The sequence below is a fragment of the Anopheles coluzzii genome, chromosome 2, assembly GCF_943734685.1.
Source record: "Anopheles coluzzii chromosome 2, AcolN3, whole genome shotgun sequence".
Taxonomy (NCBI): Eukaryota; Metazoa; Arthropoda; class Insecta; order Diptera; family Culicidae; genus Anopheles; species Anopheles coluzzii.
This window is the reverse complement of record NC_064670.1, coordinates 59,510,080-59,611,417: the sequence shown is the minus strand read 5'-3', so window position 1 is coordinate 59,611,417 and position 101,338 is coordinate 59,510,080. Positions and strand designations below refer to the sequence as shown.

The following is a 101,338-nucleotide window of genomic DNA, read 5'->3' as shown; positions in this document are numbered from 1 at the left end:
TGTAACCGTGCCGACGAACCGCGTGATTATACGAGTTAGGGAAACAAACGGCTGTCATACCAGTTAGGTAAACAAACGTCAGGGTTGTGTTAGGGTTAGGATCTTGTGCGTCAAAGTGGATGGATGGACTGATGATGGACTCCAGGTTAAATCGTAGGTCAAAGTGGTCGAGTTACTTTGTAGTCAAAACCGTTTTTTCCATTCCGTATATATTTTATATAAAAGATCAGAGAAATAAATAATTATACAAACGAAAATATCTACAGTGTTGCAATTCCCTTCTTGGGACCCTTTTCTTTTTTTTCATTTAAATCAATAAAAGATAATTACATATATCATAAGTGGGAAAAGAAATAATAAGTGAAGTGTTTCCGCGTAGGTCGACGACCCGGGAGGAGGTAGGACCTTCGGGTCTTACTTCGGCATTTTGGGAGACACAACAATAAAAAACTCAAAAAAGAAGGAAAATGAGAGGTGGGAGAATAAATATAAACTTTAACGAACAGGAAAAAACAGAGGAGGTGTTCATGGTTGTGGAGAGTGACACTAAGGGAAAAAGTTTAGCAAACTACAATCCCTTTCTGTTCGCAAAGACGACGGAGATGGCGATTGGAGGAAAGCCATTACAAACCACCATGCTGAGAGACGGCAAACTGCTCATGAGAATGAGAAATCACAAAGAAGCCAAGAAATTATACAATATAAATCTAAACCACGGCGATAACTGCATGAAAGTGAAGGTGTACGAGCACAAAACTTTAAACACGAGTAAGGAAGTAATTCGTTGTGATGCCTGTAAGTTCTTGACTGAACAAGAGTTATTGGAAGGTTTACAACCACAAAATGTTACAGAGGTTTACATTATGAAGAGGAGAGGACAAAATGGTGAAATGTACAACACGAAAACGGCCATTCAGACATTTAAAACTACAGTGCTTCCCAGAAAAGTGGATATAGGATATTTTTCAGAACGAGTAGAACTTTTCATTCCTAACCCAATGAGATGTATGAAGTGTATGCGTTTTGGCCATACTTAAAAAATATTGTAGTAGGGAAAAAACATGTGCAAAATGCGGCGATTTATATCATGAAGTCTGCAACAACCCATTAAAATGCACAGCATGTGGTGAAAACCATTCATCACTTGATAAAGAGTGCCCAATTTGGGAAGATTGAAGGTTGAAATAAAAAAATACAAACGGAAAAAAGAATCACGATCAGAGAAGCTCGCAGAATAAGAAGAGAAGTTGCGCCAATAGTACCTCGAATCTACACCACAATCAATTATTCAAAAATAGTATCCAACAATTAAGCCGGTCTCGTAGTACAGTCGTCAACTCATACGACTTAACAACATGCCCGTCATGGGTTCAATCCCCAAATAGACCGTGCCGTCATACGTAGGACTGACTATCCTGCTATGGGGGGGAATCAATTAGTCACTGAAAGTCAAGCTCATAAGTGGTACAGGCAGGCCTTGACCGATATCGGTTGTTGAGCCAAAGAAGAAGAAGAAGAAGAAATATCTACGAAACTTTGTTTTGAGTACCTTTTCGCAACACTAAGGTATATTAGAGTATCGTTGTTTTCTGTGTTTATTTCGTTATATAGATATATATATATTCGTTATAAGATATTTCTTAGTGGCGAAAAATCACAAAATTAGTATTTATTCTCCGAGTAACTGACGCGAAAAGAGGCCGGGACTCCGTCCTCCGGCCTTTTTATCCTCTCACCACCTCCCGCCATCGCGGTTCCCGCTGCGCAAAGGGACGGAAGAAATCATACCGTTCTGAGAATTTTATCATGCCTTCCTTTTCTCTCCAACGGCAAATTTGTCGAGCAGCTCGTCGAGCTGCCCGTCCCTGGCTCCGCCTCATACCCCTCGCCTGAGCGCGCTGTCGAAGGTTTGGATGTGTTTGTGCGTCAGACGGCCAATCGATGTCAGCCGTCGTCCGTGCTTTTTCGCTCCATAGCGCTATCTCTTTCTCGCGTGTGGTCAATGCTCGCGAGCTGTTGTGGCGCCTAAAAATGCCGTTAACACTAGAACCGCCGGACTTTTCAACCTTACTAAAACCGCCACATGGGACAATTTTGTCCCATTCGTTATGTGCACATATTTAGACATGTTTATTATTTCCTAAGGGTTTCATATGGTAAAATAATTAATAAACTCCATAATTAGGTATAATAAATCTTTGTAAGACGACGAACCAGTGCTACTAATAAAATTGCGCTAGAGTGTACGGTAGAATGCTTTTATGGACTAGACGATTGAATATAGCGAAAACATAAGCACGTAGTAAGCAACAGTAAAAGTACGTATGTAGTTAAATACTTTCGCGCACTTTTATTGTTCTATTCGTATTGACATGCCTTGTCACAAAATGCGTACACGCCAGTGCTGCCAGACTTGCAGAAGCAAACCCCTCACTCGTTGACAGCAGGGTTGCAGCCATCACAATTAAAATTGCTTATGGGACAAAAATGTCCCATATGGCGGTTCTAGGATAAAAATGATTTTTTTAAAGAACCATATGGATTACAATTATTTTTATTAGCGCATTCAAAAGATCGTTCAAAATAAATAAAATTCAGAAAATTTCAATGGTTTGTCACGACGGCAAGCGGAATAACACCCCTTTTTCGAGTGCGATGGGACAAAAAAGTCCCATCGGCGGTTCTAGTGTTAATCCGTGCAGTGAGAATGTATATGTTAATGTGCAGCGAAATTTGTCTCTCTATCTCATTCCCACATCCCCAAAAAAAACATTCACTCTCCGCGCACTCTTAAAATTTTGGCGCGCAAGCTACGTACAACACAATACAAAAGGTCTACGAGTGCACTGATCAAACCCAACCAGCATTATCGCGCGATTTTTATGTGTACCCCCAGGACAATCGCATGGCAATCGGATTGAACGCGCAACATTTTCCATACAATCCGTAGTGTTGCGTTTTCTTCGCGCCAACTTTGCCTGTACCCCCAGGACAATCGCATGGCAATCGGATTGAACGCGCAACATATTCCATACAATCCGCAGTGTTGCGTTTTCTTCGCGCCAACTTTGCCTGTATTTTCAATGAGCCAAACGATTTTACCCCCTCCTACACGCGATGTATCCTAAAGCACGCTTGTCGCGGCAACGTTCACCACATACACACACACATCTCCACACTCAGGGTACGACATCTTCCCTGTTGCTGTTCTGGACTCAGACAAAATTTGTGTTTCTACACTTATTGTTCAAAAAAGTAGTAGCTCTTAGGATCTGAATTTACAAACAAATATCAAAATGTTATGTTCTGCTAATGATATTGCTCTAAATTTAAATGCACTACATTAAGTTTTTACATATCTTTCGTCAAAGTTCGTCAGAGTATGAAAATGTCGATACAATTTGTCATGAATAACTTAAATTTCAAGATTTTCGCGCATAAAATTATGACGCGCGCTGTGTGTGCGGCGGCGTAATTCGCTACTCGTATAGCCGTCTCGCTTCTTCTTGTGTGTGCTTTACCGTTGCTGACCGCTTCAAGAACATTGCTGCTCACACACACGTCAGTCTGTGGCAAACAATTGGAGGGGGAGGATGTGTCGGTTTGCTCCAGAAATCGTGTGTGATTTTGGTGTTCTGGATTTGGTTCAATCCCTGTTTGTTTTGGTGAAATTGAAAAGGTAAGACTCATAGACCGATGCAAAAGTGTGAGAGTAAAGTGATGTTGATGGTGACTGATGCTTTTCTTTGTTTCTTTTCCTGCTTTCATCCACTGATGGTGTCGAGCATCGCCGAGGATGTGATCGAATGCGGAATATTCGAAACGAGGAGATTCATTCCGGATTTTGTTTGCAATAAGGTAAGTTATGATAACACACAAAGCATACGAAAAAAGAGTGAGTAATCTTATTCTTAACTTTCATTTCTTCAACAGCGCTGAACTCATCCTCCAGCTTACAGGACGGCAAAGGTACACGCACAAACGTGCACACATCAGCCTTCTCGGAGAACGAGAACACGGGAGGGGGAGACCGGCAACGTATAGAACCTTTACGCTCCCTCGTGCGTTCGTGCGTGCGTGCGCGCGCGCGTCTATGTGTGTGTATGTGTGTGCATGCCTGCGTGCGTGGCTGTGTGTGTTTTTGCCGCTTCGCATAACGAGATCCTACGGGGATCACCTTGCGAAAAACACCAAGAGAGGGGGAGGGGTAGGTGTGTGTATGTGTGTGTGTGCTTGCATGCGTGCGTGGCTGTGTATGTGTGTGTATGTGTGCTTGCATGCGTGCATGGCTGTGTATGTGTGTGTATGTGTGCTTGCATACGTGCATGGCTGTGTATGTGTGTGTATGTGTGCTTGCATGCGTGCGTGGCTGTGTATGTGTGTGTATGTGTGCTTTTGCTGTTTGGCGATCTCCTACGGAATCACCAAGGGGAGGAGGAGGTGTTAGTGTGTGTGTGTGTTTTTTTTTTTTCTTTGCCGATTCGCACTCTCTCGCGGATCTAGTTGTGTGCGTTAGTTTTTTTTTTAGTTTCTTCGAAAAATACCTGGGGGAGGATGTGTGTATGAAAGAATGTACTTCAGAAAAGAAAGTGAAAATAAAAAAAACGAATATGAAATATGTTAAACGAAGTTTTAAGTGTGTCTGAACTCATTGCAATCCGAAAGAAAGCGAGGGGGGCTCTTAAAATGTAGTACACATGTATGCAACATGTATCGTGTCGCCGCGACGGTGTATCTCGCTCAATCCGTTAAGCCTGAAAAGTGCTTCTATCGGATCGTCTAATCGGGCGCCATTTAATCAATCCGTTAGCGAAAAGTCGCATGGATTTTGGTACCGGGGTATTTTCAATGAGCCAAGCGATTTTACCCCCTCCTACACGCATTGTATCCTACAGCACGCTTGACGCGGCAACGTTCACCACATACACACACACATCTCCACACTCAGGGTACGACATCTTCCCTGTTGCTGTTCTGGACTCAGACAAAATTTGTGTTTCTACACTTATTGTTCAAAAAAGTAGTAGCTCTTAGGATCTGAATTTACAAACAAATATCAAAATGTTATGTTCTGCTAATGATATTGCACTAAATTTAATTGCACTATATTAAGTTTTTACATATCTTTCGTAAAAGTTCGTCAGAGTATGAAAATGTCGATTCAATTTGTCATGAATAACTTGAATTTTAAGATTTTCGCGCATAAAATTATGACGCGCGCTGTCTGTGCGGCGGCGTAAGTCGCTACTCGTATACCCGTCTCGCTTCTTCTTGTGTGTGCTTTACCGTTGCTCACCGCTTCAAGAACATTGCTGCTCACACACACGTCAGTCTATGGCAAACAATTGGAGGGGGAGGATGTGTCGGTTTGCTCCAGAAATCGTGTGTGATTTTGGTGTTCTGGATTTGGTTCCATCGCTGTTTGTTTTGGTGAATTTGAAAAGGTAAGAATCATCAACCGATGTAAAAGTGTGAGAGTAAGATGATGCTGATGGTGACTGATGCTTTTCTTTGTTTTTTTTCGGCTTTTATCCACTGATGGCGTCGAGCATCGCCGAGGATGTGATCGAATGCGGAATATTCTAAACGAGGAGCTTCATTCCGGATTTTGTTTGCAATAAGGTAAGTTATGATAACACACAAAGCATACCAAAAAAGAGTGAGTAATCTTATTCTTAACTTTCATTTCTTCAACAGCGCTGAACTCATCCTCCAGCTTACAACGAACGGTCAACGGATGAGGAAGGAGAGGAGGGACGGCAAAGGTACACGCACAAACGTGCACACATCAGCCTTCTCGGAGAACGAGAACACGGGAGGGGGAGACCGGCAACGTAGGTTCTATACGTTCTTCATTTACGCTCCCTCGTGCGTTCGTGCGTGCGTGCACGCGCGCGTCTGTGTGTGTGTATGTGTGTGCATGCCTGCGTGCGTGGCTGTGTGTGTTTTTGCCGCTTCACTTAACGAGATCCTACGGGATCACCTTGTGAAAAACACCAAGAGAGGGGGAGGGGTAGGTGTATGTGTATGTGTGTGTATGTGTGCTTGCATGCGTACGTGGTTGTGAGTGTGTTTTTTGCTGTTTCGCGATCTCCTACGGAATCAAAAGGGGGTGGGGGGAAACACGAGGGGGGGGAGGAGTGAGGTGTTTGTTTGTGTGCTAGCCTGCATGCTTGCGTGGCTTTGTCTGTGTGTGTTTTTGCGTTCGCGTTCTCCTACGGGATCACCTTGCGAAAAACACCATGGGGAGGAGAAGGTGTGTGTGTGTGTTTTCTCTTCTTTGTCGTTTCGCACTCTCCCGTGGGTCTTCTTGTGTGCGTTAGTTTTTTTGTTTTTCAAGAAGAAAAAAAATACTTCGAAAAATACCAGTGGGGAGGGTGTGTGTATGAATGAAAGAATGTGCTTAGAAAAAGAAAGTAGAAAATAAAAAAAATATTGAACAACGGATTCGTAAGTGTGTTTGAACTCATTGCTATCCGAAAAAAAGCGAGGGGGGGCTCTTGAAATGTAGTACACATGTATGCAACATGTATCGTGTCGCCGCGACGGTGTATCTCGCTCAATCCGTTAAGCCTGAAAAGTGCTTCTATCGGATCGTCTAATCGGGCGCCATTTAATCAATCCGTTAGCGAAAAGTCGCATGGATTTTGGTACCGGGGTATCTATCATTTTTCTCATTCTAACATTCACAAAATTTTTCATTCTGCCTCGCTCTTCTGTGTGTTGGTCTGTATTTGCTTGCGACTTGGCTGTGTTGCATCAACGATTCGCATGTTTCATTTAGCTCATCCCTTTCCATCGTTGGAGAGAAACTCTTGCGTCTCGCTTTTCTGGGACTTGTCCAAATTCGCTTGCTACACCAATCGTTCACGCAAGCGTTCTCCTCTCGCCCGCTCTTTGTATCATTGTACAGGTACTCCCCGAAATACGCTATCAATGCGTACCGGAGGCAATAGCGTATCTCGAATATTCAATAGCGAAAGTCGAATTTCGAGGTTTTCAGTCAAATTATAACTAATATCCGTATAACTTTGCATGAAGTGGTAGGTTTTAGCCACTAAATTAGTTATTTGATCTAATTTCAACTGAATTTTTCAATTTTATACCATTTGAAATGGTTTTTAATATTCAATCAAAAGGGAATTTATTTTGCATTTGACATTCGATTTCTAAAATTAGTACGACTTGTTCAAAGAACCGTCAAATTTAGAAAAAAAAGCGTATAGCGAAATCGTGTATATCGAGTATGGCGTATATCGGGGAATACCTGTATAGCCACACGAGGAAGGCGCTGCTTCGCGTTCACATGAAAATGTGGTAGTGTGAAATCAAGTTTGCAAGCGGTAGGACGCGTCGGTGTGTGTCCGTTTTTTCTCTCGTGAAACCAGTACGGAAAAACTATTTGGTAAGTACAGTTTTTAATAAAGGGTTATATTAATCTTTATCAAACTGAATTGTATTGATAATTGTGATATAAAATCAATTTCGTTTTTTTTTAAAGAAATCGTAACACGCGCACGAACGGAAGTGAGCACGGACCACAACAGAAGCAATATTCAATTGGTTGGTAAGTATTGTGCTTGAGGTTAAATTGAACAGCTGTTGGCAAAATAGTTAATATTTCCTTCTATCCCTAGGAGTGCCGAAAACAGAACAGGAGAGGAAAGAAGGCAGGAACGATCCGATCCTCCAACGTGCTAGCGCCTGGTAGAGGAGAAGCGGCAGGAAGGTAGAGACGAACATCCACCTCGCTAGTGCAGCACGTGGGAGCAGCAAGAGGGAAGCAAGCAGGACGCGTACACACCATTCGACGAAGGCAAAGCTGGAGGAAAGGAAGAACGAGGAGAGAAGGCAGGCAAGACGGGTACGTGTGTATCCCGCACCGGTTTTAGGCAGTGTGAATTGTGTGAGTATGTAAATATGTATGTGCGAGTAAGAAGGTAAAATAAAGAGCGTAAGCATGTGCAGAATGGACAAAAGAAAGTAAGAGTCTTTGTAGGGAGAATGGAGAGAATGAAAGAAATTGAACAATAATGTAGTATACAGAAACTAGATGTATGATACACGCTGTCGCACCGTTGCAGAGACGTGCTCTTTAGTGCTGCTAATGAGCACGATTTGAGAACGTTTTGAGCCCGTTTTTTCTCATACAAAATTTTAAAATGTCGCGCGATAATGTCGGTTGGGCGCAGCTCGGGCCCAGCAACACCAACAGCAACGCGCAAGTTGCTTCGGCTGCAGCACCGCAGCACGTCATCGGCGAGGTCGCATTCCCGCCGCGGCTCGAGCCCCGCCCCAACCGACATTATCGCGCGACATTTTACAATTTTGTATGAGAAAAAACGGGCTCAAAACGTTCTCAAATCGTGCTCATTAGCAGCACTAACCCAACCAGCATTATCGCGCGATTTTTATGTGTATCTATCATTTTTCTCATTCTAACATTCACAAAATTTTTCATTCTGCCTCGCTCTTCTGGGTGTTGGTCTGTATTTGCTTGCGACTTGGCTGTGTCGCATCAACGATTCGCATGTTTCATTTAGCTCATCCCTTTCCATCGTTGGAGAGAAACTCTTGCGTCTCGCTTTTCTGGGACTTGTCCAAATTCGCTTGCTACACCAATCGTTCACGCAAGCGTTCTCCTCTCGCCCGCTCTTTGTATCATTGTACAGGTACTCCCCGATATACGTATCGGCAATAGCGTATCTCGAATATTCAATAGCGAAAGTCGAATTTCGAGGTTTTCAGTCAAATTATAACTAATATCCGTAGAACTTTGCATGAAGTGGTAGGTTTTAGTCACTAAACCTACCACTACCGAATGGTTAAAAACCATTTCAAATGGTATAAAATTGAAAAATTCAGTTGAAATTAGATCAAATAACTAATACGCTTACGTAAATTTGACGGTTCTTTGAACAAGTAGTACTAATTTTAGAAATCGAATGTCAAATGCAAAATAAATTCCCTTTTGGTTGAATATTAAAAACCATTTCAAATGGTATAAAATTGAAAAATTCAGTTGAAATTAGATCAAATAACTAAATCAACTAACTAACCAAATAGTTATTTGATCTAATTTCAACTGAATTTTTCAATTTTATACCATTTGAAATGGTTTTTAATATTCAACCATAAGGGAATTTATTTTGCATTTGACATTCGATTTCTAAAATTAGTACTACTTGTTCAAAGAACCGTCAAATTTAGAAAAAAAGCGTATAGCGAAATCGTGTATATCGAGTATGGCGTATATCGGGGAATACCTGTATAGCCACACGAGGAAGGCGCTGCTTCGCGTTCACATGAAAATGTGGTAGTGTGAAATCAAGTTTGCAAGCGGTAGGACGCGTCGGTGTGTGTCCGTTTTTTCTCTCGTGAAACCAGTACGGAAAAACTGTTTGGTAAGTACAGTTTTTAATAAAGGGTTATTTCAATCTTTATCAAACTGAATTGTATTGATAATTGTGATATAAAATCAATTTCGTTTTTTTAAAGAAATCGTAACACACGCACGAACGGAAGTGAGCACGGACCACAACAGAAGCAATATTCAATTGGTTGGTAAGTATTGTGCTTGACGTTAAATTGAACAGCTGTTGGCAAAATAGTTAATATTTCCTTCTATCCCTAGGAGTGCCGAAAACAGAACAGGAGAGGAAAGAAGGCAGGAACGATTCGATCCTCCAACGTGCTAGCGCCTGGTAGAGGAGAAGCGGCAGGAAGGTAGAGACGAACATCCAGCTCGCTTGTGTAGCACGTGGGAGCAGCAAGAGGGAAGCAAGCAGGACGCGTACACACCATTCGACGAAGGCAAAGCTGGAGGAAAGGAAGAACGAGGAGAGAAGGCAGGCAAGACGGGTACGTATGTATCCCGCACCGGTTTTAGGCAGTGTGAATTGTGTGAGTATGTAAATATGTATGTGCGAGTAAGAAGGTAAAATAAAGAGCGTAAGCATGTGCAGAATGGACAAAAGAGAGTAAGAGTCTTTGTAGGGAGAATGGAGAGAATGAAAGAAATTGAGAAGGGATGTAGCATACATAAACCAAATGTATGATACACGCTGTCGCACGATTTCAAAAACCTTCTCTACCCAACCAACATTATCGCGCGACATTTTAAAATTTTGTATGAGAAAAAACGGGCTCAAAACGTTCTCAAATCGTGCTCATTAGCAGCACTAAAGAGCACGTCTCTGCAACGGTGCGACAGCGTGTATCATACATGTGGTTTCTGTATGCTACATTATTGTTCAATTTCTTTCATTCTCTCCTCTCTCCCAAAACAAACACAGACTCTCTTTCATTTTCCCATTCCACACATTCGCTCTTTATTTTACCTCTTTACCTCTACTCGCACATACACTTTTCAATACTCACATTTCACACTGCCGAAAACCCGTTGCGGGACACACACGTACCCGTCTTGCCTGCCTTCTCTCCTCGTTCTTCCTTTCATCCAGCGTTGGCTTCGTCGAATGGTGAGCACGCGTTAAAAATTCTTCCTGCTTGCCTCCTCCTCGCTGTTCCCAGGTGCTGCGCTAGCGTGCTGGATGATCGTCCCTACCTTCCTGCCGCCTCTCCTCTACCAGGCGCTAGCACGTTGAAGGATCGTTCCTGCCTTCCTGCCGCTTCTCCTTCGTCCGGCGCTAACGCGTTGAATGGTCGTTCCTACCTCTCCTGTCCTTTTGTTTTTGGCACTGCTGGTGAAAGAGGGAAATATTATCTATTTTGAAAACCGCTGTTCCATTTAACGCGAAGCATAATACTTACCAACCAATTGATTATTTCTATCGTGGTCCGTGCTCACTTCCGTTTGTGCGTGTGTTACGATTTGCTATAGAAAACGAAATTGATTTGATATCACCAATTATTAATACCATTCAATTTGATACAGATTGATATAATCCTTTATTAAAAGCTGTACTTACCAAATAGTTTTTTTTCCGTACTGGTTTCACGAGAGAAAAAACGAGCACGCATCGACGCGTCCTTCTTCTTACAAACTTGATTTTACACTACCACTTTTTCATATGAACGCGAAGCAGCGCCTTCCTCTGGTGGCTTTACAGGTATTCCCCGATATACGCCATACACGATATACGCGATTTCGCTATAAGCTTTTTTTCTAAATTTTAAAGTTTTTTGAGCAAATTGTACTAATTTGACACATCGAATATCAAATTCAAAATAAATTCCCTTTTGGTCGAATATTAAAAACCATTTCAAAATGTGTACAATTGTAATATTCAGTTGAAATCATATCAAATAACTAATTTAGCGGCTAAAACCTACCACTTCATGCAAAATTATATGAAACTTAGCTATAATTTGACTGAAAACTCGACATTTGCTAATATTCGAGATACGCTAATGCCTCCGGTCCGCATTAATAGCGTATATCGGGGAGTACCTGTACAATGATACAAAGAGCGGACGAGAGAAGATCGCTTGCGTGAACGCTTGGTGTAGCAAGCGAAATTGGACAAGTCCCAGAAAAGCGAGACACAAGAGTTTCTCTCGAACGATGGAAAGAGAAGAGCCATATGAAACATGAGGATGGTTGATGTGACACAGCCAAGTTGCGAGCAAAAAGTGACCAACACCCAGAAGAGCAAGACAGAATGAAAATTTTTCTGAATGTTAGAAAGAGAAAAATGATAGATACACATAAAAATCGCGCGATAATGCCGGTTGGGTATAGTTCTGCTATCGAGAACGATTTGACCGCGCTATAGAGAACACTTTTTCTATACAAAAAAAACCGCTTGCAACGTGACAATGTTGGTTGGGACCCCAACCGACATTATCGCGCGACAATTTCCAATTTTGTATGAGAAAAAACGGGCTCAAAACGTTCTTAAATCGTGCTCATTAGCAGCACTAAAGAGCACGTTTCTGCAACGGTGCGACAGCGTGTATCATACATGTAGTTTCTGTATGCTACATTATTGTTCAATTTCTTTCATTCTCTCCTCTCTCCCAAAACAAACACAGACTCTCTCTCATTTTTCCATTCCACACATTCGCTCTTTATTTTACCTCTTTACCTACCCCGGTACCAAAATCCATGCGACTTTTCGCTAACGGATTGATTAAATGGCGCCCGATTAGACGATCCGATAGAAGCACTTTTCAGGCTTAACGGATTGAGCGAGATACACCGTCGCGGCGACACGATACATGTTGCATACATGTGTACTACATTTCAAGAGCCCCCCCTCCCTTTTTTCGGATAGCAATGAGTTCAAACACACTTACGAATCCGTTGTTCAATATTTTTTTTATTTTCTACTTTCTTTTTCTAAGCACATTTTTTCATTCATAAACACACCCTCCCCACTGGTATTTTTCGAAGTATTTTTTTTTCTTCTTGAAAAACAAAAAAACTAACGCACACAAGGAGACCCACGGGAGAGTGCGAATCGACAAAGAAGAGAAAACACACACACACACCTTCTCCTCCCCATGGTGTTTTTCGCAAGGTGATCCCGTAGGAGAACGCGAACGCAAAAACACACACAGACAAAGCCACGCACGCATGCAGGCTAGCACACAAACACACACCTCACTCCTCCCCTCCCCCCCCCCCCCCCTTTTGATTCCGTAGGAGATCGCGAAACAGCAAAAAACACACTCACAACCACGTATGCATGCAAGCACACATACACACACATACACATACATCTACCCCTCCCCCTCTCTTGGTGTTTTTCACAAGGTGATCCCGTAGGATTAAGCGAAGCGGCAAAAACACACACAGCCACGCACGCAGGCATGCACTCACATACACACACACAGACGCGCGCGTGCACGCACGCACGAACGCACGAGGGAGCGTAAATGAAGAACGTATAGAACCTACGTTGCCGGTCTCCCCCTCCCGTGTTCTCGTTCTCCGACAAGGCTGAGATGTGCACTTTTGTGCGTGTACCTTTCCTTCCTCATCCGTTGACCGTTCGTGTACCTTTCGCGTGTACCTTTCCTTCCTCATCCGTTGACCGTTCGTTGTAAGCTGGAGGATGAGTTCAGCGCTGTTGAAGAAATGAAAGTTAAGAATAAGATTACTCACTCTTTTTTGGTATGCTTTGTGTTTTATCATAACTTACCTTATTGCAAACAAAATCCGGAATGAAGCTCCTCGTTTAGAATATTCCGCATTCGATCACATCCTCGGCGATGCTCGACGCCATCAGTGGATGAAAACAGGAAAAGAAACAAAGAAAAGCATCAGTCACCATCAGCATCATCTTACTCTCACACTTTTACATCGGTTGATGATTCTTACCTTTTCAATTCCACCAAAACAAACAGCGATGGAACCAAATCCAGATCACCAAAATCACACACGATTTCTGGAGCAAACCGACACATCCTCCCCCTCCAATTGTTTGCCACAGACTGACGTGTGTGTGAGCAGCAATGTTCTTGAAGCGGTGAGCAACGGTAAAGCACACACAAGAAGAAGCGAGACGGCTATACGAGTAGCGACTTACGCCGCCGCACAGACAGCGCGCGTCATAATTTTATGCGCGAAAATCTTAAAATTCAAGTTATTCATGACAAATTGTAACGACGTTTTCATACTCTGACGATTTTTTACGAAAGATATGTAAAAACTTAATGTAGTGCATTTAAATTTAGAGCAATATCATTAGCAGAACATAACATTTTGATATTTGTTTGTAAATTCAGATCCTAAGAGCTACTACTTTTTTGAACAATAAGTGTAGAAACACAAATTTTGTCTGAGTCCAGAACAGCAACAGGGAAGATGTCGTACCCTGAGTGTGGAGATGTGTGTGTGTATGTGGTGAACGTTGCCGCGTCAAGCGTGCTGTAGGATACAATGCGTGTAGGAGGGGGTAAAATCGCTTGGCTCATTGAAAATACAGGCAAAGTTGGCGCGAAGAAAACGCAACACTACGGATTGTATGGAAAATGTTGCGCGTTCAATCCGATTGCCATGCGATTGTCCTGGGGGTATAGTCACCCATACACTTTTCAATACTCACACAATTCACACTGCCAAAACCCGTTGCGGGATACATACGTACCCGTCTTGCCTGCCTTCTCTCCTCGTTCTTCCTTTCCTCCAGCGTTGTCTTCATCGAATGGTGTGCACGCGTCAAAAATTCTTCCTGCTTGCCTCCTCCTCGCTGTTCCCAGGTGCTGCGCTAGCGTGCTGGATGATCGTCCCTACCTTCCTGCCGCCTCTCCTCTACCAGGCGCTAGCACGTTGGAGGATCGTTCCTGCCTTCCTGCCGCTTCTCCTTCGTCCGGCGCTAACGCGTTGAATGATCGTTCCTGCCTCTCCTGTCCTTTTGTTTTTGGCACTGCTGGTGAAAGAGCGAAATATTATCTATTTTGAAAACCGCTGTTCCATTTAACGCGAAGTATAATACTTACCAACCAATTGATTATTTCTATCGTGGTCCGTGATCACTTCCGTTTATGCGTGTGTTACGATTTGCTTTACAAAACGAAATTGATTTGATATCACCAATTATTAATACCATTCAGTTTGATACAGATTGATATAATCCTTTATTAAAAGCTGTACTTACCAAATAGTTTTTTTCCGTACTGGTTTCACGAAAGAAAAAAACGAGCACGCATCGACGCGTCCTTCTGCTTACAAACTTGATTTTACACTACCACTTCTTCATGTGAACGCGAAGCAGCGCCTTCCTCGGGTAGCTATACAGGTATTCTTCAATATACGTCATACTCGAAATACGCAATTTCACTATACGCTTTTTTCTAAATATGACAGTTCATTAAGCAAATTGTACTAATTTGAGAAATCGAATATCAAATGCAAAATAAATTCCCCGCTGGTTGAATATTAAAAACCATTTCAAAAGGTATAAAATTGTAATATTGAGTTGAAATCAGATCAAATGAATAATTTAGTGGCTTAAACATACCACTTTATGCAAAATTATACGAAAATCAGCTATAATTTGACTGAACCCTTTCTTTCCTTCTCCTCAACGAACCCACCATTCCCGCGAGCGTAGACCGATCAAAAAATTCCAGGAAATTCCGACAGTAAGTGTGCAGTTTTTTATTCACAGTACTGGCTGGCAAAATATCAATTCTTGATGGCGCGTACTGGCGATCAAATCGTTGGCTGCTTGCTCCACCTATGGCGCGTGCTGTTGGAAGGAAAACACTTGGTGTTTGATGCGTTTGCCTGAGGAATGAAAGATAAATCGAGCATTAGAATGGTGAACAAAACTAGTACTGTTTAAAACTTACCGATCAAGAAGATATTTAATGTTAAATGGCGACTCTGTATGCCCGATCCATCTGCTTTGATCTGTTATCAGAAGCTTTGGTAATGAAATAGCTACGTGTGATGGAAAATAACAGAAGAATAAACAAACATTAAAAGCAGTACGATTGTTAGAACACAAACATCATTTGCAAGATTCTTCTTCTTATGCATGCACTTACCCGTAGATCATGTAACAAAACAAACTGCACTTACGCCTGCGTTGACATCTGTCACGATTAACTTTACCACTTTTCTATTAACATTTAATGATTTTCGCTGCATCTTCCAGCACCAATCCTTCCCAAATGAAATTTGCATTCGTTCTAGCAATGAGTTTCGAACGATCACAACACAGCGCGAGAGTGAAGAACACAAAGTAAATGGCACTATGAACAAGTGTTGATCATATGGTCAAAATAGAGTATAATGGAATTTATTTTACTTCAAATGAATATAATTTATTCTGATTTACATTTCAACTATTGTTATCAGCCTAGTTGTTAATGTTTAAAATTTTGATGAAGTGAAAACATCATTACCAGATAAATGAAACGATAATCGACGCTTTTTGACCATATCGAATTATGATCGTCTTTACACATAGTGTCATCTCTTGCGCTTCAGGGTCTCACGCTCAGAGCAAAAATTCTCGCATCTTCGCAACGGTGGGAGCGATCGGCCATGGAGAGGTGAAGGAGTGCGAGTGTGTGTCTCATGCACACAGCGAAATTTTGGTCAACACCTCGATGGTGGGAGCGTTTTTCCATGGGATGGGGTAGTGGAGTGCGAGTGTGTCGCATGATTCCTTCAAAGCTAGGGCCAGGGGTAGCGAGAGGCATTAAAATGAGTTACTCTTTGCCAAGCGGGCAGAAAAGCGAGACGCAAGAGTTTCTCTCTAACGATGGAAAGAGCCACATGAAACATTGAAATAATATTAGTTAAACAGCATAAATCACCCAGAATTTCACCGAACCAAACCAAGCCAATTTCTGTCAACACTGATATCTGTCAAACGAGGGAGGCGAACCGCAGATGAAGAAAACAACTTTTATCACTATGGGACAGCTTCAAAACTTGTCCAAATTTTTAGAATAGTTTTGTGTACAGCTTTCAATTGCCAGGAAAAAAAGATTTAAAATACAACACACATTTATTGAATCATTATTACTCTTAAACTAATTGTAAATTATTGTGTGTTGTATTAAATATCATTATTATCTGTTTTATCTGTTTTATTTCTGTTTTGCCCAATAGAACTATGATTCGCCCATAGTTTCTTTCGCTGTCTCATCAGATTGAAAATTTTACCAACACCACAAATGTGGAAGCATTGCGGCATGAAGTAGGTTGGTAAGGCACGGCGGAGTGAGAGCGAGGATCTAACACACAGATGTAACAATAACCCATCATCGCAATGACGGGAGCAATCGGTCATGGGGGGTTGGTGGAGTGCGAGTGTGTCTCTCAAGCTCAGAGCAGATTTTTGCTTAACACCTCAACGATGGGAGCGTTCAGGGGTGGAGACGTATGGAAGTGTGCGAGTGTGTCGCATGATTGCTTGCAAGTGTAGAGCCCGCTTGGCAAAATGTCGTGCGACATGCATGCTTGAAATCGATGCTTGTTAACATTTTATTTCAAGCATCGTTAGTGTCCCAGCGTGAGCGCTGAGCGCACCTCCCCTCATTCTCAATGCCGCGTTTTTGGTTAATCCTCGCTCCCACCCTTTCTTTCCTTCTCCTCAACGAACCCACTATTCCCGCGAGCGTAGACCGATCAAAAAATTCCAGGAAATTCCGACAGTAAGTGAGCAGTTTTTTATTCACAGTACTGTTTGGCAAACTATCAATTCTTGATGGCGCGTACTGGCGATCAAATCGTTGGCTGCTTGCTCCACCGATGGCGCGTGCTGTTGGAAGAAAAACACTTGTTGTTTGATGCGTTTTCCTGAGGAATGAAAGATATATCTAGCATTAGAATGGTGAACATAACTAGGACTATTTAAAACTTACCGATCACGAAGATATTTGAAGTTAAACGGCGACTCTGTAAGCCCGATTCACCTTCTTTGATCGGTTATCAGGTGCTTTGGTAATGAAATAGCTAGGTGTGATGGCAAATAATAGAAGAATAAACAAACATTAAAAGCAATATGATTGTTAAAACACAAACATCATTTGAAATATTCTTCTTCTTATGCATACACTTACCCGTAGATCAAGTAACAAAACAAACTGCATTTACACCTGCGTTGACATCTTTCACGATTTACTTAACCACTTTTCTATAAACATTTTATAATTTTCACTGCATCTTCCGGCACCGATCCTTCCCAAATGAAATTTGCATTCGTTCTGGCAATGAGTTTCGAACGATCACAACACAGCGCGAGAGTGAAGAACACATAGTAAATGGCACTATGTACAAGAGTTGATCATTTGGTCAAAATAGAGTATAATGGAATTCATTTTACTTCAAATGAATTTAATTTATTCTGATTTACATTTCAATTATTGTTATCAGCCTAGTTGTTAATGTTTAAAATTTTGATGAAGTGAAAACATCATTACCAGATAAATGAAACGATAATCGACGCATTTTGACCATATCGAATTATGATCGTCTTTACACATAGTGTCATCTCTGGCGCTTCAGGGTCTCACGCTCAGAGCAAAAATTCTCGCAAATTCGCAACGGTGGGAGCGTTCAGCTGTGGAGGGCTGGAGGAGTGCGAGTGTGTGTCTCATGCACACAGCGAAATTTTGGTCAACACCTCGATGGTGGGAGCGTTTTTCCATGGGATGGGGTAGTGGAGTGCGAGTGTGTCGCATGATTCCTTCAAAACTAAGGCCAGGGGTAGCGAGAGGCATCAAAATGAGTTACTCTTTGCCAAGCGGGAGCGGCGGTAGCGAGAGGCAGAGTGTACAGGCGATTTCTGCCAAGAGGGGGCGACGCGCCATGTCAAAGCCACTCGCTTTGCAAAATGTCGCGCGACATGCATGCTTGAAATCGATGCTTGTTAACATTTTATTTCAAGCATCGTGAGTGTCCCAGCGTGAGCGCTGAGCGCACCTCCCCTCATTCTCAATGCCGCGGTTTTGGTTAATCCTCACTCCCACCCTTTCTTTCCTTCCCTCAACGGACACACCATTCCCGCGAGCGTACGACGATCAAAAAATTCCAGGAAATTCGGACAGTAAGTGTGCAGTTTTTTATTCACAGAGCTATTCGGGGATATTTCAATTCTTGATGGCACGTACTGGCGATCAAAACGTTGGCTGCTTGCTCCACCGATGGCGCGTGCTGTTGGAAGGAAAAACACTTGCTGTTTGATGCGTTTGCTTGAGGAATGAAAGATAAATCGAGCATTAGAATGGTGAACAAAACTAGTACTATTCAAAACTTACCGATCACGAAGATCGGTTGGAACACAAACATCATTTGGAAAATTCTTCTTTTTATGCATGCACTTACCCGTAGATCACCCGCTGCGCAAATTCGAGCAGTTAGCAGCTAGAAAGCGCAGATTTTGGCTGGTCTCTCGCGTGGGACTTCAGCGATTCCTGCGCTGGGTCGAGCAAGTTTAGCGCCATCTGTTGGCGAAATGAACGAACTATTTATGGGGGCGGAGCAAAAAAAAACGGTCAAAAAATTCAAAAATATTGCCGCCCATTTTTCGTCCGCTACTTCTCCCTCCCTCACCCTGCCTTGCCATACTTGCGCTACTGCCCGTGCCTTCCACCGCCAGCTGATTGGCTGTTGCGGTGTATTGATTGATACTCATATGTGTATTGCGGTTGTGTATTGTTATTGGTGGGTGTTAGCATTTATTAATTTGTGTGTGACCTTGAGACGCTGTGGGAGAAGCTGGATTGGGATTCAAAGTGTTATCGGTGTATTGATGGTTCATTTTATTTCGTGCCGCTGCTGATGAGACCATTCGATGCCCCTGCCAGTTGAGGGTGAAGAAGCCTATTTAAAACAAGCGTAGGAGAACGTCTAACACTAATCTAATATTTTTTTATTTGAACATGTTTGATGCTTCAACGACCTTCTAAGCATCATGTAGCACAGTGTATAGTGGCAATAAAATATTTTTTTTAATGTGCCGAAATCTGTCTCGCGTTTTCGGGTCTCGTCACACACACGCACACTCACAGCGTGGGGAAAGTGGCCGTTCACTCTATCATGTCGCGATCCCCCATCCCGCCCGGCGCTTTGGATGCGCTACAAGATAGCTGAACAAGCCGTTCTACCGACAAGGTAGCCGTGCTCGCTCGTGAGGGGAGGGGGGGGGGGGTTCTGGTGGGGGTGCGTGCTTGCGTTCGCGCTTTCGTGGGTGCGTGCTTGCGTTCGCGCTTTCGTGGGTGCGTGCTTGGGTTCGCGCTTTCGCGGGTGCATGCACGTATACGTGCATGTGTGTGTGTGTGTGTGTGTGTGAGTTTGCGCGCGTGTGTTTGTATGATTGTGTGTGTGCGTGCGTTTGGAAACCCCAAAACTATTTTATTCTGATGCGTACAGTTTCATCCGCAGCGGCTACAAAGTCCATGCATTTTCGATCTCGCTACCTGAGAGACAACACAACCATTGGCATTGGCATCTTTGCGATCGGCTCTGCTGTTGAGGGTATTAAAAAGACACACGATCTAAGCAAACGTGCGTGTGATATGTTGCACATTTATTTCTAATTCAGCTAGCGGGCGCAAGTGGAAACAACATTTTGAATTGAATCCATACAAAAGAGGATTCTGGATTTGTTTATTACGGTGCGCGTATGATACTGCACCTGTCCGTCCAGAATCTGGTGGCTTGTTGGTTTGGAGTAGTTGTCATGACGCCGATTGACCGGCAATGCCTTGGATTGGGTTCGGATCGGTAGGTTCATGTTTTGGTCGAGTGCATTCCGTGCATTTGTCGCGCCACAGCGGTAGACCCGGCAGAACCAAAGTCAAAACAAAAACCTTCCCCGAGTGTGGGCTGCTACGCTAAGTTCTTGTTAGTATTATTATTATTATTATTATTATTATTGGCGTAATAGCCAACGCGATCATGCCGGCCTTTTCAAGTCTTGAGTAGCACGTTGTTGTAGGTTTGGTGATAGCTATGGTCGCCATATAGTATGTTCGGTTTTTGATACGGTCGGCATGTGATCTGATGAGCGTACAACGGTACAACTGATCAACGCGTACTTTCGCGGTAAGTCAGTGTTTCGCTGACAAGTATCGAGGTTGAATAACACTTTGTTCGAAGCGGACTTTTCGACACTTGCTCGTCCAGGCGATCATGGAAACCTTTAGGAGGTTTCCTTTACTGGAAACGTTGGAGTTTAGAGGTAAGGCCTGGGTAGGGGTAGGGGGACATAACTAAACTCTTTAAATGAGAAGTCGATAGATGTTGGATGGGCATAGTCCTATCCTGACAGTCCGAACGATTCTGACTTGCCACGGTTGGAATTGGTTTTATTTATACTCAATAAGTTTCGTACATTTTGGTTTTGGAATGTGTTTTTGTCCTAATTAAAGGTTATTGATATGAGGTGCAATTTATACATTGTATTGGAGTGAGGTGTCTATCAATTTGTGCCTATGTTGCGCTTTTAGTGTTTTTGCAAAGGTTCTGGAAAGTTTCAACTGTTCTAGCCAAGGAACGGTCGCGTTTCGGTTGTTTTCGATAAATGTGTCTCAATTGTTTTTTTCTATGAACGGTATGGTCTAGATGTGTTGCTATGGTGTGGATTGATTTGCTGATGTGTTATAATGAATGGTGGGCTGATGTGTTGCAATGGTGTGATTTGGCTTTCCTAAGTGTGTTACGATGTGTCTATAGCTGATAGTGTGTATTATAATAAGTTCTGTATAGCAGATATGCTACAACGTAGCTGGATAGTCAGCCCTACGAACGAGGCTTTTAACAAAAAGAACGACCAGGACTTTTGGAAAAACTGACTACACCGAACGCGTTCGAACGTTCCGTTCAGTGTTCGACGGCACACATAAATGTGGTAATAAAACGTGCAAAATCATATTGCTTTCTCGCTCTTTCTCGCACCGTGCGAACGGGTCGTCAGAGATCAAAATGTACCCTGTTGGTGTTGAAATCATACCCATACAACTCAATTCCTCCAACGCCGTCGAATTTGTCCAGCAGTGTTCGATACGTGTGCTGTTGGTGTGGAAATCGTATCTATACGACTGAATTCATCGAACGCGTTCGAACTGGTGTTCGATCTGTGTTCTGTTGGTATGCAAATCGTACCTACACAACTGAATTCATCGAACGCGTTCGAACTGGTGTTCGATCTGTGTTCTGTTGGTGTGTAAATTGTACCTACACAACTGAATTCATCGAACGCGTTCGAACTGGTGTTCGATCTGCGTTCTGTTGGTGTGTAAATCGTACCTAACTTCTGAATTCATCGAACGCGTTCGAACTGGTGTTCGATCTGTGTTCTGTTGGTGTATAAATCGTACCTACACAACTGAATTCATCGAACGCGTTCGATCTGGTGTTCGATCTGTGTTCTGTTGGCATGGAAATTATACCTTTACAATTCAATAGATCGAGCCCGTTCAAATGGATTAGTCATTGTTCGCGAATGAACTGAACTGAATTGATTGCGCTCATCATGTTGATCCATATTTAAGTAGTTGTTTTTAAATAGAATCCTTAAGTGTGTATAAGGCATGGGGTACAATATATGCAGGAGACATTTTTGCTCGTATTAGTTTTTTACATGCTAGTTTTTGGTCGGTTTTGCGATGGATTGTGTTGACCAGACAGCCGAGTGTTTAATGTTTTTAAATGATTGGTTTCAACCGCAGAATGAGTACTTCTTTGGCTACAGTATGCGTCTATGGTGGGTAAATAAAAAAGATAATACTGCAGCTATAACAGGTTTCGATATCGCAGATATTTGAGTAAAATTCAACGTAACCTCTGCAGGTGGCCTGACTCGTTTTGGCGCTTCTACAACAGCAAAACAAAATCCACGCATACACCGAAATCTATCACGTTCAAAGGAGCAACAAGTGCCAACACTAATAAAATGTGCAATCTCTTCGCGGATCGCTTCGCAGATTGCTTTTCACCGGCCATGAATGATACCGATACCATTGATGCTGCTCTCGTCAACACTCCGGCTGGAGCAATTAACATGAGCACTCCTTTCATCGACAGTGAGATCGTTTTATCTGCCCTAGCGCAACTAAAGCCTTCCTTCGCTCCTGGACCCGACGGAATTCCTTCTACCGTGCTGAAACGCTGTCAAACGACAGTAGCACCTATCCTTGCAAAATTGTTCAATGCATCGCTAGCCAATGGCTACTTTCCCAAAGCATGGAGGAAATCTTGGATGGTTCCTATTTACAAAAAGGGCGACAGGACAGATGCCATCAACTACCGGGGTATTACATCCTTGTGTGCCATTGCCAAGGTGTTCGAACTAGTGATATACAAAAATCTGCTACATGCATGCCGCAGCTACCTAAGTCCGTATAAACATGGATTCGTGCCAAAAAAGTCGACTACCACGAACCTGGTTGAATTTGTAACCTATTGCACTAGTCAAATTGATGCCGGAGCTCAAGTCGATGCAATTTACACAGATCTAAAAGCAGCATTCGACTCTCTTCCGCACGCAATTCTTCTCGCTAAACTCGATAAGCTAGGAGTTCCCAGCCCGCTCGTACAGTGGCTTAAGTCGTACCTAATTAATCGCACATACATCGTGAAAATTGAAAAGCAAATGTCCAAAGAAATAGTCAGCAGCTCGGGTGTGCCACAAGGAAGCAATATTGGCCCGCTTCTCTTCATATTGTTTATCAACGATGTTACCCTCGCTTTTCCTCCCGACAGTATAAGTCTGTTTGCCGACGACGCAAAAATTTTTGCGCCTATTCACAACACAGGTGATTGTACATTCCTGCAAGACTGCATCGAAATTTTCTGTTCGTGGTGCAAGCGTAATGGACTGACTATCTGCATCGAGAAATGCTACTGTGTGTCTTTTAGTCGATGCAGGAGCCCAGTGACTGGGACCTACTTCATGGACGGCACTGCACTTAATCGACAGAATCATGCCAAAGACCTGGGCGTTCTGCTTGACTCTAGTTTGAACTTTAAACAGCATATCGATGACGTTGTAGCCAGAGGAAATCAATTACTTGGCGTGGTTATCCGGACAACTAATGAATTCCGCAACCCCATGTGCATCAAAGCTGTGTACAACTGTATCGTTCGTTCGGTTCTGGAATATTCGTGCGTAGTCTGGAGCCCAACTACCGCTTCTTCAATTGCTCGACTTGAGGCGATTCAACGTAAGCTCACGAGATATGCCCTACGCCTACTTCCCTGGCAGGATCGCAATAATCTTCCTCCGTATGCTGCGCGGTGCCGTCTTCTAGGCCTTGAACCTCTTTCGGTTAGAAGACGCAATGCACAGTGCTCTTTCATCGCTGGATTGCTAAATGGCTCTATCGACTCATCGCCTTTGTTGCATCGAGTCGATATCTATGCACCATCCCGAACACTTAGGTCTAGAGAAACTCTACGGCTCGCCCAACCCCGTTCCAGTGCTGGTCGGTCTGACCCTATGTTCCGCATGTCGGCTGTCTTCAACACTGTCTCGGATTGCTTCGACTTCGACATCTCAACTCAGTGCTTCAAGGAACGTCTCCGGCTTTTGCCGTGGCCGCAGTGAATTGCGATGCAAATCTTGTTTTTGCTATGTTTTTTTTTCTTTTTGAACTGTTACATCTTAATTAGGCCATACGGCCCGTTGAAGATTAATAAATAATAATAATAATAATAATAATAATAATAACGAGCGGTCTTTGTGAATAAAAATATCATGAAACAAAGAACGAAAGAATCGTCGTTCGCGTTCGGTTCTTTTTGGTGAGCGAACTAGTTCGTTTGCGTTCGGTGAAAAGAATCGTTTTGCCCATGCCTAGTCTGTAGTATGCCGTATGTTTACTGGTGGACAGACTATTAGCAACAAGGGCCCCCGGAAAGATCATCGTTAGGGCCCCGTGGCTGGAGAACCATTTGCCTAACACCCTCCAGCGTTAGCTAGCGATTCCTTAGTCATTTTTACATTGCAGCAATTGAACTTATTGCGCTTTTTTTGTTTGATTTGTGAAAATGCAACTTCATCGCCGCAATGTTTGTTTTACGTTGCCGTGTGATATGTGGCCGAATAAGTGTTTACGACTCAACGTAAATTAGATAAACTACAATAAATAAACTTAATTTATTTCCGCCTTGTTACTGACACCACACCACATTCGTTGCTAGCTGTATCCCGACTGCCGCTCGCATCCCGATCGTGTAACGAGTAAGAATCGGGATCGCGGATCGGGACGAGTCTCTCGCTAGGACACTCGTGCCCATCAACCGACCCTTCTGACAGAAATCGCGCGACATGTAGGCTTAAACACGTAGCTTAAACAAAGCTTATTGGCATTCAAAAGTTTAAGCCACGTTGAGTGCCCGCTCACGAGAGGCTTGATCGTTTAAGCTACCGCTATCCATTTAAGCTACGCACTTACCGGCTGTGAGTGCTTTCGCTCACTATTCTCCCCTCTCACCCTTTCTTTCCTCCTTTCTGATCCACAATTGCCCGTTGCTTCGAGCCGTTACGAACTGGATATCTGGATCCTATAACAATATACAGTTTATAAACTCAAAAAGAAAAAAAACACCAGCTATCATCACACTTTACACAACTTACCTGCTAATTTAAATCAATTTAACGCCTTTACGCTTGCGCACACTGACACTATAAGTCAATTAAATAAATATTGGTTAACTGCACTTATATGCTCGGTAAGCACAAGCAAATTAAACTGTACTTTATTGAAATAATATTAGTTAAACAGCATAAATCACTCCAGAATTTCACCGAACCAAACCAAGCCAAATTTTGTCAACACTGATATCTGTCAAACGAGGGAGGCGAACCGTAGATGAAGCAAACAACTTTTATCACTATGGGACAGCTTCAATACTTGTCCAAATTTTTAGAATAGTTTTGTGTACAACTTTCAATTGTCAGGAAAAAAAATTTAAAACACAACACACATTTAAAGAATCATTATTACTCTTAAACTAATTGTAAATTATTGTGTGTTGTATTAAATATCATTAAATTATGCTTATCTGTTTTATTTCTGTTTTGCCAAATAGAACTATGATTCGCCCATAGTTTCTTTCGCTCTCTCATCAGATTGAAAATTTTACCAACACCGCAAATGTGGAAGCATTGCGTGAAGTAGGTTGGTAAGGCATGGCGGAGTGAGAGCGAGGATCTCACACACAGATGTAACAATAACCCATCATCGCAATGACGAGAGCAATCGGTCATGGGGGGTTGGTGGAGTGCAAGTGTGTCTCTCAAGCTCAGAGCCGATTTTTGCTTAACACCTCAACGATGGGAGCGTTCAGGGGTGGAGACGTATGGAAGTGTGCGAGTGTGTCGCATGATTGCTCGCAAGTGTAGAGCGGGGGTAGCGAGAGGCAGAGTGTACAGGCGATTTCTGCCAAGAGGGGACGAGAGAAAACATCTCGCAGAGAGGGCGCGTGAGTACCCTGCACGTACGCACCCAACAGTTTGTTAACGGCATTTTTAGGCGCTACAACAGCTCGCGAGCATTGTCCACACGCGAGAAAGAGATGGCGCTATGGAGGGAAAAAGCACGGACGACGGCTGACAGCGATTGGCCGTCTGACGCACCAACACATCCAAACCTTCGACAGCGCGCTCAGGCGAGGGGTATGAGGCGGAGCCAGGGACGGGCAGCTGATCGACAAATTTGCCGTTGGAGGGAAAAAGATGGCATGATCAAATTCTCCGAACGCCATGATTTCTTCCGTCGCTTTGCGCAGCGGGTATAATATACTGGTGGGCTTATCCCAAGTTGTATGAATTTAGAAGGCTGATTTTATCGCTTCTGTTTATGAATGAAAATGTTAAGAGCGTTTTGAGTATTCGTCAAGCCTCAAAAAAGCTTACAAAAGTTTTCACTCGTTCTGTCAAAAAGTGATGTTCAAAATTAGTTATGAAAAAATGCTATGAGACCACCTGGACTACATACACTTTGATTCCAGATTCCACCACCTGATCTTTTTAATGCACCTTGGGATAAATGTAAACAAACCTGTGTTTTCGAGCAGGTACTCGAATCTAATTCTAGCTTTGAGGCTAGAATAATCTAGACTGAAAATTGCTGGCTAGTTTTTTGTGTGGTTTTGTATGGAGTGTTTACATGATTTCAGCCTCCAACTGTCAAACTCCATACAAAAAACTGACTAGAATCGTGAAAGCCCCCAATAACAGTTTTAGGTTTTGATGAGTTTTCCAGGGCTTTCTGCTGTCAAAAGGCATCCAAGACGGCCAAACCGATTTTGGCTTATACTTGACCTCGTTGCTAAACAGTCCTTGGTATGGAGCAGCTTGGTGGCGGGATGATCAAAAGCTCTGCTCGAAATGAGTGCTATAGGGAGGGACAAATGTTTCGAACGCCTTGCGGGGTAATTTTTAATGGTTTGCAACTGAACTGATTGACACAGATACTTCCGGTAACTCGCTTTATTCCTACGTCTTCAGTTTTGACGGTACTTGTGGTATTAATTTGTCATCAGTGCTTTTATTTTATTTTATCGTATTTTGTTTCAGTTCTTATAGAGTGCCATTTCACATTATTTTGGGATTACACTACGTTTAGATCTCATTTTTAAACTGGTGCAATTTCTTTCAATCATCGTCCTTTAGTTTAGTTTGTAATCAATGCAAAATGTTCAATGCAACTTTTGCTATTAAAAGTTTATTAAGAACGTTTTATTCATGGCTGGGTAGAAAAGGTCGAAAGCTTCAAATTGCTTGAATTCCCTGGTTAAACATGTTACAATATATTTCATTGTGATGAGTAAGGCAGCGGTCTAATGTTGTTGCGCGCAACATTGTTGCTCGGAAACATATCGCTGAGGTGGTCTATGAATGTTGCTGGCAACATTTCGCTTTGACATTGTTTAGCGTCAAAAATTAGCCAATTAACAGCTCAGAGTTTATTTTTTATCATTCACTTGTTGAATGAAGTATTGAAAAAATAAAATATACATAAAAAAATGTATTATTAATGCTTAAAATCCAAATATATCGGATGTCAACAAAAACCACACTGCTGCTGTGTCATTTCATACACCCGATTACCATGACAAAGGTAAATAGAAAATGTTGCCAGACAAAAATCAAATTGGTTTGAATTTGGCCAGCAACAAAGTTGCGATAGCTGTCAAAATCCATATATTTTGCCAGCAACAATGTTGCGCGCAACAAGATTAGACCGCTGCCTAACTCGTGCGATTTTATAATGCTTGCATGTGCGCATGTTTCCTTTTATTTCAATTTTAATGACATTGTTTTTCATTTTGTTCACACCATCGCGGAGCTAGAGCTTCCGGTTGTATTCCACGGATGATAAGCCGTTCGCGGTGGCAAAAAAAACGTGATTCGGCATCTATAGCTTTTGTTTCCGGATTTGACCATAGTCGCTCTGCAGCTGCTGCCGCTCTTGGCCAAGTGCGTCCGTCAATTGAATATTCATCAATATACTCAGTCCATACACAAACTTCTCCTCCTAAAATACCATTTCCTTTAGGTAACTGGTTATCGTATACTTTCTTCCAGGTGTAATAGGTTGTTACTCCCCAAAACCCATGATCAAGATACCAAGCATCCTTGGTCGAAACAATAAGCTTGTAGCCTAACTTTTGTAATTCTTTAGGTATAGTACTGCTTGACGGAAGCCATGTCTGTATCACATATCGGTTTTTAGACAAAAATTTGTCAATTACCAACGGATCTGTTAAGCGACTGGACCACAAAATAACTGGACTTGAATGCTCGTTTGTAGATGCAGAATAGGCTGAGCCATTTGCTCTTCTAGCATTGTCCCAAAGATTTAAAACTTTTTTCTGAAAAGATGAAAAGCATAATTATAATTAAAGTGATTTTTAAAATTACAATACCAGCTGATTATTTTGTTGATTTTTTGTGTGTTCTCCATCACCATCTTTGCGTTTTCCTAAGCAGTCTTATGTTATTATTTTATAGTGATAAGACTGCTAATAATAATAATAATAATAATAATAATAATATAAGAATAATAATAATATTGATAATAATAATAATAATAATAATAATAATAATAATAATAATAATAATGATGATGATAATAATAATAATAATAATTATAATAATAATAATAATAATAATAATAATAATAATAATAATAATAATAATAATAATAATAATAATAATAATTATTATTATTATTATTATTATTAAAATAATAAGAAAACTAATTATAATAATAATAAAAATAATAATAATCATAATAATAATAATAATAATAATAATAATAACAATAATAATAATTATTATAATAATAATAATAATAATAATAATAATAATAATAATAATAATAATAATAATAATAATAATAATAATAATAATAATAATAATAAAAATGATAATAATAATAATAATAATAATAATAATAATAATAATAATAAAAATAGTAATCATAATAATAATAATAATAATAATAATAATAATAATAATAATAATAATAATAATAATAATAATAATAATAATAATAATAATAATTAATATTATTATTATTATTATTATTATTATTTTTATTATTATTATTATTATTGTTATTATTTTTGTTATTATTATTATTTTTAATGTCCTTTATATTACAATATTATTGTAACGCAATTTCAATTTCATTTTTCCTTTTTTCAAGCGAAATTCATTTTTAAGTGAGAAAATAGATGTAAATGCTTAATAAAGCACACTTTCCCTAAATTCCGCTAATGATTTTATTTACTAAAATCAATCAAGCTACTTACCTGAAACTTACTCCACATTGTAAGAAAATCTTGCTCAGTTCGACCTAGGTTATGATCCATCAAGTAATTTATGATTTCTGCCGTCGCATTCCAGCAACCGAAGAATACTTCATCTCCTCCCATATGAATAACACTTTCTTCCTTATTCATTTCGGCTATATCTTTATAGATTTGTTGCAGTACAGTATATAAGTTGGGATTTATCGGATTTAGTTGGCCACATGGTGGTTCTATACAAAAATTACGCCAGGGTTTCTGATTTACACAGACGGCCAAGTTGCCGAGGTCTTTCTCAGGACCCCATTGCCAGCCATTACCTGAAAGGATTATAGGATTATATTGATGAGTTATTAACTGCCATATAAAAAAAAATCTTACCCGCGTGGGCAGGCGCATCAAGCTCAAGAATGACTCGTATTCCACGATATTTCGCATACTTAATTATGCTTTTAATGTCATTTTGGCTATAAACTTCTTCTTTTGAGTAGGCGCCGTAAAAAACCATTTCAGGAACTGTATCGAACTGCATTGGAAAACTTTGTGTATCGGTAATATGCCAATGAAAAACATTGAATTTGCTAGCGGCCATTGCATCTATTTGTCTTTTTAAACATTTTATTGGTATATAATTTCTCGCAGTGTCGATTAGGAGCCCACGATGGGCGTAGATGGGTTGGTCAATAATGTTTGCCTGCGACAATATATTTACAGAAGAATTGACTGTCGTAAACAATTGCAATAGCGTTTCGAAACCATGACGTGTACCGAATATTGTTTTTGCTTCTATTGTTGTAACTACTGTTGTTAAGTTTTCTATCGATATTTTTAATTTATAACTTTCATCCACATACCAAGATAGATTAGTTTCATTTGAAGTAATCTGAATTTTTATAATTATTGGCATCCCAGGTGTACTTTCATGTAAAATTTGGGTTTGAAATGCTTTTCGCAAATTGCGCAAAAAATACATTTTTATTTCTCTTAATATTGTTGTGCCTTCAGTAGTTTGGTTGATAAAATCTTGTTCAAATCTGCAGGATACATGAAAAAATGATCAACAAAATTTAACAAAAAAAGGCCAAATCAAAACTTACCGCAGATTTAAGGGATTGACTACAGTTGTTTCTTTTCCAAGAGTCACATGGCCTGTAGGTCTGGGCCACAAAGGACCATATTTTCCGCACAGCAAACGACAGTTGCTTAAAGTAGAGAAAACATGTGACTCGCTGGCACTTTTGGTATTACCGTACACTCTAACACATTGTTCTTCATTTGTGCATTTGTAAGATATGTCTTTTAGGCAACTAACAGCGTGTTGAAATGCATGAAATAATACTAATACGACTATTCCATACTTTGACATTGCACAAAACATTATCCTTTATTTCGTAGATCTGTGAATGTAACACGTAATGCATTGGTTTATATATGTATATATACAGGGTTTTATTAATGATATTACAAATTATATGTTTGCCATAAAAAAACAATATTTAGTTATAATCATTTAAAATAATAAAACAAATAATTATAGCTAGCATACTTTAAGCCGGTCTGTATGGTACTGTCTTCAACTCTTCGTTATTGAGCTAAAAGAAGAAAAAAAGGATACTGGCAACACGGTTGACACCATCAACAGTTTCGTGCTTGTTGCGAGCGCCTACACGCGTAGTCCAAAACAGCCGAAGTCATACAAAATCATGAAAAAGTCTGCGCCCTTTTGTTCCGGCATCCTCGTGAAGTTTACCGAGTCGAACCGAATAGTTGTGTTCGATAAACATGTGTGCGTATCAGGTAGCAGCATTTGTACTGCTTACCTGCCGTATGCCGCTGTGATACCGAGCGAGACGCATAGACAACGCGTCTAGAGGACATGTGTAGCCGTGAGGAATTTTTTCTGTGTCTCTTTTGCCTTGTCCTTGCCTTTAGATCCTGATGAGTGAAGCATGCACACCTTTCGGGTACGTTCGTGGTATAAGCTCTGTCTCTCTCATGTTAATGGTGAAGATAGAATCGTTTGCCATCGGCTCTGCATTCGAGCGTGGGCAGGCCCGTAGACGCCGTCTCCCACCCAAGTAGCAGAGCCGAAGTTTTTCAGAGATTTTTCTGTGTGCCAAAGCGAGATGCCCTGTCTTCTCTCTCTAGATTTTGGACAGCAAACCGCCGCGCGTGTAGAGGTGTGTGCGTGTGACGAAAAATGATGGATGAAAAACACGAGGAGCCGGGTCTGAAGTCTTTCGTTGGTCACACACACATGCATCTACCAGCGGATTGCGCCACACCGAGTCTACCCAGCTCTCTCGATCTACCATGATTTTTTCTGCTATCGCACTCATCCGGGAGTTAGGCATCCTCAGTCTGTCCAGAACTTTCGTTGTGGAAGGATGTGCGGGAGTGATGTGCGATTTCTTGTGTCCCCTACTTTCGTTGTTTACGTTTTGCGCAGTGTTGCTTCTTCTTCCATTGTGTAATGATTTATCCTAGCTAACTTGTTGAGGTAAGTTTCTTGATCTCAAATGTGCTTCAATGTACTAATTCAACTAATGCTTATCGTCTTCAAAGTTACAGGTGCATGCGCCATTCATCAACGCCTACCTGTTGGAATCATCAACAATCTTCAAAATGGGTGACGGAAAGAAATTGTTTTCCAGTTTTAAAATATTACGGTAAGTGTTGCTCTCATCATATACGTAAAACTATCCAAAGTAATACGTAGTACATACATTAATTATTGGTTCATTTTTATTGACAGCGTTCAGCACAACTCAGCCACAAAACAACGCACTGGATTGCGCTAAGAACCTGTCGAAACGCGCGCAGCCCCCGGGAGCGGTAGGAGAAAGGAAGAACGAGAGGAGGAAAAACTAAAGCCAGCTCGCAGCTCTGATGGTACGGTAAGAAGAAAAAGGGTCGAGAGGAGGAAGAACGGTAAATTTGGAAGGGGGAGACCGTTCTGCCGTCTACACAGTGTGAGTATGCCCGGACTGGGCAGTCCGCAAAAGCCGAAGTTTTGTATGGGATCGTGTCGTACACATATCCACTTACGTACCCAAGTAGCAACCGAAGCTTTTTTCTCCCAGTTTCAACCCCCTCATGTCCACAAACTGCCTTCGCTTACTAATCCTATCCCGTTTCTACATTCCACAACGTTTGTTGCGTTCTCGCTCATCAGGGTGTTAGTCAATTCTCTCTTGCCACACGAAGAGAATTTTCCTGCACACTTCGTGTGTTGGATTCTACTCATCCCTGTTGAACACACGTCATTTTCTTCCATCGCACTCATCTGGGTGTTTGCTCTTTTCCCTCCAAGCCAAAGAGCGACTTCAGTGTGCTCTGAACCGTGGATGTGAGAGTGTGTGTTTGTGTGCTGCGTGCACTATTTTTCCTGCGTGAAAACTTTCCATACTGCGCCATCCGCGGTGTTCTTTCTGCTTCATCGGAGGACGAATTTTTATGATCTAATTGTTTGGGTAAGTGTCCTTTTCTAAGTGTCTAGTGCTATGTGACATTTATTCTAATTCTAATATTATTCTAATATGCAATGTTTTGCACATTACAAGTTTCAAATGTGTGCTGCTACCGCTAGCTGTTCCTCAAACTACTTAAAAAGTGTGACACTGTGTGCACAGGCGTTCAAGTTTCAATTGATCCTCAAGCACAAAGGTAAGTTTGTCACATCTTTAAATCAAGTGTAATCTTTTTAACAAAGTGTGTCTATTAATTGCGTATTTTCATCAACAGCCTTCATACAATACCGCGGTTGAGGCGCGACAAATCTGATGACCCTACGGACAAAGAGCGGGTAATTTTTATCATGGTTAGCGTAAAAACCTAGAATCAAGCCGATGGAAGATTTCGTAGGCTTAAAAAAGGGGAGAGAATCGGTACCACGGTTCTCTCCCACTCCCATATAAAATACACGGTGCGTTCTCTAGGTTTCCGAGGCTTCTTTTAAAAGTATTCTCGGAAACCGAGAAAGAACCTCGGAAACCGAGAGAGCGCACCGTGTGTTTCATATGGGAGCGGGAGAGAACCGTGGTACCCGTTCCCGCCCCCTTTTTTAAGCCTACGAAATCTTCCATCGGCTTGATTCTAGGTTTTTACGCACACCATGATAAAAATTACCCGCTCTTTGTCCGTAGGGCAGTCTTCCAAGCACCGTGTGTGTGTGTATGTAAGTATGTGAGAACACATGTGTGAATCCTCTTGTGGGAACTGCAAAAAGAAGAGAATAAAGAGTGTGAAGCAGCTAGACAGCCCTACTAGCAATGAGAATGAAAAAGTGTGCGACTTTCAGGCGAGGGGCACGTAGAAACATGGGGAGACGGTTGGAAATACGCGGAATCACGCGGAGACGCGAGCGTGTTTTGGTTTCTACACAGTTTTTGCACTCAAACAATTACACATGTGTGAATTTGTGCGTTCACTTTCAGCCTGCGCGCTCAGTTTGGTTTTCTCGCAGCGGCATGCGGGTATCGGTGTCTCGCTGGCACTAGTGCAGCGAGTGTTCCTCTGTGCGCTCCCTTTCTTGCCACCACACGAAATCGTCAGTTCAGCTCAAGCGTTTGCCTAAGTCCCGGGCGATCGAATTTTCGCTAAGTGTTGAAGTGTTGTGCACTTTGAAATGAAGCTGCGCTTTTCTTTCACCATTTAACTTAAATGTGTGATTTGCGCTGCTTTATTTCAATGTTTTTTTTGCTGTATTGAACATCAACAACGGGATCCACGCAGTTAGACGTGAATTAGAAATACGACGATTTTTTTTTTATAAAATGAATGTGTGTGGTTTGAAGCAAGATTGTGTGAAGCTAGGTATTTAAATGTGCTTTTATTTTCAATAAAAGTGATCAAATATAAACCGAGTTTTATGTGTTTAAGTTTTTGTTTTGATTCGGGTGCACCAAGTCCGTGTGAAGGAAAGCGCACAGCGCGCTACGAAAGAAACGAGCGGGAGGGAGTGTCATTCCAGCGCAGCGCAATTCGCTGGAATCAAGTGGGAGGGGGTACCAGTTCAGCGCAGCGCAAGCCGTAAGAAACGGGAAGGAAGGGGTATGATGAAACAGCGCGAGCGAGCGTTCTTTACAGCGAGAGCGCCTCGTGTATTTTAAAGGCAAACAAGAGAGCGCATTCTCTCCGTGGTAGCGCTCCATCCGCCATTTTTAATTCTTAGCCCAAAACAACGGACTTCGGATCCGAGCTTGGGCCGGACCCCCACCGCGTGTTTCTACCTACCCCTCGTCTGAAAATTTCGTTCTCTTTGTCTGTCGGGAGCCGCAACCAAATCAAGAGAGTGAATTCTCATTTCAATCCGAAAAACTGGGAGAGAGTGATGACATGCGAGAGAGAATAAAACTAGAAACACGAGAGAGGGCCACACGAAGCGCTTTCGGGTTTTTTCGCCTTCGCGCACATTTTGCTTTATGCGCGCGACTAAGTGAGCCTTGATCAGCGCGATGGCCCTACAAAGCCCTTCGGCTTTACTATCTGGGAAGCCAATGACCGAAGGCCACTCTTTCGCGGTAGCCCGAGTCAAGCGATTGATTTTTAGCGTCGCATTAAGACTGCTTAAGACGCTTGTTATTTAATACTTAATACTACTACGGGCGAAAGAAAGAGTGCTGTTGCAATAGTTTGCAACAAGCTTAGATAGAAAAGATAAAATTTAGTAATTTACATACTAAGGGCGTTAATAGGGCAGATACTAAGGTTATAGGTTAAGTAGGGTCTGCGGATATTATAATTAGGTATGTGCAGACTTTACGCTAGACGCTAGAAGGTTACGTGCGACCTTGCAACTCTAGAAAGGTCCTCTTTTGATACCTGGAGCTCGATAAATAAAGTCCTTAAATTTCAACTTGTAATTATATATATACTATATACTAGCTGATTTACCCGGTTTCACACGGGATAAAATCAGTGTCTCGTTTCAATTAAAAATAGAAAAATTTGCAATCCAAGGAGTATAAAACAACGATTGCAATGATTACTATGATTTTATCCCAAAGCTTCGATTCTTCTTATCGGTCATAATAACAATTGGTAATTAAGATCTGCAATCATCCGTTTGGGTATTACCGAGTTTTTGCTTTACCACGGAGTTTATTGGACCCATATATACCATATATCATATACAGGCACTCCATGTTATATACTATTAACGTTTACTGGAGGCAATCGCGTATCTCTAATATTAGCATTTGTCGAAATTCGATGTTGGATTCGATGTTCAAAAAATTTTCAAATAAAACTTATTGTAATCTCTTCGGAATCTTTTGGATTTCCGACTACGCAAATAGCGTCCTTTGCCTTGCCTTCGATTTTGTTGCATAAAGGCTGTTACGTAAACTCTATACAAGTGGCTGTTCACTCTGCCTTTAGAAAGGTTCAATGTACTCTTAGCAGTTTGAAGCCATGCGGGCAACTGTTTTCTGTTTCCATCGTACGAGAAAAGCGATTTAATCGGATCGGGAACCCTAAAAAAATCTTCAAACTTGCATGTAGTGGAAGGTTCGACGTCTCTTATCTGATTTCCCTGAGCAAAAATTTGTCCTTGTTAATTTCTAATTGTTTCCTCCAGTTCGAGTAGAATCACAAAAAAAAGGTTCTCACACAAGCACGTTTTTGCAGCTGCTTTATTGGTAAATTCACTTTTTCATTCCAAGTCCAAGTTTATAAAACCAAAACGAAGCGCTAAAAAAAGGCGTGCTTCCTATCCCCCTTTTTTGATTCAACTCTCCGATGACGCGTTAGTTTTTTGGCGCTTTCCCCTCTTCTTTAGGGTTACCTGATGGTAATCATCGCTTTCAGCCGCCGCGCACGTTTCTTCTTCTCAATTCCTCGGCAGTGATGCCATCATGCCCCAGCCCCTGCCATCCTATATGAGAGCAGTGGTGCCATCACTCCCGAGCCCGTCAAACATTTTTGGAACGATGGCAGTGATGCCAACATACCCTAGCCCGTGCAACCTGCTGTTCCAATCCTAAGCAGTCAGCAGGCTTCACTACACCTCCATCACTGCCAACTTATGCACTGGTCTTTTGAGTGTGCTGCCCTTTGCTGTCTGCACAGTAGCACTACGAATCCTCCCGTCTTTTCCTTTGAAGACCTCCTGGATTCGTCCTCTTATCCAAGTTCTGCGCTCCCCATCAGCAACATACACCAAGTCTCCCTTTGCCTCAGGTTTACTTTCGTTGAACCATTTTGTTCTTCTATTCAGGGTAGGAAAATATTCCTGTTGCCACAGCTTCCATAATTCATTCGCCTGAAGCTGTGCTGGGTGATGTCTGTTTCGCAAGGCGTTTCCTAATTCCATGGGCGTCTTTGCCATATCTTGGCTTCCAGAAGAGCTTCCTACTAGGAAAATATTCGGCGTGAGAGCTCGACTGGTAAAGGTACTTTGAGGTAGATACGTTAGCGATCGTGAGTTGATCAAATTCTCTGCTTCTGTTAGTTCTGTAAGGTAAGTTCCACCTCTCAGTTTATGATCGTAATGAAGGTTAGTCATAGCTTCTAAGACATTTCTAATTAATTTCTCCCATACACCAGCAAAGTAGCTTTTGGCTGTTAGTGTCTGAGCAATTTTACATAGTTCTTCTAGACTGTCGCTGAACCACTTTCTATCGCTATTGGGTTCCGCATTTTTATACAATTCAATGAAATACAAAATGTCATCTATGACTTCAAACTTCCACTTCATGCCGGTATCAAATCTCTTTCCTTCGCGAGCAGTGGTTTGTTTCAATATTTCTTTAGTTCTGGCCTGATCCGTTGGGTCAGGTATGAAATCGGTTTGAGCTGCTGTCTCTTCAAGAATAATCCGTTTTCGTTTCAATTCATTAAGTTTTTGGTCACTGATTAAGCTGCAGTTTTGTTCAGCAACGCTATAGTGATGTGCGAGAAAATGTCTTGTTTCAAGCTGGTTGTCACAAGGACCATACACCGACCATCCTAACACGCTTCGCACCGCTATGGGTTCTCCTGGCTCACCTATTCGACTCTCGATAGGGGCTATTAGGTTGATGTTCTGTATACCAATGAGCACCTTAGGTTCAGCAGGGCCATAATTCAGTACCGGAATACCTCGAAGATGTTCATACTTGCTTATCGAGCAATGATCTAGACCCTGTACGGGTAGCTTCAAACTTTGTACTGTTCGCGCTCCTACAAGCGGAAAATTAGTGTCAACGCCTGGAGCAGATATTTTCAGATTTATGCGCTGAGATGTCGGTTCGGTTCGGGTCACATCTGAAGTCCATGCTAATTCGAGTGGTTCTGTAATTCCTTTAGCTCCAAGCTTTCGTGCTACAGAGGACTCGACTAACGTCAGTGACGAATCTTCATCAATGAATGCCAATGTTTCTAACTGCTTATCGCCGTTGTACAAGGTTACGGGTACAACTTTGAACAGTGTGGACTTAGCGGGTTTGTTCTTTTCGTGAAACTGTATTATGGCTTGTGGCACATCAACTTGATGAAGTAAAGTGTGGTGATCATCTTTGTGGCAACCATTAATATAACATCGGTACCGCGTCTTGCATTGCTCTATCGAGTGATTGTTTAAACATTTACGACAAAGTTTCAAACGTTCGACGGTTTGAAGGCGTTGTATGGGAGACGATTCAATGAATTCGCGGCATCCACGTACTACGTGTTCAGTACTGGAACAAACAAAACATTTTCTAGGTGCCAGTTTAGTAGTGGTAGAACCCTTCGACGAATCATGAACGTTTACATGTCCCTTCACATTTCGACCAACTTTTGCTTCGACTTCACCATGCTCTTTTGAGGTCGATAAAGTAGCTACTCTGCTTGCTTTCGTTACTACTTTTTTCATATACATTCCAAACTCCTTTAAAGTTGGCTCCTCATACTTTTCACTAAAATCTGACCACTCCATTTTGTAAGTAGCTGGCAACTTTTCAACGAGTTCATCAAGCAATGTCGGATTATTTAAGTACGAAATCATATTAGCGGCTACGATATGGTCACATAGTTCCTGCACAACTAAGCCAAATCGTATTAACGAATCAAGCCGATCTGCTCTTGGTACTTCAGCTCTACGCACCTTAGTCAAAAGGCTCTTCAATAACAGTTGTGGTTTGCCGTACAATTCGCGCATTGTTTCGATTGCTGCTGCCGTTGCGTTAGGAAATCGTAGCTTCGGGCGAATTAACTCACGCGCTTGACCTCTTAAACACTCCTCTAGTCTTATAGCATTCTCAACTGCCGTAAATCCACAGGCTATGGTGGAATCTTCGTATGCTCTTCGTATGCGTATTGCATCGTACCTGGACGGGGTACGGGCTACATTTATGCTCCTCCAACATAGAAACATTCTCCTGGGTGTGTACCTGTGCGAGGTACACACCACGTCGCTTTTGCTGATAATCGGGAACCTGCACGGGGCCTTGCACCTGGACGGGGTACACGCCACACCGCTGCTGTTGCGAATCGGAAACCTGCACGGGGCCTTGCACCTGGACGGGGTACATACCACACCGCTGCTGCTGGGAATCGGGAACCTGCATGAGGCCTTGCACCTGGACGGGGTACACTCCACTCCGCTGCTGCTGCGAATCGGAATCCTGCACGGATTCTTGCACCTGAACGGGGTACGCGCCACACCGCTGCTGATGCGAATCGGGAACCTGCACAGGTCCTTGCACCTGGACGGGGTACACATCACACCGCTGCTGCTGTGAATCGGGAACCTGCGCGGGGCCTTGCACCTGGACGGTGTACACACCACTCCGCTGCTGCTGCGAATCGGGAACCTGCACGGGGCCTTGTACCTGGACGGGGTACACACCACTCCGCTGCTGCGTATCGGGAACCTGCACGGGGCCTTGCACCTGAACGGGGTACACGCCACACCGCTGCTGCTGCGAATCGGGAATCTGCACGGGGCCTTGCACCTGAACGGGGTACACGCCACACCGCTGCTGATGCGTATCGGGAATCTGCACGGGGTCTTGTACCTGTACGGGGTACACGTCACACCGCTGCTGATGCGAATCGGGAACCTGCACGGGGCCTTGCACCTGGACGGGGTACACACCACACCGCTGCTGTTGCGTATCGGGAACCTGCGCGGGGCCTTGCTCCTGTACGGGGAACGCACCACACCGCTGCTGCTGCGTATCGGGAACCTGCGCGGGGCCTTGCGCCTGGACGGGGAACGCACCACACAGCCCTGCTGCAACACAGCCCGCTGCTGCATATCCATGCCGATAAACTGCTCGCACAGCTGCCGCTCCGAGACGGGAACCTGCTCGAGGCGTGGCTGCTGTTCCATGGCGCGGACCTGCGCATCGCGTTGTGGCTGAGCCAGATACTCACTCTGCTGTCCTGACGCTGTGGCCGGGTTGTTGGTAGACACTCGCTCCTCTTCGCTTTCATCAGGTGCTGCGTTCAACTGTTGTTCCGCCCATTGCGAGGTTCGTTCTCCATTTTCTGACAAAGATGAATCGCTGTCAAAAGATTCCTCCAAGCGTAGCAATTCTTCGGTATGCCGCATTTTCATCCTCAGCCGTCTCTCCTCCAAATCTAGAAGGCGTCGCTCTAGCTCCTGGTTATTTTGCACTCTTGCAATTTCCCATGACTGCGACCGGGAGCTACGCGAGCTCCGAGCACGAACACTTTTTCCACTAGTATCCATCGATGAAAAATGAAGTTCGCACCGCTTTCGTGAAACTAATTTTCACGCTTTTATCGAGAAATGAAATTCTCGCACTCAACACTGTTTGGTGAAAAATGAAATTTTCACGCCTTTTTTGAGAAATTTTCGAGTAGAATCACAGAAAAAAAGGTTCTCACACAAGCACGTTTTTGCAGCTGCTTTATTGGTAAATTCACTTTTTCATTCCAAGTCCAAGTTTATAAAACCAAAACGAAGCGCTAAAAAAAGGCGTGCTTCCTATCCCCCTTTTTTGATTCAACTCTCCGATGACGCGTTAGTTTTTTGGCGCTTTCCCCTCTTCTTTAGGGTTACCTGATGGTAATCATCGCTTTCAGCCGCCGCGCACGTTTCTTCTTCTCAATTCCTCGGCAGTGATGCCATCATGCCCCAGCCCCTGCCATCCTATATGAGAGCAGTGGTGCCATCACTCCCGAGCCCGTCAAACATTTTTGGAACGATGGCAGTGATGCCAACACCTCCTGAATATTAAGCCTTTGGTAAACTTCCGTAACTTTTGCAACTGTGCTATAATTTCACATTCCATCGTTAGGGAATTTAAAGAACTGTCTGAATTTCTATTATAAAATTCTAGTAAAGGCTGATCAGCCTTTCCAGTGGTAGCTTGAATGTTTTATGCTTAGTTTACATCCATACAATGGCAACCACATCGACTATAGAAAACGCAACGCCGACTTTGTTTTTAGTGTTTTGAAAGGTATGGAGAAGAATGATACAAATTATAGACACAATTTAATAATTGAACGTTTTCCGTGATCTTTCGAGATATTGTTTTACATGTGCTTAATTTTTTATCGAAGCATAGCTAAAGAATGTGTTCTACGACGTGTATGTTAAGTTTTCCAAAAAGTGGTCCAAAGAACTATCCAGCAAGCCTCAACGTCAGAAGATAGGTGGCATACTCTAGGTGGCCACCACTGTAAATGCGGATGTATGAAAACGTGGCGAAAACATTCATAGATCCCGAAATATAAAAGGAAGCAGTATCAGGGACCGTAACTAAGATCTGTTCCATGATCCTGTTCAGTGTAAGTTCTGGTGTGGGTTCGGTATCAATTTCAAGACCGGTACGCTTTTTGGAGCCGTTATGCCGGTATATATACAATTTCAGTACCGGTAGGGTAAATGTAGCAATAGTGGTACAATTTGTAGGAATACAGATGTGCTTTAATAGATTTAAATTATCAGGGAGGTAAAATTATGAACATTTTAATACATAGCAATTGGAATATGTTTTATCTTTGCAATCACAACCATTTTTACCATCAAACACAACAAATTTACGAAAAAGGCATATTTCTGTGACGACTTCCTAGTACCTATAATAATGGTATGGTTCCTATAGTCGTCGTATTGTGTTACAATAGTGGTGGTAGACAAAGATTCCTCAAAAACTGTGTATAATATATATGAAACTTAGTTTTGATGCTGTTTTCGATTAAATAGCAAGAATCACATCCATAATATTGATTTCTTATATAATTATTTGACTATAAGATATATAATTTGACCGTAAAAAATGAATAATTTGAGTGATAAAAATATTGACTAAAACACAGTATTAAGACTACCCAAGCCAGGAAGAGTGTGCTTCATTCGAAGTGAAATTTTCACTCAGTTAGATATGCGAATTTTGGCCTTTTTTGGTAAATTACTTACAGGAAACTCATTTATGTTGCTTATTTAAAAAAAAAGATACAAAATGTTAAAAATATCCCAAAAAATATCTAAATTGCCCTATTTTTACTAATTTCATAACTATGGCCACTATAGGAATGTTAGCACGTTTTTTGTGTTGACTGTGTTGGCTGCGTGAAAAAGGTAAACAACACAACTGCTGTCACCTAGCGACCGAGATATGTAGATAAACAAGTTAGAAAAGGTGCCGCTAGGTGGCGTAAAGGTTGTTATCAATTGAAAGAGGCAAACATATACATTGCGAAAGAGATGAAGAGACACGATCCAGCCTCCGGTCATACACCCCATAAAGGTCGAGCATAAGGGCATAGACAGGAAACGGCGCGAAACTATTGGCAGTAGCAAAAGCGAGTGTGACCGGACAAGTTAAAAATATAGAATTTGCATCAAAACGTCAAAGATCATTTTCTTATTTCAAACACCCGGAAAGAAATTGTTACCGAAGTAACAAAGTTTTTAACTTACACACTTGTATTTTCGCGAGTTATAAATTTACGGCATAAAAATGCAGAGTGAAGAAAATCGCTTCGATTGTGGTGCCTGCGATAAGGCGAACACCGTGGACGATATGGTGCTGTGCGATGGTTGCGCGAAGTGGTACCACTACGGGTGTGCTGGCGTCACCGCAAACGTAGCGAAAAGAAAGTGGTTCTGTGTTCGGTGTGTGAAGAAAGTGCCTGTGATCGGGAAAAGCGAGGCCAAACCGACGCTACGTGAGGAAGTTAGTGCAAAGGACAACAAGCCCGCTGAAAGCTGCCAGAATGTAGAGAAGCAGGGAGCAGCTGATAGCGAGGGTGGCAGTTCGGAGCGAACCGTAGTGCAGGATAAGCCAAGTCCACCCCAAACGGCCAAATCTAAAGCACCAAGCACACGACGGGGCGGCTCAGCGTCTTCTCAACTATCTGTGCGAAGCGCCTTAGAGCGCCTGGCCAAGAAACAGGAACTTGAGAAGAAAATGGCCGAGAAGGAGTTCGAGCTAAAGATGGCCAAAATGGAGCTCGAGCAGGAGGAGTTCAGGATGCAACTCGAGGAGCAGCTCGACATCGAAGGCTCGGAATGTTCCATCATAAGTGGCAAAAGTGTAAGAGCAAAAATTTGGGTAAGAGATCAAAATCAGGCTTTGGCTAAACCTGCTCAAGTGCAGACTCATCCGCAAACTGAAGCGTCACCAGTAACGAAAAGACGAATGGCTGAAAATAATCTGGAAAACGCGATGGTGGAAAGAAACGGCTTGACCCCCAGCCAAATAACTGCGAGGAACCACTACCCAAAACAGCTGCCAAAATTTAGTGGTTCTCCTAAAGAATGGGCCGTGTTCATAAGCTGCTACAACGAGTCCAATGAAGCCTGCGGATTCTCTAATAGAGAAAATTTGTTGCGCTTAGAAGAGTGCCTTCATGGTGCAGCTAGAGAGGCAGTGCAATCAAAACTCACGACGCCAAACGCAGTCCCAGACATCATCAAAGTGTTGAAACGACTCTATGGACGTCCTGCCATAATCGTACAAGAGTTAATCGACAAGGCACGACAAACCGAAGCGCCCAAACCAGAAAACCTAGAGTCGCTGATTAAATACGGGTTAGCAGTGCAACATTTCTGCGACCACCTAGTAGCAGCAGACTTAGAAGACCACCTACAGAACCCAGCAATACTAGGAGAACTAGTAGAGAAACTCCCAGCACCAAGGAGACTGGAGTGGTCGAGATATAAATGTGGTCTTCCACATATCAGCTTGCAACAATTTGGTGAGTTCATGAATGAATTGATGGAGCATGCCTGCGAAGTGTGCAATTATATTCCACAACAACCCACAAACCCTCCTCCTCCTCGCTATCGAACACACCATCACACTGATACTCTTGAAAGGGGAACCCTAGCACAACCACGACGTTACACCTGGCAAGAGCGGAAATGTCCTGCGTGTGGTGATACAGGTCATCGAGTGAGGAACTGTCAAGAGTTCCGACAAATGAATGTGCAGAACCGTTTGGATGTAGTAGATCGGCATGGATTATGCAAGCTGTGCCTTAACCAACATGGCCTACGACGTTGCTTATCGCGATTCCGATGCGAGATAAACGGGTGCGAAGCTCGCCATAACGCATTGCTGCATTTGCCGTCAGCGACACGTTGTGCAGAGGTACTAGCCCATAACGGTACGACAAAGGCTGGTGTGCTGTTCCGAATCGTACCAGTCGTAGTGCACTATGGACCGAAAAGTGTAGAAACTCTGGCTTTCCTGGATGAAGGTTCATCCTTAACCTTGATGGAAACCAGCCTGGCCAACACCCTTGGCGTAAGCGGAAGACCAGAGCCCTTGGAACTAAGCTGGACAGCCGATGTGACGAGAAAGGAAAATGCATCACAACGAGTAGACGTGCAGATTTCGGCGCGAGGCGACGATAGACGTTACGAGCTTTCCGGCGCTCGTACGGTCGAAAAGCTAAGTCTGCCGAAGCAAGAACTAAACCGCAAAATCCTAATAAATAACTTTTCTCACTTTCAGAAATTGCCGATCCAGTCGTTTCTGAAAGCTGAGCCAAAGTTATTAATCGGGCTGCAACACATGGAGCTGCTTACACCACTGGAGACCCGGACGGGGCAGGCAGGCGAGCCGGTCGCTGTGAGGAGCCCTCTTGGATGGGCTGTGTAAGGACCGTACAACAACACGACGAGCGGCGTCTTGATGCAGCATATTGGTCCGGTGCAACCCGGCAATGCGGTGCAACGCGACACTGAAGACAGCGACGGAGACCTGAACATGCTGCTCCGTGATTATTTCACATTAGAAGAGGAGATTCGTCCGGCTCCAAATCAACATTAGCAACATGCTCAGATCTGGCTGATACACTCCAAAACAGCTACAAAAGAAGCCGGAAACTATTTAGCGAAATGTGGGACAGATGGTTGATGGAATATTTTCCTAACCTCAATCTTAGGAAAAAGTGGCGAGATGACAACATACCAATCAGGGTCGGAAACTTGGTATTTATTACGGAAGGAAGTCGAAAGGATTGGGTGAGAGCAATTGTAGAAGAAACAATAACTGAGCGAGACGGACGAGTGAGACAAGCAGTAGTAAGGACAGCGTCTGGAAAACTATTGAAACCAAGGATAATGTATTTAGAAGGTTGATTTTTATCGCTTTTGCTGGGCGACATTGTGGGGGACATCTGTCACTCTCTGCATACAAATTTCATGACCCCGCACCAGCCCTCCCCGATTTTTATACCGGAGCCCACGGAAGAGAAATGTCAAGTCGAGAAATGTCATTTTGCTCTGAACAACTTCACCTTGTCATTTATAACACCTTGATTGAAACGAGCAGTGGTAAAACTTGCCTCTATAGAAACAGAAATATTAGCACCGGAATTATGAACATTTATATTAGCACTGCACTGAGTTCACCCCTACATCATATATTGTCCATACACACTTTAACGCTTAGAAGAAGCATCAAATAGAAACGTGCCAGTATTTTAAGTAAATCCTGCGCAACTTAGGATTGACGGGGTGGGGTATGTTAGCACGTTTTTTGTGTTGACTGTGTTGGCTGCGTGAAAAAGGTAAACAACACAACTGCTGTCACCTAGCGACCGAGATATGTAGATAAACAAGTTAGAAAAGGTGCCGCTAGGTGGCGTAAAGGTTGTTATCAATTGAAAGAGGCAAACATATACATTGCGAAAGAGATGAAGAGACACGATCCAGCCTCCGGTCATACACCCCATAAAGGTCGAGCATAAGGGCATAGACAGGAAACGGCGCGAAACTATTGGCAGTAGCAAAAGCGAGTGTGACCGGACAAGTTAAAAATATAGAATTTGCATCAAAACGTCAAAGATCATTTTCTTATTTCAAACACCCGGAAAGAAATTGTTACCGAAGTAACAAGGAACATCCCTATTTTGTGTACCTATAATGGCACTATGGCAAAAAACTTATAAAAATGCGAAAATATGGTCAAATGGTAATGGATTTTAGAAAATCATAAACAATTCATCTAGGAATTGATAAAACAATAAAAATTGCGTTGTTATGTTGTCATTTAAAGCGTTGACAAAAATATGAGTTTCGTTATGATATCCTAAGGATTTGGGAAAATGTTAACACATTTCACACAATATGGGGTTTTTCTGTTATTGGGGGCCTTCACGATTCTAGTTAGTTTTTTGTATGGAGTTTGACAGTTGGAGGCTGAAATCATGTAAACACTCCATACAAAACCACACAAAAAGCTAGCCTGCAATTTTCAGTCTAGATTATTCTAGCCTCAAAGCTAGAATTAGATTCGAGTACCTGCTCGAAAACACAGGTTTGTTTACATTTATCCCAAGGTGCATTAAAGAAATCAGGCGATCGAATCTGGAATCAAAGTGTATGTAATCCAGGTGGTCACATAGCATGTTTTTTATAACCAAATTTGAATATCACTTTTTGGCAGGATGGGTGAAAACTTTTGTTCAAACAAGCTTTCTGGAGGCTTTACAAATACACAAAACACTCTTAAAATCTTCATTCAGAAGCAGAAGCGATAAAAATCAGTCTTCTAAATTCATACACCTTGGGATAAGCCCACCTGTATATTATACTCAATTACGTAGCTGCTAGAAACTGCTATACAATGCAAACAGCTGACAGGCTGAAATTTCAGCCTACGAGCTTCAAACGGAAAGGACCCCATTGTAAAGTGATACTGTTATTTTCATGATTTCTTGTGTACTGAGCTGGGGGAACTTGTGTTTGTTGGTATTGAATATTTCGATAACTAGGTTAGCCAACTTGAAATTCGATAACTAGGTTAGCCAAAAACCCTCGTAGTTGCAGGCTCCTAAAGGAACATTCATGATCACACACAATTTTTTAGGGATTTCGAATGTAGAGATGTTTTGGGTGAGACCTGATTGAATGTCGATTGTATTCCTAGAATCTATTTTCACCAATTGAAGGTGTTTAGAGAACGAACAAACTAGTGATAAGAAATAATGCTTATCCATTCCAAAGATATCCATATGAACACGTAAGAACGGCTTTTGTGTAATCGGTCTTGGAGAAATTTCGATGTTGTAAGGCTTCCTATCGCATTAATATTTGGCGCAAATTTTACATGCGTTTATAAATTTCCGTATTTTAGTGTTCATATTCGGGAAGTAATATGCTCTTTTGAGTTGGTTTCCTATTTCTTGTATTCCTCTATGTGCTCGTTCGTGTTCTTGTTTGATGAGTGTATTTTGCTTTTCATCTTCAACTATAGTGGGCGTAATTACGAAATGGGAGGGCGTATCGAACGAACATGTCCTACATGCATTTTGTATAGTTTGAAATAGGGTTTCTTTAGCATGGATTGCGCTCTGTTTTCCGTTGTGGTATTTTTCTAGAAATGCCAAGATTTCGGCAGTACTAAAGGATTCTTTAGTATTTTTTTTTATTTCTCCTAAGGACGGCCTGATTCTTTAGCAATAATAATTCTACTATGATTGTGAAAAGGGGTTTCACAATCATAGTAACAGGTTGGCTGATAAGTCCCCGGTCTGACACATAGATGGCGTCGCTAGTATTAAATGCATATTATTTTTTTATAGTACCAACCTTCAAATGATTCGTGTCAAAATTTTTAATTATTTTTTTATTTTTTATTTTTTTATTTTTTTAAAAATCCACAAAATGATTTTGAATGACCGTAAAATGAAGTTGATCGAGATAGCAGAGGCCTTAAAGATATCAAAGGAACGTGTTGGTCATATCATTCATCAATATTTGGATATGCGGAAGTTCTGTGCAAAATGGGTGCCGCGCGAGCTCACAAAAACACCAACGTGTTGATGATTCTGAGCGGTGTCTGCAGCTGTTAACTCGTAATACACCCGAGTTTTTGCGTCGATCTGTGACAATGGGTGAAACATGGCTCCATCACTACACTCCTGAGTCCAATCGACAGTCGGCTCAGTGGACAGCGACCGGTGAACCGGCTCCGAAGCGTGGAAAGACTCAAAAGTCCGCAGGCAAAGTAATGGCCTCTGTTTTTTGGGATGTAAAGTTTGAAATAGGACTGCACCTTTAGCATAGTTAGACGGATCTGTGGTTAGCGTTTATGGTTTTTTAAAATCCGGGCACACAAGTATGGGATCCATTGTAAGAATAGTTTTAGATTTTTCGAACGCCTCTATGTATTCGGGATCTGTTGTGTTTACTGAAACATTTTGTTTTAAATACTTTGTCACAGGCCTAGTTATCCTAGCGAAATCTTTTATAAATTTAAGTAGTTATCCTAAGTAATTTATAAGTACCCTAATAATCCTAAGTATTGTTTTATTTGTTTTTCGTTGATCGGCAAAATCCAATTTAATATTTCCTTTATTTTGTCCGGATTTGGTTTAATGCCATCTTTCGTTATGATGTGGCCAAGGAATTCACATTCACGTTTTAGAAACTCGCATTTATCAATTTTAACTTTTAAATTTGCCTTTCCTAATCGTTAAGTACCTCGCTAAGGTTAGAGACATGGTTTATTTTAAGTCGGTACCAAACACAACAACGTCATCGAGATAGACGTAACATTTTTGACCAATTAAATCCGATAAGATAGAATTCATTGCTTTTTGAAATGTCGAAGGAGCAGTTTTGAGTCCAAACGGCATGCGTAAGAATTCATAATGTCTGAACTCGGTACTGAATGCAGTTTTTTCCCTGGATTCGGAATCCATCTCAATTTGGTGGAAAGCGCTCTTCACGTCCAATGTGGAAAAGTACTCGGTTTTATCCAAGTTTCCTGTAATCGATAACTATACAAACACTTTCTTTTCCAGATGCGTCTTTCTTTTTTGGGACTACCCATATGGGGGCATTCCATGGGGATTTTGAATGAGTAATTATACCGTGTTGCAACCAGTGCTGCAAAATGTCATGAGTATCACGAAATTTTCACCAGCGAAAACAATGAACATATCCGTGGTAGCTTGATGCTCATTGTTGATAGTCAATAAAAGTGCGTCATGACATGCTGAACACGACATGTGAATTCTTGAGTCCAACGCGATACTCTGACTGACAAGCTTAGCTTAATGTCCGCATAAGCATAATCATGACTATTGCTGGCTGTGTACAGTGCTGCCAAATATCACTGTTTCAGTCACCAACGCTCATGACTGAAACGAACCTCAAATCAGCTCACGTACACAAGTGCGATGATCAGACGCAAGATCCCCAAGACATCCCGGCAAACAATACTAGGGTTGGTGAGGTACCTCTCGCTCTAATTTCTCTAGTCTAGTCTAGTTGCCTCGCTTCCTCCTATAGCGATTCTGTCGAGCTGAGCTTTCACGTCCCTCATCACCGATCCCCTTCCTACCCCTCGCCTAAGATCGTCTGATGTCTCGCCTGACACCTTTCGTTGTGTTGGTGCTATGCGGCTGCTGTCACTGTAGAAGTCAGGTTGTGTGTGTAAAAAAAACAATAAAAAATGTAAACAATGTTGTTGGCTGATCAATTTTGGTAAGTTTTTTTTAATAATTAAGTTCTTAATTTTACATAAGTAAGTGCCATTTTAGCAAAAGTAAGTGGTAGAAGTCTTGCCCAATGCGTACTGGCTCCGTCGGAAGCAGTACGTGCATGTACCGGCGTAGGAAAGTGGTGTGGTGAACAACACAGCACAAGACAGCGGGTAAGTGTTATCCAGCGATTATCATGATAAAGAAACATCGGCTCATTTTAATAGAATATGGAATGTTTTAACTTGCAGATATAATGCAGAAACGATATGGGCCTGCCGCAGGTGTTTGCGACTGTGCGTTGCATTGTATATGATTCGGTATGTTCGGTATGTAAGCGGACCACGAAAGAAGAAGAAGATTGTTTGGCGAAGGTAGGGATTAGGATGCTAATCATGGTGTTTATTCCTTTTTTGCAGCCAATTTTCCTCTATCCTGGAACGTGGGCTTACGAGGAACCATTTAAGAACATCCTCCGGAAGCTGTACGGCGAAGAGTTGGGCTCTACCAGCACAACACGCTAGAGGCCCAGCCGGCACCGGGTGCCCCGATTGCACCGTCAGACGGTGTCGAGCGTGCTCGTTCATAACGTTCGTGGCAGGAATTCAACCCTTTGGAACCTCATTGTCCTCTGCCTCACAATAGCTGCAGCAGCAACAGGACCGACCTCACTACTGATCGCGGCCAAATTTCCTGGCAGGAGAAAAAATCCCACAAGTAAGTTCCTTCTAGATGCACTATCGCTACATCTAGATCTGTTGTTTTATCTTCCCTCTAAAACAAATGTTTTATATTCTCTCAGGTGTATCGATTTCATCGACGGCCGCTCGCTGGCAGCACCAACATGCCACCGAATAACCCCGGAAAGGCGACAAACACTCATCTCCAGCGGCAAACAAATTGGTAACAATAACCCACTTTCGCACATCTATACGACGTCACGTTAATAGTATTATTGTGATGATGTTAACGAGTTAAGATTAGACTTAAGTACGCTTTAAGGCATACATCGATATGTCTAATTTTAAGTTAAGTGTTTTGACAATCGCGTGTGTGTCAAGGGGCGGAATAAGTGCTAAGCAAATTAAGCGGCCGTGTCAGGCCCCGTGGTCTTGAGGGGCCCCAAAAAAGGAACCCACCCCCCGCTCGCAAGTTAAATTGCTACTAAATCCCTCTCTAGTTTAGAATATTTCCCTGCTAGACGCTTAAACCAAACTTACATTTATGCGACTGCTTCGGGCATCCACTCGTATGTGTGGGTTTTGCACAACATTTAAGATAAATAAATTTAGTTTATATTATCATAAAACACTACGCATTTTTAAAGGGGGAATAAAGATGATGACATATATTTAGTTTGTTAGAAGGTTTGTATGCACGTTCACTAGTTTATTTTATCTGGATTCTTTGCGGACTGCTTTTCGATTGCGCATGTCGCTTTGCCACGTCTTGTGTTTTACAAACCCCAACAGCAAGGATGCGGCTAGTCTATCATTGGATTAACCTGGTGGATCTGGTAGCTTGTAGCGCACCATACTCGCCTGTCCGCGATGGGTAGGCCATGTCATACCCCTGGTACTGAACGATCCAGCCCATAGTCGTTCGCAAAGACAAAACGGTGTGTCGCAGAATGTGTAACAGATGGTAGAAAATGGGTACCTGCGGGTGAGAGAGTCTGTTTCTAATGTTTTATTATCAGTTGGTGACACGTTCAAATGGATGTGCACAGATCACGGCCCGATCCTGAGGGCTCACCGTTGAAAAAGGCGCTGTCAGCGTGTGATGTTCTCAATGAGGATCTTGACACGGAACCGAGAGTGGTCAGAGTGGTCAGGATACATACAGTGGTGGATTTAGGGTATCGGGGGCCCTTGGCGGTAAGACGAGTTGAGGCCCCCTGTAAATGTTAAATGGTGGTCCGGGAGGATGGGGGGGGGGGGGGGGGGGGGGGTGTTAGTGGTATTAAACTGGCTGTTGAGAGTTTGAACGCCGTCGGGGGGCCCTACGATCATCAGTCACAGGCTCTAAAATTGATTCGACAGCCTCACGGCCCCAACGTCCATCCTTCCGGGGGCCCTTGTCGCTGGTACTCTGTCCATACGGCATACTATAGAATGGCGATCTACGGGGCCCCTTAATCGGCGGGGCCCCAGGCGACCGCCTAGTCCGCCTACCGTTAGATCCGCTACTGGATACATAAAGGATGATAATATCATGCCCGTCATAGGTTTAAGCCTCATATAGACGGTCCCCTCGTAGTAAGGACTGGCCAGCCGGGTGTGTGGTACTAAAAAAAGACGCTAAAGCTTGCATTGGCTGGCATGACCAGGTAGATGGATACGGCAAATATAAGAAGAAGAAACAGGAAAATGGAAAGCAGCAGTCTGTAGAAGCTTCGGTTGAGACCTTTGCTGTTAAAGAAGAGGGAAATGTCGTTGCATGTGGATGGAATGTTGAGATTATGGGTGGTTCGGGTGATGAATGGTTGGGAGCGGAGATGAATGAATTGGCGAAGCCAGTTTACCTCTCTCCATGCGTTGTATGAGGAATCAATTAAAATAGTCAAATCGTATTGAATTGTGGGTCAATTTTCGGGAAAATCAGGAAAGAAAATAATTTCGACATTTTTTAACACATGAGTATATTATCTCATATGGCCGTTAAAACCAGCATACATCGGGTTGAGATCAACATTGGAGAATCACACGTGTTAAAAAATCAAATTTCCGGTACGGAATTATTCCTTCACTTTCGCTCGTTTGAAATTGGCTTCATAACCGTTGATCCTCATGGCGATCAAATGGCCACATCAGAAACGGCACGGAACGGAAACCACCAGCATAGCACAAATATTGCTTCAACACCAGAATTGACCGGCTTTCGCATCGTCAAGGTCACAGGTAAAACCAAATACACTTCATATAGGGTAAATGTACCTATAGTGGTGGTAGTACCAATAGTGGTGCTATTGCTCTAAAATGCGGTTCATACGGCAAATTAAAAGCAATTAAGTTATTTAAGTTAGTGTGAAATGTTCTTTAGCCTTTTACAAAGGGTTTAAAAGTTAAATGGGGCCATTTCGTTACTTAGTGACCGAAAAATCCATTATTTTGTGAAATGTGTCAACATTTTTCCAAAATCCTTAGGATTTCATAACGAAACTCATATTTCTGTTAACGTTCTAAATGACCACATAACCACGCAATTACTAGTTTTTCAACATAACTGTTATGAAATGTTATTGTTCTACTAAAATTATTTGCCTTTTGACCATATTTATGCATTTTTAAGTGTTTTTTACCATAGGGCCATTATAGGTACACAAATCAGGCATGTTCCTATAGTGATTATAGTAATAAAATCAATAAAAACAGGTCGTTTTCTGTTTATTCGAGGATATTTTCGACATGTCGTACTGTTTTCACTAAAATAAGCAACAGAAATGAGTTTTATGTAGGTAATTTACCAAAAACAGGCCAAAATTCGCTTATATGGCTATTATGAAAAATTGACTTTGAAATCAAGCACACTCTTCCGGGTGTAGGTTGACGACAGGTTTGATGCAGTACTTTAGTCAATAGTTTCATCGATCAAATTTATACATTTTTTACGATCAAATTACGGAAGAAACCAATATTATGGCAGTAATCCTTGCTATTCATACGAAAACAGCTTCTAAACTAAGTTTCATTGATATTATACACCGTTTTTGATGCATTTTTGTTTACCACCACTATAGGAACACAATACGACGACTATAGGAACCATACCACCATTATAGGTACAACGAAGCAGTCACAAAAATTTTGAATTTTTTTGAAAATTTGATGTATTTCATGGTAAAAATGGTTGTGATTGCGAAGATAAAACATATTACAATTGCTATGTGTTAAAATATTTAGAAAATGTCCTTTCTAACACTTTAAATCCATTAAAACACATCGGTACCACTACAAATTGCACCACTATTGGTACATTTACCCTATATGAACCAATCACCAAATCAAGATACAACTACAACCCTACCATATACCAGTATCAGCTGATGATCTATCGCACATAAGCGAAATAAGAGGATGGGGCCTGAAGGAAGAGAGGACAGGGGAAGGCATCGGGAGAGAGAGTGTGTGTGGTCAAAATTTTTGGCCATTTAAATTTTGTCCACCAACACCGTTGCATTTTGGAGCTTTTTTCTTGCCAGAAAGAGATAGCCATACACTTGACATACAGCTGTCTCGCTCATTTGACACTTCCAAGGCTCGCAAGCTCTTTAATGTGAGGGCTCTGGAGCAGTGAACTTGTATGGCGTGCGAGCCCTCGCGCGCCCTCGCAAATCGCTGTCACTTGCACTGCGGGATAGTTGTTGTGACGTGTGACCAGATTGGTGACATTGCAGCAACCACCTCTTGGTCGGTCACTTTGACGTGACTTTGTTTGTCTGTGATCAATTTCGAAATGTCACTGGTTCTATCACGAGCACTCGTGATTGAAATGAAATTCATTTCGGTTCACGTACACATGTGCGATGATCAGGGGTAAGACGCACATGGTCGTTGTGACGTCTGATCTGATTGGTGATATTTTGATAACCAACTCCTGATCAATCAGTTTGTCGTGATTTTTTGGTATTTTATTATCGCGATAGACTTAGAATATACGTGGCGCGGGCGAGTGGTGTTTTATTAACCATGTGCATATGATTACAAGCAGTAGTCGGTTCTGCTAGCTGGTTAAATGATCCCGCATCCTACATATATTGACAGACTACTTTTGCTGATCCAAACGTTTATGTATGAACTCTTGTAAGCAGTGCACATGCAAAGATGCCGCGAGCGTTGCCTTTCTGTGAAAAATTCACAAACCCGCGACAATCACGGTTGCCTCTGATTTAGTTCTAAAACTGAGAAGTTGTTTTAGAACAAAGAGCTCGCAAAAAATTGTCGCGGAAGATCTTGTGGGTCGTCTAGAAGCAGTGTGACAGAAAGTAGCCCAATTTTGCAAACAGAGCTACTTGCCTCGCGCAATAGTTCTACTGCACCAAATAGAATCAAATTATCCAGTTTGTTTACCAGCCAGATTAATGCCAAACTAAAAGAAAAATAAAATTGAGCACAATTCAACTTTTTTTTATTGTTTTTTAACAAAAACCAAGCAGGTTGACTGGGTAAACTGAGCTACTTTGATCTACTCGGTGTCAAATTTATCAATGCAATTCATCAGAAACGAGAGCGAAATTGTCGCAAAAACTTTGTCGCTTTAAGTCTATTTAAACGGTTACGGGTTTCAACCACCGATACTTCGAACAAAATGAGCTTCAAAAGTTGTCTCCTTATTTCAAATGAAAATACGTTAAACACTACCGCCATCTTTATAATGATTCGCTTACTACACTGACACAGAGAAGAAACTGCTAAATCCCCTTTTTGTTTTTCTTCGCAAATTCCAATGCGTATTGTTTTATGTACTTCTCACATCTTTTACATTGATTTGGAAACTTATAAAATGATTTTCCAGGGTGTTTTATCCAATAATTCTCACAAAATCTTGCCTCACACTTCCTCGTAATTTGTATTTAGAAAAGTTGTTCACATCGAAGCAGCAGTGAACAGTGCTTACTTTGACAGAAGTGATCGCCTCACTGGTAAATGACAGTACTTTCGTGTGGGACACTTTTGAAACGCCAGTGTCACGTCGGTTTGTCGGTGGTTCAACCATAATATGCCATTCTATTAAGTCACTAATATTAAGATGTGTCGTACAAATTTGGAAATTAAAAAACAGGCTATGAGCAGCCTGGTCTCCATACACCCTGGGCTTGGAGAACGATTGTTGTTGATGTGTGTTTAATATTTACATTCCAAGAGGCATAGCAAGCGGTTAACAATTTGGTTTGTTATTCGAAGCTAGGAGATAAAATTTTAAACGGTTCGTGTTTCATACCATTTAACATATCAGCAAGTCAAACCACACGTAGAATGGAATCGAAGTAACGTCTTCATATTTTGGAGCCATGCACCAGCGTTGGATGCTGGTGTCATACTTAGCACTCATACTTAATTCATGGTAAGTTTTGCTTCTTTCTTTCACTCGATTGATTGATAAACATTATTATTTGCTATTTTTAGGAATGGTTTATAATGTAGTGTTGTGGACAGACCGCTGCCTCATCCTGAAGGCTCACTGTTGACAGCACGGCTGTCATCCTGTGACGTCCTCAGTGAGGATCGCGGCGCGAGCAGGACCAGCCGTCCTCTCCCCGCCTTACGTGCGTGTGTTTATATTATAACCATATTTATTATATTACCAAAGATAGTGATAAAATACATATTCTGTTTGTGCCGTACACACCGTCTCATGTTTGTTTTGTGCGGACACAACATGTAGTAAGCTCGAGCGAAGTTTTTCCAGCTTAGTTAGATTGCGTCTCAACAGCTTCTACTGTGTGATGTAGCTTTTTCTCCGAGTGTTGCCGGTTTCAAAGGATACCCGCTCGCTGTCGGTTACTAACCAACGCTGGATGTATACAGGAGTGCATTGCCACGATTACGACGGTGCAGGCCATTTGACGTGCCGGCTGATTCTCTGACCGATCCAGTTTTGACTACCACATTTGCTCGCTTTGATGTCACCATGCTGTTGCATGCCATCGCCGAGATAAGCATCTACTTGGCTGTGAATCCACTGGATTCGATATCGCGTATAATGAACCCAAAACATTACCGACGCTGAGCATTATAACATTTACCGTGGCGTGCAGCGGATCCTGTAGAACTACAGGACGCTCCAGGAAATAATTTCCATCCTGACAATGAATGAGCTGTTCGTAGTGTTGCACATAGTGCATTGTGCTAGCACTTTTCGCACAGTTTGGTCTACGAGAACGGTGCGCTTTTTGTGCTCTTGACGTGCTATGCGCTTTGAGTTTTTGAGCCCTGTCCGCTCTTTGAGCACCTGAGGTTTGGTCTCCATTTTTTTTCCACGTCCATGTAAAACTTTCCGCACAGTCGCGTACTTTAAGCGCTGTGTTGTAATGCGCGCATAATATGATGTGCTGTGCGCATAATATGATGTGCTGTGCGCATGATGCGCCGTTTCCAGCGTTTCGAATTGCAGGCGTTTCAGGTCACAGAAGTGTTCACGGGCTATGCCGGCAAGCTGGTGAACAAAGAGAACATTATCAAGGTTTACACCATGCTCATGAACGGCAAACTCGACCAACTGACGGAGATTCCCTTTTACATGGTCGGTCCGATCGAGAATTTTGGCAAAATGAAGTAAAGCGTCTGACCAAGGAACCGGCCTAAGAATCCGGTCGACTCAAAAAGATAAAGTAGGCAATTTTCCAGTACTTGCGTCGGCGTTCGATTTCGGTTGGAAAACGATCAAGCAGAGCTCCTCGGATGTGAACTCACTTCAGCGACACCTCCTCATTCACTGTGTTGTTAGCGTAATAATTTTAATCGAATCGGCGATATTCTTAGCATACGAGGCATGTAATTTGTTAGTTTCTCCATAGTGCAAATATAAAAAGATGTTTTGTAGATGGATGAAAAGGTAGATATTTTTTGTTTTATATCCTGGTTTTATTATTTTCATATCCGAAAGCACTAACTCTAGACAAAACCACCAAATTCCAGCACCTTTCATAATCCACCTTTGGCGCAATTGACACCGCGCACGGGTACGGATTTTCTAACGGGCACGGCATGCTGACACCTAGCGTCTATCTACTGCCACCAACAACAGTCCGTGTATCCGCCCTCGGAGATCACCATTAACATAGGATTCCCGTTACCATCGAACAGCGTAAAATTGGTCTTCTGGACAAGAAACTTAGGTAATGTCCGCTAAAAGTCGTACTGACTCTTCCTTCCCTTCTTCCAAATCGCCTCAAATTCCAGTGCCAGCTGTTTGTGGGTCTAAAGTGTTTTTCTAACTGACAAGGTTTTTGTTTCACTCAGTTTTTTTTGTGATATTGATGGTGACATTTTGCAGCACTGGTTGCAACATTTCTTCGATTTGATCCTTTACTATTGTTTTGTGCGCAATCGGGTATCTGTATGTTTTTATGTATATAGGCCTGTCACATTTCGTGTTTATTTTATTTGTTTATTTGTTTATTTGTAAATGTTAAGTGATTGGCCATCATTGGCCTTATCACTTATCTTATAAACTAAACTTATAATAACATAAAGCATCACGGTACAATGTAACATCAGCACAAAATAAATAACACAGAGTATCACAGCAAGAAAAACAGGTTAACTTGGGGAATTCCAGTCAAAAGAGTCATAATGTGCATTAAATCTGATAACCATCGCAGTCAAAGGTTCATTGCTATATAGTTATCGCTATATGCACGTCTAGTTTGGTCAACTCTTAGTGGCCTAAAGTTTCTTAAAATACGAGCAGGTACGTGGAAATTAACTCTAGCTAAAAGGTCCGGTGAATCTATCTCTCCTAGGATGATTTTTTTCATGAACAAGATTTGCGCCGTTTCGCGACGAGTAGCGAGAGACTCGAGTCCAAAAATTAAACACCGGGCATGATAACTAGGTCTCGCTGCTACGTTACGCCAGGGTGTGAACCGTAAGACCAAACGAGTGAATTTTTTTTGCACTGACTCAATCTTATTCGACCATAACGACGACGATGGGCACCAAACTACTGAGGAGTATTCTAAGATGGATCTGACTAGTGATTTGTAGAGTGCGACAAGACAATGTGGGTCGGAGAATTCTCTCGACTCTCTTGATTTTATGTTTCCCTTATTTTGCTGCGGATAGCTTTTCGTTGTCTACGACGATACGACGACTATAGGAACCATACCACCATTATAGGTACAACGAAGCAGTCACAAAAATTTTGAATTTTTTTGAAAATTTGATGTATTTCATGGTAAAAATGGTTGTGATTGCGAAGATAAAACATATTACAATTGCTATGTGTTAAAATATTTAGAAAATGTCCTTTCTAACACTTTAAATCCATTAAAACACATCGGTACCACTACAAATTGCACCACTATTGGTACATTTACCCTATATGAACCAATCACCAAATCAAGATACAACTACAACCCTACCATATACCAGTATCAGCTGATGATCTATCGCACATAAGCGAAATAAGAGGATGGGGCCTGAAGGAAGAGAGGACAGGGGAAGGCATCGGGAGAGAGAGTGTGTGTGGTCAAAATTTTTGGCCATTTAAATTTTGTCCACCAACACCGTTGCATTTTGGAGCTTTTTTCTTGCCAGAAAGAGATAGCCATACACTTGACATACAGCTGTCTCGCTCATTTGACACTTCCAAGGCTCGCAAGCTCTTTAATGTGAGGGCTCTGGAGCAGTGAACTTGTATGGCGTGCGAGCCCTCGCGCGCCCTCGCAAATCGCTGTCACTTGCACTGCGGGATAGTTGTTGTGACGTGTGACCAGATTGGTGACATTGCAGCAACCACCTCTTGGTCGGTCACTTTGACGTGACTTTGTTTGTCTGTGATCAATTTCGAAATGTCACTGGTTCTATCACGAGCACTCGTGATTGAAATGAAATTCATTTCGGTTCACGTACACATGTGCGATGATCAGGGGTAAGACGCACATGGTCGTTGTGACGTCTGATCTGATTGGTGATATTTTGATAACCAACTCCTGATCAATCAGTTTGTCGTGATTTTTTGGTATTTTATTATCGCGATAGACTTAGAATATACGTGGCGCGGGCGAGTGGTGTTTTATTAACCATGTGCATATGATTACAAGCAGTAGTCGGTTCTGCTAGCTGGTTAAATGATCCCGCATCCTACATATATTGACAGACTACTTTTGCTGATCCAAACGTTTATGTATGAACTCTTGTAAGCAGTGCACATGCAAAGATGCCGCGAGCGTTGCCTTTCTGTGAAAAATTCACAAACCCGCGACAATCACGGTTGCCTCTGATTTAGTTCTAAAACTGAGAAGTTGTTTTAGAACAAAGAGCTCGCAAAAAATTGTCGCGGAAGATCTTGTGGGTCGTCTAGAAGCAGTGTGACAGAAAGTAGCCCAATTTTGCAAACAGAGCTACTTGCCTCGCGCAATAGTTCTACTGCACCAAATAGAATCAAATTATCCAGTTTGTTTACCAGCCAGATTAATGCCAAACTAAAAGAAAAATAAAATTGAGCACAATTCAACTTTTTTTTATTGTTTTTTAACAAAAACCAAGCAGGTTGACTGGGTAAACTGAGCTACTTTGATCTACTCGGTGTCAAATTTATCAATGCAATTCATCAGAAACGAGAGCGAAATTGTCGCAAAAACTTTGTCGCTTTAAGTCTATTTAAACGGTTACGGGTTTCAACCACCGATACTTCGAACAAAATGAGCTTCAAAAGTTGTCTCCTTATTTCAAATGAAAATACGTTAAACACTACCGCCATCTTTATAATGATTCGCTTACTACACTGACACAGAGAAGAAACTGCTAAATCCCCTTTTTGTTTTTCTTCGCAAATTCCAATGCGTATTGTTTTATGTACTTCTCACATCTTTTACATTGATTTGGAAACTTATAAAATGATTTTCCAGGGTGTTTTATCCAATAATTCTCACAAAATCTTGCCTCACACTTCCTCGTAATTTGTATTTAGAAAAGTTGTTCACATCGAAGCAGCAGTGAACAGTGCTTACTTTGACAGAAGTGATCGCCTCACTGGTAAATGACAGTACTTTCGTGTGGGACACTTTTGAAACGCCAGTGTCACGTCGGTTTGTCGGTGGTTCAACCATAATATGCCATTCTATTAAGTCACTAATATTAAGATGTGTCGTACAAATTTGGAAATTAAAAAACAGGCTATGAGCAGCCTGGTCTCCATACACCCTGGGCTTGGAGAACGATTGTTGTTGATGTGTGTTTAATATTTACATTCCAAGAGGCATAGCAAGCGGTTAACAATTTGGTTTGTTATTCGAAGCTAGGAGATAAAATTTTAAACGGTTCGTGTTTCATACCATTTAACATATCAGCAAGTCAAACCACACGTAGAATGGAATCGAAGTAACGTCTTCATATTTTGGAGCCATGCACCAGCGTTGGATGCTGGTGTCATACTTAGCACTCATACTTAATTCATGGTAAGTTTTGCTTCTTTCTTTCACTCGATTGATTGATAAACATTATTATTTGCTATTTTTAGGAATGGTTTATAATGTAGTGTTGTGGACAGACCGCTGCCTCATCCTGAAGGCTCACTGTTGACAGCACGGCTGTCATCCTGTGACGTCCTCAGTGAGGATCGCGGCGCGAGCAGGACCAGCCGTCCTCTCCCCGCCTTACGTGCGTGTGTTTATATTATAACCATATTTATTATATTACCAAAGATAGTGATAAAATACATATTCTGTTTGTGCCGTACACACCGTCTCATGTTTGTTTTGTGCGGACACAACATGTAGTAAGCTCGAGCGAAGTTTTTCCAGCTTAGTTAGATTGCGTCTCAACAGCTTCTACTGTGTGATGTAGCTTTTTCTCCGAGTGTTGCCGGTTTCAAAGGATACCCGCTCGCTGTCGGTTACTAACCAACGCTGGATGTATACAGGAGTGCATTGCCACGATTACGACGGTGCAGGCCATTTGACGTGCCGGCTGATTCTCTGACCGATCCAGTTTTGACTACCACATTTGCTCGCTTTGATGTCACCATGCTGTTGCATGCCATCGCCGAGATAAGCATCTACTTGGCTGTGAATCCACTGGATTCGATATCGCGTATAATGAACCCAAAACATTACCGACGCTGAGCATTATAACATTTACCGTGGCGTGCAGCGGATCCTGTAGAACTACAGGACGCTCCAGGAAATAATTTCCATCCTGACAATGAATGAGCTGTTCGTAGTGTTGCACATAGTGCATTGTGCTAGCACTTTTCGCACAGTTTGGTCTACGAGAACGGTGCGCTTTTTGTGCTCTTGACGTGCTATGCGCTTTGAGTTTTTGAGCCCTGTCCGCTCTTTGAGCACCTGAGGTTTGGTCTCCATTTTTTTTCCACGTCCATGTAAAACTTTCCGCACAGTCGCGTACTTTAAGCGCTGTGTTGTAATGCGCGCATAATATGATGTGCTGTGCGCATAATATGATGTGCTGTGCGCATGATGCGCCGTTTCCAGCGTTTCGAATTGCAGGCGTTTCAGGTCACAGAAGTGTTCACGGGCTATGCCGGCAAGCTGGTGAACAAAGAGAACATTATCAAGGTTTACACCATGCTCATGAACGGCAAACTCGACCAACTGACGGAGATTCCCTTTTACATGGTCGGTCCGATCGAGAATTTTGGCAAAATGAAGTAAAGCGTCTGACCAAGGAACCGGCCTAAGAATCCGGTCGACTCAAAAAGATAAAGTAGGCAATTTTCCAGTACTTGCGTCGGCGTTCGATTTCGGTTGGAAAACGATCAAGCAGAGCTCCTCGGATGTGAACTCACTTCAGCGACACCTCCTCATTCACTGTGTTGTTAGCGTAATAATTTTAATCGAATCGGCGATATTCTTAGCATACGAGGCATGTAATTTGTTAGTTTCTCCATAGTGCAAATATAAAAAGATGTTTTGTAGATGGATGAAAAGGTAGATATTTTTTGTTTTATATCCTGGTTTTATTATTTTCATATCCGAAAGCACTAACTCTAGACAAAACCACCAAATTCCAGCACCTTTCATAATCCACCTTTGGCGCAATTGACACCGCGCACGGGTACGGATTTTCTAACGGGCACGGCATGCTGACACCTAGCGTCTATCTACTGCCACCAACAACAGTCCGTGTATCCGCCCTCGGAGATCACCATTAACATAGGATTCCCGTTACCATCGAACAGCGTAAAATTGGTCTTCTGGACAAGAAACTTAGGTAATGTCCGCTAAAAGTCGTACTGACTCTTCCTTCCCTTCTTCCAAATCGCCTCAAATTCCAGTGCCAGCTGTTTGTGGGTCTAAAGTGTTTTTCTAACTGACAAGGTTTTTGTTTCACTCAGTTTTTTTTGTGATATTGATGGTGACATTTTGCAGCACTGGTTGCAACATTTCTTCGATTTGATCCTTTACTATTGTTTTGTGCGCAATCGGGTATCTGTATGTTTTTATGTATATAGGCCTGTCACATTTCGTGTTTATTTTATTTGTTTATTTGTTTATTTGTAAATGTTAAGTGATTGGCCATCATTGGCCTTATCACTTATCTTATAAACTAAACTTATAATAACATAAAGCATCACGGTACAATGTAACATCAGCACAAAATAAATAACACAGAGTATCACAGCAAGAAAAACAGGTTAACTTGGGGAATTCCAGTCAAAAGAGTCATAATGTGCATTAAATCTGATAACCATCGCAGTCAAAGGTTCATTGCTATATAGTTATCGCTATATGCACGTCTAGTTTGGTCAACTCTTAGTGGCCTAAAGTTTCTTAAAATACGAGCAGGTACGTGGAAATTAACTCTAGCTAAAAGGTCCGGTGAATCTATCTCTCCTAGGATGATTTTTTTCATGAACAAGATTTGCGCCGTTTCGCGACGAGTAGCGAGAGACTCGAGTCCAAAAATTAAACACCGGGCATGATAACTAGGTCTCGCTGCTACGTTACGCCAGGGTGTGAACCGTAAGACCAAACGAGTGAATTTTTTTTGCACTGACTCAATCTTATTCGACCATAACGACGACGATGGGCACCAAACTACTGAGGAGTATTCTAAGATGGATCTGACTAGTGATTTGTAGAGTGCGACAAGACAATGTGGGTCGGAGAATTCTCTCGACTCTCTTGATTTTATGTTTCCCTTATTTTGCTGCGGATAGCTTTTCGTTGTCCCTAGGAATTATTCTTGCATATTTCATTATAGTGCTTATTAACATTTCTGTTTCTTGAATGCTCAAATGATCAATTCTAAGTAGATCTTTAATAGATGAAGTAGTTTCGATTTTGGATGCATTTATGATGTTAAACTCTTTTGATCCGTGTTTAATAGGATATTTATGAAACTTTATTGTCTGATTTGCTATTGTAATTGTTTCATCATTATAATTCAAAATTGAATCAAGTGAAATGTTTCAGTGCCAATAAGGCCATCGAAAAATTTATTAAAATTAGCTTCATAAAGTTCAATTTGTGGCAAGTGTGGACCTAGCAGTTTGGATTTACCTTTCGACATCACTCTTATATTGCCATACATGTTTTTTATACAAGTATTATCGCATTGCTGGATTTGTTTCAATATTCCAGGTCGCAAAATGTTTTTACTAGCCCCTGAATCTATTAGGATATTTAGAATATTATTTCGACAATTATCTTTAATTCTCAAAAAGGGTAGTGTTACGCGAGTTAACCATCCTATGTGTATGTGACACACCACTATATTTACCAATAGCTATAGCCAAGCACCATATTCATATAAGATAAGCCGTACACTCATACATACAAGATAAGGTTAGGATTAGAGTTGATAGGAATCAAACTAGGAGAAATAAAGACAGTTAGAATCTGGAACTCAAAGCGTTCGCATCATTTGATCCGAAAATATATTAACTGGCGCCCGAATAGGTTGTATGTGTGTGAGGGAAGAGTATAAGTGCATATAAAGTATAAAAAAATCCTACACGTGAAGCTAAACACTTCCATCGAGTGGTTGAAGGAGCCACTAATTATTTGCACCAAGCGAGAACTGGGACACTGTGGATTTTGCCCGATTGATTGCTGAGGCCCCTAGTACCCGAACGGAAAAAAGGATCATCCTCTGCAAGCTGCCCAGCTTTCCCCCGAAGACATCATACTGTGACAATTTTTTTTGGTAAGTAGGAAGTAAAAATGACTACGGAGACAGATGTGCCGAACATTTATGAGCTTGGAAAAGTTCCCGATTTTGTAAAAGATCTTCGAGAATTCGATGGTCGACATACAGAGCTAATGAACTGGATAGCAGATGTGGAAGAAATTTTAACTCTGTGTGTGAGTTGCAAGATATCGCAGCTGCTAGGTACTTTAGTTCAAAGAACAATAAGAAGAAAAATTGTTGGTGAGGCAGCTGAAGTATTAAATACGAATAATATTTCCACAGATTGGAAAGAAATTAAAGAAGTACTTCTCTTACATTACGGTGATAAAAGAGATTTGCTCACGTTAGATTTCGAATTATCTACCATGCGGAAAAGTAACGGTGAAAGTTTAACCGCATACTATGGGAGAGTAAAAGAGACCTTAGCACTTATAATTGCACATGTACAAACTAATGAAAAGTATCGAGAACATGCACCAATACATACGCAATTTTTCAACGAAAAAGCACTGCATTCGTTTATACGGGGATTAGATAAGCCATTGTCTTTCATCCTAAAAACATCTGCTCCAGCAAATTTAAGCAAAGCTTATCAGTTGTGTCAGGAATATTACAGCACAGATTTACGTTTCGCTAGAATGTTTGAACCACGCGGCCAAGCCGATTTCAACCAAAAACCGGTTCCGAAGCCTCGTGGTAGTTTCAATCCAATGCCCTATCCAAGAGCTAGCACAAGCTTCGTGCCATCCACAGCATCCCACAGCGTACCGAATACAACACACACGATAAAAAGTAATCGTTATCAGACACCAACACCGATGGAAGTGGATGGTAGTATCAGATACGATAACGGTTCACACTCTAGACGCTTCACACAACAAACATATCCCAGAGTACCATCTACACAAGTGAAGGATTTTAAGCGACAGGCGAATACTGTACATGACGACACGGACAGAAAAATAAATAATACAGGCTTAGAAAGTGATTACCAACACCAACAAAGTGAATACGAAGCGGGTCATGATCACAATTTGGACGGCTCTTTATATCAGAACCATTTTTTAGAGTGGGATCCCAAATGGTAAAACCTATTTTACCATTTGTTAAATTAAAAACTAATATTGGAGAATTTCCTTTCCTAATTGATACAGGAGCCAATGTAAGCCTTATAGATCCAAAATTGGCGAATTCTTGTAAAATAGGAAAACCATATGATTTATGTGACAGAAATATTGCAAGTGCTAGTGGGAAATTTATTACATCATCAGCGATAGATATTAACTTTTTTAGTCCGAAAATTGATCAAATTTGCACATTTCTTTTGCATTCTTTTCATTCTTTCTTTTTTGGAATAATTGGTACAGATATTCTTAAATGTTTACATGCTGTAATAGATTTAGAAACAGACAATTTAATACTAAAAAAAAATTCTCAGGTCTTACATATTCCACTTTTTTCTTACTCATCTTCTAAAACTACATTAAATCCAATATTTAGATTAGAACATTTAAATTGTAACGAACAAGCAAAGCTTAAAAAGATACTGGATGCAAACAATTCAGTATTCCACGAGCCGAAACTACAACTAACATGCTCAACAAGAGTAGAATGTGCTATCAATACTAACGATGATATACCAATACATCAAAAAGTATATCCATACCCAGCGGCCTATACACAAGAGGTCAATAATCAAATCAAAACCCTTTTAGATAACGGTATTATAAGACCGTCTCACTCCGCGTGGACAGCTCCTGTGTGGATAGTCCCGAAAAAAATAGATGCATCGGGAGAAAAAAAATTTCGTATGGTTGTTGACTACCGAAAGCTTAACTAGAAAACAATTGCCGATCGATATCCGATGCCAGAAATAAATTACGTAATTGATCAGCTTGAGGGGCATCAATACTTCACCACATTGGACCTGGCATCAGGATTTTACCAAATTCGCATGAGACCATGTGATATTGAAAAAACTGCATTTTCAATTAATAATGGTAAGTACGAGTTCTTACGAATGCCTTTTGGGCTGAAAAATGGCCCAGCAATTTTTCAGAGAGTGATCGATGATGTACTTCGTAGTGAAATTGGCAAAACATGCTATGTGTATATGGACGATGTAATTGTATTTGGTAAAAGTTTTGAAGAACATTTAAACAATTTAAACAATATTTTACAATTATTAAGCAACGCTAATTTAAAAGTACAGATCGATAAATCAGAATTTCTACACGATAAAATCGAATTTTTAGGTTATATTATAACTTCGGAAGGCATTAAACCGAATTATAAAAAAAATAGAAGCAATAAGCAGATACCCAGAACCTTCCAACATAAAAGAATTGCGTGGGTTTTTAGGAATGATGGGATAAAAGAGATTTGCTCACGTTAGATTTCGAATTATCTACCATGCGGAAAAGTAACGGTGAAAGTTTAACCGCATACTATGGGAGAGTAAAAGAGACCTTAGCACTTATAATTGCACATGTACAAACTAATGAAAAGTATCGAGAACATGCACCAATACATACGCAATTTTTCAACGAAAAAGCACTGCATTCGTTTATACGGGGATTAGATAAGCCATTGTCTTTCATCCTAAAAACATCTGCTCCAGCAAATTTAAGCAAAGCTTATCAGTTGTGTCAGGAATATTACAGCACAGATTTACGTTTCGCTAGAATGTTTGAACCACGCGGCCAAGCCGATTTCAACCAAAAACCGGTTCCGAAGCCTCGTGGTAGTTTCAATCCAATGCCCTATCCAAGAGCTAGCACAAGCTTCGTGCCATCCACAGCATCCCACAGCGTACCGAATACAACACACACGATAAAAAGTAATCGTTATCAGACACCAACACCGATGGAAGTGGATGGTAGTATCAGATACGATAACGGTTCACACTCTAGACGCTTCACACAACAAACATATCCCAGAGTACCATCTACACAAGTGAAGGATTTTAAGCGACAGGCGAATACTGTACATGACGACACGGACAGAAAAATAAATAATACAGGCTTAGAAAGTGATTACCAACACCAACAAAGTGAATACGAAGCGGGTCATGATCACAATTTGGACGGCTCTTTATATCAGAACCATTTTTTAGAGTGGGATCCCAAATGGTAAAACCTATTTTACCATTTGTTAAATTAAAAACTAATATTGGAGAATTTCCTTTCCTAATTGATACAGGAGCCAATGTAAGCCTTATAGATCCAAAATTGGCGAATTCTTGTAAAATAGGAAAACCATATGATTTATGTGACAGAAATATTGCAAGTGCTAGTGGGAAATTTATTACATCATCAGCGATAGATATTAACTTTTTTAGTCCGAAAATTGATCAAATTTGCACATTTCTTTTGCATTCTTTTCATTCTTTCTTTTTTGGAATAATTGGTACAGATATTCTTAAATGTTTACATGCTGTAATAGATTTAGAAACAGACAATTTAATACTAAAAAAAATTCTCAGGTCTTACATATTCCACTTTTTTCTTACTCATCTTCTAAAACTACATTAAATCCAATATTTAGATTAGAACATTTAAATTGTAACGAACAAGCAAAGCTTAAAAAGATACTGGATGCAAACAATTCAGTATTCCACGAGCCGAAACTACAACTAACATGCTCAACAAGAGTAGAATGTGCTATCAATACTAACGATGATATACCAATACATCAAAAAGTATATCCATACCCAGCGGCCTATACACAAGAGGTCAATAATCAAATCAAAACCCTTTTAGATAACGGTATTATAAGACCGTCTCACTCCGCGTGGACAGCTCCTGTGTGGATAGTCCCGAAAAAAATAGATGCATCGGGAGAAAAAAAATTTCGTATGGTTGTTGACTACCGAAAGCTTAACTAGAAAACAATTGCCGATCGATATCCGATGCCAGAAATAAATTACGTAATTGATCAGCTTGAGGGGCATCAATACTTCACCACATTGGACCTGGCATCAGGATTTTACCAAATTCGCATGAGACCATGTGATATTGAAAAAACTGCATTTTCAATTAATAATGGTAAGTACGAGTTCTTACGAATGCCTTTTGGGCTGAAAAATGGCCCAGCAATTTTTCAGAGAGTGATCGATGATGTACTTCGTAGTGAAATTGGCAAAACATGCTATGTGTATATGGACGATGTAATTGTATTTGGTAAAAGTTTTGAAGAACATTTAAACAATTTAAACAATATTTTACAATTATTAAGCAACGCTAATTTAAAAGTACAGATCGATAAATCAGAATTTCTACACGATAAAATCGAATTTTTAGGTTATATTATAACTTCGGAAGGCATTAAACCGAATTATAAAAAAATAGAAGCAATAAGCAGATACCCAGAACCTTCCAACATAAAAGAATTGCGTGGGTTTTTAGGAATGATGGGATATTATAGGAGATTTATCAAAGATTTTGCTAGAATAGCTAAACCGCTAACAAATTTATTGAGAGGTGACGAAAATAAGGCTTCAAAAAAGAAAATAGATTTATCTATTGCTGAAAAAGCATGTTTCAAAAACTCAAAAGCATTATATCGTCAGAAGATATTCTTATCTATCCGGATTACAGTAAACCTTTCTTACTTACAACTGACGCTTCTGACATAGCAATAGGTGCCGTATTATCACAAGGTCAGATTGGCAAAGATAGACCAATTCATTTTGCCTCCAGATCATTGTCAAAGACAGAGGAAAAATATTCTGTTCCCGAAAAGGAAATGTTGGCAATATTTTGGGCTCTCAAAATATTCCGTAACTATCTGTATGGTACTAAGTTTACAGTTTTGACAGATCACCAACCATTAACATTTGCCTTATCCGCAAAAAATACTAATGCCAAATTGAAACGTTGGAAATCGTACCTAGAGGAGCATGATTTCGAAATCGCTTACAAGCCAGGAAACACTAATGTTGTGGCGGATGCTTTGAGCAGAAATGTATGTTCTTTGACTGGTACTCAACACTCGGCTGAAACATCGGATGATTTTTTTATAATCAGTACAGAAACACCGCTAAATGCTTTCAAACATCAGGTGATAATTAAAAACGGTTGTGATAATGTGCAACGAAGACAGATATTTTCATCGCATAACCGAATAACAATATCGTTGAACGACACTAATGAAATTTCTTTATTACAGGTTCTTAAGAAGTACTTCGACCCATCAAAGATAAATGGGTTATTTACATCGGAAGCGATAATGGGAAAAATTCAAGAAGTATATAGGAAGTATTTTGGTAATACAAATTTATTGAAAATTAGATACACTCAAAAATTAGTTCGAGACATAGAGGACGAAGAAGAACAATGGCAAATTGCTAAAACAGAGCATGTTCGAGCTCATAGATGTGCAGAAGAAAATACACAGCAAATTCTTCGAAATTTTTATTTTCCCAAAATAAGAGCAAAATCAAAACAAATAGCAAAAGAATGCCAAACTTGCCATGAAAATAAGTACAATCGAAAACCAATTGACTATCCTATTCAAAACACTCCAATACCATCAAACCCGTTTGAAATAGCTCATATTGATATACTGTTTCTTGAAAATAATTATTTTTTAACTTACATAGATAAATTCTCCAAATTTGCCCAAATTAAATTAATTGAATCAAGAGCAACTATCGACATTTTACCAGCAGTTAAAGAATTAACAACAAAATTCTTTCCGCCCAAAACCTTGGTGATGGACGGAGAAAAGTCTTTTTGCTCTAGAGAATTGGAATTATTTTATAAAGCATACAACATAGAAACATATGTAACGGCTACGGGAAGAAGTGAAATGAATGGTATCATCGAAAGATTTCATTCAACGTTATTAGAAATCTATAGAATAACAAAAAAAGAAAATCCAACATTTTGTACACCAGATCTTGTCGAACTTTCCGTACAAAAATATAACAGTTCAATCCATTCAGTAACCAAACATACTCCTATTGAGGTTATCTTGCCTTCAGTAAGATCGTCTGAGATAATTAATAATGTACACAAAAATCTGATCCAGAAACAATCTCAAGACCTAATTTTTCACAACAAAAATAAAAAATCAGTCCCAATAGACAGAAATAATTACACTTACGAAAAAACTAGAGCAAGACTTAAACATAAACCAAGGTACAAAAAGAAAAATATTATGAACATAAACAATAGTACAGTTCTCTTAGAAGGTAATAGAAAAGTTCATAAAAATGACCTTAAAATTAGATAAAAAATTAAAAGAACTAAACCAAAAAAATGATTTATCAACATTATTTGTAAATTTAAATTGAATTCTTAACATAATTGATTGATTAATCCACTTAATTTAAATTGATACTCATACTTAATTGCTACTACTTTTTTCTCTCTTTTCATTATTCTATTTCTTATATGTTAAATTTATGTATGTGTTGTCTATGTGTTTTGTCAAAAAAAAAAAAAATTTTTTTTGTTTGGCACTATTTAATAATGTTAGTATGTATATATATCTTTTTATATCTACATATATATTGTGGTTAGTTAAAGATTAGTTTTGATTCTTTTGATAGGAAGCAAAGGATTCATAACGAGAGCCACAAGAACACCTGAACTGTTCCTCTTTTCATTCTTTTTTAAGATAAAATAGATAATAGAATAGAATAGGTAAAATTTAAAATAATTTTAATATGCCAAGTTTTACTTAAGACAACATAAATGCATTTGTTAAACAAAGAATAGATACAAACATGCTAGATTATTTCCAGTTATGGTAAAAAAAAGAGGAATGATAATAATAACGTAGATAATCAACGGCAAAATATGGCTTGTGCAATTCTTCTTCATCTTAAACAAATGGATTTGTAGACAGTCTACATGTGTACATGCGTGTGTGTATTTATATATTAATGCTTAAGTATATTTATATATCTATACACATCGGAATATGTGGACATGTGGGTTCTACACATGTATATTTGTGTAAATAGTGGTATTGCATACTGGGAATGGTTATACTAGAAAGTGAGGAAAAAATGGGCTGTACAATTTTAAGTGATGAGGAGCTACAATCTGTTCAGATTTCGAGATTCGTTGTGTTCTCCAATTTGTCGCAAAGGAATTCAAAGATCCGTTACGATCTTTTGATGCGAAAGAGGCCAACGACAAAGATCTTTCAGGAAAAAGGAACTAAGTCTTGTAATCACTTGCGATCGGTAAAGGTCCTTGTGAAAAGTCCATTATGGATTATACGAACATGAACAACATGAACAACATACCATCCAGTGACAGAAATGTCAGGTGTTTCGAATGAAACAAAGGATACAAAAATATCCAAGCATGAATGTTGTTCTAATACTATGAAATGTTCCGCAAGCAGTATCACTAAAAGACGAGGACGTCTTTTCTTGTTGGCCCGGGAGTAGTTAACCATCCTATGTGTATGTGACACACCACTATATTTACCAATAGCTATAGCCAAGCACCATATTCATATAAGATAAGCCGTACACTCATACATACAAGATAAGGTTAGGATTAGAGTTGATAGGAATCAAACTAGGAGAAATAAAGACAGTTAGAATCTGGAACTCAAAGCGTTCGCATCATTTGATCCGAAAATATATTAACTCGCGTAATCTTGGGGAAAACTGTTTAACGGGAATTTAGAGATTTGCTAATGAGCTGATGAGATGAGCTTCGGCTGTGGAGAAATGAACTTCGGCTATGCAGAAATGAACTTCGGCTGTGTAGAGATGAACTTTAGAGATTAAAGATTGAATCCTACGAAATAATTTAGTAGCAATAAAGAACTCATCGAAATAAGAGCTATCGAAACATTGATCCTTCGAACCGGATTTATCCGAATTAGTTAAAATTAAAATTATTGCTCTTAACATTTGCTACTCAACGTGAATTGGAGAGTATTCGTCTCAACTGTGGCACCGTCGTTACCACGCGCGTGCATAATTATCAGTTCCCATCCGACACGAGACGCTTGTACCGCCGCAATCACGCGTGTGCAGCATCTTCGCCTTACCGACACATCGACATACACATCGCCGCAATCACGCGTGTGCAGCATCCTCGTCTCACCGACACAGACTTCAACGTACCGCCGCAATCACGCGCGTACAGTACCCTCGCTTTCCAACAACGACAGTATCGCATCGCCACAATTACGCTTGTGCACCTTCATCGCTTTATCGATACGGATATCCTCGCTACCACGGGATAACGTGTGATTTAGACTTCAGTGAATTCATTGGCTTATCCATCGCTATCCTCGTGAATCTTCATCCAAACGCATTCATCATCTTGCTTTATCGGGTATTTCAACCAGCTGCGCCGAGTGGAGAAGATAAATCAAACCTGTTAAAGTCAGATAAGTATTCGCTGAAGATTATACGTGTATTCAACGATATTAATACCATCGCATTGCTCCTACAACGTGTGTGAAATATCATCAGCTGCAACGCCATATTCTATCGTTATCTGTGTGAGTCTCCGTTTTAGCCACTGTGTTCATCATCCCGCATTCATCATCCTGCGCATTCATCCTCCTGCGAATTCATCCTCCCGCACGTTCATCATCCTGCGCGTTGGTCGTGTGTGTGTGTTTCATCGTGTAACACAGATCGGCGCCAACTTCATCGTATTACAGCAACCACGCAACCACCAAGATATTACTGCAACCACGACACATAGGTCGACACTACGTTTGTGTGCAAATTGATCATACTAAAAGCTTCAAGTACCAGCAACGCGTGCGTGAGTATTACAGTGGCGCGAAGCTACGATCATTTCATCTTATAATCCGCCATCGCGAGCCGAGAGTTCATCGTATTATCAGGAGTGTCAAACCTAAAGTGCAAAATGAGTGAACCAGCTGTATAGATTTTTGAGCTTAAGAAACGCGATATATTTTTGAAACTTCAATTAATTGCCGATTTTCTGCGAACGAATGATAACACGAAAGCTCGTATGATAACTCGAAAAACAAGGTAGACTGCAATAATTAGAAAACATTCGCATACATTTTGATGAATTGAAGGAACAGGCATATGAAAAAATACAAAATAAAGAAGTGTTAGAAGGCATAGTAAATGATACGACGAATTTTGATTGCAAATATCACGAGATGAAAGCTTCTCTTCAAGATCCCCCAAGGAGCCCTAATCTAGAATCCACTCGCATAAATCCTTGTTCTGAAATGCAACAAACATCTTCATTCAATACATCTATACGGCTTCCGCAAGTAGATCTGCCATCATTTACAGGGTTTTCCAAGCCACTTCAATGTTGAAACTGAAAATTTCAACCACGTTAAATGTATGCTGAAGGCTGCACGGGTGATTTCAAGTCTGAAAAGCCAGTTCAATACAAAAAGTTTTGTTTTCAAAATCGTTAAACTATTTTTCAATATCTTTATAAGCCATTTCGATTTGTCAGTTTGGCGGGCTCTCGCCACTATGGGATAGAAGGAAATGCATTATGTCAAAATGTTCAATGATTGATGGTTTGTTTTCTTTTAGCATTGAAAACGTGTTTCAACGTGCAAACAACAATTATTAAATTCATTAAAACAAATTAAAACTATTTATAGTTTTGTTCATTTGATGGTTTCTATACTGTATTCGTTGGGATGATTTAGAAAACCTCACTCACTGAACATTTTGACGTATTTAATTTCTTTCTATCCCATAGTGGCGAGAGCCCGCCAAACTGACAGATCGAAATGGCTTATACCGATATTGAAAAATAGTTTAACGATTTTGAAAACAAAACTTTTTGTATTGAACTGCAACGCAATTTGAACATACTCCAATTACCGCAGATAGTTATTGTTGTGGGCAGCCGTGCCGACCCCTGGACTTGCCGTGGCCGTTGCGCTGCCACCGGTAAACGTCCAGGAGGACGACAGTGTACACGCACGCTTAGTGTGTGCCGAGCGCCATACAGGCAGAGTTTGTTAGCGAGCCGATCGAGGAGGAGCTCTCGGCAGGGGCGCTCGGGGCGGCTGGTGCGCGGCCACCGCACTTGTTATTTTGAAGTGTATTGTTTGTTTCATTTATGTTTTATTTATTTTATATGTTTAATAAGTGTTTAAATAAAGTACAAAACTTCTAAACATAAAAGTGGCGACGAGGATGGGATCCTCCTGTGTAAGGGGGATCCAACAAGAACCCGCGGACGCCATCGCGATTGGGCCCATCTCGTTTTTGCTGCATCATCGCAGCGGCCATCGCGTTGGCACCAGTCCCCGTGCTTGCGGGACACCGCGAACGGTTTGGGTCGCCACCGCCGCCAACACCGAGGCCCCCGGCTGCCGTCCCATCATTGGGGACCACATGGGCAGCCGAGCACACACTCTCGGCGATAAGGAAGGTCGTCAGGCTGCAGCCCCAGCAACGCCAGCAGCACCACAGGCGAAGCAGCTTTCCGCCTTGCTGCTGGATCTTCGGATGGGCGTCACATCCGCCCATGCTGCAGCCCCAGCTTCATCGGGCGAGGACGCATTCCGCCCAGCTGCAGTGACAACAAGGATCCATCGGCGACGAGCAATACCGCCCCGGCTCGAGCTCAGCACATCATCGGCCTCTCACCACTGCGACGTGACATTCCACCTTGGCAGCACAACAGGATCGGCAACGCACAAGTTGCATGGGCTGCAACACAGCAGCCCACATCAGTGCGAACGTTGTCACCCTGGCTGTAGTCGAACAGGCGTCGCCAATTGCGCTTCGGCTACAGCCACAATGTCCAGATGGGACGAGGTTGCATGCCGTCCCGGCTGCAATCGAACGGGCGTCGCCAATTGCGCCCCGACTGCAGCCACAGCAAAAAGAAGGGCGATGAGCTAACGCATCGTAGGAGGGCGAGGAACCATGCCGCCCGAGTATTTTCATCTCTGCCGCCCGTCATCGAAAAAAAATACATCGCTGCTGCCCTGGGGCAAGGATCCTCATCATCATCGTCATCATCATCGCGGCATCATCATCATCGCGGCACCTTCATCATCGCTGCATTATCATCATCATCGTTATCATCATCGTCATCATCACCGCCGTCACACCATCGCCGCCGTCCCAGGGAGCGGCACACCAGCAGCATCACCGCCGCATCATCGCCATCGCGGTGTGGCCCGAGAGCAGCAGCAAGCGCTGCTCAGCGCACCAACATCGGGGACCCCACATCTTGGCAGCATCGGCCGGAAGGGTTCACCACGCCTGTATTCCCTTAGTGGAATACCCCCGCGTCGGTTCGAGCCCTTCGGTATTAAAAGGCGGAGATGTTGTGGGCAGCCGTGCCGACCCCTGGACTTGCCGTGGCAGTTGCGCTGCCACCGGTCAACGTCCAGGAGGACGACAGTGTACACGCACACTGTCGCACACACTAAGCAGCGCAAGGCTTAGTGTGTGCCGAGCGCCATACAGGCAGAGTGTGCACGAAGGCCGATCGAGCAGGAGCTCTCGGCAGGGGCGCTCGGTGCGGCTGGTGCGCGGCCACTGCACGTATTATTTTAGAGTTTGAATAAAGCAAAGATACCAAACATAAAAGTGATACAACAAATTGGGATGCACTAATTAAACGATTCGATAACACCAAGCGTATTAAACGAGAATATTTTCTGGGTATACACAATTTGAAGCGCATGAGTAACAATTCGGTGCATGAACTACAGCGTGTTGTAAACGAAGTAATAAGGCTAGTGAGGGGACTTCAACGATTGAAGGCACCAGTTAACCAGTGGGATATTTCACCAACAAATATGCTGCTGTATAAGACTGGGCCATGTTAATATTAAAATGATGTTTTATCACTATTTACATACAACTTTTTACGTGAAGACAAGACAAAAAACCGTTACAGCTATATTGAAGCCAAAACTCAAAGGTGGTTTACGGGGCCCCAACGATTATGTAGACTCTTCGATGAAGGGGCCCCGTCGGTAAGGGCCCCCGTCGGTAAGGGCCCCCGTCGGTAATGGCCCCCGTCAATAAGGGGCCCCGTGCATTTGGTGTCTTGGTGTGGATGGTCGGTGCACGAGCTCACCAAAAATACGCGGTGACACTTGCTGTTAAAATCTCAATGCACGGAACACAGAACAGAACGCTGCGTTTAACCACAAAGAAAACCCGTTTCAACAGTCACATGCACACATCATACACAGACAAAAATTTAAAGGCCCCTACACAAAATTTCAATACACCGGCTCGTAGCCGGAGAAATTAGCAGGAAAAACTGACACCAAGCTCGCGACGCTTTAAAAAGCCTAGGAAGGTCGTTTGGTCAACGGTGCTTCAGTGGGTTGAGGTTTCATTCGAGAAATGGTTAAATCGATGTCATTGTGTGCGCTCTTGGCTGGAATGAACCGTCCTGTTCTTGTATGCGGGGCCCCTGCTACCGCTTTGCGATTGTGTGCCGAAAGCAGACAGCTGTTTCACACGAAAAATAGTATACACATTCCTGGCCTGGTATAGTGGATTGTGTGTGTCTTTTAATGCAAAAACTAAAATTTTCATTCTTGACCCTAATCGAACACATCAAGTTTGTGGACCGAAGAGAAGGGGAAATGGGAAAGGTTTCAGTTAGAAAGAAGGGGGGAAGGGTATAAAAATACTCAAGGAACCTATGGACCATGTTCATTTATATATGGTTTTTATCGACTATTTCAATTTTTGCGAATACAATAAGACCAAAAACCGTTACAGCTGCATCTACATACAGCCATATACAGCCATAATACGAAGAACAATCTCCATTGCCTCGGCCATTTGGGGGCCCCGTTGATGATCCCGTCGATTGAGGGGCCCCTTCCATTTGGTGTTGTCAACCCAATATACCCCCATTTTCCCTCCGGGGGTTATGTTTACAACCAGATTTACTATTACTACCAGACCTATCAGAAGCATATTTATTTTATTTATCAGAAGTATTTTACTATCAGAAGCAGAAAACATTTGCCTTTTTAACATGTGCAATATTTTTACCTTAGTTGGAAGCGCAGAACGCTGCGATACATGCCCACAGCTCAAAACAATATCATTTCATCATCGTTGGCCCAAAGCGTTGGATCAAATGCATTGAACGCTACACACGAATTGGGTAAAGCGAAAATCGGTTACAAGAGATGCCTCACGCAAACTACATGCACATACGACATTAAAAGGCTCCGAAACCGATCTTAACACAACGGTTCATAGCCGGAGAAATTAGCAAGAAAAATTGGCTGACACCAAGCACGCTCTTTTTATCTGTTGAGGTTTCATTCAAGAATCGATTCCGATGTCGATGTGTGCGCTTTTTAATTTGGCTTGTGTCTATGTTATCTCGCAAAAACTAAGAACTCGTGCCGCGGCTATTCTTTGGGGCCCCAGTCAAAATTGTGGACTGGACGAAGTGCTGGTGGAAAGGCAAGCTGTTGAAGGGTTTGGGTCAAAATTGGAAGGGTCGACGGAAAGGAAATATCGATATGAATGATCGCGTAAAATTTGAAAATCGCGCAAAGTCCGGCCCGAGAAAATATTTAACCGATTTTGAAAGATAGGAAAATCCTATTCATTAAAAATTAACTGAACATATTTTAATTTGACAATTCATATCGTTGAACTCTTCCAAATTTGATCACCATAACATGGATTGTCGGACCAATCAATATGGTCAAATTTGAGGAGAAATTAGAAAATAGAAACGAATAATTCCATAAAAACCTGACTGTTGATTTTACGATAACAATGGTTACACACTATTGCTTTTTGAGGATGCAACGATTTTCTGGGAGTTTTTTTTAAGGAAATGCGCTATCAATTTGTCTGACCTGGCCTTACTTGTCCGTGGCCTCATAATAGGTTTTTGTACCATCTTCAGATATATCCTGAAACAAATTTGCAACATGGAAGGAAGGGTACATTGAGAAGCGATATTTCGATTTTGCTTAATTGTTTGGAACTTTTTATGACTTTTGCACACTATGCTGCTGACTCTTAATTGAATCAATTTACAATCAATTTTAGTAATTGTAAGTTAATAAAACGAATTTGAAACTTGCTTGGATGATATAATAATTTAAGAAAAACAACAATATAACCAATCGCATTGTTTAATATCATAAACCAGTTATTTTGTGTATTAACTGTAATAATATAATAATGTATGTGTAGAAGAAAAAAATGCATTCTCCTGGCCCTCAACGATCGATCATTTAGAAAGCAGCTGATCTAAAGCAGTGGTCTCCAATCTGTGGTCCGCGGATCACTTGAGACAAATATACTGCAATACAGGGTATTTCCAGTTACTTTAGAATGAAAATATTGTTTTCCCGCGTGCAAGAAGTTTTCGCTCTGACCGATTGAAAATGAAGTGGCCGTAATTCGAAGCAAGACGGTACTTCAGTGTTCATTGTAAAGGTAAACACCAACGTAAAAGCAAACTATTGTTTTCATGTTATGCTCACGATGACGATTTTAAATCAAATCGTCCGTACCTACTATGAAACGCGAGCTGGAAACTGTAAAGTAGGAAAGAAAATATCGGTTAGAACCATCGTTCTTGTCAATAAAAGACAAACGTAACTAGCTTAGTGAAAACGATAACTTTCGGACCTTTAACTTCTTTTGAGTATAAATAAAACCAACTCCGATCATGGCAGGTCAGATTTGTTCGGATTGTCAGGATAGGACTAAGCCCATCCAACATCTATCGACTTCTCATTTAAGGAGTTTACTTATGTCCTCCTACCCAAGGTAAGCCCTCTAAACTCCAACGTCCTAAAGGTTTTTATGATCGCCTGGACGATCAAGTGTCGAAAGTCCGCTTCGAAACAGTATCCACAGTACCCAAAAATTGAACATACCACAAAGCCTTTCTGATATTACTGATTGTTTAGTCATTGATATCGATTAAAAATTATCGAAAAAAAGTATAGAAATTGGGGTTTTTATTGATGCGCAGGATGGCAGTCCATTCTGCTCATGTTCATTTCTGTTTCATAAAGTTTTATACGAATGTGAACTGTATTTTGTCGAAACAAGTTTGTTGATTTGGTATGCACTCACGGTTACCACGAAATTTCAGCAAGAACAGCAAAGTGGTGTGAAGATTTTTCTAAACCAAAACGTTAATTCCGCAAGCCGAATATGCACCTAAAATTTTATCGGGGTGTCCGTAAGTAACCGCTTACCCAAATCAAATTTTTGTTCATCACGAGCAAGCGGTCATCGCATTATATTTTCCTTTGAGGCTCAAACTGACTTACATGTCGTTTTGACAGAATAAATAAATGCATTGTCAGTAATTTGTTTTACAAATATTCAGTGAAACGACAAAACCATGTATTACTAAATAGCTTTCAGTAAAAAATGTACAGGTGTCCCCCGAGATACGACTGTATTTGGGACCGAAAATATGTCCCAAAGGAAGCCGTAAGTCGAAATAGTCGTATGTCGAATATCTGTGAATATAAAGTTTATAACTGAAATTGCAGAGTCGGAATCTATGAAATTGTGTACTTTATTTAAAGTAATGTACTATAATGTATTAATTTTCCTCCAAAAGCCGTTTACATAATATAGATATTCAAGACCGGGGAGTTGTGGAATCTTTGGAAATGTGTGTATAACGGTTATCAGCATAGAAATTCAAAAAATACATCAACTTCTTCTCAATGACAACTTTTAACTGTCAAAATCAAAATCGTCGTATCTGCGAATCGTCGTAACTCGAGGAGGTCGTAACTCGGGGGACGCCTGTAACTGCAGCAAACTTAGAAAATTTGCAGTGCATGATTCGTACACCATTTCACGTCCTTGCACTACCAGATAGACCGTGCAAGTAGCAAAGTATACATACTACTAGATAGATGTTACTTTTACACAATTTTCGCACTAGAAGATAGACGAAATTTGTGACCTCGTAGGGTGTACTACCAGATAGGGCCCAGATACCAAAACCTAATAAAACAAAATTTGTTAATGACAAAGTTACCCAAAAAACAAAACGCTTTAAAGAAAGCAAGGGAACTGTTCATTAGTGATGGGTAATCCGGAGTGGAGTCATGGATCAACTCTGACTCCGATGCGCAAAATATGACTCCGACTCCGGATCATAACCGGATTTGACTCCGGATCAGTCCGGATCAGTCCGGATCAATCCGGATCAATCTGGATGAGTCCCGATGGACTGATCCGGACTGATCCGGATTGATCCGGATTGATCCGGACTGATCCGAACTCGGAGTCGATGAGTCCGAGGGTTTTCCCGTGCGGACCCCCCCCCCCCCTCCCCCCTCGCTAAACAGTCCGGAGCAACTCCGAGTCCGACTCCGAGGGGTGCCAGAGGATCGATCCGACTCCGGAAAAAAATTGTATTTACCCATCACTTCTTCTTCTTCTTCTTTGGCTCAACAACCGTTGTCGGTCAAGGCCTGCCTGTACCACTTATGAGCTTGGCTTTCAGTGAATAATTGATTCCCCCCCCCCATAGCAGGATAGTCAGTACTACGTATGGCGGCGCGGTCTATTTGGGGATTGAACCCATGACGGGCATGTTGTTAAGTCGTACGAGTTGACGACTGTACTAAGAGACCGGCTCGACCCATCACTACCGTTCAGTAAAAAAACTTGGCAACACCGGTTCGTATACCGAAGGCTCTAGATCGGAACACTCCAAAGAGTATTCACATATTCCACTTAAATCCGATATTCCATGAGTCAATTCGTTGAATTTAAACGAAATGGAACTGGAATCATTTCAAAGTGAAATTCTTGCTTTGCGACAAGTTGTGCAGAATCTGCAAGATAATTAATTTGGACAAACGACAGGATAATTAAGATTGGACTCATACAAATCCCTATGCAAAATCCCTGACCCGATAAAATCATTACCGAAGTTCGACGGCATTAGAAAACAATTAGCATCATGGCTAAACACAGCCGAAAGCACCTTACAAATTTGTCATGGCATCGTGTCAGAACAACAGGTGTCAATATTTATTACAGCAGTAATAAATAAAATAGAAGGAAGAGCGAAAGATATAATTTGTCTTGCTGGAAACCCTAACACCTTTCTCGAAATAAAAGAGATTCTCTTAAACGCCTTAGGAGATCGTCAAGAGTTTACCTATTATAAAGGTTAACTTTGGCAAACTAAAATGAGTGATAATATGAGCATTCACAAATATTACAATAAAATCAATGAGATACAAAAACCCAAGCTAAACAAAACGAAAAATATTGAAAAAAATGGGACGCTATAAATGATTGTATTGAAGAGTATGGCTTAGCAGCATTTTTAGTTGGCCTAAAACAACCTTATTTTGGTTATGAGCAAGCAGCTACTCCCAAAAATTTGGAAGTAGAATTCGAAAAGAACATTAGTATCGAATCATTCTAGAAAACAACAAAGTTTTACTGCGCGATAACGAAAAGTTAACCTGCAGTACAGCTATAAAACACAAAATTATCACTAAAGATAATATGCCGACCTAAATAAAATCTTACAAATATCCTCACCACTTTAAAAATTATGTAGAGGAACAAATCCAGTCAATGTTACAAACAGGTGTAATTCAACCCTCATCAAGTCCATATTCTTCACCAATTTGGGTTGTACCAAAAAAAATAGACGCTTCTGGTAAAAAGAATATTAGAGTCGTTATAGATTATCGTAAACTTAACGAAAAAACTAACGATGATAAATTTCCTATTCCACAGATCGAAGATATTTTAGATAGTCTAGGAAAATTATAATATTTCACAACACTAGATTTAAAATCTGGACTTCACCAAATCGAAATGGATCCAAAACACAGTGAAAAAACAGCTTTTTCTGTGGACAAAGGTCATTTTGAATTTTCAAGAATGCCTTTTGGTCTTAAAAACGCTCCTGCCACATACCAAAGAGCAACGAATAATATACTTCAAGAATTTATTGCAAAAATTTGTTATGTCTATTTAGATGACATAATAATCATTGGTAAAAATTAAAACATCATTTGCCAAATATTTCAATTATATTGAAACGGTTATCTGAATTTAATTTAAAAGTTCTGCTTGATAAATGTGAATTCTTAAAAAAAGAAAAGATTTCTTCGGACATGTAATAACAGCAGAAGGGATAAAACCAGACTCAACTAAAATGGAAAGAAATAAAAAACTGGAAACTCTCAATCAACCAGAAAGAAATAAAACAATTCCTTGAAGACTGACAGGATATTACAGACGTTTTATCAAAGACTTTTCGAAACTTGCCAAACCTTTGACACAATACCTAAAAAAGAAGAAACGCTAAATGTTAAAGATACAAAATACACACAAGCATTCGAAAAACTTAAAAGCATCTTGACATCAGACCAAATACTTTCGTACCCTAACTTCAATCTACCATTTATCCTAACGACGGATGCAAGCAACTATGCATTAGGAGCAGTACTATCACAAGTACAAGACAAAATAGAACGACCAATTGCATTAGCTAACAGATCACTAAATAAAACAGAAAATATTTATTCTACAACAGAAAAAGAAGCTTTAGTAATAATTTTAGCAGTAAATTAATACTATCCATATCTCTATGGTCAAAAATTCATACTGATAACGGATCACAAACCGTTGACATTTATCAAAACTTTCATCAAAAATTCAAAAATTCTTAGATGGAGATTGGAACTCGAAAACTTTGACTAGGATATAAAATACAAAGAAGGACAAGCATACGTTGTCGAAGACGCTTTGAGTTGAAAAGATGAAACTAATACTATATCTTGTCTTTCAGAAACAAAAAACAAGGCACCATTTGAAGAACCGAAGAACCATCTAGAAATCAAAATCAAAACTCATCAAAAATTCAAAAATTCTTAGATGGAGATTGGAACTCGAAAACTTTGACTAGGATATAAAATACAAAGAAGGACAAGCAAACGTTGTCGAAGACGCTTTGAGTTGAAAAGATGAAACTAATACTATATCTTGTCTTTCAGAAACAAAAAACAAGGCACCATTTGAAGAACCGAAGAACCATCTAGAAACGAAACAAATTCCATTTCAGATTCTCTACATAATAACCCACCAACATCTGAAAATGATTCAGACATAATTCATTCAGCTGAAATTTCTGACAACTATTACATTCACTTTTTAGAAAGACCTATTAATAATTATCGTAAAAATATAATATTTAAAAATTCGAATATTGATTCAACAATTACAGAAAGTCCCTTTCCTAATTTTCGAAGAGTAGTCATCCGTAATATACTAGCCTTTCATAAGTAAAACTGTGCTGTTTATATAGTCTATCGACAAGAAAAACTACTGAATTATTGAAATTTGTCAGTACTTTACTAATTGATTTAATACAACAATATATTACTACCAAGATGCAAGAGCTTATACCGAAGCTTAGAGTTCAATGGTGTGGTTCATTTTGTCTCTTTGTTTTGATGTGTTTTTACATTTCGTGTAAGATCATTTTGCCTCATAGCAAGATCATTTTACCCCGTACAATACATTTTCACGACTTTTGACGTTGACTTTTAAAATTCATTTCAAACATGTATTTAATTGATATATTTTTGAGCGCCAAGTTAAAACATGAATAATAAATGCTTTTCTTTGCTAACCATTTGGGGCTTACTATTCTATAAGTAAGAGTTATCCCTTTTATTCTAATGATTATTTTATTCTATGCAGTTCTATGCTGTTAATACTTACATATTTAGCTAAAATAGTGTACACTTCTTTTACGATACTAGTAACCATCCACATCACTGGTTCAAGTGAAACTGACAGCAAATTCACCACAGTAGCCGCAAGATAGTAAAACATTGTGATTATCTAACAGTATACAATTTATTTCCCTTTTTTCAAACCCCTGGTGTGCTGATAACGATAGAATGAGGTCAAACAAATAATCACAGAATGGCTGCTTCTGCGGTTTTCTACCCAATCGCTCAATTGAAACTAACCTACTTTCTTTATTGAGCACCTGCTATCCTGCAATCGGTAACAGAAAACGGGTAGTCATAATTTTACACCGACTTTAGCGTTGCCTTTGATTCCGTAAATCAGGGGTCTTCAAACTTTTCAGCTCACCGCAAGTGCTTCGTATATAACGTTGTTGAGGACCATTTTGACGTTACTTATGGTAATGAGAACTTTTGAATTTTGTTTTAATATGGAAATACTTAATTAATATTTTAAATTTCTACATTTTTCGTTTATAGTAACTTGCTTTTTGTCTTGGTTTAGTGCAAATAAAAAATTGATGAAAATTTTCGAACTAATATGATATTTACATAATCCTTTAGAATATCATCGCGGGCCGCATGCGACCCTCGGGCCGTAGTTTGGAGACCCCTGCCGTAAATCACTCAATGCTAATCTCAAAACTATCAAGCTACGGATTAAATGGGGCGTTAGTTCAATGGTTCTTCTGTTATTTAAGTGATAGGCGCATTACAGTCAATATTTCCTCTTGTCTATCTGCAACATTCATCAAAATTTGACAGTTTTATGAATCGATTTAACTCGTTGTGTAATTACAATAGTATGCGTCTCAGCATATCAAAATGCTCTGTTATATCGTTCACTAGGAAAAGATTTAACCCACTATTTACGGTAAAAATTGTTTGATAAGATGTTTCTTATCACCCGGACGTTAACGACCTCACACACACAAGCGAACGGAACGGTATGGTAAGCTTTTAACAGCACGTTTTAAGCGCTAACAAAAGTGAACAAAGAGCCGGGCAATTAACCTGTTCGCTCCTAATGTGGAGAAGCAATTCTGAAATAACTATTGCTGATAATTCAACGGAAGAAAAATCGCAAAGTTAATTATCTTTCGATCCTATTTCTATCGATATCGACATCGAAAATCTTTCATTGGAAAGCAACATGACAAATGAAGCTGAACTCACGGAACAGATTAAAAATCTTTCTATTGTGATAAACCATAGGCCCGATTATTAAACACAAATTGTAAAGACAAGTTGTCAAAATCGGAAGATTTGTATTATGACATCCGTTTGTGTTGTGTGTTGGAAAAAGAAAATTTGACGAAACACAAACTCACAAGCTTACTGCCAAGATATGTATTATGAAACACAAACGGAAATCCCAAATTGCCAAACTGCTTTCCGTCAGCTTTTTGTCACGGAAAGGCGCCAATCTCAGATTGTTTGACCAACACAACACAACAACAGAGTTGTTACTGTTGCTTTCACGACAAAATATAAGTATTTTATTTCAGAAATTATCAAATTTTATCATTTTAAACAAAAATATGTGTACTGCCTTATCCATACAAATGGCAATATGCTGGAGATACTGGTAACGTGCTGCTGTTTTGGGTTAAGAAGCTGCTGTTATTTCCTTCCTCTGTTGTACTTCGATGGTAGTCGAAAGATGAAGGGCTCACGCTCCCGGTTTGCGTTAAATAGCATTGGATTCCAGCAACTTCTTCAGTGAGTGACTGCTTCAACAACCAACAGCATAGGTACATGTAATTATCACATCTAATACTGCATACACTTTTAGGAATACTCGGAGGGTTCGATCTCCGCCAGAATGTCACGGAAAATTTCCTTCTACATACGGATTTTTTTTTCTTAAATCTGAAAATAACAACCACAAAATGATACATGTAAAACACGGTTTGCACAAATGATCCGCATGCTTAACTCACGCTTGGTTATAAAGCTGTAACGGGTCGACACAAACACCGCAGTCGTTTGACCGCACCGCGCTATTTTGCCAGATCTACCGCTGTTTCTTCTTCACTGCTGCAATCGTCACTTACGAAGTGGGATAAAATCATTTCGATGTTTTAAACAAGGATTGTTGCTTGATAAACGATCGTGTCTCAAATAAACTTGTTTACGTTTTTTGTTTTGATTTTGAACATTTTGACACATCGACACAGCTTTAACGAAAGAAATAATTTAACGAAACTTGTCTGTCACAAGAACGGTTTCAAAATGCATACCTATTTTCCGTTTGTCTTGGCGCACTTGTCTTGTGTCATTTCCGTTTGTGTTTAATAATCAGTCTCATTCTAACAGTGGTTGAAGGATCATCTCTTTTTCTCACAGTGAGTTTGATACGAAGTGACACAAATATACACGAACATTTAAACACTACACAAATTACACACAGTTCCAAAATTTCGAAAATATTAAATATACAGAAAATAAGGTGGTAAGAAAGAACATAAGTGACGAAGATGGGGGGGGATCCCCCCGGGGGGAGTAGGATTTTCGGATCCTACTATGGAATCCTTGGTGAGGATTCCGGTAAAACAAAAAAACGGAAAAAAAATAACAGAGGTGAGCGAATTATTATAAACGATTCATATGAACCGGAAGAAATCTTCTTAATCGTGGAAAGTGTAACAAAAGGCAAAAGCTTAGCCACATACAACCCTTTTCTCTTTGCAAAGGCAACAGAAAACGCCATTGGAAATGCGCCATTGCAAACTACATTACTTAGAGATGGGAAGATTCTCATCAAGGTGAAAAACAGAAAAGATGCAGAAAAATTAAAAAAAATAAAGCTTAGTTGGGGAAAAACGGAAATACAAGTAAAAGTAGAAGAACACAAAACCCTTAATTCTTGCAAGGGTATAGTGAGATGTGATGCCTTCAAATTTATGACGGAAAATGAATTGAAAGAGGGATTAATCAACGATCATGTGTCAGACGTATATATTTTCAAAAGGAAAAACTTTAATGGTGAACTTGCTAATACAAGAACAGCCATCATAACATTCGAAAAAACTAAACCACCCAAGGATATACACATAGGATATTTTAAGGAAAAAGTGGAATTATACATCCCTCTACCAATGAGATGCATGAAATGCATGCGACTCGGTCACATTAAAGCGAAATGTTTTAGGGAAAAAAAATGTGCCAAGTGCAACGAAAATTTTCACGAGACATGTAACAATCCCCCCAAATGTGCAGAATGTGGAGGCAACCACTCTACCCTAGACAAAGAGTGCCCGATATTTAAAGATGAATACGAAATAAAAAGAATACAAACTATAAACAGAATCACACTCAGAGAGGCTCGAAAAATACGCAGAGACGCAGTGCCTGCAATTCCTAGGACGTACCTAAAAGAAACTTTCGCGAATACAATAGCTAGAAATAATAGGGAACATACCAACACAACAACTAACAACCAACCAGAACCAGAAAACGAAGAAGAACAAAACAACCAAAGAATAATCATAGAAAAAGTAACAGAGACTCCAAAGAACCAAAAATCAATACAATCGATCGAACAAAACGAAACGGATCACATAACAACAAAATACATTGTAAACAGAACAGAAAATAACACAGAAAATGAAAATTACATAACAAACAACTACCAAGAAAATGAACAAACAATAAGAAAAAGAACAAGAAGCGAAACAATAAATTTCAGTGACACAGAGGTATATCTGAGTGAATCAGAAGTATACCAAAGTGACACTGAAAATTCTAGATACTTAAATGCAGCAGAAGAGTTAACCCCACCAAATAATTAATAATTTGATTTGACAAGGTGTGAGCAGAAAAAATGATTTTTTTCAATATTATCCAAACAAACATACAATCACTGAGAAAAAACAAAGAAGAACTTAAACATCTCACGCAAACACAAGACATTCATGGAATATGCCTACAAGAGACATGGACCAAAAAAAATAAGAATATTAAAATACCAGGGTACAACACCATTAAAACAGATAGGTCAGATGGCTATGGAGGAAGCTGTATCCTTATAAGAAAAGGAATAAAATACAAAGAAATCAACATCACAAATCAAGTAGAAACAATTCAAACCACAGCAATAGTAACACTCAAAACAAAAATGACTATTATATCAATATACATAGCACCACAGGCAAGCAATATAGAGATAAAAAATACAATAGCCCAAATAATACACAATACCAAAGACATGGAAAAAGTTTTAATAGTGGGTGATTTCAATGCGCACCACAGATATTGGGGAGATGATAAAACCGATAAAAAAGGTGAAATCATCCTGGAAGAATTTGAAAATTCAGAATTAATAATCCTACATAACAATACATACACATGCATTCCAACAGACAAAAACAAAAGAAAAACTTCAATAGACCTATCAATAATATCAAAAGATATATTCCTAGAAACAAACAAACAAATCACAGACTATCATATAGGAGGCAGCAACCACAAAGTAATAAAAATTACCCTAAAAATTAAAAACAGCTGCTCACCCACATTCGTTATAAATAAAAATAAAACATATAAACAAATAAATGAACTAGATCACACAAAAATTAACACAATAAAACAATGCATCAATAAAATCAAACAGATAACTAAAAATAATACTCACCGAACAAAACATAAACTAAAAGTATGGTGGAATGAAGAATTAAAAACTGCCTTTAAGAATCGAAACATAGCCAGAACTTCCTTTAATAATTCACGCACTATAAAAAACTCAATGGAATGCAATAAAAGAACAGCTATCCTGATTTACAAAATAAAAAAACATAAAAGAGAACTATTTTACCACACTCTAGATAGTATAAACTCCCAAACTAATACCAAAGAACTATGGGACTTAGTATACAACATTAACAATAACAAAAATCATGCCAAAGAATCGAACATTATACACAATGATAATAAAATAGCCAAAGACTTTTTAGATTTAAACTTCGAAAAAAATAAATTATCCAAATTTAGAACAGATACAAACAATGCAACCCAAATAGACATGGAATTAATTAATAAGGAAATATGGACGGAATTACTAAAAAACAAGAAAAATACAGCACCAGGAATAGACAAAATAACTTACGAAATGCTTCGTAGCATAAACGAAGAAACACTCAAGATCATCATAAAAGATGCAAACAATATGTGGATGAAAGGAAAAATACACAAAAATCTAAAACAAATCAAAATTATAGCCATACCAAAACCAGAAAAAGATCCAAACAATATAAACAATTACAGACCAATCGCACTCATTCCGACTCCTACAAAAATTCTAAACTCTGCAGTACTCCTCAAACTAAATAGACACATAGAATTAAGAAAGATTCTACCAGAAACCTCTTTTGGATTTAGAAAACACAAAACAATAAATCAATGCATAAATTACCTAACAAATCAAGTATACCAAAACAAAAGGAAAAATAACATGACCGGGGCAATATTTATAGATTTAGAAAAGGCATATAACAAAGTCAAAACCAAAACACTGATACAAAAATTAATTAACGCTAACACACCAAACCAAATAACTCTATGGGTTACTAACTTCCTTAAAAATAGAACAGTAGAGATAGAAAGTAACACAAAGATCAAAATGCTAGTCACTAACGGATTACCCCAGGGAGATGTAATGTCCCCAACTCTATTCAATCTATATACCAAAGATATACACAATAAAGTAACAAATGAAAACACAAAATTAATACAATATGCAGATGACTTTGTGATAATTGCCAGAGGAAAGGACCAAAACGAATTGAAGACCAATCTTCAAACATCTTTAAATTCATTCATAAACGAAATAGAAGAACTAAATCTCCCCATAAACACGGACAAAACTAAATATATGATATTTAACAATAAAAACCAAAATTTCAACCTCAACATACGAAACACACAAATAGAAATAACCAACACATACAAATACCTCGGCACCATAATAGACAATAAGCTTAAATTTCATAAACACATAGAATACCTGAGAAATAAAGCCATAGATAGACTAAACATTTTAAAAATACTATGCGCAAAAAATAACAATCTAGACCCACAAAAAGCTCTAATAGTATACAGGTCAACTATGCGAAGCATATTTGAAACGGGCTCATCATACTTAAACAATAGCAACAAAAGCAATAGGAAAAAAATAAATACAACAATTAACCAAGCGATACGCAAAGCTACAGGATGCACAAAAACGACACCCATCAACACCTTGCACGCTATTGCAGCCGAGATCCCATTCCAATTCAGATCTAAATTCATAGCACGTAAAGAACTAGCAAAAATAATAGTATATTCACACATATTAAGAAAACAAATAAATAAGATAAAAGATAATAACTACAATAATAAGTCAAAATCATACCAAGAGAAAATATATGAAGAAGACTACAAAATTTTAAAACATCTATCCATTAGCCAAATGAACAACATTGCAACAAAAATAAACATAGACACAACACTTAATAAAGAAATAGGTACCAAAGCAAACAAAAATAAAGAGACGATTAAATCAATAACCTTAGAAAAGATGAAAAACTACAACAATAATGGACCAACAATTTTTACGGATGGTAGCTTAAAAGATAATCAGGCGGGAATAGGAATTTACATAAAAGATAGAAAACATAACATATACAAAGAATATAAAATTAAAAACATAGCATCAATAGCAACAATAGAACTGATAGCCATCGAAAAAGCTCTGGAGATAGCTAAAAAATATAAGATGAAAAACATAATCCTATATACTGATAGCCTGACCTCATGCAACATCCTAAAAAAAGCACAAAAAGAACCACAAATAGAAGGAATTATATATAACATATTACAAAGATGCACCAGCACTAACACACAAATTGTTTGGATACCGTCGCACGTAGGTATAAACGGAAACGAAGTCGCAGACGAATTAGCGAATAAAGGATGCCTAACAAGTATAGAATTAGACAATAAAATAAGGTTTACTGATGCCAAAGATTTGTACCGTAAGGAAATGGAAAAACAGGCTACAGAATGGTACACAAATGAGTCCATTACTAAAGGACAGAAATTCCTTAATTTTCAAACTGAATTCAAAACTGAAATTTGGCACAAAAACATAAAAATTAGCGGGAAACAAATAAAAATAATGAACAGAATATTATCCGGGCATGACTATTCAGATTACTGGCTAGCCAAAATGAAAATAACCCAAAAAGGTGAATGTGAAAATTGCAGAAAATCAAATACAGGATGGCACATGATCTTTGACTGTCCTAAATACAATAATAATAACAATAACAATAACAATAGAACAAAATTTGAAGATTTCCGAAAAACATGGAGAGAACCCTCTGGAAAAACAATAAGGCAAATTATAAATTTCATAAAACAAAATCACATAGAAATATGAAAAGAATGAGAGGAAAAGGAGAAACATCTTTTATCTCTTCCTGCAATGGAAGATCATTTAAAGAAAAAAAAATCTCCCTAAAACCTCAAAAAAAAAAAACAAACAAACAAACAAACAAGAGAAAAAAAAATAATAGCATAGATAACTATAATTAATTAGAGAAATAAATGGAACAACACAAACAGATGGAAACTAACTGAATTTTGTTTTCAAAACCCAGTATAGTTACCCACACACACATACACACCAAATTCAAAAAAACGGACACAAAAACAACACCCAACAGACAACACAAAACAATCTGAGTATCAAACCCCGTGAAATAAACGATGTGACAACCAAATACTGAAAGAAGAGAAAAAAAAAATAAAAAAAAAATAAAGAGAAATAGACTGCAAGGTCTCTCTAACAATCAAGATGGTCAACCTCTGATTATGATGTCCCACAACATCATAGGAGGACAAACCCCATCACCCAAAGAAGAAGAAGAATAATCAGGCCTCATATGACAGAAAAAATAACCCAGCACGAAAAACGTTTAAATAACACGGTTTATGTGCCCGAACAAAGTGTAGAAATTGCAACTCAACCAACAGCGTCAACTGATTTTGGAAGTATGTTTAAAATACCCGATCCCATTAAAATGTTACCATCATTTAACGGGAATAAAAAACAATTAACGTGTTGATTAAATACAGCTGAGGAAACATTAAAAATATTTGAAAGTATTGTGCCATCAAATACTTTTCGAATTTATTTCACTGCAGTACTCAATAAAATAGAAGGTCATGCAAAAGACAAATTGTGTGTTAATGGCACTCCTTCTAATTTAAGTGAAGTTAAAGCTATTTTAATAGACGCTCTAGGAGACAAAAAAGAACCGTCATCTTATAATTGTCAATTATGGCATAACCGTATGGAAGGAAGTGTTGACGAATATTATAAAAAAACAGATAGTGTTGGTAAACAGAGGAACACTAAACAGAGCAAAATACAGCGCTCAATGGGAGGTAATTAATGATTTTATAGATGAGTATAGTTTAGCAGCATGCATAAGCGGATTACGCAAGCCCTATTTTGGCTATGCACAAGCCGCTCGTCCAAAAGCATCGAGGAAGCGCATGCTTTCTTGTGCACATTCACGTCTAACGAAAACAATAGAAACTTCGATACAGGAACTGGGTAATTTAAGGCAAATGATTTTTCAAACAATAAAATAACCAAAACACAATCATTAGCTATCAACAAACCTAATTCATATAAAATAGAACCAGGGAATAGTAAAATAGAACCGATGGAACTGAATGATGAAACTACTAAGAGCAGGTTGACGCGAAATAATGCTTCTCTCGTTTAAACCAAAAAAGCGTAATGAGTTTAACGCTGCAATGTAAAAATGACTACGGAATCGCTAGCTCACGTTGCTGGGTTTGTGCGTAGAACCCTAATTCGCATTTACACGTTCAGCCCGGCGCTGATTTTCATCAACTATCCCTTCCCTCCCTTCCCTCCCTTCCCTCCCTTCCCTCCCTTCCCTCCCTTCCCTCCCTTCCCTCCCTTCCCTCCCTTCCCTCCCTTCCCTCCCTTCCCTCCCTTCCCTCCCTTCCCTCCCTTCCCTCCCTTCCCTCCCTTCCCTCCCTTCCCTCCCTTCCCTCCCTTCCCTCCCTTCCCTCCCTTCCCTCCCTTCCCTCCCTTCCCTCCCTTCCCTCCCTTCCCTCCCTTCCCTCCCTTCCCTCCCTTCCCTCCCTTCCCTCCCTTCCCTCCTTTCCCACCTCCATATTCGTACCTTTCCTTTCCCGCTGCGCATGACCTGGAGCAGGGGGTACTGGCACACAGCTGTTGGAAGATTGAACAGTATACTTAAATTGCCAGCGGGGAGGGAGGGGGGTGGTCATGGGATCCCTACGATCATCTTTCCGGGGGCCTTTGTCGCTAATACTTGTAGACATACGGCATATCAAAGACTAGAGATGTTCGGTGACCGCCTAGTCCGCCTATCGTTAGATCCACCGCTGGTTCATGACGGTGTTTTTTTTATGGTGGAGATGCATCCTTCCCCCTGCCTGCTGCGTATGCACCGGGCAAGAGACAGTGTGGCAGTATGCAAATTGCACACTGGATAGGAGCGGGCCCGCGGTACCGCCATCATTCCGCACATCTGCATGCCCGTCGTGAGTTCTAATCGCGTATGAACCATCTGCCGTAGCAAGGGGTTAGTCACCGGCTCCGGCTACGTGGTACTCAAGTCCTGAAAAGGCCGGCATGATCGCGTTGGCTATTACGCCAATAATAATAAAAAGAACTTAGCATAGCAGTCCACACCCGGGTAAGAGTTTGTCTTGACTTTGTTGCTGCCGCCCGCTGCGCAAAGCGACGGAAGAAATCATGGAGTTCTGAGAATTTTATCATGCCATCTTTTTCCCTCCAACGGCAAATTTGTCAAGCAGCTCGTCGAGCTACCCGTCCCTGGCTCCGCCTCATTCCCCTCGCCTGAGCGCGCTGCCGAAGGTTTGGATGTGTTAGTGCCAAGGTGGATTTAAGAAGATCAGGTGGTGGATTGGCGGTTTTAGGGGGTCGCCATCTTGGAGAGACCTTATGTCATTTTACACATGAATGTAAACAACGCTCGTGCCGGCTGCAAAAATCATCGTCCATAAACAGTGATAGATACACGAGCTGCGTTCATATTATTTTACATATATATACATATATATATTATGTATTTGTCTTTATGTGTGTTATTTAAAAGCATTAACATTTGTTCTGTTGTGGCACAGTGCTCATTTTCGGCCAGAATCAAAATGGATTCTTGTATATTATGTAGGATATATGACCTTCAGTTGCCGGCTGCAATCAAAATGGACATCCCCATTGTTCAACAAAACACCATTGAAGCGCTGTATTTCCTAACCGTATTACATTTCATAGATGAGCACATTATTATCATCTAATAATCTTTTTGCATTTCTCCTCTAGATTTCTGTATTTTTTAGGATAGTTCATACGTATACAGGCTGTGTTTTCGTCATGCATACTGTAGTGAAAACGACGGATACTTCCGTAACCTGATTCTACTCCTGCACTTCAACATTATTTCCCATCCGGGAAAGCAATGAACTTCGCACACAGATGAAAAGAAAAATGAATCTTTTACTGATAGATTTGCGATCGGCTACAAGCTTTTTATTGTATTTTTAGGTTAGAACAGTGTATTGTAGCCCTGAGAAATGTTCGCGAACTATGTTCATACATTACGTATTTGGAATTGTAATGGGTTGCCAGAATTGCATTCACGGCCGCTTCCAAACATTCCTACTCTGACTTCGATTCCAGCTATATAAAACCAACGATAGCCGGTGCCGACTCTGGACGGCTGGAACTTTTCGACGATTCCGACGGCTCCCCTCGGCCCCAGAAGATTTCGAGCAAGTAGTTGTGCAACTACCCTCGATATGAAAAAATGACCAAAAGAGAGATATGAAATGACGAATGAAGTTGCTAATAGCGTGTTGGATCGTATCCTTGCGCTGATGTAATGCAAAAAAACAGATTAGAATAGCGGTAGTATCATAATAGAACATACAATCAAAGTGCCAAGGATAAGAGCATTAAGGGCATCAATGAGGATAGCGGAGTCAATGGAGTATTGTGCACAGTAGTGATGGGTAAAACGGCTCCGAAGTCGGAGACGGCTCAGGTCGGCTCCAAACAATTTCTGAGCCGGCTCTGCACCAACGGCCCCGCTTCAACGGCTCCGGAGCTGGCTCGTCACCAATAGCTCCGGAACCGGCTCCTCACCTAAGGCTCAGGAGCCGTTGAAGCGAAGCCGTGGATGTGGAGCCGGCTCCGGAGCCGTTAGTGCGCTCCGAAACACCCATCAATAGGGCACAGGGTCGTCTGAAAGCCAATCCAAGACATACCAAGCATACAAAATAATAAGATAAATCCGCAGACCTATTGCTAGAAAGACTAGTTAGAAAGAAACGACAGGCGGAACCGGACATTATATAACCATTTCTACGAACCTGAGGTGGAGGCCATCTTAACCGGGTGAACGAGGCTTGGATGATATTCAAGCCCGCTCAGTATGATTGATTTAATATTGGTAAATTGATTGCTAACAATTAACAATTACATTTGGGCAGTATGTTTTGCCATTAATTGTTGAACATGTTTGGTATAATTTTATTAATTAGAATATTCAATAACAATAGAGAGCATTATGTTTATGTTTAGGAACATGTAGCATCGAACGTATTGTTTTACTTTCGGACATAATATGTTCATTGAGGGTCGCTCGCCGTTTTCGCTTGTGTTTACTCTAGGTTGATTTATTTTAAAATTTTTTTTTTTTAATATCCTACTAGGATCGTTTAAGTCGTTTGTCCAAGAACATATGTTATAATCAGTGCAGTTGCATTTCACTTGATTGAATTTGACAATGTAGTGAACAAAATTAGTGGAAAAGAGTGTTAAATCTCAACATAGATTGGCGATATCTTTGATTATAATTATTGATATTCCATATTGCAAACTTTTTGACCCGCATACTGGGATTTTTTTCGTTTATATTAAGTTTTAGGGATTTTTATTACGTTTGAAAAACATGTTTAATTGGCAATAGATATAATTAAATTTGATATAAAAATTCGGTCGAACGCCAGGCTTATTTACAAATTGCACTATATGATTAACATAAATACCCTAATTTACAATTTTCCTCATTTTTTTAGCTCCCTTTCTATTCTCATCGTGTGCTTTCCTTTTCAATGCCTGCCTTTTGTTTAACTCCTCTTTATTTTTTAAATTAATGTAGAGCATACGTATAATAATTCGCTGTTTTGAGAAGGCTTTTACAATTTCTAATGGCAGTTCAGGCAATTTCCTACTTATCTTATTGGTTAATATTCTTACTATACTTTTTTTGTTTGAAAACTGTCCATTCTTATGCGTTTTTAAAAAAATGGTTTCCATTTCACGGCATACATCCAAAAATGTTATAGATGGTTGGAATAAACCTCCAACAGACAGAAGCTGAACAAAAGAAGGAGGATTAGAATAACTATGCTCGGTATCGTTTTCAAATGTATAACATCCTAAGTATAGATCTGGAAAATTATCTTTAAATTTTCTACCAAGGAATCCAACAACATACTCAAATCCATCTTCCTCTTGTTCATTAAACTCTGTTATTGTGCTGCTATCGGTACTACTATTATCATTCATATCATAAAACAAATTTGTATCCTTTTCTACAACGTTCATGTCTGGCAAAGATGGTTCAATATTTGCTCTTGAATACATGATAGCAGACACGAAGTGTTCATTGCGGTGGTCATTTCTGTGAGTATGTGAGTCTGTTTCAGGTATCTGTTGCTCATCGTCATTGTCTTTGGTTGCTATGTGAGTTTGGTTTAATAGGACGGATGGAGACTTGCCTAATATAATATTTCTTATTCTATATAGGCAAGCCAATGGTGAAGGATGGTCATAGACACCCCCACGTTGTCTTAATTTAGAAAAAAAGTTTTCTAATACATCTTGGTTTAGCTGAAAGAGAAAAATAAATATAACAGTAAAACATTGATATCATTTAACATTTTTGACGAAAATATTACCTTGTTCGTTGAAATGTACTTGATTGAATGCTTCTGTACCATATCTCCGAATATTTTTTTAATTGAAGTTATTTGCATGAGGATTGATTTTTGAAATGTTTGATGGTTATTTTTACCTATCACTCTCATGTTATCGACCATTTCAAACATATCATCTAATGCTTTCACCTGATCTTCAGAACAAATAAAGGATTTCTTATAATCCAAACTAGCTTTTGGCGAATATGAGTTTGAAACACTAAACCAAAGGTCTACTTTTTCTATAAACTCAGCTAAATGTTTCGCATCATCGTTATTTGAATAACGCCTTAAAGTTGTTGCTGTAGTCCTCGATAATAATTGCGCTGCTAAGCTTACATTCTGCCGTTCGTGACTAGACATATTCAAGTGTTTAGAACTTAGTTTAAATAATGGAGTATATTCTGATCCTAGCCTAGCATCTACTAAGAGGCGCAATGGTTCAATCGTAATATTTTTATCTTTATATCTGAAACCATGATCAATCAACCAGTTTCTTATTAATTTTAAGAGATGTGGAGCATCAGGTATTATATAAACATTTTTTTTCGTTATTGGATGCTCGAAATGGGGATTGAAATAGTCATGGGCGCCCAGCTGTTTCCAACAACCAATATTCGCAGAACAGTTATCACTAACAATCGCTGCGACTCCTTTCTCGTTAAGTTTTTGAATTAAATCTACCATTATTTCTTTAGTCATTTTCGTGTCGAATCCGATGAAAACAGGCTGTTTCCACTGTCTAAATAAGCCTCTGGCCATTACCACTTGTATATAATCATGTGGTCCTAAAATTTCATCCGTTGATTGATCATATTCTAAAACCCTTTGCACCTTCATTTCATCAAAACTTAGAATACATTCACGATCTTGTCTGGGCAATCCACTTGAAAAATTGCCAATAAAAACAAGAACATCGACCAATACGCCTTGCTTGAGGTTTATTTTTCTGGCATATTTTTGAAGTGTGGATAAAGCTGGCAAGGGATAGTGTAAGTCTATTGCTATGTACCGATAGGCTCGTTTTCCGAAATAACGCAACGTCAGTGCAGAGCTTATTTCTTCAATTGTCCATTGCACACGCTTCTTTTCCTTCATGATCAGGTCTATTTGATTGCTGGAAAGAGTCCCTTTGAAAATATTTTTTATTTTGGCAACGAACTCTACCGGTTCTATACTCCTTCTTTTGTTTTTTTCAAGCTCCTTCTTTAATGTTTTGTTTTCGATTTTCAACGCATTGAGTTCTTTATAACAATCGTTCAGTTTTTCTTTCAGTACATGGTTTGCCTTACGCAACTCCTGTAATGATTCCTGCGATTTTCCTGCATCTACTAAATCGCTCGATCTAACAACTATCATGGGACTTTCTACATTATTCACTGGTTCTATTTGGGTAACATTTTCATTCCTACTTTCTTCAACATAAACATCTGTATTTTGTTCATTTTCCCCTAATTCTCTTTCAGTAGTTGAAATGCCTGTTTTGGACGGAACCACTGAAATATAAGTTTAAATAAATCAAACATGTTTTTGTTATTTTAGCGGTATCACAATTAATGAAAAAATTGTTTAGAACAATCAACGTCCTTTTTTCATTGCGGTATCCTCCGACGCCTTCGTGCCGTCCAGATTCGTTAAAGTTGATTACATTTTAGACTACAAATAAAACATTTACTATTTTGAACAGGCCAAACCATATGTTTCGTTTTTTTCAGTTCTTTTTCCCCAAAACATACATTTACTACCGACAAAGAACATATTTTAACTCAGCTCTACAACAGTAATACAATCGATTACACAGGAAACACATTGCGAATCCAATGTTATGTCAATTATAATATGTGTAGTACATTTATTGTTTAATCAAACTAAACCTACTACTATTACTACTCTGAACCTACCATGTGGATAAAGTCTATAAGGGTTTGTTTCTGTAGAATTGCGAGGTAACATTTGGTAATCTTCCTCATTAAAATGAAGCGAACAAATCACAGCTCGGTTACAAGGTTCCCAATCCGATTCGCGTCCGCAAAACTGTATCCACTTTGTTCTTAAATCTCCGCCGGGAGGAAATTTATGAAATTTGATATTCAATCCAAGCTTTTTGACCTTAGATGGGCCATTATTGCAATAAATCACTGAACAGCTACAAGGCATGACGAAAACACTTTTAACTTCCTGCTTCCTGCGATGAAAACTGGAACAACTGCAAAATCAAATGTAAACAAACCCCAACGTAAACAAACCCCAAATCTGGGGACCTTACGTCAACTCGCAAAACGTCAAAATGCTCTATATTCCACCACCTGATCTTCTTAAATCCACCTTGGTTAGTGCGTCAGACGGCCAATCGCTGTCAGCCGTCGTCCGTGCTTTTTCTCTCCATAGCGCCATCTCTTTCTCGCGTGTGGTCAATGCTCGCGAGCTGTTGTGGCGCCTAAAAATGCCGTTAACAAACATTGCGGCGATGAAGTTGCATTTTTACAAATCAAACCAAACAAGCGCAATGAGTTTAATCGATGCAATGTAAAAATGACAACGGAATCGCTAGCGCACGATGGAGGGTTTGCTGTGCAACGCGCAGAACCCTAATTCGCTCTAACACGTTTCTAACACTAAGCTTTTGCTTTCGTCTGTTGTGGATTACATAGATATGCTAAGCATCCTGCGCATGGTTGTGCGTGTGTATGCAAAACTGTCGCCAAATGTGTTTTCTTCCGGAATGTTATGATCCATCGGTCAAGCCTTCCTTTCTTTTGTTCATGAAAGGCGGAAAGACGAATTGAGGCCCCTGTCAATGGTAACTGATGACAGGGAGGAGGGGGTACTGACACACAGCTGTTGGAAGATTGAACGGTATACTTAAATTGCCGGCGGATGGTGGGGAGGGGGGGGGGTGCCCATGGGACCCCTACGATCATCGGTCACAGGCCCTAAAATTGTAGTCGCCATGGGGGAAGGGGAGGTGCCAATGGTTCTCCAGCCACAAAGCCCTAACGACCTTCTTTCCGGGGGCCCTTATCGCTAATACTCTGTCCAATTGTAGACATACGGCATACTACAGACTAGAGATCATCGGCGACCGCCTAGTCCGCCTACCGTTAGGTCCGCCGCTGGTTCATGACGGTGTTATTTTTTATCGTGGAGGTGCATCCTTCCCCCTGCCTGCAGCGTATGCATCGAGCAGGAGATAATGTGGCAGAATGCAAGTTACCCGCTGGATAGGAGCGGTCGCGCGGCAACGCCAACATTCCGCACATCTGCATGCCCGTCGTGGGTTCTAATCGCGTATGAACCGTCCGCCGTAGCAAGAGGTGACTATCCGGCTACGTGGTACTCAAGTCCTGAAAAGGCCGGCATGACCGCGTAGGCCATTACGCCAATAATAATAATAAGAAGAAGAACTTAGCATAGCAGTCCACACTCGGGGAAGGTTTTTGTTTTGACTTTGTTGCTGCCGGGTCTACTGCTGTGGCGCGACAAATGCACGGAATGCACTCGACCAAAACATGAACCTACAGATCCGAACCTATTCCAAGGCATTGCCGGTCAATCGGCGTCATGATAACTAACCAACAAGCCATCAGATTCTGGGCGGACAGGTGCAGCACCATACGCGCACCGTAATAAACAAATCCAGGATCCTCTTTTGTATGGATTTAATTCAAAATGGTGTTTCCACTTGCGTCCGATAGCTAAATTAGAAATAAATGTGCAACATGTCACACTCACGTTTGCTTAGATCGTGTATCTTTTTAATACCCCCGACAGCAGAGCCGATCGCAAAGATGCCAATGCCAATGGTTGTGTTGTCTCTCAGGTAGCGAGATCGAAAATGCATGGACTTTGTAGCCGCAGCGGATGAAAATGTACCCATCAGAATCAAATAGTTTTGGGGTTTCCAAACGCACGCACACACACAAACACGCGCGCGCAAACTCACACACAAACACACACACACACACACACACACACACACACACACACACACACACACACACACACACACACACACACAAACCTGTCCCAACAGGTGCATACTGCGTTGAAAAAACCAGGGTCCTATACAATGTCTAGACTAACTAAACAAACGTGCCTTCGGTTGATACAACTTGTGTTAAACTACACCGTTTCTTTTATTCGAACAAGTGTTCCACGTGCCACTTGGCATGAAGCACGTGCTGCATTTGACCAGTGCAGAAGGGAGTGTCATGATCCAGTTACACGCTATCGATAGAACCAACAGCTACCGCAGTGTTATCGTTGCTCGCGTTCCGATGCATCCTCAACGTATACCAGTTATTATGACGGTGTGAAGTTTGTATTCCGTTCTTTACGCGCATATTATATGCAGCTTTTCCTTTCAACGGCTTTATCAACTCAACCATAATTTTTATTCACAATTACACCACGGCGGCCGTCAGTGCTTTTAAAATTGTTATGCCATCCGATAGATAATCTTTCGGAGTATCGATCAAGTTTCTATAATGGAAGTTTATCATACTTTGTCTGCACTGGGGAAAATGTTAAATAAACATTACAAACATGATTAAATAACATGTAAACAGTGAAAAAACTTCACGATGAGAGTTATGTTTTAGATGGGTCGATGTTTGTAACAACATTCTAAACATACTGTTAAATCGACATCTCAAAAAAG

General features: G+C 40.4%; 2 protein-coding genes and 2 long non-coding RNA genes across 7 annotated transcripts; 1 reads left to right on the top strand and 3 right to left on the bottom strand.

Annotated features, from left to right (window-relative positions):
• Positions 1–9,873: 9,873 nt before the first annotated feature.
• On the bottom strand, positions 9,874–12,591 carry LOC125906467 (uncharacterized). Its single transcript, XR_007451835.1, has 2 exons — positions 10,774–12,591; positions 9,874–10,703 (listed from the first exon to the last, which is right to left on the bottom strand). It is a non-coding gene; the product is annotated as an uncharacterized LOC125906467 (long non-coding RNA).
• Positions 12,592–84,189, bottom strand: LOC120948884 (chitooligosaccharidolytic beta-N-acetylglucosaminidase). Of its 4 annotated transcripts, none has more exons than XM_049605231.1 (10): positions 83,588–84,189; positions 30,292–30,591; positions 29,576–30,228; positions 29,198–29,514; positions 18,755–18,873; positions 17,491–18,621; positions 17,293–17,383; positions 14,410–15,199; positions 13,110–14,339; positions 12,592–13,034 (listed from the first exon to the last, which is right to left on the bottom strand). In XM_049605231.1, the coding sequence occupies exons 2-5, from the start codon at positions 30,570–30,572 to the stop codon at positions 18,787–18,789; spliced, it is 1,338 nt and encodes a 445-aa protein (XP_049461188.1). In that variant the 5' UTR covers positions 30,573–30,591; positions 83,588–84,189; the 3' UTR covers positions 12,592–13,034; positions 13,110–14,339; positions 14,410–15,199; positions 17,293–17,383; positions 17,491–18,621; positions 18,755–18,786. The 4 variants fall into 4 exon arrangements, with proteins under 4 accessions (XP_049461188.1, XP_049461187.1, XP_049461189.1 ...); XM_049605230.1 differs by having other exon boundaries at positions 13,110–14,336; XM_049605232.1 differs by lacking the exons at positions 12,592–13,034; positions 13,110–14,339; positions 14,410–15,199 and adding an exon at positions 16,856–17,227.
• LOC125906465 (uncharacterized) lies at positions 30,618–32,925 on the top strand. Its single transcript, XR_007451831.1, has 3 exons — positions 30,618–31,694; positions 31,760–31,863; positions 31,950–32,925. It is a non-coding gene; the product is annotated as an uncharacterized LOC125906465 (long non-coding RNA).
• On the bottom strand, positions 38,416–39,713 carry LOC120961170 (ataxin-2 homolog). Its single transcript, XM_040384854.2, has 2 exons — positions 39,381–39,713; positions 38,416–39,330 (listed from the first exon to the last, which is right to left on the bottom strand). Exons 1-2 carry the CDS (start codon positions 39,711–39,713, stop codon positions 38,416–38,418), a joined length of 1,248 nt encoding a protein of 415 aa, XP_040240788.2.
• Positions 84,190–101,338: the final 17,149 nt, after the last annotated feature.

What these genes read in the sequence shown, in the direction of transcription:
- LOC120948884 (XM_049605229.1), bottom strand. Translation starts at nt 30,572, where the DNA reads ATGTTTTGTGCAATGTCAAAGTATGGAATAGTCGTATTAGTATTATTT. An exon ending in GTCAATCCCTTAAATCTGCG is followed by an intron (nt 30,229 to 30,291) that starts GTAAGTTTTGAT and finishes TGTATCCTGCAG; the next exon opens with ATTTGAACAAGATTTTATCA. An exon ending in TGATGCGCCTGCCCACGCGG is followed by an intron (nt 29,515 to 29,575) that starts GTAAGATTTTTT and finishes TAATCCTTTCAG; the next exon opens with GTAATGGCTGGCAATGGGGT.
- LOC120961170 (XM_040384854.2), bottom strand. Translation starts at nt 39,713, where the DNA reads ATGCGGCATACCGAAGAATTGCTACGCTTGGAGGAATCTTTTGACAGC. An exon ending in TGTTGCAGCAGGGCTGTGTG is followed by an intron (nt 39,331 to 39,380) that starts GTGCGTTCCCCG and finishes CCCGATACGCAG; the next exon opens with CAGCAGCGGTGTGGTGCGTT.